The sequence below is a fragment of the Leptonychotes weddellii genome, chromosome 8 (genome assembly GCF_054177405.1).
Source record: "Leptonychotes weddellii isolate Sample4059 chromosome 8, ASM5417740v2, whole genome shotgun sequence".
NCBI classification, from domain to species: Eukaryota; Metazoa; Chordata; class Mammalia; order Carnivora; family Phocidae; genus Leptonychotes; species Leptonychotes weddellii.
The window spans coordinates 79,868,741-79,975,454 of NC_138376.1; the positions used below are offsets into that span (position 1 = coordinate 79,868,741).

The window sequence follows — 106,714 nt, forward strand, 5'->3', positions numbered from 1 at the left end:
GATGGGTATTAAAGAGGGCACGTTCTGCATGGAGCACTGGGTGTTATGCACAAACAATGAATCATGGAACACTACATCTAAAACTAATGATGTAATGTATGGTGATTAACATAACAATAAAAAAATTTTTTAAAAAATCACCATTAAAAAAAAAAAGAAGAAGAAAGCCTAAAAGGTGAACTAAGGAAAGGATGCTGTCCTCAGTAAGGGAAGGTTCCTGGTGATCTTGGAGAAGCCAATTTAGTGGAGTGCTAGAAAGGAGAGGTGAAAAATAAGAATGTGCTAGTTTGAAGCACAAATGAAAAGTAAGGAAATGGAGGGAGCATATACAGATCATTCCTCTAAGTATCATAATAAAGTAAAATCCCAACCAATTCCTGTTACCAGAAAAATCATTTATAGGGAGCCCTAGGGGAAGTAATTTTGATACCAGTGAACGTTACCGGCATCAAAATTACCTACTTTTTAAGAAATGTGATTCTTTAATGTGCATTGGATTTTACTGGCATTTCCTTCACGTTTCCCTGAGTAGCAAATTCAGTTTACCACGGATGACACTGATTTGGCTGAAAAGAACTTCGGGCACATAGAGTGTTTTTGTGGCTGTAAGAGCTTTCCCCAAGCACATGTCTGATGGTTTTACAACATGCAATAAGTGTGCTGTCAGGAACTTTTACAAGTCAGCTGACGCGCGCTGAGCGCCACAATCATTCCCCTTTCCCGGCCTGCATGCTGCTGGCCACAGCCTCAGCCAATCTCTCTGGGCATCTGCCCCCAGCACAGAAAAGATGAATACACTGAAATAAGGAGGAAACCAGCCTGTGGTCAGTTAGGATTCACCACTCCACTTTGTCTCTGCTCAGATTACGAGAACAGTTGTGGAAGGAGAGGAGACAAGGCTTTAGTAAAACCCAAACATGTGCAGACAGAGAACAGTTTTCTTTGTCATGAGGGAAAATTTGAATGTAAGAATGAGCCATTCCTGAGTCTCTCTTTCTCTCTCTGTCCTTTGAACACATCGAAGAAATGAGGAAGCAGAAAGCATCTAAGTTGCACTGTCCCCTACCACTTCTCATCTGTCTGTCTCTGTCTCTCCCTATCTCTCTCTCACACACATACACACCACACACCTTGCCTCTATATTTTGACGCACGCTAGCTCAATATCCAATCCTCCAGTGTTGTTGTTTGGTAGATACGTGGTATTGGGGCTGTGAGGAGTTTGTCTCCACTAGTTTGTCTTGAGGGGGCTCGAATGAGGGTATCACATTAAAGCCATTAGAGGACTGGAAATCTCATCTAATGTCAGCCACCTCCCCTTGTCTTAGATGCTAGATTCACAATTCCACTCGAATCCTTTACATGCCAATGCCACGCCCTAGAATAGGCCGTTAAATAGGCTGCTGTAGCAACTGAGATCCTGTAAAAAGAGCCCAGGATGTGGAATCAAAGAGATGAGTTTGAGACATAGTTTTGCCACATCCTCGCCATGTGACTGTGAGCAAGTTACTAATTCTTTCTCTGTCTCAGGATCTTCATCCACAACTTGGAAACAAACAGCTCCTAATTTATACTTTATCTTATATATTGGGCGTCCAAATAATGTGAAAACTCAAATGAACTCTAGAGGGTCTGACAGTACTGGGCATGGCTATTATCACTCTCTACAAACTGGAGGCCACTGCGTGCGTGCAGCATGCTAGGAGACTTGGCGGGCTCTGACCTCTGAGGTCTCGGTCTTTCGTTCCAGCTTTCCTCCCTGGGAGTGGCCATCAGAGCGAGTGATCTGTGCCAGGAAGTCTGTCCCTCTTTCCTCTCTGCGGTGCCTTCCTTCCATCTTCTGGAAATAGACTAACTCAAATTGAAAGCTGTACTGCATAAAACAGTGAGTTACCATATATTCTGGGCTCTATGGCTCTCTCTTTTCTTTCCTTCACTTTCTTATTGTGAGTAAGGATATCTTTTCAAAGGAACCTCTTCCCCTATGCCATGTACTACTCCTTTCCCCACAGCATTGACTTTAGTCAACTGGTGGGATACCCTTGAATAGGAAATTTAGGGAAGCACTGGTGCAAACTAAATACCCCCAGCCTAGGAGGAGGTGAACTGTGGCTGATATGTTTGAGGGCAGATAGTTATTCTCTCAAAATAGGTTGTCTTTGTCTGACACCATTATTCCATCAATATACCCAGGCTCTGCTCTGATCATATTCCATCTGGATTTACTTGATATCAAATAGGGCTTAAAAAAAAAAAAGCTTATGCAAACGAAAGCCCTTATCATCTCAGAGTCTTAGACAAAGCACTGTGTAGTCAGACTGGTAGAAACAGAAAATTTGTCAAGGTGCGTGATAGATAAGATAAGTTAGCTTATGAGAAGCCAGGACCTAAGATAATGTCAATGTGAATCATGTTTTTTCTTGCAGAATTGGGGCAACAAACTGCCCTTTGCCTGCCAGAATACATCCCACTCATACTAATGTGAATGGTATGCTTGGGCCAAGGACAGATGTGGCCCTTTAGGATTTCAAAACTGGGTGAAGACTTTGAAATAATGGTTGAACAGCTGGTCAATATGTTGCTCATCACATGACTGAGTTGGAGACTATGATCTCTTCTTGCTTCAAAGTTCCCTTGAGGAATGATGTGTTTTTTGTTTGTGTTCTCTGATCTGCACTATGTCAAAAAATCACGTTAAAAAAAAAGGAAAGTAGATAGAATGATTATATACAAAGAAATTGTATTATCTTTGCCTTTTATGAGAAAAATTGGGTAAATTCTCTTTCTTTTAAACCCTGCTTTGATAAGCCTTATGTCTGTGCCCAGACTCTATTAGATAAAAGGCATTGGTAAATATTACTTGTGAAATAATATAGGATATTGGCTTTATTAAGTGACAGGAAGGTCAGCTGTGTGATAACTCACTTGTTAACTTGGCCTTCTCCCCAGCTCTTTATTTATAAAATGATTCTTGTGCCATTCCAAATCCCAGTTGGAGAGAAAACAATGAACAGGCCCCCGAAGGAAGGTCCAGAGATGTGGATTCTAACTTCTCTCAAATCTTTAACAATTATCTTTTCCTGTTTTATCTGCTTGTAAAGTCTCCAAACTGTTCTGGGATTAGATTACTCTGAGGTCAGCCCATAGCCCTGGCAGAATCAACACCAGCACTCTTTGAGATGGGGCCTCTTAGAAATAGGTTGTTCCAGTCACTTTTACAGAAGGCCTCAGACCCCAAAGAGGTGAGTAAGTTGGCCTTTCTTTGGTTACCTAGGTTTGGAAGATTTTTATTTTGGATAGTCAGTTACTATTTAGTTAAAGTAGTGATTTACGGGACGCCTAAGTGGCTCAGTTGGTTAAGCGGCTGCCTTCAGCTCAGGTCATGATCCCAGTGTCCAGGGAGCCTGCTTCTTCCTCTGCCCCTACCTGCCACTCCCCTGCTTGTGCTCTCTTTCTCTCTGACAAATAAATGAATAAAATCTTAAAGAAAAAAAAAAAGTAGTGATTTACTAGATCTACTCATACTCACTTCCCAGGAGAAAGGTCCCAGGGTTTTCAACTCCACAGCTGAACTGTTCTGTGGCAACTTCATTCGCTAGTCGAGCTTTCGCTGAAGGCTATTTGCCAACATGGTGGTCATCGTAGAAGCTGACCTGTGGGTGCCCTCACTGATCTGCATCCCTCCCACCCCGAAGAGCAAACCCTCTTTGAGGCTGCCAGAAAACAACAGGCTATTAACTAGATGAAAAATGAATAAACGTTACTATAGAAACTACTTTCTTAGGAGCAAAATGTCTTCAATAGAGAACTTAGATCAGAAAACACTATGTATCAGCGATGAAGATAAATACTGTAGGCCATGCATTTTCATCTCTGCTTCACTTTATGGGATTAGCTCTATTGGATGAACTCAAGAAACTTTTCAAAGCTCAGCTGAATTTTATTTTATAGTCAGCAGGGAGTACATAACATGGAAAACTAGTTTCTGAGAAGAGATGATTCATGAATAAACATACACACAGAGCTATGAAATGGTTAATACCCATGCTGACTACAGTCCAGAGCACTCATTTATGGTATGATTCATGAATGCCAAATAGAAGGAAAAAGTTCACTTTTAAAACCATTAGCCCAATGATAAGATTTTTGAGAATCTCATCCAAAGCACCATTCCCTGACTATTGAGAGTCTCTTAATGTTTGTTGGAGATAACCTCTTGACTTTCTTTTTCTGCAATAAGCCTTGTCTGGTGAACCTGGAGCTCCGCAGAAAAAGATAACACCTTCCCTCCTGTGGACTTTGACAAATGACAAGTTCTGAGCCTACGGGAACCACTTTATTCTTATCCAGAGAAATCTAAGAGTCAGCATGTTCTTTTTAGTTAAAATCACTCACTTTCTAATTTTTGCTTAACCTTTGACATAACATTTTGTTATGTGGCCACAGTCTGAGCAAAGATTATAGTATTATTAATAAGGTTAAATTTAACAATGATTTTAACCTCATGCATGTTTATGAAATTCAGAGATAATGAATATCAGCTACTTTGTGCTCTGGGGCAGGGGAGGCAGTTTTCACACGTGAAGCTGATATCCTACAGCTACCTTTAGCAGCACATTTAACACAACAGGTAACCAGGGTGGTGTATGTGACCAAACATGGGTCCTGCAGTTGCACTGACCAGCATTCAAATCCCAACGCTACGCCCTTTCTGGCTGTGTTTTCTTTTTGACAAATTACTCAGTTTTGTTAAATTCCATTTTCTCATTTATTAAAATGGAGCCACAATTCCTACTTCATAGAGATGTCAGATCAGTGAGATAATATATTTAAAAAAAACTACACATAACACTTGATATGTAGTAAGTGCTCAATGCATGCTGATTTTCCAGTCTCTCCACCTTGAGTCTACGGTGGCTTGAATTATCAGAAGGTCATAATTATTATATGGTTTCAACTATACACTGACCCTAGAATATAAGCCTCAGGAATAGCAGAAGAATAAAGCTCCCATATCCATAGCTTTAAAATGGGTTAATTATTTATGTTAACATAATTGTGAAAACCTACAATGCCTTAGAAACAAAAGTTTCATACCACCTTAGAAGGGGACTCTGTGGAAGAACATCTTTCCACTGCTTAGAGAGTCAGCCCTTCTTAACCATTTTTTTTTTTGTCTCTCCAAGTAGCTTGGGAAGTTAGCTTCATTACCTCCTCTACTAGAACAGACTTATAATCGACAGGAGAAATTTCCCTGCTACATCAATCCCTGAACCCTTCCTTCCCTCACTGAAGTGGTATTCTTTCAAGGCATGAAGACTTAAGAGGGAAGGAAGACACATAGAGAAAGTAGTGGTATTAGCATTAGTCGTGATAAAGATGGCTAATGTTTATGAAGCTATAGGCCATCTAACTATTTTGCAAACATGTCTTTTAATACCCACAACATTTCTATGAAGAGAGTAATATTATCAACTTCATTTACAGTTTGAGGAAACTAAGGTACAGACAGGTTAACTAACTTATCCAAGGCCATCTCTCTAGGAGTGTGAAGGTGGGAATTCAAACACAGGTCATCTGAATGCAGAGCCATGGTCTATAAGCCACACCACTTTTGGGAGCCTGATAGCAGTGAATCAACAAAAGGGAGAGCTACAGTGGGAGCTCACCAACATGTTAGCCTAGTGGGCTATTCCCCAGCCATGATGTCCCCAGGAGACAGCATGAGGACACCCCAGCAGGTTCCCAGGAGATCCTTACAATTCTTTAAGGAAAGTGAAGATGGGATCACATCTACATCTACTGTTACACAAATAAAGGGTAGAGTTTGGGAAGGTGATATTTGTCAATATCAATTTATCCTGGTAAGACTGAAAGGCACTTGGGGATCTCCAATACCTGGCTCATGACTTAATAAACAATAGTTGAATTTCTAACAGTTGAAGAAATGGTATGTGTAGAATCCCTAGTGCTTTCCTAGTTAGGTGGGGAATCTGCCTTACTCTGCATCTATCATTTCTTTCCATCACATGTAAAAACAACAATCTAATTTAAAAATGGGCAGACAATATACTGTGCTCATGGACTGGAAGAATATTGTTAAAATGTACATGCTACTCAAAGCTATCTATAGATTCAATGCAATCCCTATCAAAATACCAATGGCACTTTCCACAGAACTAGAACAAAGAATCCAAAAGTTTGTGTGGAGCCACAAAGCCCTGAAAAGCCAAAGCAATCTTGAGAAAGAAGAATAAAGGTGGAGGTATCACACTCCCTGATTTCAAATTATACTACAAAACTATTATAATCAAAACAGTATGGTACTGGCACAAAAACAGACACATAGATCAATGGAACAGAACCAAGAGTCTAGAAATAAACCCATGCTGATAAAGCCAATTAATGTTCAACAAAGGAGGCAAGAACATTCAATAAGGAAAAAACAGTCTCTTCAATAAATGGTGTTGGGAAAACTGGGCAGCTACATGCAAAAAATGAAATTGGACCACTTTCTTACACCACATACAAATACAAATTCAAAATGGAGTGAAGATGTAAATGTAATACTGGAAACCATAAAAATCTTAGAAGAAAACATAGGCAGTAGCTCTTGGACATTGGTCTGAGCAATATTTTTTGGATCTGTCTCTTCAGGCAAGGGCAACAAAAGCAAAAATAAACAAATGGCACACATCAAACTAAAAAGCTTTTTCTACAGCAAAGGAAACCATCAATGAAACAAAAACAAAAACAAAAAAACCTACTGAATGGGAAAAGGTATGTGCAAATGATATAACTGATAGGGAGTTAATATCCAAAATATATAAAGAACTCACACAACTTAATATAAAAAAAATCAAATTAAAAAATGGGCAAAAGGGGTGCTTGGGTGGCTCAGTCGTTAAGTGTCTGCCTTCGGCTCAGGTCATGATCCCAGGGTCCTGGGATCAAGCCCTGCATCGGGCTCCCTACTCCGCAGGAAGCCTTCTTCTCCCTCTCCCACTACCCCTGCTTGTGTTCCTGCTCTCGCTATCTCTCTCTCTGTCAATTAAATAAATAAAATCTTTAAAAAAAAATGGGCAAAGGACCTGAATACACTTTTCTCCAAAGAAGACATACACATGAAAAGATGTCCAACATCACTAATCATCAGAGAAATGCAAGTCAAAACTGCAATAAAATATCACCTCACATCTGTTAGAATGGTTATTATCAAAAAGACAAGAAATAACAAGTGTTGGTGAGGATGTGGAGAAAAGGGAATCCTCATCACTGTTGGTGGGAATGCAAAATGGTGCAGTCACTGTGGAAAACAGTATGAAGGTTCCTCAAAAAATTAAAAATAGAATTAGCATCTGATCCAGGTAATGGAGCAGATGCTCAAATACCTCTGAGTATTTATCCAAAGAAAATGAAAACACTAACTTGAAAAGATATTTGTACCCACATGTTCATTGCAGCATTATTTACAATAGCCATGATATGGAAACAACCTAAGTGTCCATCAATAAATGAATGGATAAAGAAAATGTACACACACACACACACACACACTAGAATATTATTCAGTCATAAAAATGAAGGAAATCTTGCCATTTGCAACATGGATGGATCTTGAGGGTATTATGATAAATGAAGTATGTAAGACAGAAAAAGACAAATACTAAATGATCTCATATGTGGAATCCTAAAAAAAAATTGAGCTCATGGATACAGAGAACAGACTGGTGGTTACCAATGGTGGGGGATAGGGGAGGGGCAAAAGAGGTGAAGGGGGTCAAAAGATACCAACTTCCAATTGTAAAATAAGTTAAGTCGTGGGTGGACCTACTAGAGGGTATAATGCTAACTAAAATAAGTCACTCAGAGAAAGACAAATACCACATAGTTTCATTCATATGTGAATTTACTCAAAGAAAAAAAACGAGATGAACAACAACAACAAAACAAAACAAAAACACTAGACTTTTAAATACAGGGAACAAATTGGTGGTTGCCAGAGGTAGGGTAGGTAGGGGGACAGGTGAAATAGACAAAGGAGATTAAGAGTACACTTATCCTGATGAGCACTGAAAAATGTATAGAATTGTTGAATCATTATATTGTACATCTGAAACTAATATAACATTGTATGTTAATTATACTTCAATAAACATACATACATATGTCACAGGGATGTAATGTACATCATGGTAACTATAGTTAATAATACCATATTGTATATTGTATATTTGAAAGTTGCTAAAAGAGTAGATCTTCAAAGTTCTCATCACAAGAAAATTCTGCAACTAAGGTGACAGATGTTAACTAGATTTACTGTGGTGAACATTTTGCCATATTGACAAATATCGAATCATTACACTGTACACCTGAAACTAATACAATGTTCTATGGTAGCTTTACCTCAATTAAAAAAAAGCAATGAAAGCTCAAATAGATGGATAAATATAGTAGCCTGAATTTCTTCGGCAATAACCTGGCATATTTCAAGTTGAAATATGAAATAACCCTCTATTTCAAGCTGAAAATCGGTTAGTACATAGAGGAATGGGATAGATATCTAGATTAGAAACTGCATGGAGACAGAAGGGAGGAAGAGAAATATAAACAGAAGTAGGGAGAGAAGGCAGAAGTCACCATCTGAGTAAGAAGTAAATTTTAGGGGCTACAACCTTGTGACACCTGTGGGTGCCAGGCTGCCCGTCTGGGGCTCTTTTTCCTCTCTGACAGCTCCCTCTCTGGGTCTCTGAGGCTTTCCCCACCTCAGAGCCCTGGCTGGTGCCCAGGGCCCACTCTCCTTACTACTGGAAGTCTTCTTGACCAATTTTAAGCTTATGATTGCCATGGACAACATTCATTAAGTGCCTTTTGGCATGGGAAGCATTTTCAGGTTCACACAAATATTACTGGATGATCATCAGTATTTTGACTACTATGATCTCTGTTGGTCACTGAAAATTTCCAAAGGCTGTGTACGTCCTGGGTAAGAACATGGGCTTTGCAGCCAGATTCGTTGGGAAACCTGGTTCCGCTGTTAGCTGTGTACCCTCAGCAAATGACTCCACCTCCTCTTTCTGCACATTGGGGGGTGAAAATACTACCCACTATGCAGGGTGGCTACAAGGATCAGATGGTACTAGGGGTCCTTACCTTTCTGTGCCAGAGACCCATCTGACAGTCTGGGGAAGCCCTTGGAAACTTTCCTCACAATAATCTATTTTAAAAACATAAAAGATATGTAACACTCTATTATAAAGCAAACTAATCAGAATTCAGTTATCCAAATATTTTAAAAAACAAATTTGTGATTAGTAATAAATGCATTAAAGAATACGACCTAAAGGTAGGTTTAATATCAATAGGGAATTTCAAGTTTGTGATAACTATCAATGCTATTTTGAGATAGCTGGGACACCTGTAATGTACTATGAAAACAGCTGATTGCCGCTGGTGAGAAAAACAAGGGTACTGGTAATGCTATCAAAGTTTACTGCTCATGTCTATATTTGAAAGAAATGCGAAGATTCAGTTAAAGATAGCGAAAATAAATATGTAATTTTTTTCATCTAAGTTCAAAGATCCTCCTGAATTCCAGTTTCATGCTGTTTTGGGGGAAATCCATGGGCCCCAGGGAAATCCTTGGATTGATGTCGGGTAGGGCTTAGCGCAGTGTGGTTCACAGGGCGAGCTCTATAAATTACTCATGATGCAAAGATTTCTTCTTAGGAATTGAAATGATGTCAATCTATTAGAGTGAGCCACATGAAATTGCAAATTTTGTAGGTAAAAAAAAAATCAAATTTTGGCAATTTCATATGGTTCAATCTAATATAATTTAGGAACCATATAAAGAAACTTGTGAAACTAATTCGTTAGTATATGAAGTTGTTTTTTTTTTCCCCCCTAAGGAAGTATATATTAGCTTAATGGTTTTTTGAAAGTATAGACTATTTGGAGTTACATGTTTGTCTGTTTCTTTGGGTTCGTTCCAGTATTTGTTGACAAAGACAGATGGACAACATTTTGGGCTATTCTGAGATTTATGATACTTCTTAACATACATCTTCATCTTCTTAATTATAGAGCATTTGTTATATCTGTGATTTACTCATTCTTAATGATTCATTTAGACCTGAAAAATCTCTCCTTTGTTGCCAAAAAGTTTAGCCTTATTAATCTGGAGGAAGTCTATGACCTAGCTGCATTTAGGTTTGACGTATTATTTGGAAAGATACTTTAAGGTGTTTCAATCACCCACAAATGACTATATAGTATAGTCACAGAAGTAACGTGTTACCCTGGGCAGCCCTACAGCATCTCTGGATTGAAAGAATGGAGGCGAGGGGAGATTTCAGTTACTCAATACAAATTGAAGTTCTTACAATAGTGTTCCATTGCAGGTTTCCTTCCCTATAGGCCCAGTTAGATGGTGCAGTCTGAGGGTAGAGATCCTCTTTCTCTTGTGTATTATAGTATCCCCAGTGCCTAGCTCTGTGCCTGGCACACAGTAGACATTCAATAAATTTTGTTGAATGAAAGAATGAAGAGATGAAGAAAGACGAGCCCCACTAACTGCTCTTCTCACCTCTGGCGGATAAAAGAGAAGAATCAGTGGGCTGTGACTTTGATTTGGTTTGTCATTAATGTTCCAATGTTAACTTTCCGCTCTCAGAAATATTGTCAATTCAATAAAATACAATCAAATGGGAGGGGAAAAAAATTAGCTTTGTGAGCATATAAAAAAACACTTTTAAAGATGAATACATTCTTTTTCATAAAATGCACAATCAAATTGAGCATATCAACAAGACTGCTGAGTCTGACTTAAGAAAAAAACTCCACCTTTCAAGCATTATCAAGCTCTTTAGAGGTATCTATGTCCATTCAAACTCCTGATCATATTATTAAAAAGTTGGTAGTTTATTATGGAAAAATATGATCACAGGAATATTATAGAAAATATTTGGATAAGAAAATACTAAAAACACATGGCACATAGTAGGTAGTCATAAATAATATGTTAATTGGATTGACTAATCTGATAAAAAATACCACTTCAATTTTTGTGTTTTAAAATTTTTGACAGAACCAGCATCATTTTACATGATTATTAATCATTTCTTTGACTCTGAGCTGTTTCCCTTGCCCTTCTTACTAAAACTGGGCTCTTCATATTTTTAATTGATCTACAAGAGCTCAATCTTTCATCCTAAAAATTGACAACATTTTCCCTATTTTAACAATTGTCTTTTGGCACCGTTTGTGTGTGTGCGTGTGTGTGTGCCACATCAAGGATGAATATTATCCTATATTTCAAAAGGTCTTTTCAACACAATATTATAAAAATATTTATAATTTTATTTAATTCTTTCATAATTTAAGTTTTTACATTCACATTTTTGATCTATCTGATTTGGGGATAAGGAATCATGCAGGGATCTAGCTTTAGTATTTTCCAAATGGATATCTAGGCATCCCCAATTTTTTCATTGTAAACTTATTTTTTTCCCCACTGTCTGGAAAACCTAGCATTATTGAAGTCACCCTGCCATAAACTTGTGATTATTTCTGAGTTTTTTCCATTGAGCTTTCTATTGTTGCAAACCACAATTACAGTTGGTTAATCCACACTTGCTATTTTCTTTCCCAGAATTTTCTTTGCTATTCTTGCATGTTTATTTTTCAGACAAACTTTACAGTCATTTTGCAAATTCCCCTGAACTTGTGACTTTGATTAGGGTTTTATGAGCATTTAACCCAGTGCCTGACACATAGTAAGCCCTCTGGAAGTGTGCGCTATCATAGTAATTTTAATAAGATTATGATTACCACATCAAATATAATGATCGTTAGGAAAAGGATTAACATCTTTGAAATACTGAGTCTTTTTATCCAAGAGAAAATCTGGATAATTTCCATTTATTTAAACTTTAAAAAATCTACCTCAGCGGTTGAAATGTTTTTCTAGTCTACTCACTATTTACTCTAGTCCTTTTCTCTTGCAACAATTATTTTACACCTTCCTCATTCTCCTTAAATCTCCTTTCTCGGTGTCTATACTTCTGTAGAGAAAGTCGATATGATCTGGATAGAGTTCTTTTGTCTTCCTCCAAATTAGCAAGCCTATCTCCATTTGCATTCCTTCTCCCCTTTCTTCACCCCAGTTACAAGCGATCTTCATGTTGCTAAATCCAATGGTTATTTCTATGTCTCATTTGACTTGACTTCTCAGCAGAGCATTTAACAGATTTACTATTTTTCTTGAAATACTCTCTTCCTTCTGCTTCCCTAAAATCATTCTTAGATTTCTAATCCCTCTTGACTGCTACTTCTAAGTCTCCCTGACCTTTAAATGTTCATGTTCATCAGAAATTTCCTCTGGGCCACTTTTCTTTCTCTTCCCATTCTCCCTTAATGACTGTAACTACCCCCCTTGACTTTAAATATCATCTGTATGCCAAAGACTTAAAAGCCTTATCTCTGGCCCATATCTCTACTTCTGTGCTCCAGTTGGAGATACCTACTTGCCTACTTGAAATCTCCACTTGGAAGTCTTCCTGGCATCTTATTTTTTTAAAAAGATTTTATTTATTTATTTGAGAGCAAGAGAGCAAGCACGAGGCGGTGGGTAGGGGCAGAGGGAGAGGGAGAAGCAGACTCCCAACTGACGCAGGGCTCAGTCCCAGGACCCTGGGATCATGACCTGAGCCGAAGGCAGATGCTTAACCAACTGAGCCACCCAGGCTCCTGCTGGCATCTTATCTTAAGATTTAAAATTGAACCAAACCATCCCCTACCCCACTTCAGATCTGTACTTCCTCTAATCCTCCCCACCTGAGAATATGGCTTCTCCATGCACTCCATTGTCCATGCCAAAATCTGGGTATAATCTAAACCATCAACAGCTCACATTCAAATCATTACCAAACCTATCCAGTAACTCTTGAATCCATTCACTGATTCCCATCTTCACCACCCCCACCCAATTCCAAGGACCCCATCCCTAACCTGGACTCTAGGACAGCTTCCTTTTTTCTGCATATTTGCAGGTATCCTTTCCAACCAAGCAGTTCTCTACCTGAAAGTCAAAGTAATAGTTCAAAAATATAAGCCTGAAGTTATTACTGCTTTGCTTAAAGCTTTTTAGTGGCTCCTCATTATTCCCTTAAGAAAGTTACTATCATCCCAAGGTCCAATATGACCTGTTCCCAAATTCTTCCTCAGCATTTTCTTCTGTCAACCTTCCTTAGGATTCTCTGCTGAGACTCCACTCCCTGAAAGATGATAATCTATCTTTCTCCTCTTTTTTGTTTGGCCAATTCCTACTCATTCTTAGACTTCACTTTAAATGTTACGTTTTGGGATGCCTGGGTGGCTCATTTGGTTAAACATCTGCCTTCGGCTCAGGTCATGATCTCGGGGTCCTGGGATCAGGCCCTACATCAGGCTCCCTGCTCAGGGGGGAGTTTGCTTCTCCCTCTGCCCGTCCCCTTCACTTGTGTGAACTCTCTTTCTGTCTCAAATAAATAAAATCTTTAAGAAAAATAAATGTTACATCTTTAGGGAGACATTTCTTGACCCTTAAGTACAGGCTCCAATATTGTATGCACTTATGGCACCCATTACTTTTCATCTATATTATAGTAGTTATCATATAATTTTTTTTAATGATCTATGTTAATTATTAGATTGTATTCTACATGATGTCAGGGACTATATAATTTAAAAAAACTTTTGATTTTAAGATAATAGTAGAGTCACATGCAGTTGTAAGACATGGTACAGAGAGTTCTTGATTTCCTCCAATGGCAACAACTTGAACAACCACAGTACAAGATCACAATCAGGAAATTGACATCAAGAACCTGATTCAGAATTCACCAATTTTACATGTGCTTATCTGTGTGTGTGTGTGTGTGTCTGTCTGTTGTTCCTTGCAATTTTATCACATGGAGATTTGTGTAACTACCACAGTGGTCATGATACAGAACAAACAGTTCGATTAAAAGGATACCCCTTTATAGCCATCCCTCCCTAGGAGTTCTTAAATTGCAACATGTCTAGGACTTAAGACAGAACTTTGTATATAGTAGGTAGAGAACATCTGTTAAATGAATGAAATTAATAAATTACATAATTTATTAAAGCTGAAATTCATTAAAAGAACAACTAACCACAACCAAAAAGGATTTATCCTAGGAACTCATGGGAGAAAAATCTATCAAAATAATGTCCCATTGCAATATTTAAAAAAGAAGAGTTAAGAGACAAAAAATATTTAAAATTTGTGTCAATTTCAAAATAAATATTTTTTTTCAAAATATAGAACCATTCTTACTTAATATGATAAAGGAACCCACTTTAAAAGGAAAGCAAGTATTAATACCATGGATAGTCTCTTTGAACAGGAATGTTTGCTGTCACTATTATTATTCTTTGTTATTTTAGAATCTGGCCAATGTAATAAGATATGAAAATGAAATAAGAAAAAAAGTTGATATGAAGAAATTGTCAATGTCCTCCAGATAAAGACCACCAGGAACACACCTGTTGTTAAACAATTTGGGCTCATCAATCCTTTCAGGGAAAGAGAAGCTTTAGCTGGAGATTGAAATGAATGGTGAATTGTGGGGTGTCTCACTAATAAAATATTGGAAAGGACTTGAATAATTTGGCTTGTGTCAAGTGACTTTGGGGTGGGTTTAAGGAAGTAGGACTCACCTCTGGATAGGATGTGGTCATGAAATGGAGATAACTCTATGAGTGACTATCTTAATAAATCTTTTCTAGAGGTATGGGAGACTGGGCCAAGGCTAAAGCTGTAACTGGTGAAAATGAACAATCACACATATTAGTCAAAATAGGGATATATTTGGTATTTTGTGGCTTGGACATTGTTCATGTTTTGTCTGTGCCCAGACATGATTACAAAGTGGTCTTGTTTTTGTCTGGATTCATCATGGTCACAGTGTGGCCTTGTCTGATGCTAATGTTCTGTGAAATTGTATATATTTAATGGAAGAACATCAAGGCCTGACTAATAGTACCAGACCAGCCCTGGATATTAGTTTGATTGCTTTTATTTTTCTCAAGACAATTATCATTATTTGCAAACCATATTAATATATTTACATAACCACTGTAATAGGAAAATAACTTAATATTTATCAAAAGAGCATATTATTCAGTAGTATTTGTATAAAAGATAAAGACAAGCTATCCATAGCATCTATATCAGCAATAGGTCACTTTAAAATAAAAAATAGACTTTTTTTCATAATAGAAAACAAATATATAAACTAAGATTAAACTTAGTAAGGTATGTTAAGGAATTTAGATAGAAAAAAACAAAAATTTGTACTCACACATAGAAGACAACTCATTTAGAAATGTTCTTAATAAATATGGTACACTTCTTTTTGTATATTTTCTAACACTCACCTACTTCAGGCCGCTACCTTCTCATGTATCAGAATGCCTTATTATGAAGGGAAAGCTATAATACCAAGAGTTCTTTCCTAAGTGTATTTGAGGGGCTAGTCTACCAAATGAAAGGAACAGGAAAAAGCAGGTGAGATACTGTAAATCTTTGCAAGTATTTTCTAAGAAATTCAATTCTAAGGGTAACTCAAGAATTTACCTTCTAAACATTTATAGCTTATCAATGGGAACTGGCATGGGTTACAAACAAAACTACTCATTATCTTATCAAATCATAGTATCTGAATGATAGAGGAAAAATTTTTTATTAACCAAGATATTAATGGGGCACCTGGGTGGCTCAGTTGGTTAAGCGTCTGCCTTCGGCTCAGGTCACGATCCCAGGGTCCTGGGATCGAGCCCCACATCGGGCTCCCTGCTCGGCGGGAAGCCTGCTTCTCCCTCTCCCACTCCTCCTTCTTGTGTTCCCTCTCTCACTGTGTCTCTCTCTGTCAAATAAATAAATAAAATCTTTATAAAAAAGATATTAATAAAAGAAAGAAAAGTGAGAAATGACCCCAAAACCCGAAATTATTTTGTCATGTGATGACATAAGATTCTTCCCGTTCTTTTTTTTTTTTTTAATTTATTTATTTGGCAGAGATAGCACAAGTAGGCAAAGTGGCAGGCAGAGGGAAAGGCAGAAGCAGGCTCTCCGCTGAGCAGGGAGCCCGATGCGGGGCTTGATCTCAGGACCCTGGGATCGTGACCTGAGCCGAAGGCAGCCGCTTAACTGACTGAGCCACCCAGGCACCCCGATTCTTCCCTTGTTCTATGAGAGGTAGCAGTTGTGGAGGAAAGAGCAGGATTATGGAAATTAGAGATCTGACTACATATTCCTTCTCTTCAATTTACTAGGCTATGGAAACTTGAGCATGTTATTTAAATTCTCTGAATTTCAGTTTCTTCATCTGGAAATGGGGCATATTCCCGAACATTTGGCACTCTATAATGATCACATGAGACAATATGTTAAAAATAAAAACTACCTTACTGCTTGATACAGAGCAGCTCTCAGAGAAGAAAATGCTGGTATCCTACATATACCTTCCCCTTCTCTGTTTTCTCCTGAGATTGACTTAGAAGAGGAATTTAGATTACAGTTCTGAACAGATATCTGCCATACCTGACATCGTGAACCTAATGCCTAGCTCTGAACTCAGTGTTTTCAGAGTAACTCTGAACTCAGTTACTCAGTTCAGTAACTGTGCCTTACAGTGATAAATTTAAAAGAATTTAAAAAGACATTCAGACAATCACTTCAATGGGGTTCTGATCACCAATCCAATGTGTGTGGGGGGGTGGGGGGCTCCCAATACAACACCAAGCAATTCTCTGGCACCAGATGGGTGTCTTACAAATCAACTCAATTCTGACACTATCTACCTGAAGATAGCATCAGATTCCACAAGGGCTCCCTCCCACAAGCCTGCCCCACCCCCCTCAGATGCTAATCACAAGCCCGGGTGGTCACCCGTATGTCTCACTGATTGGTTATACATCAGAGGTTCCCTCAACCCCCTCGTTGGGTTCAATTAATTTGCAGGAGCAGCTCACAGAACTCAGGAAAACATTTTACTTACTAGATCCAGGGCTTTTTAATAGAAGGATGTAACTGAGGAACAGCCTAATGGAAGAGATGCACGGGGGAAAAATATGAGGAAAGGGCTCAGAGCTCCTATGCCCCCTTCAGGCACGTCACTCTCTTCATATCTTCTTGTGTCCTTTAACCCAGAAACTCTTTGAAACCCCTCCTCTTCTGGGTTTTTATAGAGGCTTCATTACACAGCCAATATTGATCAAATCACTGGCCATTGGTGAATTGATTCAACCTCCAGCCTTTCTCCCCTCTCCGGGAGTCAAGGGAGGTAGGACTGAAAGTTCCAACCCTCTAATCATGGTTGGTTCTCCTGCAACCAGACCTCATCCTTAGGTGCTTTCCAAAAGTCACCTCATTAACATAAACTCAGCTGTGGTAGAACAGCGGTTGTTAGGAACAACAAGACACCCATTTCACCTTTATGGCTCTGAAGCGTTTTCAGGAACTGAGACCCTATGTTATAATAAAAGATGCTCCCATTGCTCTTATTGCTCAGAAATTTGCAAAAGGAAGCTGAGCCAGGATCTGTGGATGAAAATCAAATATATACGAGAAATATATTTTGGTCACCTGAATAACCAAATATATAGTTCTTATAGATCACAATACCGCACACCTTTTCCAAAGTTCTTTAATGTTAGGCCATTCTAAGACTTTCTGCTCCTCCTGGTGAAAAGATAATCTTTTAGGAAGGAAGATAATCTTCCTTCCTACCTCTGGCCCACTAGCAGTACAATGAAAATGCCAGTTGACAATCACAGGTGTTGGAAATGAACCCCCTGATGTTTCTTCACTGAAATGCTAGAACAGAAATGTGACTCTTAAGACCTTCTACCTGGCTTTCATTGGAGACCTGATGAAACACCACCAGAGAATTCTCTCTCTTGATTATCTTGTGAAACTCCTTGGGATCTTCCATCAAAACCTGGATTTTGCCTCAGAGAGGAAAGGGTTTCCTCAGAGTCCAGAGGATTTCAAAGCATTCTTCCTTAAGGGGTGGCTTCTAAAGCACCACTCTCCTCCCACCAACAGGTTAGGATTTGCCTGTGGCTATGAAACAGAGAGTTAAAGGCAGACTTGAAGTTGTTACTTAAGCCTTCTGACTCTAGTGCCCTTTTCTATCTGGTGACTTGGCTGCCTCCACTTGAGATTGCTATTTCCTCCCGGGTAACCTGGTCTGGTGCTGACTTCGTGGAGCCTTTGCTTATCTCTGTACTTCTCTAAAGCTGAAGACCAGAGACATTTACAGACCTGACTGGGAAGGAACTTGGAACCACCAAGCTCAAGTCTCATGTGAGCCAAATCATTATTTAATCAAGCTGGTGGCTGTGGACGAAAAGAGCAGAAAAGAGCAGAACCACTTAAGTATGGATGATAATAGTTCCTGACTTCACCTCTGCTTGTGAGGAATAATCACTCTTTTCAGGGACACATACAGTAAGTCAGAAGATTGCCACTTACCGCTCTTACTTTTAGCCTATTCCTCAACATTACATATGGTGTCCCATCTATCAGCAAAATCTTGGATTTCATTGACATATAGGTTATAAATTCATCTTGGAAAAAAGAAGACTCCTTTTCTGGCATGGAACTAGAATATATGAGTATATACAACTTAGTTCTGTCTTAATTTAATTATAATATGCAGTATCTCATAACTCACTTGTGTTTTCATCTTACCGACACTTTTTCTAATGTCCAAAAAGTCTTGGATGCATAACTTTCTTTCTATTCGATATTTTTTAGTTGAGGTGTTTTTTTTTTAATTAAGGAACTATTTTTATCCATTTCTTCTTAAATATTGCTGAATTTTTCTTGGAAATATTAATTGCTTGCTGAAAGAGAAATATACAGGAGGAAAAGGATTTTTTTATTGTCAATATTTGAATATTGTACAATCATTACTAATTGGCCTACATGATTATTAAGTTCCTCAGTCCTAAAAAAACCGATACTGTTAATATATGATAGCTATCATTGCAGTTTCTTTGCTAAGCACTTTATAGATATTTCAGTTATCCTCACATCACCCTCAGCAAGGTAGATAATATATTTTAGCTATTTTTAAAATATATGATGCACTTCAGACTTTTAAAAAGTGAAGTAAATTTCTCAAAGTTACACAGCTCATTAGTGACAGAGCTAGGATCCAAAATTACATAATAATTCACTTTTAACACAATGAGGTAAACTTTTTTTCCCTTCTAGGATGTAATAGACAGTAATTTTACCAAGTTTACACAATTAACAAATTAATTAGCTCAACAAATGTAGCAGATATAAACTCCCACATACTCAGGTGTGCAAGAACAGCATGTTCCCTATTGATTAAAGCAGCTTAATTTCTGATTGTTAGCCCTGTTATTCTCAATCTTTCTAGCATCCTCACCTACTCCCAAGAACACATCCCACACTGTCCAGGGACCTAACATGATGCTATGAGTGGAGGGGCTTTTTGTAAGCCTGTCTCTGGTCAGCCAGCCTAGATGTACCTTGTATCCATTCTTCTTTGAGGGTTTGCTACGAGGAAACCTTGGAATTGCTGCCTTCCAGGCAGGACCTGAGTTCATTCTTCTCCTGGACACTCAGAAATCTCTCTGTACTCTCCACATTCTCTGCCCCATCTTTTTTTTTTTTTTTTTTTTTTAAGCTGGGGCAGTGAAAGAGGGACCTGGCAATCATCTGCTTTCCCCACTTCTCCAATTGTTTTGTCTAGACCTGGGAATCCCATTCTTCATTTACTACACCAGACTTTCTCTATTCACTAAGGGTTTAGACCTTTGTAAAATAAAACCACAGTGACTGATGCTCTCTACTTTGCTTCATTCCTGGCCTCAACCTTTCCCTGAGGCAATGAAGTTTGAAGCCAGCTGCCATCTTGAATGGGAGAAAATGAAGGGTGGGGGAAATACAGGAGAAAATATAAGTTAATATTTCAAAATATAATCAAACCCTGCAAATATTTAGAAAGTATGAGAATTGTCTTAAGTTTGAAGGAGCATGGGCGTGGGGTGTAGGATGCCAAATAAGTAAAAGAAATTGTCCCAATCCCTAGGAACTCTCAATCTATTAATAATTGGAATAAAAGAAAAAACAAAACAAACTATTATCTATAAGCCATCAGAGAACAACAATGCCAAACTTTGCATTAGGAAATCAGAGAGGAGAGAACTGAGAAGGAGCTGAAATACAGTAATATCCAAGTATTTTAATAATACCCACTGCCAAATTAGATATTACCAATGGAACTCAAAAATATTTACTAAGCATCTACTATGTACCAAGCACTCTTCTAGGCACCAGGAATACAAAAAGGGAACATAAGTTTATCTTCTAAGTCAGGGCTGGGGTGCTGAAGATGGGGAGGAAAAGAGGGAGAGGCACTGGAAAATACTTTTTAAAGGATGTGATTTTGAGCTGGGTATTAAAGAAAGAGTAGAATTTTACAATGGAATTATGATTAGAGAAAACACTGTGTGAAAAGGCAATGATAGAATTGATCCCCCCCTCCCCCGGCTCCAGGGGAAAGCGCGACCGCAGTCCCCCACTGCTTTAAGCTCTTCCTTTCCCCCAAGCTTGGGAGTGAGTTTTGTTAGGAAAAGCAAACAGCATGAGTAAAAGCGGGGGCGGGGGGGGGAGTTTTTCATCAGATACACCTTGGTTATAGAGAATTCCTTATAGGACATGAAGGAGAGGGAAGGAGTTAGTTTAGAGTCTTATATATAGAATTATATAGATCTTATATAGACTGAGGATGAGAGCTGAAGAAAACTATAGCTTAAAAAATGGTCTGCACTATGACTAGTAAAATAAGCAAATGGCCTAAGGTGAAAATTATATAATACCTCTTTGCTCAGGTCCATATAGTTCCAAGATAGGACCATTGACAGAATGATGTAATAGTAACTCTGCAAAGGTCGTACGTTCTAAAAATTACAGCACTTGACTATTCCAGCAACTTGCCTGGTTTACAAATTCTGAACAATCCAGGCCAAGACCATCTTATGACTAACTCCAGCCCCCAAGTAGTATAAACATCATACCCTAAGTGAGGAGGTTTTCTCTCCTGTTGAGGTTTTATACATAATCAATTTTATAGGGATTCAGTCACTAATTATCCTGGGAGTAAAGATGTATTATGTATAATGAGAACATTGAAAAATCATTAGTTTAATTCATAAAGTATATTATAAATGTCACCATTTGACAAGGACATTTAAACCTATAGGAAAAACGTCTCTTTCCTCTCCATATTCTGTTGACAGTTATATCATACTAGTCTTTGTGCATGAGCACGAGTATAACTCTTTCTAACCTGGATCATATTTATAGTAACATTTTGCCAAACTTTTTATTTGATTTGTCGAGTTTTTGTTTCCTTTATCATACATTTGATACGAGAACTACTATAATCATTTTGAAATAATTAAAATTTGGAGAATCACAAGCAAATTTAATTTTTATCATTATCTTTCATTTTATAAAGCAAAGAAGCAAACATTTCTATATAGACATCATTAACTGTTATTCTTTGGAGTTCAAATTTGGTAAAGACAGTCAAGAAGAGCTATTGTCTAAAAACAAAATGTGTTATTAAAGAGTTTTATCTCTCAAAAGACGCAGCATTCAATTTGCCTTCCAAGAGATTCTTTCCAATATTTAAGAAACAGATTTGTGTTATTTAAACTCTTGGGGAATGTAGAAAAAGAGAGAGTGTGCTTCCTATATAAACTTAGGAAGTGAGAATAACTGAGAGCAAACTGAACAGATGAATGAGCACCTTGATGGCAACAGAAATGCGGGGTTCAGAGAACAGGGCAAGAGATTCTCTGAGAGCAAGAGAATGAAGAAGGACCTCCAGAAAATTTTTACTTGAGGATCCCAATTCTAATCAACGGTCTGCTCCACAGGATTTTGTGCTTGCTGAATACAGTAACTGGCAATTGAACCAGTTTTGATGCTCCTGAAAATTAGATGTATACTGTTTCCACTTGAGATCCACCAGCCTTCCCATTTGTGTTCTTTAAAATCAGATGTTAAATTCTGACATCAGTTACAGAAGCTGAGGTTCTAGCTCTTCGTTACAGAACAAAATAAAGGGGGAGAGATTTCCCTCATAGTCATCTTTTCTTCTCATAGCTATTCCCTTGGCTTGCAACCTCTAATGGGCAGTTGATGGCTTCCATGGAAACTCGATGGAAACCAGCTAAATAACAAGAGAGCTTTGTAAAGTTTTTTCTATATGAGAGTTATTTTCATTTAGAAAACAATCAGCTGCTGTCACACCTTTGTGTCTGCCTTTAAAAAGTTCCCAGAGTCTCTGTGTGTGCCATGACTAACCTAAAGGAGGAAACATACACACAAAACTGAGCACCGGGGAGAGAGAGAGAGAGGGGGAGAGAGAGAGAGAGAGAGAGAGAGAGAGAGAGAAGGAGAGTTTAGAGAGCACATGAATAATCATTTCAAAGGATTGCCGGGTACTGGGAAAGTGGATTCTAAGGGATGACTTGGCAGATAAATAAAAGCTTATTTCTGGTTGTTTGGTTTTAAATATATAATCGTCAATATCCAGCTGACTTGGGAAAAATTCACAAGAAATGATGCGTATCAGGTACCAAATTCAATGACACGCCCCAAACTCAGCTGTGGTCTTTCCTTTCTTCTTTCTTCCTGCCCCTAAAACCCCAAGGCAAGGAATCAAGGCTTCTAGACACTGCCGGATGAGTCAAGGTACCGCGGCCCAGACAAGCTAAGCCCCGGCTCTGTCACCACACAGACACGAAGGCATTCGAAAAACCACAGCCCTCTGGTTTTGTGGCTCCTGCCTTCTTAATCAAATCGACGCACAGCATGTATGCAGAGTTCACCCACAACACACACAAACACCATGAAACACCTTGGGGAGGTCGGCCGGCAGCACTGTCCACGAAGCTGTGATTCACTGAGCCTGAGGAAGGCCTCCGAGGGCAGCCAATCAGAGTCCGGTCCAGGGAAAAATCACTTGGCTCTTCCAGGAAGCCATCTAATTATGTTACTGTAATCCTCAGGCTTGAATTTTTCAGCCTCCTCAACACGAACTCACAGACTTCACTGATTATGTAATTACGGAAAACTTCACAACAAACATGAAGATTCCTTCTGGAGGCCACATTGAGGACCGGGATGTGCATTTGAGCGTGGGAGGGAAGCACACGGCTCACAAAGGGAAGAGCAAAGAGATTTATTGAACTTAAAAGGCTGCAGTTTGAAAGAGGCCTCTACCAGACCTCCCTTTTCGTGTGCACATTTTTTGCACCTGCAACTGTTTGTGGGCTGGGAAGCAATAGCCCTCCCCCGTCTCCCAAGAGACCATGCTTTAATGCCTTGGCCCCAAATGTGTCATTTTCCTGCCAGGGGGCAAAAATCAAAAGAAACTAAGTTTTTAGAACTTTGCCGTAAAGAAACTAATAGTTCTGTAAAGGATTGGAGCCACATTTTCAGGTTAGGCACAGTTGTTAGAGATATGTCAGAAGGGAAAACATTCCTCTTCACTTTCTTTCCTAACTTGCTCAAGTTCTTCATCTCACTGGGTTCTGTGTGACATCTGGAGCCCCCATTCCAGCAGGGGCAGCAGCAAGCTTCCCACTCTGCAGCGTGGGACTGCGCTCAGACCACAGTGTTCAGAATTCTAGATTCCAAATGGACCTTCCTGATTCTTCACAGAGAAGATGCTAGCTACGTTATTTCCACCGAAACGAACCTTTGATACCAGAAGTGAATTGTGGCATTCTTAATTATGATGCTCATGAATGAAGTGCTGAAAAATGATCTTGCTTTAGATGGTATTTAGGTGGTGGGTGGAGCTTGGGTTAGAGCTAGGATCAAAACTTCATGTTGGCCATTGATCCACTTCCTCCTTCCCCCGCCACCCACCTCATGTGTGGAGATGAAAGTTAAGAGTCGAAAGCCTCTTTTAAACCATTATGAACTGTTTTATTCAAAGCGGCATCTGTGGATTTTTGTAAGACTGGCCAAGATTTGCCAAATTATTCCTCCCAGGGAATCGAAAGCTTAAAATCAAGGGTCATAATTGAAGGAAAAGTGTTTTCTGTTCATATGAGGTAGAATGCATTGCTAAATGAGGGAAGATACAACAAAGCCCCTCACTCAGCATTTATAATAATAGCACGAGGATGAACTTGAATGAACACAACAGAGTAGCAGACACAGATCAAATAAGCTTAGTTCTCTTTGGTTTAACTTGAAAGACATTAGGGATTTTCTTCTTCTTCTTTTTTTTAAAGATTTTATTTATTTATTTGACAGGGAGAGACACAGCGAGAGAGGGAACACAAGCAGGGGGAGTGGGAGAGGGAGAAGCAGGCTTCCCGTGGAGCAGGGAGCCCGATGTGGGGCTGGATCCCAGGACCCTGGGATCATGACCTGGGCTGAAGGCAGACGCTTAACGACTGAGCCACCCAGGTGCCCCGACATTAGGGATTTTCTACATGGTATAAACCTTGATGAATATTGACGATACGGGGGGTTCTCATATATTTTAGAAAGATGATAGTGTGTCGTGTGGCCAGGTAGCTGGAGATTTTTTAAAAGTAGATATATTTAACTGCCTCAATGACTGGGAAATAATCGTCTCAGGTACAGAGTGATCATTTTCCCTCTCATTCTATTGTCCAATCAAACATTAACATTTTTGAAGTAGGTAGGTTTGGGATTCCTATAAAGCAAAACCCATGATGGTCTCAATTCAGTTGTCTCAAGGGGAAAATATGAGAAAAGGCTTGAGTGGTTCACTGTCACTGAGATACATGTCTATCATATTTATATTTATATTACTGAGTTACATTTATACAGACAAAATGAGGGTAGAGAATGCGGTGGGGGTGGTTAAAGGGGAAACATGGGAATCGCAGGATATTAAGACAAGAGTACAGGTTAAGGGATAAGGGATAACAGAAGAAGGAAGAAAGAATCAAGTAAAGTCAGGAGCAAATAGTAAATAACCTTGGGCTACTTGGTGGAAAAAATGGGAGGTCTGACTTAAAGACATGCTGGCCTGACCTCACTGGCATCAAAAGGGACAGTCAGAAAGCCTGCCAGAAAATGTTAGAGAGGAGCTTTAGAGCCAAAATGAGCAAGGGTCAGGATACTAGAGGCTTCCTATCCACACAAATGGGTTCCCCAAGAAAGTCTTACTTTAGGCTTCTGCTCTCAAGTAAAACAATGCCTCCTTTGATGGGCTCATTTGCATGGGAGGGAAAGGATCAGGTGAAAATTCTATGCCAAGGGCAGAATAGGGTCCATGGAGACAATTAACCTGGGAGGAAATTTTTGGAGGACCTGATACACTTAAGAGCTCGGAATTCTTGTTCAAAGATCTCTGCATTTCATCCCCATTTAGATTCCAAATACGCAGGTTTCGGTGTCTGTGGGGAATTTTATCTGATCGTGGGATGTGAACATATGTCCTAACTTTGCAAAGCTTGTTCTAAGGATGAATTTCTTCCTCCTTGACTTGTACAAATGATACAAATTCGGAAAAAGGGCAGTGGAATGAAACCCCGATGTCTCCAAAACAGTTTTAATTTCGGTTTCATTTGGAAGAGAAAAAGGATTTTTTTTCTATTTTATTTTTCTTCACTCTTTGAGAAAGTGCATCATTGAGTTTCCTCTTCTTCAGCGTTTTGGTATTTTAAGTACCTCTCCCTGCCCATGAGGGGCGGGGAAGCCCTTTCTTCCCCGCAGTGAGAGGGCACTCCCTGGGTTCTCCAGAGGAGCAGTGGGGCCTGGGGCTGCCACTGCATGCAGAGGCCCTGGAAAGCTCTGCCCCTGATGTGGGGGACACTGGGGCCCCGCACCCCAAGCATTAGCAGCAGGTTCTCCAAATAGGGCTCCTTCTCCAAGTCCGTAAAACAGAAAAAGAACTTAAAGCCTGACCGCTTTACTGCCCATTCAACAAATAAAGTATAGCATGGGCTTACATTTGCTCACCTTCACTACAAAGCATGAGAAGGAAGGACAAAAAAAAAAAAAGATGGTGATAAAGATATACTAGAAAGAGTGATCTCTTCCTTCCATTATTGCAGAGACCACTGACCTAATTGTTTTTTAATTTTTAAACTTTGATAGTTGACACACAATGTTACGTTAATTTCAGGTGCACAACATAGTGATTCAGCTTTTCTACAAGTGACACTAGGCTCCCCACAGTGTAGCTACCACCTGTCACCATACAACATGGTTACATTATCCATTGACTGTATTCCTACGCGGTGCCTTTTATTCCCATGACTTATTCATTCCATAACTAGAAGCCTGTACCTCCCACTCCCCTTCACCCATTTTGCCCATTCCCCACCCCCTTCCTTCTGGCACCCATCAGTTTGGTTTGTATTTATAGGACCACTGACCTGTTCTTGAATTGTACCCCTTTGGTTTAGGGTCATTTCTTTCTCTTTCTATTCCAGTACTTGAGGGCTGTGGTGTTTTTTTGTTTTGTTTTTTTAACAATTAAGTTTCTTTTGGAAGCATTACTGGGCTTCCTCTAGTCTTGTTCAGGAAAGTGGAATCCCTCACCATGGTGTGCCCCTTCTGAAGACTGGTCTGACTTACGGACACTCTCTGTCATAACCCAGACGTGATTAGCAACTCTCCACTTGCCCCACCTAGTAGATTATCTGTCTGCAGCTGGGAAATTCCACTAGCCACTTCCTGAAAACAAACTTTTTACTCGATGGTTATAGACAATAGCTATAGATAGAGTGCCCAGACACCTCAATAAGCACAATTGTGGAGAAACACCTAAGCCTCTTTGCCCGGCATAACCCCTGACTCCTTCTCTGTCCTAATCCCGCCTCTGTCTACTTCATGGATTCCCCAATGTTTCCCCTGATTTACAAGTAACAGCTGTTTCCCCTTCATTGGAGAAAGTCAACTCAACATGTCCTCAAGTATTGCCAGTAAGTAATTACAAAATAAAAAGTAAATCATTGTGGCTATATATACAGTTCAGATTTTGTCTGTTCACAGTATTTATTGAGCGACCAATGTATACAGGGAGAACCTGGCAGGAAATACGTTTTGGGGATTATAACACAGCAGCAACGACCACTAACAGATTAGGTGCCTTGCTGCAACACCCAGGAAAAGAAAATTTATGTAGGTTTCAGAAAGTACTCCTTTATAGTCTAATACATACATACATACAGATCTACGGTCTAATACATATAGTCTAATGTTATAGTCTAACACAACATCTATATAACAAAAGAAATCTTCTCTAAAACATGCCATATTTTAACTTACCACAAGTCAGTGGATATCCCAGGGTGTCATAGTTCAATGAAATGTTCTTTTGTTTTACTTTTACATATATCAACATAAAAAGAAAAAGAAACACCTAAGATTTGGTATTCATATATTTGTCACCAAAGCTAAGCTCTTAAAAACTTGGTATATTATGGGGCGCCTGGGTGGCTCAGTTGGTTAAGCGACTGCCTTCAGCTCAGGTCATGATCCTGGAGTCCCGGGATCGAGTCCCACATCGGGCTCCCTGCTCAGCAGGGAGTCTGCTTCTCCCTCTGACCCTCCTCCCTCTCATGCTCTCTGTCTCTCATTCTCTGTCTCACAAATAAAAAAAAAAAAAAACTTGGTATATTAAATACATGAATTTTTAAAATATGAAGCTTCTCTGTCACACTAATAAAAATACACTCAAGGGGACATTTAAATTATATTAGTTTGTCATCTGTGTGTGTCTGAATCAGAAAGAATGTTAATGAACGAAACCTAAAGAGCGGACTAAAACTCTTTGGGGCTGGGGGTGGGCAGCAGACAGATGTAGTAGGATGATTTGCAGAATAATTGCTCAGGCAGGCAACCAAGATAAAGGAGAGAAAGTTCTGGAGGTTGTTGGGTAGAACGGAATATTGAAACCTAAGAACTTCCCTGTGAGGAAAGAGTCTTTTTAAACACATCTGTCTTGGAGAAAATTCAAACTGCCTTCTCTCAATGATTCATTTTCCCATAATTTTATGTTTGCGACTTTGCCATGTGAGGAGAAGAAAGAAACAGTCTGTCAGACTTCTAAGAAAAGGTGCTGCTCAGGTGACTCCTGGGCCCCACCAGCCCACTCTGGTCTCGGAATTAATCCTGGTCTGAGGCAGGAAGGACCCAGGGAGCTGGCAGGGAACTCCGCACTGAGGCATTGGTAAGGTCATCCAGCCAGCTCTTGACTCCTTGTCCCATGTACGGGCTTCTGCCTTGTGAGGCCCCTGCCTGGCCATCCCTGACCTCAGGTGCTGAGCCTGAACCACTCCCAGCACCACACCATTCCCACAGCTTCTCTGGGCTGGGTTGTTGCCTTTCCAGAGAGTGGAGAACCACCTCCATCTGTTTCTCATGCCTGCTACTTTGTGTTGGATTGCGTGTCGCTGCCTTCCCAAACATCTACATACCATCCAGATGCCCCTTTTGGCATCTAACAATCTTGGTTCTCATTTATTTGAACATTCACCTTCTAGCAGGCACCATGCTGAGCAACTCACATGCATTCTCTCACTTAAACCTCATGGCAAAGCCATGAGTCAGATTATTATTCCCATTTCATAGAAGAGGAGCCTGAGGCTTTGAGACATTAACTTGTTAGTAAGTGATGAAGCTGGGATTCAAACCTGGACCTGTCTTATTTCTGTCTTCCTCCTTGGAGGCCCAGTCTACACAGGTCTCGCCTCAGTGGAAGACAGCTCTAGTCTAGATCTTTCTCACTGCGTGTGCATTCTGAAATATGATGGGCTCCTTTCGACTTTTCAATGCATTTTATAAATAAATGTGCTTTTGCTCATCGACTATATTTTCATTTTGTCCTCCTATGCTACTGCCTTCATATCCTAAGTGACATTCCAGAATCTAACAAGCATGTTAAGAAGTGCACAAAGCAAACTCCCACAGCATCCTTGCCTCTTGGACTTATAATAGTCCCTAAAAGACATCATAAAAGGAAAAGGATGGAAGATCTCTGAAAGGAAGTTTTCTGAGAGTGTTTACGTGACAAAGAAGTCAGGAAAATAGGGTATTGTTGTGATTCTCTTCATCATTTCAGGATCTGAAATAGTTCAGAAAGAAAGACACTCCAGAAGGAAGATGGACTTCCAGGGGATGTGACTCATAAGGAGGAATATGAAAGAGAGAAAAGCGACTTGTCAGATGGACAATGGGCTTTTATTTGAAGCATATGGGGCCATATGGAAGAATACAGAGAGGTGGAAGTTAGAAAGGGACCGGAGAAGACAGAAGAAGATGTTCCTGGCTTGGGCAGGGTGAGGGGGTGGGGCCCGGAGGCAGAGAGCAAAGGAAATGCGTGCAGGAGGACACAAATGCAGGAGATCTTTGTGTATACAGTGGAGAAACAAATGCCCTACTTTTAGCATCTTGAGAAACGTTGGCTATTTACTAACAGGAATGAAATAAATTTCTCTAATGCTTTCTTCCAAATTACTCAAAGATCCTCAAAAGCTTTCTATTTATGCCATTTATTAGCCAAGAGAAAATCTTCATCTTCTCTTCTCTGAGAGGGCAGAATGATAAAAGGAAGAGTTCCAGTGTCATAAAAGGATGGTTTCCAGAAAGAGACACGAAAAGTGTGTTTCCTAAAAGAGGTACCAAAAGTTTATTTTTTCGAGCTTGGCTACTACCAGGAAGCCTCAAGAAAACCAAAGAAAACAAATGTAGGCAGAAGCGAATGCGCTGCCTTGTTTGGCTCACGTCTCCACCAGGAATGGTCATGTGTATGTGGCTTCCTCTGGTGCCACTTATCAGTCCTCAAATAAAATTCTGCAGACGACTTTTCTTCTGTCTCCGAGGAAATGCCTGTATCAGAAATATCTGTTTATAATACCAAGTACCTCAGAAAAATGCCATCTGGTGCTCTTGAACTTAACATTCTTGTACAAGTTTATCCTGATGAAATCCCTGGCATTTTCCTGAGGCTTTTTTTGCCTTCCTGCCAAATGGTAATTGGTACCTGTTCCTGTAAGTCTTGAATTCTCCTTTCCCAGCTGTAGAGATCAGCGTTACGGGCACTTTTTTACTTCAAAATCTTTTCCCTGAAACTGGGTCCTGGTTTCCAGCCCTGACTGCAGCCCCCTCCCCAGGCTCTGCACTGTCCTGTCTCCTAGGGAACCCTACATGGTATTCTTTCACTCCTCCTCTGGTGACCTCCACTTTACAGAACTGACGGGCTCTAGTGTTATTTCAAGTTTTACAAAATATACTAGGATGTGCTGTATTAAACATCACTCGTGTTTGTCAGTCACCTTCTGTGCCTAAACCTTCCAGAGTATCTCAAATTGTCATCCAGCTTCTCCCACATAAAGAGCCCGTACATACTCTTCCTTAAGTATTCTTTCCATGATTTCTATCGTTCTCGATGTAACAGCCTCGGCCTACGAGACAGTACGATGGAGGAGAAAAGGCATTGACTGGGATGCCAGAGACATCTAATTTTAAATCCTGGTTTCTTCCTTTTTTTTTTTTTAAATTTCTTTCACTGAACTTGGGCAAGTGGGCTTAATTTCTTATTTCTTTATTTTTAGAGTGGGAATGATGGTGGAGCTGTAAAGATTAAACAAGATAATTCATTTGGGTGGCTGGCACATAGTAGGAGCTTAAAATATTTGTTGGATAAAAGAATGGATGAAATTAATGAAAGAAAAGGGCAAAAGAAGAGAAAAGGAGACTGTCCAGTTTTTGTACATCTACCGAGTGCTGGTTTGGTTTAGTAAAGAAAACAGATACCCATCCACAAAACTACCGTGCAGTGCAGGAAGCGCGATGAGGGAGGGGAGCAGAGGAAAGGTGCCTAACCCAGCCTTAGGAAGGAGGAGAGTCGGGGAAGAATCCAGGTCTTATATCTTCTATCAGATCTGTCTCTTTTGGGCAGAAGCTTTGCCTGCCTCTTGTACACTGACTGCTTCCGAAGTATTAATATTTGATGCAACATAGGATACAATGATTCCATGTTATATATCACACTATAGAAATTCAACCACCTTGAGTGGTGACTTGGTGTGGTGATGGAGTTGGGGCATATTAAGTGTGTCTCAGGAAATAGTCACACTTTCTTTTCCAGATCTACAGAATATGCCTTTTGGAGACCTGATAGGAAATACCCATACAAGCCTGGTACACAGGAAAATGGAATTGGTTCTATTGGAACCAGTGAAATTGGAAATGGTCTTGGTTCTATTTCCTGTACTGGGTATCATCTACTAAGGCAAAGCCCACAAACTTCCACATTCCTAGTTTTGTAGGTACCAAACATCACCAGAATTATCTGTGTGCTCTTGAGACAGTGTTAATGATGAGCGGTACAAAGAATCTTAGACATGTCTCCAAGGTCTGCAATGTTCCACAGGTAGATTGATTCCTAATCCTGATGGAGTTGTTGGTTACATTTGTACAATCAAAAAGCTTGCTTTTCCTTTTATGAATTTTAAAATGACACATTTTTCCCATTTTAAGTAAAGATTTTCTTCTAAATGAAAGTTTCAAAATGCTAGGGTCAAATATTTTTATTTAATAATCTGGTAGTACTTTCTACTGGTAGTACTTTTCCCCCCTGCAGTTAGAGAATAGCCTTGTGCTGTAGATCAGTACTTTTCTCCCACTTTACAGATGAGAACATTTACAGGCACGAGAACAGCATATGTTTTGCCTAAACTTTCTCAGCACCTTGAGGAAGGCCCGGAAATCTAGTCCACAATGCCTACATTTTTAAGTCTGTTCTTAGTCATGAGACGTAAGTCATCTCAAGAACTACCAAGGTCATTAAAAATGTTCTCTTCGTGGAGGTTAGTGGTTCTATTCCCAGGATATAAAATGTGACGAATGGCAGGGAGGAAAACAAACCACCTCAGAACAGAAAACCACATTGGAGAGTGGTAGAATCTCAACCTCAGCTTAGAATATTATTATTCAAGAGTTGGAAAATTATGTGACATGACTGCACTGGATTTGGCCACTCTTCAGTAATGTCTGTGCTATTCAAACACTCTTGTGTAAACGCAATTTCTAAAAGTTATGAAGGGAATTTTTGTGCAACAAAATGTTCTTGTAAAAGTCGTCTGCTATTAAACTCTAGACACAACTCCAAGGAATCTTTTACTAGAAAGCAATGCATTATTCCAACATGAATCACAGGCTAATTGACTATGTTCCCAGGATGTTATAACTGACTGCTGCACTCAACTGGGAACCAGGATACTCTATTACATCTATGATTGAGAGGCCCACTGAAAAAGGGTCTCACCAAACCAGATTTAGTGTGAATTTGTTGTATGTAAAAGGGAACCTAGTGGAATGTAGCTAGGGCAACTTTCAACTCAAATGACTACAAATTAGAAAAAAATGTGCATAGGGACCATTAATCACCACAGGCTTAAATTAAATTTAAAGTGGATCTATCAACCACTTCTGGAACATTCTGCCTTTTTCCATCTGGATGTCAGGTGCAATAAAATTCCAACATGGAAAGAGGAAGTCACTCTAGAATCAAGCCTTGAGAGAATGAATCTCTTTGTGTACAAAGGTGGATCATGACCACGAGCTAAGACACCGTAAGTGCCCAGATGCCCATGGCACCGTAATTGGCAGTGCGTGGATCAGGAATGTACTTTTATTTTTTAAGATTTTATTTTATTTTTTATTTAGTTATTTGAGAGAGAGAGAGCAAGCACAAGAAGGGGTAGGGTCAGAGGGAGAAGCAGACTCCCTGTCGAGCAGGGAGCCTGATGCGGGACTCGATCCAGGGACTCGAGGATCATGACCTGAGCTGAAGGCAGACGCTTAAACAAATGAGCCACCCAGGCGCCCCAGGAATGTACTTTTAATGCCAGTCTCACTCTCACCATAATTTTTAGTAATGGCATTTCTGAGAGGAGGAAATCAGAAGAAGGTACTATATTTTCCATGAAACTAACATTCAAACAGCGCTTTGTTCTTTGAAAGTTTTATACATCCCTTCCTTACAAAAGCCAAGCGCATTAGTTTGAAAGGTGTTATCATCTCCACTTTTAAAATAAGAAAACTGAGACCCAGGTGAACTTAAGACATTTGTCAGAGTTCAAATTGTAAGTTAGCAGCAGAACTTAGACTAAAATCCAGATTTCTTTCTTTTCTCATGCCGATAGTTTTTTTAAGTTTTTAATCCTACTGCACAATGTTCTCTATGAACTTTTAAAAAAAGTTTATTTAGTTATTTATTTAGGTAATCTATACACCCAACGAGGGACTCGAACCCACGACATCAAGATCAAGAGTCTCATGCTCCTCCAACTGAGCTAGCCAGGCACCCCTCTATGAACTTTTAAATAGACTTTAATATTTCCTGATCTCAAACAGCAAATATTTGGCCCATTCTCTACACAAAAAAACTTCTACCTCGGTTCTAGGAATGGAATACTTGTGGCAAACTTTTCCTTATGAAACAAACATTAGAAGAATATTTATTTCATTGATTTACAGGACATATATTTCATTGATTTACGAAGTAAAAGAATGTTTTTTTCTGTAGAAACATGAAGCTCCTTTAATTGATTTATTTGACTTTGCTTTAAAAGTTAAAAAATACATAGAAAGTTTACAGTAACTAATATAACAAATATGAGTGTATCCATTACATGGCATTGACCAATATTGACATGTTCTGATTTTGCTTCATGTATAAATATGAAGCTGATCTATCCCTTCACTTATTCATCTTTGTGTACTTTAATAACATAAAATCCAGATTTTTTTTTGACCCAGGAGCTGGAGAGTGTGAGGTCACAGAGACCATGTGAAGACAGAAAGCCCCTCTCTACTCCTTGGGGGAAAAGCCCTGACAGAAAGCTTAAATTATCAACAAGTCCTTCCCCCAAGGAAAAACAGCCAGCAGCCCCAAATATAAGGCTGCTGGTCTTTGCCAGGGGTGACTGGTGAATTATTATTATTTGTTGCCTATTTCTAGAACCTTTCTTTTAAAGTCTTAGGTAGCACCATGGTCCATACTCAGCTCTACAAGGGCTTTTGAGTAATTATTCCTTGAAAGTTATTGATGGATTGACTGGTTTGTTTAGTAGCTCCCAGTGGAAGGCTTTGGACACGAAGAGTGGCTGTGACTATTCTCTGTGCAAAACAGAAAAATAATTGGTTGTTTTACTGTGTCGATTCAAGTTTCTCAGATCAGCTCTTCTGAAGGGTAATAGATGAGTTGAGCATGTTGAGAAATTTAGGGGAAACCTGAGGTAGCGTGAGACCATAGGGGCTTTTTTGGTTGTTGTCGAAAAGTAAATACCACTTTAGATTCAAGTTCTGTAATATATGTGACATATAGACTGATGAATGACTCATTTGTTGTTGGCAAGTGAATGAACTTGCCTGATGATACAGTTTTCTTTTCTGTGTGTGTGTGTGTGTGTTTTCTTTCTGGGCAATGCCTCCCTTTGACTCATCTCATATTTTGAATTATGGCATTTTTTTTAAACTAGCAAATTCATTTTCAAATCGCTTCCGCTCATTCACTGGTTTCTTGTCATTTTAGATATGAGGCTGAGGCAACAGAACTACAAATGGAACACAGACGTTTATTAGGAACTTTGGAGGATACATGACAAATCAGAATTATGCAAAAAGGGATATTACTAAAAACCTGTACTTCAGGATAGATTGATACTTAAAAGAGTACTAAAAGTTAAGAGATATTGATAAAAGTGCTATGCTTCATTAACATAAAATATTATTAACACAAAATAACACAATTATATCCAATTTATGATGATAATTCTAATAGGACTTTTTTTTACTTCTTACACAACTCTTACTTCTTTTTCTTCTATTTGGGCTCCACTTTTTTTCTTGCTTGTGGAAGCCACTTCAACCCTCTGAGATTAAATCAGAGATAAATTTATAGGTTCTGGAATGCGAAATCCTCAGTTTCAGTGCCTTCTTGACTTCTGGGTAGAAAAGACGAACCCTGTAACTGACATCCTTATCAAAGCACTGGGGTATCTTTTTTGTTGCTGTTGTTTTTAGTCTTACGTACATTTCTTCTCACCAGCCTTTTCCTGGGGCTCCTGGACTTCCATGTCTTTCGAAGCTTTTTGGAATTCCATCCTGTGTTCCACTCTGCCAACGTGTGTCCTTATCCCTGTCTGTGCTTCTCTCCACCCTTTTGAGATGATATCTATCCACTCATCATCAGGGGAAGCGCTGCGAGCTGCTGACAGGTGAAAAGCTTTAAGTACATCTTCGATTATAGTTTTCAAGCCTCGTAGTGCAGAGGAGTGGAAAGACTATTCTATAAATAAATATTTGGAAAGGCTCGGGAGAAGACTGGCTCTGCTAAAGGCAAATAATGGTTAACATGCCCAGATAGGTTTTTTTGCATCTTTGCGTGGAAAAGTGAATCTATGACATTTTCCAAAATACCACCTAGTCTTAAACGGATCATGTTGCTGGTGTTGGTATCAACTATAAAGACGTTTAAAACGTCACTGTTTACAGACTGCAACATATCCCCAAAGTCCGATTTTTTTTTTTTCACATGAATTAAAAGGTCTATCTGATGCGTGTGTTCTAAATACTTCATTAATAACATAAATGATGTCCCTGGTACACTTATACATTGGCTATTGCTTTTTGTCTCTTTAGCGATACTTGATTTTATTCATACACTTGTTATTTGCCCTGTTATAAGCACTCACATGATTTTGTCAGTAATTCGGCACTGGATAACTGACTTCTTGTTTTTCAGGATACCAGTTACCCTTCCCAGCTTCCATCTTGTGTGGGCTTGGCCAACATCAGCTCCCAGCACCTAGAAGGCCCTTCCTTCTCCAGAGTAACTTCACGGAAACAATGTCTCTGTTGCAACTGGCTGAGGTTGGAATTAACTCCTCCTCTGTCTGCATTACAAAACAGGTGAGGACTAACTGGCCCAGGCAGGTTTTCTGTATCCTTGGACTGATCTCTTTGCATTCTCTGCCTCTTTTCGAGAGCTCCTTCTGGAACATAGCCAGACTGCATCTAAATTTAACAATGCGATAGGGTACAAACAGGCTTTCATGCCTGCTGTGTCATCAAGGGGATTTCAGGATTGTCTAATTGGTCTGCCTTGGCGAATCTGACGCAATCTCCCATTGGTCTGTACTCAGGAATCTGGGTGGGAAGTGAAAGTACAGACAGACCTGCCTGGGCCATCTCCACCAGGCCAGAGCTTGCCACCGTGTGTGGGTCTGAGACCCAGACTCAGGCCAATTCAGAATGAAAACCTTCAAATGAGTGCTCTGAAAGTGAAATGAAAACTGAATCTGCTTGCTACCTCTCCATGAGGCCCAGAAGATAGCAAAGGTTTTGGGGTCCAAGATCAAGCTGAAGGGCTAAAGACAAAAGGGTCTTTCTGCCCCTCAGACTAAGGACCCTTTCCCAGTGGGATGGCTGTGGAGAGGTGGCACAGAGGAAGGGCGGGTGACCCGCACGGGATCTCAATTTCCGCTGCTGGGCTGCAGCTCATTCAGGCCTTTCCCTGCGACATCCCCACAGAGGGACTGGCTCCAAACCGAACCTGAAGAGTTATGTGAAATCCTTTCTGATTTAGGACTTACAAGGGGAAAGGAGAATTACAAGGATTTGGAAAAGCTAGTCCTGGGTAAATGTTTATCCTTCAAATATCTACTCTTTGCTCTAATATTCTCGAAATTATTTTTATTACAGAGACAAAAAGGGATTAGCTGAAGTGGTTTGGCATAAAACATACCACAACATTTTTTATGTAAAAAAATCATTTTCTTCTGATGGTCCATTCACGCTCACTGAAAAATAGTCAAATGTTACAGAAATATGCAACACAGAAAATGAGAAGCCTCTCCCTTCACTACATCCCCTGGAGGTAACTTTCCATACCAATTTGTTTTATATCCTCAGTTGTTTACCCCCCGATTATCTATATCTATCTATCTATCTATCTATCTATCTATCTATCTATCTATCTATCTATCATCTATCATCTTATCTCTAGTTTTTACAAGAATGGAATCTTCCTTGATACTTATAAATTGCTTTTTATACCGTTCAACAATATACCTTTCCATGTTTGTTTATAAAGATATACCTTGATACCGTATGTGGTTTCAAAGACTAAATTTCTTTAAAATTATTGTACACAGGGGTGCCTGGGTGGCTCAGTCATTAAGCGTCTGCCTTCGGCTCAGGTCATGGTCCCAGGGTCCTGGGATCGAGCCCCGCATTGGGCTCCCTGCTCAGCGGGAGGCCTGCTTCTCCCTCTCCCTCTGCCCCTGCTTGTGTTCCTGCTCTCGATATCTCTCTCTCTGTCAAATAAATAAATAAAATATTTTTTAAAAAATTACTGTACACAGAATAAAAGCCAAGAATAGAGAGAGAGGCATTGAAAATAAAAACGCTTCTCTTCTCTCCTCCATTCCACAGCATTACTCTGGTCTTTGGAACGTTCTTAAAGCATATACAAGTGTATGCATATATACGTGTTTACTCCTGTGTATTTGTTTTCACATCAATGGAACTGCACTACAGAGTTCTTTGTCTCCATTTTTAAATTTAGTACCAAACACTGTTTAACTTGAAGATACAAGAGCTCACTTCCAGAGGGAAGAGACCAGGTCTGGCTGGCTCACTGCTAGATGGACTTCACCTGGCATGTTGTCGACACATGATCCATACATGGAAGCCCTGAGGCTCTTCTGCTCCGGTCAGAAAAATGTCTGAGAGAAAAACTGTCCTTCAGCCCCAAATGCTCAACAGATCCCACAGGAATTTTCTTCGATGGACTCCAAGGCAGGATCTGCATGTGGGCTTCTCCTTACAGGCTCCAGGCTGTAGTGAGACCCATTTCTGGGTGGAGGAACCACCACCCAAGTGGTGTTCCCAAGTTAGTAGGGGGAGTGTGTGTACCTCGCTGGACAGGGAATAAGGAGGCCAAAGAGGTCAGCAGACCTTGACTGTGCTCTAGTTTTCCCTCATGTCCAACAATCTGTAAAATATACCCAGTCCTTTTGGGAGCAGAAAAGCCAACTTTGATAGCAGGAAGTGGATTCTGCATAAACAGTAAGATTATTAATAAAGAATCTCAAAAAAAAAATTCTTAGTGGATATTGTTTTAGTAAGTTTCACAATTATTCATGTGTGTGTGTGTGTGTGTATGCTGAAATAGCTATGTAACAATATTAAATACTGTGTGTATTTGAACTCTTATGCACATTCCAATTTCTCCAGCATATTCACTCTGTGATATGTCCCTCCCCAAATGTGATTTTGATTTTTAATTCTTCAGTGCTACAAAAATAAAGTGATTCTAGTCACCAAAGTTGAGCATCATCTCAGCTATAAAAAAAAAAGCCAAATAATTCCTCTATTTCAGAAGAATTTCAACCGTAATTTTATGGTTAATAGAAGTTAAAACCGATGGATGATAGCCTTGAATAAGAGAGAAGCTTATCTACTGGAGAGACTTCAAAGGTCAACACATCCCAGAAAGGCTCTAACTTATAACAGGAGACATTTATTATGCACTGACTTTGGGACATTAAAATGTCACTGCCAGAATTTACGGCTTTCGCAAAATGTGTACAATTTCTGTGGGGAATTTTCCTCATCCCAAAGGACAGGGATAATAGAAAGGAAGCCTTTTATTAGGGCTTACTTTTAAAACGTTCTAAAAGTGGTAAGGAGTCAGGATGACTGTTGTCCAGCTGGTTACAGGCAGTTGGTACATAAATCAGAAGGAATTGGCCTTAGTGAGCCTCTGTATGGAAAAGCTCACATAAACTGGCAACTGATCATTCCCCCTCCTTTATTTCTGTATAAACTGTTTACAGAAAACTATGTGGCAGAGTGTTTGAGAATAGTGACATTCTAATCCCTAGTAATTCTTAGGAAATGTAATTGTAGGAGCAGATTTCATAAAGTGCCTTCAATCTTATATAAATCTGTGTAAATCACAGAGCCCTGTAAATGCCATTTAGACTTCAGAGCTCTAGCTGGGACCAGAGCCTTACTTCCCTCTGGAGCTTCCCCAGGGCAACTGCTGGTTCCCTGGGCTGGTCAAATCTTATCAACCACCTTCGGTGGTTTCCAGGGAATATGGGGACAATCTTACCCCATTTACTGTCCTCAGAATCTGCCCCCTGAGTTTCAAAGGCATCTGCCTTTCGTAAGGAAAAACCAACCTTCTGCTTCTGACTCATTTGCACAGAGAGTTTCAGATGCCTAAATTGAATGGACTGCTTGCTGTCCCTGGTTGTGAACAGGCTCTCTCTGTTGAAAACTGGAAATCAATGTGGTGAATGACATGAGTCCTGTTCAATGGTGCTATCTTCCCCTCCACAAAAGCACTCTTAGCATGAATAAAGGATGACCAAGTGAGACTGGAAATGTTTTGCTCACAGTTTCTAAAAGTTGATAATGATCAATGCATGAGCCTCTTGGAACGCAGGGAGTCCATGTCCCTCTTTCAACTTCCCTAATGTGAAATAAGTGGCAAGTACAACTTTAAAGATGCAAATCTGAGAACGTGGAGCAGGTAACATTTTTCTCCTGCTGTTCACACTGGGAGAATCAAATGGACTGATGTAGGCAGGGACTTGGTTGTTACCTAAATAGACCCACATCCTTCTCCAAAATATGATGTCAATCCTGCCCCCCCACTTCCCCACTTGTCCACTTGGACCATCATTGTCCCACCCAGGCCTTGAGAATCTCTCACCTGGATTATGTCTGCAGCCCCCAATTTGTTCCTCTGATTTTAATCTGGCCTCCACTAATTCATTTTTCCTCCAGACCACTGTCAAAATGCGATCCACCTATCACCTAAATCTATTATGTCATTCCCCTATTTCTAATCTTTTGAAATTTTTCTATCACCTACAGAATGAAGCCTATCTAAGACTCCCAGCACCTTCCTGCTGCTGCAGGCTCTGCCCCACATGGCCATGCCCCACACAGGACACTCTACCAACACGTTTCCCCTCCTCACACTCCACGTTCCCTCTGGCCCCTGTGCCTTGTCATGCTGTCCTCTCTACCTGAGGTGTTCTTCCCATTCTCTGGGCTGGCGTGACTACTGTTCATTCATTCAGATTCAACTCACATCCTACCTCCTCCAGAGATCCTTCTCAGCCCTCAGGGCAGAGAAGGGACCCACCGTTCTGTGGGCTGCCTCCTTCGGCAGGCCCAGCCCTCACTATATGGACTTGATTGCAGTCTACTAGTCTCGTTATGTGTCTTCTGGCCTGTGAGATGCTTGAACACATCAGCTGTGACTTAGTTGTTGCTATGTTCTCACTCAAAGTATAGCACCATATCTGTCCTGTATTTGGTACCCTATAAATGCCTGATGAATGAATGAATGAGGCTGGAAAGACAAAATGAGCAAGAAGAAGGGCTTAGATTTTTACACCAGCTTTGTAAGGGTTATAGCAGGTCATATAAAGTTTATAGTAGGTTTTTTATAAGGCTGTTCAAGTTTTGCTGGAAGCATATATATTTATAAATAGGCAGAATAATTTTAAAAAAAACAATTGTTAGAGTTGAAAGAGACTTTAGAGAGCATCTAGTCCAACACTTTTCTTTTACAAACTGGGGAAACAGAAACTCAGAGAAGTTACGACCTGCCCAAGGCTCCATGGTAAGGTAATAATAACCTGTGAACAGGTCTACATATAGTATTTATGGGGTCTACTGTATGACTCGAGGCCTGTATTATATATGCTTTAATATTTATGTTCAAGTAAAGAATCAGTATCATGATTCACAAGTGGTATACTGAGCCCTCTAAAAGTACAAATTTTTTTTTCGATTTTATTTATTTATTAGAGAGAGAGCGAGACAGGGAACACAAGCAGGGGGAGTGGGAGAGGGAGAAGCAGGCTTCCCGCCGAGCAAGGAGCCTGATGCGGGGCTTGGTCCCAGGACCCTGGGATCATGACCTGAGCAGCAGGCAGACGCTTAACGACTGAGCCACCCAGCCACCCTAGATGTACAATTTAAGAGTAATATCAAAGTGTCTCGTTTTGTAAAATGTTCCGCAACCACCATCTGCAACTACAGTGAACACCACACTAACTCCTGAGTATCTCTGGAACCACCAGCTGGAACCCAAAGAGGAGGAGGAAAATGGGAGCTCAGCACTACCAGGAAGTGATACTTGATTCTGCAATCTGAAAGGAGGGACTTGACAAATTAATTAATTTGTCTTTGTCTTTTTTTCTACCTAAGTGCTTCTGCTGCCTATACCTTCCACATTCCATCTCTGACGTCAGCAGAGGCACAGCCCACCAGCCTGGATGGCATTTGGTCCGTTCTTTCGTCCTGAGGGACACAGAGCAAGAGAAGGGCAACAGCGTTTCTGTGGGGCCTGGGACCAGGGCTAATCATCAGGGTAGGCATAGTGGCTGTGTGGTACCAGCATCGAGCATCCATATGGTGCTTAATAAATACGTGTTTGTGGTACCAGGGCAAGAGTCCGTATGTGCTACTGTCTAAGGGTCCAGGGCAAGAGTCCTGCTTTTTTTTTTTTTTTTTTTAAAGATTTTATTTATTTAATCATGAGAGACAGAGACAGAGAGAGAGAGAAGCAGAGGGAGAAACAGGCTCCCAAGGAGCAGGGAGTCCGATGTGGGACTCGATCCCAGGACCCCGGGATCATGACCTGAGCCGAAGGCAGACGCTTAACCATTTGAGCCACCCAGGCGCCCCAAGAGTCCTGCTTTTAAGGACTCCCTTTATAGCAGTACTAAATTTGAAAGAAAATCATATACAGGAACTAACAAGCTTACCTGTCAAGCTCCCCATCAAAATATCCTGTGACAGTAATAAGGCAATAGTCTACTGGGGTCCTTAATACAGCATTTCTTCCATTCTTATGGCATTGCATTTAGGATCTAAGGTATAAAGGTCTAAGGGGGAAAGGCCAAGAAACTGGGAATTTGCAGTCTTGGATTGTTTTCTTAAATCTACTAATTACCTACTGGGTAACTTTGAGAAAACACAACCTGTTAATGGTTAGCCATTTCAGTTTCTCTACCCATAAAATAAGCCATAAATTATCTACACCCTTACAGAAGTACTGGGAGACTAAGTGCTCAGATGAAAGATATTGTATAAGGATAACATGGTCTTACAAATTTGAAAGCTGTTCTGACCTCCACTTAAATAGTTAGCATGATGTCAGGTTCACACAGAAAGAGTCTCCAACATAACTAGTCTTAGATGCAATAGTTTTCTTTGAGCTATTCAAAAGAAAAGTGTTCTCTAAATCCAATCTATTTTCTTGGGCAAAAAGTTTGTGTGTAACATGTAACTATCCTGTGAAAAGACTCCATAATGAAAACAAGACTGTTGCCTGGGAGTCTCCTCCCTTCCGTTTATATCCCATCTGTCATTACCTGCCCCTTTCTGAGCTGCCGGACACTCCTGTTCCTCTTTGGTTTGTTATAAACTGGACAAATAGAGTCTTTTGCCTTCCAGCGCCTCATTTAAGCTATTTTGAATCATTCAGTCTCCTAGAACAATCTGTGATTTGGATTATGGATATATCAAGTAAGAGAGACAAATGTGGTTAAAAGCAGGTATTTTCCTGATTTAGATTAGGGACCAACTTCATCAGCTTGATTAAGGAGGCATTCAGAAACCCAAACCATCTAATCCTGTCTTGAGGCACGATGGGATCCCTGCTGCATGGCTGGAGCCATCTTAGAGAGAGTGCAAGCGGGGGCGAGGGGCAGAGGGAGAGGGAGAGGATCTCGAGCAGACTCCGAACTGAGCATAGAGCCCGACGCGGGGCTCGATTCCACAACCCTGAGACCACAACCTAAGCCAAAACCAAGAGTCAGACACTTAACCGACTCAGCCACCCAGGTGCCCTCCCTCACAAGGAATTTTATGCTTCAGAAGCAGAGAGAATATCCCCTCCCACCTATAAACAGCACTGAGCTGGTCTCTGGGGACTCAAGGACTCTGGAATCACCAGGCAGAGCACGGTTGGGATGTGGGCTTTGATGACCTATAACTTCTTGAGGTCCTAATTGGAAAAACTATTCTAAGAAATAGGCGATTCCTGGGAGGTGGATGGTTCATTTGTGTTTCCCTTTATACACAGTAAGGAGGTTCTTCACCTTAAGAGAACCATCATGCCAGTGGTATGTGTTTTCCATTCTTTTTTTTTTTTTTTTAAAGATTTTATTTATTTGAGAGAGAGAATGAGATAGAGAGAGCATGAGAGGGGGGAGGGTCAGAGGGAGAAGCAGACTCCCTGCTGAGCAGGGAGCCCGATGCGGGACTCGATTCCGGGATTCCAGGATCATGACCTAAGCCGAAGGCAGTCGCTTAACCAACTGAGCCACCCAGGAGCCCTGTGTTTTCCATTCTTGATCAGCCCACTGAACCATACCCTTCCTGTTCATGGTCATCTCTTCAGAACCTGTCTGGGCCTTGGCCATGAGAGTTGCTCAAAAAAATATTTGTTGAACAAATAAACAAACAGAATATAATTTCATCACTTCATCCAATTAAAAAAGTGATACCCTACTTACAAGACCATCAGAAGAATTTTCCCACCCTAAATTTCCCAGAAATCCAAACGGACAAAATATTTCCATTTTAATTTTCAAATATAAGAAGAATGCAGTGACCACAGTTTATATTCTCCCTCCTATTTTCCTCAGGGCCTGCGTTGCTCATTTAAATGCAATCTGCTGCCTGTTTGGGTCAGTGACTTAAGTTGGGAGGCTCTTACAGTAACTCAGCGCTGTGGAAATTCCAGACCTCTGGCTGGGGTCTGGGGGAGAAGCCCGGGTTTGGCGGCTCTGAGGGCCACTGTAGGTAAGCACCAGGCAAGAGGGCTGGTCTACCTGGGCCAGCAGGTCTCCAGCCTCACCAGTTTGGTTTAGCATGGAATCAGTCAGCAATGCCTGAGAAAGCCAGGAGACCAGTCAGGATGATTAGGGAGGTTATAAACCAGAAAACTTCCGCCTTGGTATTTGAAAACCACACGGTATTTTACAACATTCCTGTCGATTAACTGCTGGGAAGGGCACTACCTTATTGCCTTTTGCATAATGGAACCAATCTTTCCCCTCAGAGGCCCTCGTGTTGCTTTGATCAAGTTCAAAAGATGAGGGAAATGATGACTAAGGACCTTGGGAATCAGACCGAAGAATCTCACAGACATACTCAAGGGTTTTGAGGAGATCACTGTTTGTTTGTTTGTTTGTTTATTTTTTACTGATGCATCATTTTGGTAAATAATTTCTATGGTCAGGGCACCTATCAAACTCCTTACCCAAATATTTGTTATTTAGAAAAAAATCAAGGAAACAGACTTGTGTTTATTATTCTGAGATCAGCAGCAGTTTGATGAATTAAAAACAGTCTTACTTTTTCCTCTTTCCTCTCCCTTTACCAGCCTCTTGTAAAAGTGCCAACATTATACACCCAACTCTCTACACAGTGAAAACGAAAAATAAAAGTGACCTTGGTGATCCGTTGGCTGCCTCTGCCCACGTTAGACTTTGGGCCAAGAGCCCACTCCCCTTTAGCATCAGAGGCAGATATTTGGAACCAACTGAGTTGGAAAGGGATACTGTAAATGTCTGTTTCCGGTTCACAGGGCCCTCAGCGTCACTGCATAGTTTGAACGTCTGACTAGTTTCCTGACTTTGAGAGTCTCCCACTTTAAACATGAGGGATCGACCCTGGAAAGGAAAGGAAAGACACGCACGAGTCTGCCACTGACTCCACCAGCCTTTACTCTCAGGCCGGGTTTCTCCCGGCGGGATTTAAATAGAACTATTGTGACACGGACCGCGACTTCAGTTGCTGTCCCGAGGCAGGGTGATGGTGAGGTCGTGGGTCTGCTCACATGGTCTGAGTGGGGAAGGCCAGGTCTGGGCCAGTTCGCCACAAAAGAGCTTCCAGGAAAGCCCCACCTCCCCTCATCGTGACCGAAGAACGGAGCAAAAACAGACACTTCAAACTCAGACAACCATGGTAAGGCTGGCTCTCCTCGACACCGTCCTTCAGTGGTTCTATGGATATTTTACACGTGTGAAAGAAAAGCTTTGTTAGGGGCACAGATCTAAACTCTTTCCAAAAGAGACAACCTTGCTACGTCATCATGAGGAGGGAACCAACGCATCCCAATGAATCCCTCTATTTTAAAATAAAAGGATTTTATTAACCTATACCGAACGAAAACTCTAGGGCTACAGTAACTTCAACTTTGCACAGAGTTGCCACAGAGCTTAACATATATATTGAAACACTCACGCTGTCTTTAAAGCCACTCTATTCTTGAACGTCCTCGATGTTAACAAATGCAATAGCAATTCTCACCTACCTGTAGAGGTCCTGCACCGATTGCTTCTATTCCTTTTATAATAAACTGAGTTGGCTGACAAACTGATTCTGCTCCGTCAAGGTATGACGGGTGGTTGCTAATTCCTGAGGGGAATGGGCTCCCGTTGGTCTGATCTGAAAGAGAGAGGCCAAAGAACCAAGTTTCCCAGAGGAAACACAGGAGTGGGGGCAGGTACCATGGTGGGGGGAGGGGGGAGGGAGAGGGCAAGCGTTGGTTGGGGGAGGGTGGAACACTAGCCATGAATGCCGGCATTTGCAGTTCATAAGTGAACATTTCATATTCATGAATAAAAAGTTTCATTGACCATTATGAAAGTTAGAATTCTGTGTTCAAAAGTAAAAAATTCAGCAAATAATTTCACTATACCTAGTGGAATCCTAGAGGCAGGAGCCCCCTCACCCCCCAAAATAGGAGAAGCCAAGCATTGCGGCCTTCTGCTGTCAGTCACAGGCGTCCCGCCAATGGAAGTCCAGAGGAGAGTGGGAGGAGAAAAGGCTTTTGTTTTCCTTTTCTTCAAGCATTATGAAACAACCAGTCCCTTAGGATTCCATTTAAGTCTCGCCGAACTACTTTCTCTCAGGAACTTTTGCCTTGAACCACTTTTAGGCACTGAACTAGTTCCTTCTTGCTGGAAGAACGTTATTGTATTGTTTGAAATAGTGCATGCTTCCTTCCAGAATGCCGGCGGAAAACCCCAATGTTGCCCTTTCCCACTAAACTATTAGGATATCTCCTTCCAGTAAATGCAAAAAAGAAGAACACGCAACCATTACTAACTGGCAGGCTAGGAATGTTTTTTAAGTTGAAAAGTTACTTTTTTTTAACTTAAAATTTCTACTACTCTAAGCTTTACGAATGCAGAGACCATGCCATACATCTTTGTATCTCCACAATTTCCACTTTAACGCACATAGTTGGAGATGAATTATGATTTTTTATGTGAAGGAAATTGACCTGCAAATTAAAAACCTTTTTCATACAGAACTTTGGCCAAGCAAAGGCCCATAATATCTGTAAATGTGATGGAGAAGCAATGAGGGTAGTTCTTGTCCCAGTGTAGTATGAAAATCTAGATTGAAAGTCTGTTTTACTTTTCACATTCTGTTTTAATGAAAAGAAGGAGGAATGTGAATAACAATTAACAATTCAAACAAAACTCATCTGAATTTGGCTTTGATTTGTGATAAATACCGCACCTCAGTAGTGACCATGATCCCCTTCTATTCATCTTCAACTTCAATCTTTGTCCACTTGATCAGATCCTGGCTGGAAAGAGGACCCAGAAGGTTCCAGATCCAGGGAAGATAATCTTCTGGAAAAAGAGGAGAGGTGGGAGAAGGTGCTAGAAGAGAGGACCCAGGCAGGAGTCATAGTTGAGGTTCATCTCTGCCACTGAATCACTTTGTGTCACTGAGAAATGTTTTATCCCTTTTCATGCCTGAGGTTTCTTCTTGACAACTGAGATGAATGGATTAGATAATGTAAAAATTTCCTGCTGGGACTGGGATTGAACTTCACATGTAAATAAGAATTCATTGAACTTTGCATTGTTGTGGTATTATACTGAATATGGAGAGAGCTTATGAATTTAATAATAAAAACTAAAAATGGATAAATGGAGTCAAACAAAGAATTATCAAAAGCTCAAAGACATTTAGGGACAAAAATGGAAACAAAGTAAAACGTTTACATACTTTTAATTCTAGTGCTTACCACTGTTTCCTTCTGCAGCTTATTTAAATGCACATTTCAAAGTTATAATAATTTTGAGTAAATCCCCTAGTTGGCTTGAATGTATGTAAATTTGATCTTGGTCATTTAAACTTGACACAATTCAGCAATTTTTGAAATCTGTATTATTCAAGAAATTGAGTAGTGTCATTTGCTTATTTGATGCGCTTTTTAAAAAATGAGTCCTTTGAGAAACTGCTTCTGGGTATCAATACTAAAATGAAAACACTGGCTAAAATCATAAAAGCAGGAAAATTAATTTCAGGGCATTTTAAACTCCCCCTGTTTCCTGGGCTCACAGGGCTTCAGAAGTTGAGAATTGCTCTCTGATGTCACTGTTCTCTGAAAGCTGATCCATTCAAATCCAGATGGTGGACATCTTTGAATCACATACTGCTTACATTTTTCAGTGCCTCTGAAAAAGAATTTCCCCCTTTTAATCCTCAAAACAAAACTCAAATGAATTGTTTTACCCACCTGCAGCTTCCTCTGAGGAATATAACTCTTTGATTCAATCCATAATTTCCTCTATTCTCCAACCCCCAAATTATCCAATTTTAGTTTTAAATTCAAATTATTATTACTGTCACTGATTCTGAGCTGGAAAAATGGAGGGTGGTTTTTTGGGGATGCAGCACGGAGATGTTACACAAATATAAGCCAGAAAATTTCTCATTTCTTTAATTCTCTACCACAAACTACAATTGTATTAATCTGACAGACTTTCAGTGTGGTTCTGGGGACTGCAAGTCCAGAAACTTTTGGCTCCTAAAAGCCTCTTTCAAAGGGAAAACTATCTGCTGAACAATAAAGTCCATACAGAGGAATGGAGTGTGGACCTCATTTGTTTGTGTCTCAGATAGAGGCAGGAGCCTAGAAGAAGACTCTGTGTAATACAGACTTGCTGCCGGCTGAAGAAGTACACACACACAGAGCCCAAGAGCAAGTAAGGAACAACTGGTTGATATGTAGGCCTCTCCTGGCCTCTGGCTCTTCCCTTGCACCCGGTTTACACCCCCACATTCTATCATTGCACTGCTTCAACTAAACTGCAAGCTAAGCTTCCGTCCCATGCCAACACTCATTCCTGTTTCTAAATATCTTTCCTACTTGTACACATCCCTATTTCGTGTCTTTGTATTGTAAGGACATATACCATTGTGGAATTTTTAGACTGAAAATAAGACATGGTTCTAACATACATAATGTCACCATGTACTTATGAGTTATTAATTCAGACCCTGTTCCTTCTGTGGGAAGAACGCACCATTGGCACCTCAGGCCAATTGCTATATATCCTATAAGACCTGGTTACTCTTCAGATGCTCTGTGAAGCCTCTCTGACGGTCCCCCTCTTCTGCGCTTCCCAAGCATCCTGAGTGACCTCTATCATAGTTTAGAATAGACTGTTATGGGCTTAATTATGTCCTTCCCCCTCCCCCACAAATTCATATGTTGAACTCCCAATCTCCAGTACCTTGAAAACAAGGTCTTTAAAGAGGTGGTTAAGTTAAAATGCGGACATTGAGGGGAGGCCCTAATCCAACATGACTGGTGTCCACATGAGAAGAGGAGAAAAACCAGAAATACATGTACACAGAGGAGGGGCCATGTGAGGACACAGCAAGAAGGTGCCATCTGCAAACCAAGGAGGGAGGCCTCAGGAAAAGGCAAGCCTGCTGACAACTTGATCTTGGACATCTAGCCCCTGGAACTGTGAAAGATAAATTTTTGTTGTGTAAACCACCCAATCTGGGGTATTACAGCAGCCCGAGCAAGATAATACACTGTCTTACAAATTATTGCCTTATCCATCTCTACTTCTGGATTGTGAATACTCTTAAAAGGGACTGTATTTCATCTGCCTAGTCACAGAACCTAGCAGAGTACCTGACATATATAAAAAAAATATTTGTGGTTTGAAGGAAGGAAGGAAGGATTTTTCTGACTCAATTTGATCATCGGCCTCTAGTCACTTAGTGTCTTATTTTCCTCCCTATTTTTATTCATCTTCTCCCATCCTAATCCTAATGGCTTGAGTATGTGTCTCTATTTTGCACCTAAGTCTTTAACACAAGCAGATTGATTCCCAATTTTCAGAGGTATCATGCAGGACATGAGCGATATCCGGAACCACTCCTCCCTCACTGGATGTACACATAGCAGTCGCGTGCTGTGGTTTCTCATCATGACAATATGCTGGGCCCAAAGATGCCAATTTACATGAGTCAGACAGTGAAACAATGGCATACATGCCCCTTTTCTAGAGTTAGGCTAGCAACTCCATCTCATAGAGGCTGAAACGGCTCCTAAGAAGAGCCGCTTCTGACTGCCAGTTCTGAGGTGATCAAAATAAGAGAGGAGATCGCTGGTACAGTGAGTGACCCAGGAAATGTTAAAAGGGTGGGAAGTTGGCTCAGCAGGGTTGGGAGCTGCCTCACATCCTGAAGTAATTATTCCAATAAAACACTCTTATGTCCAGATATATTTTTTTTCTCAAATTATGGGACAACTACACATAACAACTCAGAAAGATCACATTTGTGTGAATAAACCTGATTGTGCTTTGAAAGCACTTCCTTTCAGCGTCACGCTGCTCCATTCTCCTGGGCTCCAGTAAATTTTGAGGGAAGAATGGCAGGGCCAGAGTATTTACATGTCTATAAAGGCTGTATTTGTTTTTATATGTTCTTGCTGCTTGGCTCTGCAGTCTTGTTTAGAAACATTATGTTGAAAAAAAAAAAAAGAAACAAATGTTAAATGGTATTTTATTTGAGTGAGGGTGCCTGATGAGTCCTCTTGTAAAAGAGTGGCCTGTCATGCAAGGGAACTCGGGCAGCCTTACTGCTCAGGACACTGGGTAGCAACATTTGTAGTGGATGCTGTTTGAACCTGATGCTTGGAGGAATGTTTTCTCCTGTAACAAGGTTTGTAATGGCAAATCATTTTATCCCCAGGTTATGTTTTGTTTTGTGCATGTGTATTATTTTTTTTAAAGATTTATTTCTTATTTATTTGAAAGAGGGAGAGAGAGAGCACAAGAGTGAGGGGCAGAGGGAGAAGGAGAAAGAATCTCAAGCAGATTCCGCGCTGAGCGGATCCTACGGCTGGGCTCCATCTCATGACTCTGAGATCATGAGCTGAGCCGAAACCAAGAGTCAGATGCTTAACCGACTGCCCACCCCCAGGTGCCGCGTGCATGTTTTTTAATTCCCAGTTTAAATGGAAAGTCTAGCAATTCTGTTCTTTTCTGTAAATAGGATGTTTCATTGTAACTGAGTACCTTGAAGTTCTAGCTATACTGAAAAACTTTGGGCCAGTTTATTTTACTTTCCAAGGAAGTGTTGTAAGGTGACCTCTACATTTAAAAGAAGAAATCCTCTAAGATTTAGCCAAACCTGCCTTGAGGTGAGAAATCAAGAGCAAGGAGCTCATTTGTGACTTGAGATAATGATGAAGATCCTTCAGCAAATTCCCAGGACTGCCTTTTCTAGACACTCAACTAAGTAAACTCCATATTAAAAATGTCCATTGTAAAAAATAAATGTCAATTGTGTGCAGGGTACAAGGTAAATGCCTTGAGAGCCATTAAGGATTAAAATCTTTTAAATGTTTCTGGTCCTCAAGACATTCACAGCAAAATTGGGGACAAAAATTTTAATCAGGATCAGGCTAAATAGAAATAAAACATTTCAGTAACAGATCTAAATTAAAAGAGATGGCAACTTCCAGAAGGCTGTCCATGGTTAATTACATGGTAATTATAAGCAAGCAGTGCTCTGAGACCCCAGCGCTCTCTCTAGGGTCTCATCTTCCCCTTAAATGGGAAGGCTTCTTCAGGACAGGCAGATGTAGGTAGGTCCAGGGGAGGCCAACAAACCTACCTCGTTGTCTCCAGATTATGAGGCCAGGCAGACCTGAGCTCAGCTCTACCTAGGACGACCTGGGACAAGTTCTTTTCTGCTCTGAATAGAGATGATAAACTTACCGTTTGAGTTGCTGTGAGGAGTAGATGAGCTCTGCGTAAGTAAATTCTTGGTGTAGACTCTCACACATATTAGCATTTATGAGAGCAGATATCATGTTATTTATCAATTTGTCTTTTAGTTTATTTTCTGTTTGCCCCACTCAAAAGTAAGCTCCTTGAGGGCAGGGACTTAGCATTGTTCTGTCCTTGGATCCACAGTATCTATATTACTATGCAACACATAATAGGTGCCTAGTACATATTTGTTGAATGACTAAATCAATGAATAATTAATAGAACTTCAAAAAAGTGGATTAGCTAATATTATTATTCAACCTTGTCTTTTTCATATTTCTTCTTGTCCCTCTTCATTGTCTTTAAACTTAGGAGCAACAAGAGATGTTGCAAGCAATAGGCTAAGTTCCATTTGAGTAGGATCGTTTGGAGTTTTAAAGTCCCTATGGGTTCAGGCTATTGGAACTTGCATTGTTCACTTCGAGAAGAGTAGACGATGCAGTGGGGAAAATAAAGCTTTTCTTCCTGTATCTCCTTCCTCCATCAGCTCCTCCTCACTGGATCCTTATTATGTCTGTGCCCCTTGTGCCCTTCTCACCCATTAATATCCAAAAATAAAGAACAGAGACAAATTGTGGGGAGGAAACAAATATTTTTTCACATAGACCTTCCAACTCCCATGGAGAGAGAGTTGGAATGTAACTTCCCCTTTCTCCAGCCCACCTCAGTGCCCATTTTTAAGTCCAGGAAGACTTAGTTAGCCGAAGCCTACCAAATGAAGCATGACTGTTAGAAAAATGTTGTGTTTGCCGTGACACTAAGCAGGAATGAGCTTCTAGTGTGAGATCACTTGGCTTTGTGCAAAAGTCCCTGTCACTGCCACCAGAGACAGACTTATTTTGACCTAATTTTCAGTTCTGTTATGATTTTGTAGGCTAAAATTAAATTTGGTTTAAGAACACTGACCAGGGTTTATATCACTAGCGGGAGGGAAGGAATCAACATTTTATCATCTTGTGTCGGTGTGGGACCAACTGGAGCGCCTCATTAAAATCTTATTTGCAGGAAACGGACTCATTTACAGCTCCCCACTCGGTAGTATGTTTCTTAATAGTGCAGAAGGGAGGTAAAATGAGTCACAAAAGGTCAGCTCTGGATCGAGTAAATTTCCTCCCTGACTGCAGATTGCTGATACCTCATTGTGTTTTCCGTGTGTGACACAAAACTTCAATCCATGTACAGTGTAACCTCTTAGATAAAATCCAATCCCCAGACCTGCAAGACCCATTATTGCCTAAGAAAAGCCAAAATTACTGACTGTTTTCCTTTCTTCTGACTTAAAATGCACGTCATCAACCACGTAAAGGAAAAAGAACAACGTGTAAAGTATTCTCTGGGGTTTCTCACCCATTCTAAGATATTCTCACAATGAGTTCTCAGCTTAAAAATGGTCTCATCAGAGGATTTTAATGCTCCTGTGTGAGCATTTCAAGAAATTCAAAGAAATGAAATCTAAACATCTCAGAGGTTGTGGAGAGGTTGATTCAAACACTTAGGTATTTTGGTTTTCATATGAAAAATATCTTAGATCTACATATGGGTCTCTATGGACTTTATAAAAAGAAATTTATAACATGTATATATTAGTCAGGGGCCTGGTAAGAAACAGAATTCACCCCAGAAGTTCCCAGTAAAGACAGCTTAATAAACAACTACTGACGATGGTATGGGCAGGCAAAAGAACAAATAAGAGACTCTGAAGCATCCAGAGACCAGCAACAGTGGGAAGCTGTTACCACTGTTAGGTGTAAAGGGCAATGGGAGGAAATGATGGTACATGTTCCCCATGGAAGCTAGTGGAGACTACAGTCCCTGCCAAAGACCCACCTGAAGAAGACAGGGAGCCAGGAGGAAACACCCTGATCACCATCTCTGTCCCACCTCTGATCTCCTGCTGGTGTTTCCTGTTGGCCAAACCGAACTGGAAGGCAGTGGCAAGGGAGACTGGGTGACAGAGTCCCTAGGGGTCAGTTGCCCAGCGCATACAGTAGGGTGGAGAAAGGCAGAGGATTAATCTGCTAGGGCAACTGGAGCATAAAAAGCATAGTGTTCTTCGTAGGCAATGATTTTGCTCAATATTTATTTATTTATTTATTTACTGCCAGTGTATTTATGATAAATTTGCAGCTATTTATCCAGGCTTGCTCTCTACCCTAGTCCCCTTGGAGATCCTGTAGTCTGGACTTATATTCCAAGAGCTTGTCTCTGTGCAGTGCTAACTCTTCTGAATGGGGATTAATCCTTATCTCCATGTCAACTAAATAGATTTAAGATTATGAAAACTGTGATGACCATCTTCACCTTTATGAATCTTTAAATTCAGAATCTCTTGGTCTGGCACAGCTTCATTCTTTCAAGGATATTAAAACATTTTAGTTTTGTTATCTCATTGATCTTTGCCATATCTCTGATGGGCAGGCATCTTGGTAGTACCTAGTACAGTGCGCACGGAAATAGATGCTCAATAAATGCTTGTTGACAAGATGATCATCATCAAATGCCTCTTGTGCAGATAGGAAAGCTTACACTGAGAAGTTAAGCAACTTAGCCAATATCTCATGGGGTGCCAGTAGGAACAGAAGCCAAGTCAGAGAGTTTACCCTGAATATGCTTCCTCCAAAAGGAGATTTTGCTAAGCCTGGCAAGAATTTGAACAAGAGTTTATTTTCTTCCTGTACTTTGACCCAATCTGAAGAATAGTTGAGAAACTCAGGGCATAGTTTTCCAACTGATTTGTTTCCTAGATTGCCAGTGAAATGTGTGCCCCATTATTTATTCTTAATCATTAGACATGAAACATTATTGCCCCAGGAACAAAAAGCCAAGTTATTCTCTTAGAGGAATTGAACTAAACTATTATGGTTTCTATATATTATTTCTGGGATGGGGAAAAGAAAATCTAAAGGGGAGATGAAATCTGAGAACTGCATGTGAAATCAGTTACAGCCAACCCTTATCAATGAAAAACAAGGATAGGAATGACTTGAGAAACATAAATGTACATGGTTTTAGAAATTCTACAGTTATTATAAACCCATCTTCATCCAAACCTTCTACTATATTCTAAAGTTTTAAATGCTAATTTTTCTTGGATGCCACTGTTTTCCTGAATATCCCATGAAGGATTCATATAGAGAAGGAGAAACAGAGGGGCCTGGATTCACTGCAAGCAAGATAAACTCTTTGTGAAATAATACTAAATCAGGTAGATCAAATTTTGTACATAAGGCAAATCATTTATCAACATGAAAACACATGGGCACAAGGAAGTTCTGTAATCTTGGAAGCCTGTGTCACGCCTTCTTCCAGAGAGGTTATCGCCAGCCTGCTCAATTTGTAGGTGGCTCGTGTACACAGCCTCACTGTGGGCGCATGTGACATGACCTGGGAGACTAACAAAGGGCTTGGGTCTTCTCAAAATCACAGTTATTTATTTTAAAATTTATTTATTTATTTGAGAGAGGGACAGAGTGTGCAAGGAGGGAGGGGCAGAGAGAGAATCTTAAGCAGACTCTGCGTTGAGTGCAAAGCCGGTTGTGGGGCTCGATCCCACGACCCTGAGATCATGACCTGAGCCAAAACCAAGAGTTGGATGCTCAGCTAACTGAGCCACCCAGGCTCCCCTCTTCCTTGCCATCTCATCCAGGTGTACATTGCCTGGTGAGTACTTTATCTCTCAAGACTGAGCTCCAATGACACTTCTCCTGACGTGACTAGTGACACCACCCTTTTCTGTCATGCTAGCACAATACACATATCTAAATTATTGCATGCACCACATTGTATAGCGCTCACTGTTTATATGTCCGTCTCCTCAGTGAACTATGAGGTAACAATCTGCAGCCTATTCAGGATCTTAGTTCCTTATCTAGCATATGCACTGCTCTTAAACCCTGAAAACGGAGGGTTGTGCTTCAAAGACCCTACCTTGGCCCTCCTCCAGCAGTGTCCCTATCCCTGAGGTGAGAAGTCAGCAGGACCAGGGATGTGCCTTCCTGGATTCCATGTCTACCCAGATCCCACGCTCCCTGTTTCTAGACCATGCTTTGCTTACCTAGAGCCCAAGAATTCCCCGTCCAAATGGTCCAATCCTCCCTTTGGGGCCTTGACAAGCCCTTTCCCAAGATCTGTCCTCTAAGTAGGGACCAACAACGTGTATGCTCACTCCTAGATCCGAGGACTGGCCAAGGCAGCTATTCGTGAAGCATATGGACAGAACTTGTATAAACAGGCTAGACTGTCCACATGTGTGCATGCGAGGTGTCCAGGGATGAGGTTAGAGCAGGACTAGGAGGAGCAGGCAGTTAGGCAGAGAGCTGGGGCCTGAAGCCTCAAGGAACCTGAGGGTTCTAAAGTTGAACCTGGCCTCCTAGGTGGGGTTATGAAGGTATATTTATCATGGTGGGAGGATGGATCATATCTTGTCATTTGCAACCTTGAAATATTTAGGCATATGTCACGTGAGCTTCCATGTGTACTCTAGCTTGGATCTCTACACATGTTAGGGCGCTGGTGTCTTGGCTAATATGGTGCATAACACATGGGAGACGCTTCATGCATGACTGAGGACTGGCTCACAGCAAAAAGATGTGGAATAATTGAGACTCAAGGCAAATAATGTAGTGTTTGAGTAAGAGAAAATAATAGAAGATATTACTTATAATTGAATTAACAAACTAGTTAATATACTTCCTAAAAATGTTTATATTCCAAGGGTCAAACAAACATTCTTGCTAGGACGATGTTATTTACCAAATTAATGATCAATTTTTAAAAGCCTCACTTGAATTCTCCAGCATTCTTTGTATTTCCAAAACACAACACCAATCTACAAAGCACTCATAGATGGGTTAAGAATGAAGTCAAATAAAACATGAGTCAGGTAGCAAACTCCGTTGTGGGGGTTAGTTATACTCCAGCCAGAGAGGAAGAATTAACCAAAACTAGCAACAGTATTTCTTGGAGGCAGCATTTCAGGCGTCTGTCACTTCAAATGACCCCTTTATCCTTCACTGGCAGATAAAATCATTCTTGTAAGGAAAAGGAACATTCATCTTCCAGGTGGAACCCTGAGAACTAAGGTCCTGCTTGCCACAGATATGGTAATTTCAATGAATGTAGGCATTTTAACTTTTTCTCATGTATAAGAATCAATGGCTCACCATGTTGAGTAACCAAGACTTCTTATCTCTTTTCTAAAGATAATACTTTTATTGTCACATAAGTGCATGTTACTAACAAATGTAAGGAAATTTCAGGCTAAAATATGTATATACATATGGTTGTATGTGTATGCATGTATATATGTGTGGAAATTGAGAGGGGCAGGGAGAGGGAGAGAAAGGGAGAATCTACTTAACTTGGAAAATCAACTAAGAAACATATATTGAGGGACTTCTCCATACTCAGCATTTGTCACATTATGCTAAGCATAAGGGATAAAAAGTCAAGGCCTTAAAACAATAACGAGATACTACTGTACACCTATTAGAATGGACAAAATTTGGAACACTGACACCAAATATTGGACAGGATGTGGAGCAAGAAGAACTCTCATTCACTGCTGCTGGGAATGCAAAGCTACTTTGGAAGACAGTTTGGTCGTTTGTTAGAAAACTAATATACTCTTATCATATGATCCATTGATTGTGCTCCTTGGTATTCATCCAAAGGAGTTGAAAACATGTCCACACAAAAACCTGCATGTGAATGTTTGTATCAGCTTTATTCATAGTTCAAAACTTGGAAGCAACCAAGATATCTTTCAGTAGGTGAATGGATAAACTGTGGTATATCTAGACAATGGAATATTACCCAGTGCTAAAAAGAAATGAGATATCAAGCCATGAAAAGAAATGGAGGAAACTTAGTGCATATTACTAAATGAAAGAAGCCAATCTGAAAAGGCTACCTATTCTATGATCCCAACTATATGACATTCTGGAAAAGGTAAAACTACAGAGATAGTAAAAATATTAATGGTTTTTATGGTTGGGGGAAGGAGAAGAGGAATGGATAGGCAGAGCACAAAAGATTTTTTAAGGTGGTAAAAATATAATATCATTAGGTCATTATATATTTGTCTGAACCCATGGGATGTACAACCCCAAGAATGAACTGAAATGTAAAATAAGGACTTTGGGTGAATATGATGTGTCAACATAGGTTCATCAATTGCACCACTCTGGTGAGGGACACTGATAATGGAGGAGGCTGTGCATGTATGGGGACAGGGTGTCTGAGAAATCGCTGTAATTTTGCAATTTTGTGGTGAGCCTGAAACTACTCTAAAAAATTGTCTTTTTTTTTTAGAGTTTTTTTTTTTTTATTTTCCCCACAGAAAGATAGAGAGCACAAGTTGGCAGAGCTGCAGGCAGAGGGAGAGGGAGAAGCAGGCTCTCCGCTGAGCAGGGAGCCCGACACAGGCTCGATCCCAGGACCCTGGGATCATGACCTGGCTGAATGTAGCTGCTTAACCAACTGAGCCACCCAGGCACCCCTAAATAATTAAGTCTTGAGAAGAAGAAGAAGAGGGGCATCTGAGAAGGAGGAAAAGGAGGAGGAGAAGAAGAAAGACAAGGTCCTGTCCCCAGGAAAGTTGACGATTTTTTTTTTTAAGATTTTATTTTTTTATTTATTTGAGAGAGAGAGAGAGAGCACAAGAGGGGGTAGGGTCAGAGGGAGGAACAGACTCCCTGCCAGGGAGTCTGATGCGGGACTCGATCCCGGGACTCCGGGGTTATGACCTGAGCTGAAGGCAGTCGCTTAACCAACTGAGCCACCCAGGCGCCCAAGTTGACGATATTTGATTGGAGTTTGGTCTGGAGTGATGAGAGAAGCACTGTGGGCATATGTGGGTAAGGGTGAGGGCACAGATTTGCCTATTACCTCCTATGAACAGACACTGTGATTACGTGTGTTATATTAGGGCATCTCATTTAATTCTCATCAAACCAGTGCATGTAAATACTATCCTCATTTTCCAGATGAGGAAACCAATGTTTAGAAGATGAGCCCAATGAAAGAGCGATACAACTGAGCAGTTGCAGAAAAAACTATTTAAAAGGAACTTATGGGAATGTAAATGGGTACCATCACTATGGAAAACAGTACAAAAATTCCACAAAAAATTAAAGAGAACTACCATATGATCCAGCAATCCCACTTCTGGGTATATATCCGAAGGAAATGAAAACAGGTTATTGAAGAGATATCTGCATTCCAGTGTTTATTACAGGCAAGGTATGGAAACAACCTAAATGTGCATCAGTGGATGAGTGGAAAAAGAAGATGTGGTTCATGCATACAAAGGAAAATTATTCAGCTATGAGAAAGAATAAAATCCTGCCACCTGTGATAACACGGATATTTCTCAATGCTAAGTGAAATAAGCCAGATGGAGAGAAAGACAAATACTAAATGGTGTCTCTTAAATCTTGGAAAATCTTAAAAATCTTAAATAAAAAAAATCTTAATTAAAAAAGGTTAAACTTTTAGAGATCCTCCGGTAGCGGCGGCCAGCAAGGAGACGAGGGCTCCGCCACGCGACACCATGCCTTTCTTTGATGTGCAGAAAAGGCTGGGCCTTAACTTAGATCATTGGATGACCATCCAAAGTGCTGAGCAGCCTCACAAGATCCCAGGTCGATGCCATACTTTTGAAAAAGAATGGATAGAGGGCGCCTGGGTGGCTCAGCTGGTTAAGCGACTGCCTTCGGCTCAGGTCATGATCCTGGAGTCCCGGGATCGAGTCCCGCATCGGGCTCCCTGCTCAGCAGGGAGTCTGCTTCTCCCTCTGACCTTCCTCCTTCTCATGCTCTCTGTCTCTCATTCTCTCTCTCTCAAATAAATAAATAAAATCTTAAAAAAAAAAAAAAAGAAAAAGAATGGATAGAATGTGCGCATGGAATCGGTGGTACCTGTGAAGAGAAAGAGTGCAAGATAGAATTTGATGATTTTGTAGAATGTCTGCTTCGGCAGAAAACGATGAAACATCTGAGTGACATCACGAGGCAGCAAGATAAACTAATAAAGGAAGGGAAGTACACACCTCCATCTCACCACTTGGGCAAGGGGGATCCTAGGCCCTGAGCAGAGCTGCTGCTGATGGCTGGAGGCTGATTTTCATGTTCTCTCTTTTCCACTAGAAAGTTCATTTACTGAAAACCTCTTTGTGAAAGTGTCTAAAAATAAAGGATTGCTCTATCCTAAAAACAAAACAAAAAAAAAGTCAGACTTTTATAAGGAGTAGAAAAGTGGTTGCCAGGGGTTAGGGAGTAGAGAAAATAGGGAGAGGTTAATAAAAGGGTACACACTTCCAGTTATAAGCTGCATAAGGTTTGGGGATCTAATGTACAGCATGGTGACTATAGTTGATAACACTGTATTGTATAATTGAAATTTGTTAAGAGAATAGAATTCAAATGTTCTCACCAAAAATAAAATAAAGCAAATATGTGAGGTAATGGCTACGTTAATTAACTCGACTGTGAGATCCTTTTACAATGTATATGTATATCAAACTATCACAATGTACACTTTAAATATCTTACTATTTTATTTGTCAATTATACCACAGTAAAGCTGAAAAAAAGAAACATGAACAGCTGAGTCAGATTGCTCATACAATTTAATTATGTTGTCAAAGATGCAAGCAGTTCCCTCTCAATTCATGGCAGGGTCTGCAAATGGAAAAAAATTGATGGGTTTCACAAGGGTGATCATGGCTTCAGGAACAATGATTATAAGCATTATGCTCACTTAGTGCTAGTAATGTTCAAAATCAAGAAAAAAATTTAAAAAGAGAATCAAGTTAATGCTTATCTGTATCACAGAATCTCTTCCTTCTTAGTTGTTTCACATTATTTTTTGGGGGTTTTTTTTTTGAAAAATGTTTCAGTGTGCTTGAGAAGGATGTATATTCTCTAATTGTTGGGTGCAGGATCTGTATACATGCCTATTAGATCATGCATATTAGTTATGTTACTCAAATGCTCTACATTTTAGTGATTTTTTGACCTTCAAATAACTAAGATGTATTGAAATCTAGTAGGTCATTGTATTTTTAAATTTCTACCTATAGTGCTATAAATTTTACTTCATATATTTTGAGGCTATTTTAGAATTACTAAATCTTCTAAAAGAGTTGAAAAAACACAATGAAAGGAATTTAAATATTTTGAAATTGATTGGGAATATGGCATCAACTCAGAATGGTTTTATCCCATGGTTTCTTATAAAACTGGTGAAAGGTAAATTGGCCCCACTTCTGCTTAGCACGTGTATTAATCCCTCCTTTGAATTTAATCAAATAGCAAGACAAAATTTACGTATTTTAACAATGTCCTTACTGCCTTACTCCTCATCAGATAGAGTCTGCTGCTTAGCCCTGGTTCTTTGGTTTGTTGAGTTCAAGGAAGTCTTTACTCCCAGTGAAATGATCTTTGACATACTTGAAGATTTCTATTATTCTGTAGAGGGAGGGTGCAAGTTTAGAGGGATAGCAGCTGAGACGAAGTTAAGTTACTCTGCCAAGAAAGGGAGAGAGATTTCAGGAGGCATAAGACTTGTGAACAGGATGTCAGAACTGGGGAGGAGGGACACTGAAAGAGAAAGGGAGAGAGAGGAGAGACTTGGGAGAGGGGTGTATCCAAAGGGGGCATTCTCAAGTAATGTACCGTGTGGAGCTTCTCCTCATGCTGCTCTAGGTCTTTAATGCAGTGTATATGGGCCATTAACACTTTTGACCTAAAGGAGCTGGAGCTATAAGACAAGGGGATGGACATATTGTTTAAAACAAAGATACGATGAATTTTTGTTATTAGAAAATCAGTTTATCTATACCCTCACTAAATAAAGATAAACATTCAGAGATGATCAATTTGAGGAGCAGCTGGTCATCGTCGTGCCTGGGCCACTGACTGCTCTGAAAGGTCTTATCTTTGCTGAAATAATCAAGTCAGGCAGCCGGCGGTTGGCAGGGTGGGGATTTACACCCAGCCCACGATTTCTTTGACCGTACATCGCCTCCTGTGTGGTGGGAACAATTCTGAGCCTGCAGAGGGGAAACTTAGTTGTAAGCCTTAACTCTGCTACTTATTAAGGCTGAAATTAGTATAATTGGGTCTAAATTAGCCTCCCTGGGTCTGCTTTCCCCACCTGTGGAAGGTGAATAATCAAACCTTTTCAGTCTACCTCATAGGTCAGTTTTAAGGATCAAATAAGAAAACAAATGAGAAAATATTGTGTTGACCATACAGAGTTTTAAGTGATTGGGCCAGCTAACCTCACAAAAATACCTGAATAATCATGAGCATACTTGGCCTGAATGAAACGTCCTGGGTTCAGCATAAACTGATATTGCCAAGGAGTATTAGTCACTTGGTAAATGCCAAAATGACTGGAATGCAAAACAACAAAAAACACCCCCCGCAAACAAATGAATCCAAGACGTTAGGCCTCTTGTTTTTAGAGTCAGCATCAAAGTTTAAGGACGTGACTTCTTAAATAGTTTAATATTTTCTTGTGAACTCAGTTTGGTTCCTGGGAATACAGTGGGCAGGAAAACAACAACAACAACAACTAGAACTCAAGAGTGTTTAGCTGGAAGTTCATTGGGCGGTCCCCTTCCTCCCAGTGATGCGGAGAATTCTGGAAGCCAGTTTGAACATTTTCAATGGCAAGCGCCGCAGTGAAAGCCTTCTGAGTTTATTTGTATGTTTAATGTGAGAAGGATCTGGGTTTGGTGTTCTGAGCGGGTGGCAGAGGTCCTCAGTATCCCTTCTATCCTGGTACTTACAGACCCAGTGTAATCGCTCTTGACCTCAGTTGCCTTGGCCTCACCTTTTCCTTTCTGTTTTATAAGATTTTAAAGGTATACAAAATATAAACACTTAAAAGAACAAGATCTAGTTTTTATTCCTCAGAGGAGAGTGGTGAATGCGAGCATGAGTTTATTTTGGGGTTGTTACCATTCATACCACTTTTTGTTTTTTCCTCAGACAAGGGGGTCTATTGAGTCAAACTAATAACTAGGTTAGCATTTCCCTTCCTTGATCTGCCAATAAAACAAAAGAGGTGTGGGAAAAAATTCACACAACATTGTAGGTTTTTTAAGATAGGATCTTAGAGATCCTTATCCTTATAACTCAGGAGATGTTAGTGCCAGGAATATCTTCATTTATATTGCCCTTAGGCATACATTCCTATAATAGACAATTTCAGATTTTGGAAAAATTGTGCTTGTCCCAAAACATATGAAAGATAAATGAATCAGCCTGTGGTCTCACTCCTGGGGCTTGGGTTTGTCATAAGAAAGGATTTATATTGCACCATCTTCAGCTTCAGTTACAGTTTCCATCAGAAACATCAACATCCATGCCTAGCATGTTTTGTGACATTTTCACTAACCTCCCAAATGAGACTAGGCTGAGTTGTCAACTGTCCATTTGGATGGCTTTTAAGGACTAGAAGATAATTTTTATCAACCTGCTTCCAAAGCACTGTAATGAGGACATGAAAGCCAAGCCCACCCAAGCCTTACAGAACAGGACCTCTTGTGTCTCCCACAGGGCTGATATAGAGCTGAAAATTATAAGATGTCAATAAACGCCAAATTGAATTGAATCAAGATTGCCAAAGGAGATTAGGTATAAGAGAGAAGTCAAAGCAACAAATGAGAAGCAGCTTGTCACAGAAATAAAGACAGAAACCAAACTATTCTTTAAATAGGAGATACAGAGTATGCCAATCAAAAGTCTATCCTGAGCCCATTTGGACAAGTTATTTTCTTGCTGATCTCATTACCTCTCTCCCTGCCTATTGGTGCTGGTGACTTTGATGGACTACCCAACTCCAACCCATCCTTTAAGACCTGCCTGAAAATCACCTCTCCTGAGAAGGCTTTCTTGATCTCCCCAGACAACTCACAAAGTGAATTGCTTCCTTCCCTGTGGAGTTCGAACCCACCCAGCGCTTTGTCCTTAACTTTGTTCCACCACTTATCTCCTTATACGTTTATGGTCCGTTTACATTATCTGTCTCTTCCCTCCTCCTTCCCTCCAAAACCAGACTGTAACCTTCTTGAAGATGTTACATTGTTTTTCCTGTTATCTCTATCATCTCTGTATCCAGTCCTGAACCCGTTCCCTCACCACAGGAAATGCTCAGTAAATGTTTAGTGAACAATGACCAGGGTAGCTTCCATTTGTGGTTTTCATTAGAAACATCAAAATGCAAAAGGAGCTTCTTGAAGGCCTGCTTGAACCCCAGGAAATTTACAGCTATTTCTCAACAGGCAAGAAGGAAAGCGCGTTTGACACAGAAACAGTGCCCTACATAAATAGCATTCCTACATGAATGTGTAAGCCACAGCCTCGTACCCTTCATTTATATCCTTCTAGAACAAATGCAATCAACAGACATTTGTGATAGGCAAGTTCTTTCAAAAGATCCACCGTCCCTGCTTCACAACAGGAGTCCACGTGGAATTACTTTCTATGCCGCTTTCTCAAGGGCTCAGTCTAATCTGGTTTCAAAATAACCACTACAGAGAGGGTCCCATTAATTCCCTAAAATGGCTGTCTCCTTGATTAGTAGACTTCTAGGGATCTCTTGTACAAATAAACAGTTTGTGACACTGAACCAAGGCTGGACTGCTTTGGTATTTCTGTGTGCAGCTTAACTGAAACATAGCTGGACTCGGAACATGTTTATACAAACTAACTAATCCTTCTAGATCATCATGACCTGCAATTACCCTGCTATTCCCAGCATGTACTCAGCTTGTGCCAAATGAGGCAGTAGTTTCATAATGAAAGAAAGAGTTTCCATTAAAGAGACAGGTCGGACCCCTGCACTGCTTTCCTGTTCACTCTAGTGTCTCATGTCTCTGCATATCTAGCACTCCTAAGGAAACAACATTAAGGGCACCAACCTCCACAGGGCTGCTGTACAGAACGTGAAAGGAAGCTTCTCTGTGTTACCAGTTGGATCAGAGATCAAAACCCTGAGTTCGAGGCCTGCCTCACCGTCTGGTAGCTGCCATTTTGTTCAAATAGGACCTTATGGCCTAAGTAGTTTCACTCCACTCATGATAACTCCACTTACTAAATAGTTCACTTACATACATACTAATTCCTACGGGCTGGCAGAGTCAGACTTTGAGCTCACAGAATATCTTAAAATATTTTACATTTGGTATATGATGAAACCTCAACTATATTTTTCCTCAAATATCTCCTATAATTAGCCTGAAGATTCTAGGGGGATATTAATCCATGTGTTTCTAATTCATTTACACCCACACCATTAAAATCCTGGATTATAAGAGCTAGCTGATGTTCAAGAAACCAGTTAAACTTTTAAATAATCTTTGTAAAGTCTTTCTTCTTAACAACAGGAAGATGTGTTTGCCAAAAGAAAATGAACTGAAACACTAGAAAATCTGGGTTTGATTCAAAACTAACCCGGGAGGTTTAAAAGGGCTGTAAACTTGGTGAGTGAAACGAGTTTAGTTTCCATATACTACATATCCATATGCCGTGTTGATACTTGGTGTGCACATACTTAGCTCACACGTGCTGATGTGTAGTGTTAACATTTGGAAAGTCAGCGCCAGTTGGCAGGTTAGGTTGGAACAGGGTGCTAATGAGGTCAAGATTCCAGGCCCAGTCTTCCCGAGGATGGGGTGCCACTTCTCTTAAGCCAACCACTTGCCACTAATGAGCTCAGTGGCCTTGGGCTACTCTGATTCAATCTAATTTAACAAGTTTATTGAGGCCTACAAAGCGCTGACCCTGTACTTGGCACTGGGATACTTCCAGGGCTACCATGTAGTCCCTACGCTAAAAGAGCTCATAGGCTACCAGGTGAAACGAGTAAGTCAATGTACTGGGGCAGCAGTGTGATACCGGAAATAAGTAGGACTTAAAATCCTTGGAGGTCAAGGAAGCCTTCATGGAAAAGGCTTTCCCTTACCTTTAAAGCTCAGCACAAGCATTATACTTTTCTGTACAGATTTCCTGAGGCAAACGTTAGGTGCTCTTTTTTCTACAGTCCCAATGTCCTTGGAATAGAGCTCTGTTAGGGACACTCAGGAATACTTGTTGAATAGATGGCGGAGATTACACAGGATTATAGACAGAATTTGAAAAAAAGAAGAGCATATCAGATAAAGGAATGGGGGTGGGGGGGATTGGTAGGAAGAGTTGATGGATGGAAGAATAACAGGGAATGAGGTAGAAAAATAGGATGCTGCTCTTAAAAAGTTTGCATGCCCTACAGAGAAGCTTTGATTTCATTTTGTAGCCTTTGGGGACTTATTAAGGGTTTTAAGAAGAACTGGACTTGTGTTTTAGCAAGACCAATTTGTTAGGCTGCTTGGATGGAAAAGAAATGAGCCCAGAGGCACTGGGACCAATTGGGAAACTATTGCCACTCTCTAGGCAGGAGCCAAGGATGGTCTGAACTTAAGCTGTAGTGGGGAGGATGATGAGGAGATGGTGGATCCCAGAGATGGCTAGAAGGCAAAATCAGTAAGACATGAAGAATGACTGGGTGTGGGGTCAGCAAAGGAAGGAGTCCTGCCTGATCCCTAGCCTTCTCCTTGGGGAAATTTGATGGATAGTGGTGTCACCAGTTAGCATGAGCAATGTGGGAAGATGTCTAGGACTGAGTAGGGGAAATGTAAGAAGTTCAATTTCAGAAGTACTGAATTTCAGTTGTTTATAGATATTGGTAGGGAAAATGTCCATTGTCCAATAAAAGATGAGCTATTTCTTCAGGAGCCTGGAGAATGGAGATATAGATATAAGACGAGATAAAGATGGAGACAGAGATGGAGACAGGTATTCAGGTAGAGCAGGTAGAGTGAGAAAATAGGAATGAAACAGAAAAACACTCAGGGATCCTAATATTTGAGAGAGGGACAGAGAAGTTTAATTCAACAAGAATTCTGAGGAAGAACGTTCCAAGAGATAGAAGGTGAACCAAGAGTGGGTGGTGTCACGGAAGACAAAAGAGAAGAGAGGGAGTGGCTGGTCCTGTCAAATGCCCCAGAAAGATCAAGAAAGGAAGAAGCTGAGAAGAGTCCGTGGACTTTGGCATCAGGAGATAATTAACCACTTTACTGAGAATGGGTGTCACAAGCAAAGACCTGTTTTCAGGCGAATGTGTGAATAGATGTGAGGTGTGAATGGTGCCTATTGATGAAAAGCTTGAGAACAAAAGAAAGGAGAGCACTGAGGTAAAAGCTAGGGGCAATGCTGGGAGGGCTCCCCTTCATGTGGTATGGGCCAGATTTAGAAATGTGAAAGGCTGAAGGTAAGAATAAAGGTAAGGTACAATGTCCCCAAGGAGGAGGGAACATGAACGAGGGGGGGACTGGCCTAACCAGGGGGCCTAACACCTCAGCCACCATGAAAAATTCTTACTCAGCTTTTGGAGTATTTATGATGTTTTCATGGTGAAACCTTTTATTCCATTATTTATCTAAAAATGTTCCCATATCCCCACTTAAAAGCATCCTTAACCTTTGTTTTTAGATATGAGACCAACTCTTTATGAAATGACATTGGATTGGGAGGCATGGTTGTGGCATAGCGAGATGAGTTTGGCGGGGGGGGCAGATATAGGTTGGAGTCTCAGCTCTGCCACTGACATCTTACCTGGCCTCTTTGGACCTTGTTACTTTACCTTTATCCAGCCTACTCAACAGTGGTCCTGCAGGGTCAAATGAGACCAGCTCAGTGAAAGCTCTTGGTAAGCAAGTACAAGACAATGTTAGCAGTTGTATTCAGTTTCCTGACACACTACGTCTGTCTTCCCCTGTGTGATTTCCAGGGCTCTCTTGTTTTAAATGAGGTAATACATGCATGTAAAGCCCTTAGAAGTTCCTTGGCATAGATAAGGACACAACAAAAGTTAACGATTATCAAGCTCCTCCTCCACCTCCCTCTACTCCTCTGCCCCAGTGTGCCTCAACAAGCCATCCAGAGATGGTGAGGCTTCCTGTAGTGTCCACTTTACATCCTTCCAGGAGCTTCTCTCTGTGCCCAAGATGAAGGCTCACAGGTATTGCATTACATTTCCTTAGACCCATCCCTTCTAAGAGGTATTACAATTAAACGTGTTTAGCTAATTCTCACTACAGCGGTGATGACTGATATTACTACTTTAAATGATTACTTCTAATAGTATTTATAGTTTAGTATGGTATAACTCTTTAGCCAAGGAGTGAAACCTCAGTAATGGTGTAATATCAGGTAATATGTTAGGCAGGTCATCACACTGCAAGTTAAATGGAGTTCAGTCTTGGTATATTTTAGATAACAAACATTTTCTAAAGTAAATGAGAAGATGAGGCTGAATGTTACTTGAGAGTGTCCCATGTTAGAATTTGTATTATTCATATTCACATTTATAGTTTGTTTATACCACAGCCCTTTCTGAAAAAGACTTGAGTCACCTTACAGTAAAGTATGTATATCTAAAAAGTTTAATGAAATCAAAATATAAAATCAAAACTATACAGAGGAAAAACAGAATGTTTTAACTACAGTAACTTTGTGTATGTGTATTTATTTATATACGTAAGTGCTACAAATTTGACTTTGGGCTTCTTGATTGCCTGGACATTAAAAGAAACAAAAACCAAAAATAAGATAATTCAATTCTGTAGTGGGAATTATAGCTGCTCACTCATTGGTACTCCTTTCTTAAAATGATATTTCACATTTTTCTTACAGCTAACCCAGCTATAAGAGTAACTTCTAGCCAATGGGCTATAAGTGGAATTGATATGTGTAATTCACAGTTTTAGTGCGATGGACATAAAGATGCGATACAGATGAAATGGCAGGAGTTGGGGCAGCTATTTAGAACTCAGAAAGGCTGTGTGTTCAGGATGGCAGAATCTCTGTCCCTGGACTGCTGACGTTTAGGCTATTACTTTGCTGAAGTTACTGCAGTTTTGGATTTTTTTGTTTCATTAGCTTAGATTATATTTTACCGATACAAAAGTAGATATCTAGAAGTCGAATCCTGTAGTAAAAATAGAAACCCTGAAATAGATGACAGTGCCTTAATGGTCAGGCAACAGGCATTGAGGACAAAGATACTGAAATCTGTAAAGCTGTTGACCATTGTTGTGTCATGGCAAACATTTGCTAAATCTACCATCAGTGATAGATTTGGCAACCTTAGCAAAGTCTTACAACAGACCTTAACTCAGGTGAGTGCTCATCAGCTTGCAAGCAGATCTCTGCTCAAGGCAGTTCTCTCTTACGTGCAGCCTGCAATCTAAATGGAATGAAAGTCTGGTAATTCAAAGGGTTGCAAATACAGCTGCTTTTGTACCACCAAATACATTCAAGCCTTCCTCAGAGCCTAATACAGAATGTTTCCTACTAGACAATGGGGCCACTCTCAAGGTAAAGATTGAGGCTGTTGCCTTGTCATTCAAGCCTGTTGCTTCAGATGGCCTCTGGGGAAGCTCCAGCAATATGGGAGGGAGAGGTATGTTGAACATGGAGACCAGGAAATGAAAGAACAGAATCTTCTGGCTTAAGAGGTATGGATAGATGAGATCTTTGGCAGTGGTTACTGGCATCTGGAACTGACAGGAAACAAGTAGACCGTAAGTCTACCAGGTTTTAAGGGAACTGTATTGCCAAAGAAACTACAAGACTGGCCTTCAAAAGCTATCTGACCCTTAAAGTAATCCTTAGTCTCCTAAACTTTCACCAGCAGACAATGAGCTATGCTCACTTCATATGTGGCCATGAAAGATAAAGACAAGAACATGTCCCAGTGAGCCAGGGAGGGCAATACACAGGGGAGTTGCTTCCAGCACTGGGGCTCCCAGCACAAGGGGCCCTTGCACTGCAGGGGCATGGAGTCTGCAATTCCTGTCCAGGGGTGTTTGACAGCTGCTATGGACTTGTGGCGGCTGTGTGTTTATCATTTTTCACTTTTCTAAATGGGAGTTGTTATTGTGGTTATCCACAATAAAATGGTGATAAAGCTCTGTTTACTGTGGTATTGGGATGGAAGGCGGGCCTGAAGGTAACTCGTCTCTTAATTTGTAGGTCACCAGACCATAGGAGTTAGAGCTAGACTTGATGGGGGGCATGGGAGAGACTGTAGGCTGTGCAGATTCTGGACTGTAATCTGATGGAGAATGTTGCATGTGCGAGAAGAATAACATGGATATCTGGGTGGCTGGAGGGGCAAATTCTGGCAGACTCTGTTTGTCTACCAATATCAATGCCTCCTTTCTCTCTTCTCATTTTCCCTCACAGCCAGGCATGGCCATGAGACTAATTTCTGTCCAGTGGGAGGTGAACACAAGTGGGCCAATTCTAGGTTCTCTTGTCCTTTGTCCCTTGGAGCAATCACTTTAAACCCAAAGATGGAAGCTGTGTGTTGATGATGGCAGAGCCTCATACCAGCTCTGGACCTCCTCTCTGTGGAGTTTTACACAAAATAATAATAAACTTCCTCCTGTATAAGCCACTGTTCTGAGATATTTTGGTTATAACAGCTAGGCTAACACACTCTACTTATTAAAAAGGAGAATGCCCACGAGTTTTGTAAGAAAAGTCTTTTTGTTGATCCTGGCTCTCAACCCAAAAAGAAATTTCTCAAGTGTAGCCTTACATTGAGTGTCTTGTAGACTCTATCCTTGACAACACTTTACAACAAACCAGAAGCAATTTGCACATGGCTATCCTCTGCTTGCTTACCGTTTTGAAGTGTTAAAGCCAAAAGCATAACTTTGGAGGGCAGCTCAGTGAAAGCAGTTCTTTAAGAGCTTCCACTAAAGTGTTTCAAACATGGAGTCCCCCAGGAGAGGGGTGCAGAACACACTTGATTCAATGATAGATCTTACCACCATTTTGGTGGCAGAATAATGAGTATTTCTCAACCTAAGTCATCTAAAACCACTTCAGGAAACTCTAGCAATGGCAACTAGGCTCTAGAGGGCATGTATTTGTTACTTAGATGGTCTGTAGGGTAGGTGGGGGGTTGACATTCGATCAGGAAACTGGAGAAACATGGCCAATGTTCTCTAGTGTATTAAATTTTACTCTGTCCTCACTTGAGATGAAAGAGCTTCTGGCACATCAGAAGTCAGGAGTTTGCTCAGTATGGGCTCAAGCACAGGTACCAAAGCTGTCTTCTGTTGCAGACTTCTCTCCATGCAGAAGCATCACACCACTCTGTGGGCCCACAAGCAACATAAGAAGGAGGCCCTATGCTTCTTCCATACTTTCAGAATAAATCTCAGTACCCAGAGCTGTGACACAAAAAGCAAAACATCTCACTTTTGAAGTACTGGTCTTTGGTGCTTGGCTACCCAAAGAAACCTTCAAAAGCCAATCTTCTCTCACTGTCATGTGAAAGCAATTTTCCATCCTAGAATTCAGAGTACATTTTATAGTAAAATAATGTAAAACTTTTTATCCTTCTTCTTGATTATCTTAGAAAAGTATTGGCTTTTAAGCTGAATTATTTCAACATCAATTAAGAAAAATATACTAGAGGCTCTAGGTAGACATCTGCTCAGGGGCACAGATAAGCCTCTAGTTCTGTATCATAGTGAGATGCAGCTGATTCAGGCCTGGAATATTGTCAGAACAAATGATACCAGGATGCCCACTTTACCCAGAAAGCATCTGCAATATTTGTGTGGATTTTCAATCAAATTGCTAAATAGTGACCTTCTGGGTATTTGAACATGTAGCCATGCTATATGGGGTTATTTGGTTTTACACAAATACAGAGTATCTACCTGTGACACTGATCTTAGATTTGGTATACTATCAAGACACATTTTTAGTTGCACATTTAATGTCTGACCATTGGCTTCTTTGGGCCACCAGAAGCTTTGAGGAGAGAAACCTGATTCAAGGATTCATCTTAAAATCTTCTGGAGTGGCAGACTATACCAATTGGTTCCCAACCTAAATGATCCAAAACTTCTCCAGTAAATGCCAGCAGTGACGAAGAGGGTCTAGAGGGTGTGTACTTTGTGTTACTTTAGACACCTTCAAAGTGGATGAGGGGTTGACATTCAATCGGGATACCAGAGAAATCTCATGATCATAACACCAAGGAGGCTCTTTGCTTCCTATTTGTTGCACAGGATAAGTGTATCTTAATGCTGTTCTCAAGTCACATTAACTGAAAAAAGCTAGATACAAAACTATACACATAGCATTTATGTGCATGTGCATGTTTGTGTTTGTATTTGGAAGGTGAAATTGAGGGTAATTTTAATTTTCTTCCTAGTGAATGTTTGTATTTTTGAAAGAAGCACACTTTCCTGATATGTTCAGAAAAACACTTTAAGACATATCCCCCTCCAATCTGCCAGAATTTTATAACAGAGGGATTGGGCTGACAACTAAACCCACTGGCTTGGCCAGTTTTAGTGCCTTTAAAAGTGTGACAATCAGACAGTAGGTGCTTTGTGATGTGAGGCAATAGGACACAAACAGCATCTTCCCATGACACATTTTTGCCATCAGCCGCCCTCTCAAAAAAAACAAAAAACAAAAATAAATAAACCCAACTAAGTCTGAATCAATCAAGACTCAAGATCTAATTGCCAGTTAATAGGAAGTATAAGGATTAAAGAAACAAGTTGAAAGACATTACCAGGAAGCAATCTACCAAATCCAGAATATGGGATTGTTCTACATGATAAAGAATGTGGTTTCTTCAACAGAAGAAAAAAATGACATTAAAAAGGAGAATAATGTTAGTTTATAAGGGACTTATGAGAGTTAATAATCAAATGCAATGTGGACCTTGTCTAGAACCTCATTCAAATAAACCAACTATAAAGAGACATTTTTGAAGAAGTTGGGGAAATGTGAATATTGAGTGGAAATGGGATCTCTATTAAGAAATTAATATGAAATGTGGATTGAGAAAGAAAAAAAGTACAAGGAAAATAACTGTCAATCTACAATTGTATACCTAATTAAACTATCCTTCCACAGAAAGGGTGAAATAAAGATATTTTTGGTCACACAACCTTCCTATCCTCAACTGCATCATGGCATTAAGGTGAAGATTAAGAGTGTGAGAGAATTAAATATAGTTTCCTTTTACATTAATTGAAATGGTAATATAATTTGGCAGCTTCTGTCCTGATGTAATTCTTGCAGAGGGATTAAAATCTAAATACTACAGCAGTTATCACCAACTGCTGATGTAAACTACAGAATACACTGTCCTTGCAGTGATGACTAATGTCCAAAACACCAAAGGGAAACAGCATAGACAGACATGATAATAAAGTAATAAACAAAAGCTGAAAGCAGATTCATGTTATTTTCTTTAAGATGGAAGGAAATATAATTTTAGTAATATATCAATATAACTGAATTCCAACTGTTCCTCAATTAAGATTTTGGACTAAGAGATTCAAACTTGCCTCTGTTGGGACAATCCTAACTTGGAGCTCAGCCTTGCCCAGCATGTTGCCTGTTGAAAGGCAAAGATCCTTGGGAAGCAACTAGAAGTTTAGCTCCACAATGACAAAGATTATTGTGTTGTTCAATGATGCATCCCTAACATGGAGAGCAGAGACAGGCACATAGTAAGTGGTCAATATTTTGGGTTTGAATTTTTAAATGTGTACCACAGATAGGACATAGAAAAAGGGAGATCATGAAAGCCAGCATGGGGCTTCCAGCCATCAATTAGCAAAGAAGATATTGGAGGAGAAGCCACGGAGGGTCATTGTGTGTGTAAGCTTACTCTGAAGAGCTTTCAAGATTAAAAATACATGGGAATATGGTGGAGGGAAATGATATAAAAATAAGGGCTTTGTGTATTTGACTTGCTAGGTAGAGCCTCTAGGCTGCCATAACAGTATCTTATTCTCCCTTCCAGAGATGAGGTCAAGGACTATAGGAGAATGTACTTAGCTCACTCCATTTTCAGGATTTCTTTGTAAGAGAGTGAAGTTCATGGTCAGTGAGTACAGTGGTAAGATTTGTGTTTTGGTGGAAAAATGGAGATCCGGAGCAGTCGAAGTTGGATAATGAGTATATTGTATTTTAAGTGAATAACCCAAATAGGAACACCTGTCTCTGTGCTGCAGAAACCTATGTCTTAGCCCACAGTGTACCCATGGTGGTAAAGGAAGGGCATATTTACATACGTGTTTTGATTAACATCATATACACATTCAACCTGCATCTGCAGACTCTTAGACCACATCTGTAGTCCATCCAAGTCTACTTACTTATATTGAGATCTGTAGATTTCATAGGGAAATCCACAGATAGGGTAGGTCTGTTCTTAAAGGGTTCCATCATACTCAACAAATTCAACTTGGGAAGCTTGGTATGAAAACTCCTAGGGGATAAGGAGAAAATCTGATTTGGGCACAACTGAGCAGCCCAACAGTCCCATTGTTGGCTTATCCCTGATACTTCAGCAATTTTAAAGTTCTCCCAATTTGTGAATCATTTCAAAGATGTTGGAAAATAACCAGTATGGACTTGTTTAACATAAATACTCTCTTTCCTATTAATGTGAAGGATTTTGTATAAACATCATGGCCACAATAATGGCTGTAAATGCCATTAATTTTCACATGTATTTAATAGCTTAGCTTGTGCTAATTTAAAGGGGTAAAGGCCCTTCATAGCTTGGTACAATCCAACTAATCATTCTACCTTGATTCTCCCTAGCATGTGCCAAAAGGAGTTTTTATTTTAATGGGTGTGGGATGAAAAGATGAGGGAAGTGCCCTTCTGCAGTTCTTGGAATGTTTTTGTCATTAAGTTTCCATGAATGTCTTGATTGTACCATTGTGTTAATAGTCTGCTATGAATTAGGAGGAAATTTTATTTCATAACACTTGTCACCAAAGACAAGCACATCTCACCACCCATCCATAACATGTATAAACATATGAAAAATTAAATCCAGGTGTACAGTTAAACCTGAGATCCTAAAATGGAACAGGTTAGACTGGTAGAGGAAATTTTATAGGGCTTTGATATTCCTACTTTGCAAAGTGTAAATAAGAGTCTGTCACTTGACATTTCAGTAAAGAATGGATTATATATAAATTTACAAGTGTGGTCAAGCAATTTTTAATAACTAAGAATTAAATTGGGTGAGAGGAAAACATATCCTATCGGGTCTCAAGACATTACGAAGCTATGGTAATAAGATACATATAAGTGTTCAGGGACAAAATCGAATGAAGAGTTCAGAAGTATATGAAAAAATACATAGTTTGAGAATAATAGAGAAAATAAATGAGTCAGTTATGTAAGTTATGGCCCCAAGTGAAGTGGATTATCAAAAATCTAAAACTATTCATTAATATAGCTGTCCTCAATAATTCTTTACTGTATACTCAGGTGTTATGCAAGGATGAGCTTCCTGAAAATGTGTGTTTATTAGAAGCAATATTAAGAGCACCAATAACAGTAGCAGTGTATTGGGAGCCAATATAAATTCTTCTGATTAGTGACTTATACTTGGAGACTTAGAATCTTCTGAGTACCTCATGGCAATGAAAACCAATATCATTCAAGTTGTGACATTGTGAAGAACAAAAGGGGCATTATCAATAATTATGCTGAGAGAACACACATAATTCTGGACCATCCTGGGAAAATCAGGTTAGGTAGTCCCCCCGATCCATGGCCATATAATGCCAGGGACTTCGTATTAATTCCAAAGCCCTTGAGAGCACTATAATTTCCAAAGGTGCCCCAGGGATCCACACTTAACTTTGGGTGGAATCCATATATTCTATTTTGGCCCAGAGAGTGTGGATTTATTTGTTCCAAAATCACATCAATCTTTTTCTTTTTTTTTTTTTCCTCCATGCCCCACCATCTTTAAGTTCTTTCAGTTTGGCGTTCTGATCTATAGGAAGCAGAAATGGAATACATTCCTCAGGTAGGAGGATGAACTCTTGATCCACTTGTAGCCTTCCCAAAATGACTGGAGAACCAAAATTTTCTGGTTAGCCTGGACAACAAGGTAGTTTAAATTCTCTACATATGTTACGCCGTTTTATCATTTTTAGGCCCAAATGTTTCAAAGCTGGTAAGATGCCTAGAAGGATAAGAAAGAAGAGAAGGTGGTGGGTGGGAATTAACATTTCCTGAGCACCTAGAACATGCCAGGCCCTGGGTTTGATGCTTTATAAAGATTAGTTCATGTCAATCATCCCAGAAGCTCTATGAGATAGTTATTACATATTCATTTTTAAGATGGAAATATTAAGCCTCAAAGATGGTAGGTAATTTACCTAAGATAACACAGCTAGTAAGAGCCAGCTAAAGGAACATTTGTCACCTTGTGCTTTCCCACTTTCACCTGAGTTTCTTCATTTCATTATTGGCTTCCTCCTACTCAGTGTTCCAAGGGATAACGATGAAACTGTTTTAATACACAACCATTGGAGGCACATTCAATGGAGAGGAAAATGCTACATCTCTTAGCACTGGGAAGGCAGAAACACCATCGTATGGTCATTTAACAGAAAGCAACTATTTAAAGAAAGACTCATAAAATTGAGCTTTATTTCCCAGACTACGACTGGACCTAAATGGGAGTTTCTATACCGGCTACAAACTTCTCTCCACTGTGGCTTCAGCATATGTTCTGAATTCTCAGAAATCATCATTTTTCTGTTCACTCTTTAGGGTTTCTGTCACCCTAGTGGTGAGTTCTGTGCTAGAAAACCAACACTCCCCTAGTGTCAGATGCGCTGTTTACATGTGACCACATTGGTCGCTTTGATTCTCAGTTTCCTGTGCATCTGGCTGAAGACTGGCCAGATGGAAAGTTGGGGGATGCAGTTGTGTACGGTGTCATAGCACACAGTGGTTACAGCATGTTGACTTACATCCCAAACCTTTAAATTGCATTCTAAAGATCATTTCACATTCTGTAACAACTCACCTATGTTGGATTCAGGGTGCCCCTGAGTCAGGCATATACATTCCTGTGCCTTTTTTTCTGATAGTTCATCGCCTCTGCTTCTGATAGTTGATCTCTACTTTCAGTCCACCTCTCTCCTTCTCTGTCTCTGTCTCTCAATGAGGCCAGATCTCATCAGAGGTATACTGAGCTAATACACATGTTTATGGTTAAAATCTCTAGAAAATATGCACATAGTTTATCCAAGTTTTTAGCACAATGCCTCCCCCAACAAACTGGAAAATTAAAAAGCAACTTGAGAAAAGCTTTTGAAAGACGTATAGGTTTGACTTTTTAGTGTGGGCATACTTATATTTAAATAACAGGATTATCCCTTGTGCTCAGAAATTATAATAAACAGAACACTTGACAAACAAGGACGATGGAATTTTAGAATGGTACCATTGTTCATTAGAGAAAACAATGACCCTTATGATGCTGCGAGCGTAGAGAACTGCATTATCATTTATTCCAAACACAAGCACGAATATGGAACAGACGAACTAATGAGTTGAGATGTCATCCGAATTTCCATGGGTTATACTTACAGCTTAGAATTGTAGCTTTATTGAATGGTGCCAAAACATTCTTACTTTATAATAGCATTAGTGACAATTCACTTGGATAATCCTATTTGTTTTCATTCATTTTAATGAGGTATAGTTTGGGATGGTAATCTGCAGAGTAAAACTTGGGAACAGGTGACAGCATGATTTGAAATGCCTCTTGTACTGAAAGGTAGTTAAGAGCTGAACTAAATGCTTAGATGCACAGTGGTTATCCGGTACTATATATTTTACTCCAAAAACAGTGAGGCTAAAGTACCAATTTTAAGAACCTAGGACTTTATTACCTTTTAAAACTTTCCTGCATGGATGATTGGATAATAAGGACTAATTTGCTGCATTTTTGTGGCCTGTTTCCACATGTTTGCATTTCCCAATAATGCTTTCTTTATGGAAAAGAGTATGCTAGGCACAACACATTTTTTTTCCATGCAGTGATCATATGTCTATGATTCATTATATCCTTCAATATATGCACACAGTCAATAGTGATGCAGATGGCCAACGGGTATGGATACCTGCCAGGCCTTTAGCTGTCCCGGCTTATAAAAGGGGTTTCTAACATTGAGAACTTCAATTATGTCACTTAAACCCATCAACCTTTTTCCCTTGCCTAATGCTATAAATCTTTCCAATCTCTTATTTCTATAACATCTGATGCCTGGAGTGAAAAGAACCCTTCTGACCATTTTAGTTTTCCATAGAAACTTAGAATGAGAAAATGGGGCCTCTGTACATCTTCCTTATCAATTAAAAGGAAAAGACTTTCCTCATCCCATCTCATGCAAAGGTTAATTCAGCGAGTAAGTAGACTTCTCACATCTTTTGGGGCCCAGGATAAGAACTCACACTGAACGCTAGTCTTTTAGGCCCAGGGAATAAATAACAATAAGATATTCCTACCCAAAAGGCGCCATTCTCAGGTTGGCTCCAGGCACACCTTGCAAGATTCAGTCCAAGTCCAAGTGAGACAGCTGGGACGTAAAGGAAAGGACTCCTATTTTATCAGTCCAGGACCTGTCAGGAGACAAAGTACACCAATGGAGAGAATTTGCTATAAAGAACACAAAGAATTATTTACTAGGTATTAAATTACAGAACATGCACAAAGGAAACACTGAGTTATTATGGAAATGGAGTACAGTTCCACCGGTAGGGCTGGGGAACAAGAAGAGATGAGAATTATTAAAACCAGAAGCTTGGAGAGAGGACCCCAATGGATCCAACTCTCAAACGTCTGAGGAGGGAGCGCTGCTCTAATGGTACTGGGTGTCAGACCCTAGAAAATGGGCCCCGTGCAGGGTAGATCCAGACCTCCCAGGAGCAGGTGGTCGCTGGCTGCTGCTGGTATATCTAAGGCCAGCAGCAGGGCCTGTGGGGTTGGCTCAGACCTCTAAGGGTGCTGCCAATTGAGAGGAGACAGTGTCTCTGAGGGGGTGGCATGAGACAGGTTCTACAAGTTTTGGAAAAATTGCACACTGGTGTCAACTCCTGCTATTGGAATGAACTGCCATGGCCTGAGTAAAGAAGTGCTGCTGGGTGATACTGGAGGGGAAAAAAACAGCCAGCAAATCTGAGCTCAGAGGTAGCAGGAAGGAAGACAAACTTTCTCCTTCTCTAGGCTTATAGTCTCCCTCTAGCCTCTCCTATAGGCAGAGCCTTATAGGGAACTAGCAGCAATAGAGAAGGACGTGTGTTTTACAGAGACCCAGCAACCCAAAGCAAAGTTTAGAAGGATGGGTTTGATGCCGGGAGGCAATAGCTTAATAATGAGAGACAGTAGCTTTATACATTAAAAAAAGTATATACTGACCAGGAGCAAGAAAACACCAAAACTTCTAAGTGGATTTCTTATGATTAATCTTACACTTGAATTTATATTTCCTCATTCCCCAACCAGGTGAGTTCCTTTGACTAAGAGCATTTATACATTTGGTAAAACTTGAGTCAAGATTTTTCTTTCTAACTTTGTTGTACTAGTGGAGTGGAATCAACTAGAGAAGTTCTTTTATAGAGGTTATCTAGATGACTTTTACTTCAGAGAGTTGTTTACCATTGTGAGGAAGGACATCTTTTAAGTCTATTTTAACTTAAGGAAGAAAAGGAAACCCTGCTTGGGAAATGATTTGCCATGAACAGAGGCAGCAGTAAAATCCCACCCTTCATGCCCTTGACTAAAATACCTGGTCATCCTTCCTGAGTGTGGAACAGAACCTGCAAGGCACATGGGTGCTCCTTTCCAAATCTCTAGGCTTCCCTATTAGTCTTCCTGCCAGGTTTGAGTTGAGTTAGATAACAGAACGGGAATTCCCACTTGTTTGTCTTATTTTTTTAAGTTTTATTTTTTGAACGTTGGAACCCAATCCATTACTCAATAGATTTTTCTTCTTAAGTATGTAGAGATTGTCAGTTACCTTCTAACAGGAAAGCAGAACAACATCTGGCTTTTGATGGTGATAGGGACTTCAGCTGCCGAAACGAATCTCTGATTCACATCAAAAACGACCAATCAGCTACCCCTTGGCTTAAAGAGCATGCCTGGCAAATCATGGGGGCTGACTTACGTAAGAGCCTCTCGCAGTAGAAAACATGAAGGCAATACAAAGTGGTATTATTTTCCAGTGATTCACCTTGAGAAATTATTTTGCTATCTGGCAAGAGGAGAGATGTGCGAGTATTCCTAGAATCTACCTGTGTATTTATTGGCACTTCTACCGTGGAAGAAGGCTTCTTTGTGAAGGGCAGGTTTTGGTTTCTGGCCTGCAAGAGTGCTAGCAGAGGGCTCCTCAAAGGAACTAGAAAAGAATTACTTAGGTCTCATCTACAACATGAATCTGATTTTGAACCAAGTTCCTAAGAGGAAAATGGCAACAGGTGTTATAAATGATGCTCATTCAGTAAACTAATTGAAACAGAACACTGGGCAAGATTTGTTGCCATGGCAAATTTCAACCCGAGAATATCTGCAAATTAGAAAAATAACATCATCGAGTGTAAGAGTGACAATAATAAGGAGGCCAGGCCTGTGCTAACATGACAAGAGGAGCACTATTTTATCTACTTTGGGATGGAGGAGTATTAGACATTGTTCATTTCAGCTCTCATAAAGCTAATTTCCTCCATAATAGAATTGGTACAAATTGCATATTTATTCCGGCATAGGCACTGGGCTCTCCCTTAAGTTTGAAGAGTTCAGATTACCAGTCACCCCCAAGAATAAACCTGGGACAAAGCGGCAGTTTCTAGCATTGAAACAGAGGTCCTCTATATTCCTGTTGTCAAGTAAAACCCCTGGAGAAGTCCCAAAACACTCTAAGTCTTAGGTCACTCTTCAAGAATGGTGCAAGGTCACCCAGGTTTCATATTCAAAGAGCTACTAGTGGATCCCTCACCTAGCCTCAAGCCAGACAGAGAGGGGCTTGGTGAGACACTCTCCAGGAGTACAGAGGTGGTTTGAATACTGTTAACAACCTGGACAGAGCTAGCCAGACCAATACAGTCATCACCATCGAAGGTTCTGAGGGCCTGTCTGAGACCAAATGCATTAATAAACGAAGAAACCTGTAAGTAACCTTCCCACCAACACTAACCACACCAAAAGCGAGCCAAACCCAGGCTTCTCATAATTGGTTCTTGTTCCGACACAAGGGTGAGAAGAGCCATTTGCTGTGGCCAACAGTTACTGTCGCTCTCCTCTGTAGAAAGCCACTGTCTTCGAAGAGCTTACTAAGGGTCTGCACTAAAGAACAAAAAAACATGGGTAAGACTGGTTTCCTCTCAAGTTATGACTCAACTTTGGTCACCGCACTTCCACTTCGGCCTATTAACATTCAGTGGCCAGAATGTCACTCTTCTTAATTGGCTGCTCTAGCAAACAACAGCCTCGCTACCTCTCAGTCATATAGAAAGCCACAAGAATATTTCTTTTTGACTCTCTTCTCTCCACATCAGACCCACAAGTCAAGCTATTGCTGAAATCTATTTTCTCACAATCTACTAGAAAGTGGCCTACCCTGACTTGCTTACCCTGCTAAAAAGAGAGGCAAGAAATAAACAGCTTAATGTGAATTGTATAAATAAAAGGCACTGGTAATTGAGCCTGCCCATGGCATATGGAAATGCAGGAAAGCATTCAGCTTCATCTTGGCTCAGGTAGTAAGCACAGTACCTTCCTCCTCAGCACCAGGGAAAGCAATGTGAACCCAAGCAAAAGCATGTGGTGGAATCCTCATGACCACTCAGGGACTACTGGACTTGGGGAGAGGGTCAGAGAAGAAAAAAGCTATTGTTTTCTTTTTTTCATCTTTCTTGGAGATCAGAAGACAAAAGTGGGTTCTGAAGATCCACTCTTTGCAGATAATCTCTGTGCTCATGCACATGTTAAGACTTTCATAATGTTACTTGGCTTTGAAATTTTATTACTGCTATTATTGTTAATATTATTTATGATTCTATTACATCAAATACAAAATTAATACAGTAAGATTTATTGGGCCAAGTACTATAATAAGCATATTAAATATTTTCTTTGTTAAACTTCACAACTACCAGATGAATTAAATACTAATATTAACCCCAATTAAAATTTAAGAACTTGAGGCATGAAGAGGTAAACTTGTTGGAAACCATGTTGCTAAAGAATGGCAGGGCCAGGGTTCAGCCCTAGGTCCAGTGCCCCTCACTTTAGGTCAGTCTTCCCTCTCTTTAAAACAATCAACTGTTCAAATTCTCAGCAAACCCAAATGCTTAGCTTGAAGAGCCAAACAAGAGTAATTGTTACAAATGTCACTGTTTGGTTTCTCAGATAGTACATCTCAGGGTTATTAAATTTAATCCCTTGTCCCTTTGCTCCAGCAGCTTCTTTGCCCCTTGGGAAGTGTCCCTCCCATTTCTCACCCCATTTCTTCACAAGCCCTCACTCCAACCCCATCCTCACCCAGTCTGGAATCTACTCAGCTTTAGGGATGTAACTCAACTTCCATCTCTTCCAAAAAGGCTTCTCCAACTACTGTAGCTCCCATCTCTGAATTCCTAGAAAAATTAATATTTATACTACTTGATATTTATGTTTTAGTTTTTATTATTAGTTCTATTTCAGAATAATCCATCTTCAGGCGGAATTCATTCATTATTTATAATCATTGAAGGCAAGGGCCGTGTATTAAAACATTTTTATATCTACACACACCAAGCTCAGGCACTCAGTAAATGACCACCGAAAGCTGGATTAGAAAGCCCACTGCAGCCTGGAATTTGAAACAGGCTGGGTTGGTAGAAAAAGAAGCTACCTTGTCTTCCTAGAGCTCTCAGTGAGTACAGCAGAACACATTTAAGAATAAAGTCTAAGGAGCCTTTCAGGGCAGAAAACAATTCCCTAACCCCTCAGTTCCTGGCCTCCCATGTTCCAACTTCTCTCATATGCTCTGTTCAGACTCCTAAATTTTGAACTAAAAGTATGTAGAGTGTCAGACCCTGAAAAACAACACCAACTTTTACTTACCAGTTTCACTTAACTTCACACCTGTGGTTTTGAAGGTGTCAAATTTCCTCTGAAGTTTTTCTGCAAAGCTTTATTTTTCCTTCATTTTTCCACCCTGCCAGTCATCCCTGTCAACAGTGACAATCTCTTTGTCAAACAGAAATCACCTGGACTATCAGTTTTCATTAGCATTGGGGTTGGGATAATCCTTGTTTCCTTCAAAACTGTTTTCCTTCTAGGAATTAGTGGTTCCTTTTTATTTTGGGTTTCTGAAACTTCTCTAACTAAAGCCCCTGGCCCAGATGATTTCTCATGGTTTTCTGAAAATCTTCAGCTAAAAAGATTTGGTAAAACTTCATATTCTATAATTTGAAATATGCAAAAATTTGGTATATTACTTTTTTTCTCTTCCAAACTGTACATGGCAATCCCGGAGACTTTAATATGCCCTAGAGAGTGGTATCTCCCCTGGAATAACTGTTCAAATTGCTTCTCATTTTCGATAAGATCTACTTCCTTACCCCTTCCATTTCCTATCCAGAGCCCATCCTTTGATGAATTGAGCTAAGTAAAAAACCTTTTGCCAACCTCAGAATCCTGTCATCTATTTTCATTCATATTGTTAAATTCACTAACCTAAAGGAAAGCCATAGATAGTAAATGTAACTCTGCAAAAGGGACCCCTTCATCCAGTTTGTGTGAGTGCTAATTTCAGGGACAAGTAAACAAATAACATCCAAACCTGTCTACCTCAGTTCTCCCACAACCATGTCTCCATTTTCAATGCACCAATTCTTTGTCCTCAAACTTAACGTTTTAAAGAGGTTGAGTTTCAGGAAGGCATAAGTAGCTCTTCATCGTCCCATGAAGTTGAAGTGAACCCTGAGCTTACTGCCTCCTAACACCTGCTCACTCTTCCTGGCACTGCTCACCCATTCCCTTTCTATTCCCATTTCCTACTCATTCACTGAGAATGAGCTGTTGGGACAGAATTAACTCCACAAGAAGAGAAAGCACTGGGTAAGAAGGGACAATAATGGTACCACACAGTTAACTTAGGACAACCCAAAGAAACTCTAAAAGCAGATCCCTCTTCCTTGGGGGTTCAGTCTTCACCTGACCAAAATGAACACAAAAGAACCAGGTGATTGGAGTAGACAGATGTGTGCACCAATGTATTCTCATTGACCAAGTACCTGGGATATCCATGTTAAGTCTAAAGACAGCAATTCATCTTAAAGCAAACTGTTAGAAATATTATCTTTCTTATGCAAGCAAAAGTTCTGTCTTCCTTTCTAAAGCACAGTACAATCACTCCCGAGAATCAGACATGTTCAAATCCTGATTCAGTAAAACAGTAGCCATGAAATCTTGGGCAAATTACTTAGCCTCCCCAGATAGCAGTTTTCTCAAACATAAAACACAGATTTTGCCCCACCTATCCCATGGGGATGTTGTACAAATGGACTGAATTAACCTATAGAAATACTTTCTAAACTTTAAAGCTCTACATGTATATAAACTCTACATAATAGTATCATTCTGTTTTTATTTTCCCATTAATAATTCTTGATTTCCTGCCATTTCTCAATTCCTTTCTCTAATATACCAATGATCCTTTTCTGGAATACTGAAAAATTTCTTATTTGTAGTTTGAACTCCATTTCTAATCCCTTGCAAAACAAATCCCCCCAAAACCTAGCTCTTTCTTAAACTACTTCTGGATAAATATTCAGGCATTCTGGTCTTTCAGTTTTTTTTTAAATAACTAAGGAGCTGGTTTTCTTGTGAGAATTTTTAAAAACATTCTGGGTCCATAAGAAAGAGGTTGAAATCTCTTTAAACCAGATTCAGAGAATATAGGGGCTCTCAGTAACAACTCATATTACATTGTTACAACAACATCTGCAGATCTCAAGAAACATTATAAACACTGTCACCTCAACTGTTGCTTCTATATGATTATACCAATTTTTAGAGTTAAAATATTTAGGCTTAAGTAGTTGGCAAAAGCCATACATGAAATCCTACTATCACCTTCAAAGGCAAAAAATAAATGGAAAAATGATGATGCTTCGGCTAGAAGAGGAAGAAAGACGTTAACTTGGAAAAGGAAACTCAGAGGGACAGGACGCTGTTACTGAACTCATCACTCTCATCTGGTGACATCTGAAAAACTTAAAACTTTTACAGTATATTTTTCTCACCTTTTACTGGTATATCAGTTTAATTGAGCAACTCTTCTTGAATCAGCAAGAATATCATGTTGTCATCTCAAAATGATCATTAATTATCTCCTACAAATATTTAATACAATGATTGGACTAATGAGAGACTCACTTAAGCCTGAAATAGACAGTTTGTATGACTCAATGAAAGCATTTAATTTTTTAAAAAGAAAAAAAATCCAGATAACATAACCAAAAGATTAATTGTTTACTAAAACTCTTCAACTGATGATTGTGGCATCATGTAGATACCATTCCATTTAGAACTGACCCCAGGATAAAACCATAATTCAACTCTAGCCTTAATATTTACTAGCAATGATGACTCATTGTTCCCTAGTTGATGTTAAACTTTTTAAAGGGGTGGAAACATTGTTAACCAGACCGTTAAAGAACTCACATAGAGGAGCTTTGGAATAGACAAAGGTTCAGAAAGCGAGATGAATTTGTGGTACAATCACAAAATGCCAACTAAAAGCTTTTCTTGTAAATTGAATTGTCATTTTAAATGTAAAAACATTGGGCTTTAATTAGGTATACAGAGCTGTCCTGAATATATGAGAATTTTAATGCCAGTGTATTGCCTAATAAGCCAACTACTCAAGCGAGATGTACACGAATATCAATTCATTTTGTTATGACAGAGCACATCAAATATTATCCACAGGGAATTGTCTAGTCATGAGCAGAGAAAAGCAGGGAATTCTCATAAAACACAAATCAACAGGTAAAAACCATTTTTCTTTTTGTAAGACAAGGGAGAAACTACTCTGTAAAGTCTGGTAAGAAAAGAGAACTACTATAGGAGGAAACAGTGGTTTGAACGCTGAAATTATATAGGCAAACCCAAGAGATACTGCAGGTTCACTTCCAGACCACCACAATACAGTGAATATTGCAGTACAGTGAGTCAAATGAATTTTTTGTCTTCCTAGAACATGTAAAAGTTATGTTTACAATATACTGTAGTCTATTAAGTGTGCAATAGTGTATGTCTAAAAGATGTATATTGCTCAATTAAAAAATACTTTATTGCTAAAAATGCCAATCATCATCTTTGCTTTCAGCAAGTTGTAATCATTTTGCTGATGAAGGGTCTTGACTTGATGTTGATGGCTGCTGACTATTCAGGGTGGTCATTGCTGAAGGTTGGGGTGGTTGTGGCAATTAAAAAAAAATATGGCAACAATGAAGTTGCCACATTGATTGGCTCTTCCTTTCATGAATGATTTCTCTGTAGCAGGCAGTGTTGTTTGATAGCATTAACCCATAGTGGAACTTCTTTCAAAATTGGAGTCAAACCTCTCAAACCCTGCTGCTGCTTTATCAACTAAGTTTATGTGCTATTCTAAGTGCTTTGCTGTTATTTCAATAGTCTTTACAGCATCTTCACCAGGAGTAGATTCCACCTCAGGAAACCACTTTCTTTACTCATTCATCAGAAGCAGCTCCTCATCTGCTCAAGTTTTCTCATGAGATTGCAGCAATGCAGTCCCATCTGCAGGCACCACCTCTAATTCTAGATCTCTTGCTATTTCTACAACATCTGAAGTTACTTCCTTCACTGGAGTCTTGAACATCTCCAAGTCATCCATGAGGGTTGGAATCAGCTTCTTCCATACTCTGTTAATGTTGATATTCTGACCTCTTCCCATGAATCTCAAATGTAATGGCATTCAGAATGGTAAAAAGTTCCTAGAAGGTTTTTCAATTTACTTTGCCCAGATCCATCAGAGGAATCACTCTCTATGGTAGCAATAGCCTTACAAAATGTATTTCTTAAATAATAAGACCTGAAAGACAAAATTACTTGATCCATGGGCTGCAGAATGGATGCTGTGTTTGTAGGCATGAAAACATTAACCCTGCTATATATCTCTATCAGAACTCTTAGGTGACTAGGTACATTGTCAATGAATGGTAATATTTTGAAAGGAATCTTTTTTTTTTTTTTTCTGAGCAGTAGGTCTCAATAGGGGCCTTAAAATATTCCATAAACCATGATGTAAACAGCTGCAATGTCACCTAAGCTTTGTTGTTCCATTTCTGAAGCATTGGTAGTATAAACAGCATAATTCTTAAGGCGTCTAGGAATTTTAGAATGGTAAGTGAGCATTAGCTTCAACTGAAATTCACCAGCTGCATTAGTCCCTAATAGGAGAGCCAGCCTGTCCTTCGAAGCTTTGGACTAGGCACTGACTTCTCCTCTCTAGTTATAAAAGTCCTAGATGGTATCTTATTCCAATATAAGGCTGTTTCATCTACATTGAAAATCTGTTGTTTAGTATAACCACCTTCATAAATTATCTTAGCTAGATCTTCTGGCTAACTTGCTGCAGCTTCTACATCAGTACCTGCCGCTTAACCTTGCACTTTCATGTTATGGAGATGGCTTCTTTCCCTAAACCTCATGAACCAACCTCTGCTAGCTTCAAACTTTTCTTCTGCAGCTTCCTCATCTCTCTCAGCCTTCATAGAATTGAAGAGAGTTAGGACTCTGCTCTGGATTAGGCTTTGGCATAAGGGAATGTTGTGGCTGGTTTGATCTTCTATCCAGATCACTAAAACTTTTCCATATCAGCAATAAGGCCGTTTTACTTATTTGTGTGTTAACTGGAGTAGCATTTTTAATTTCCTTCGGGGACTTTTCCTTTGCATTCCTAATTTGGCTAAATGTTTGGCATAAGAGGCCTAGAAAATTTTGGCCTACCTCAGTTTTCAATATGCCTTTTTCACTAAGCTTAATCATTTCTAGCTTCTGATTTTAACTGACTTTCTTTTGATCACTTAGAGGCCATTGTAGGGTAATTAATTGGTCTAATTTCAATATTGTTGTGTCTCACGGAATAGGGAGTGAGAGAAATGGGGGGATGGCCAGTGGGTGGGGCAGTCAGAACACACACATTTATGTTTGCCATCTTATATGGCCACAACTTGTGGCTCCCACAAACAATTATAATAGTGACATCAAAAATCACTGACCCCAGATCACCATAACAAATTTAATACAAATGAAAAAGTTTGAAATATTGTGAGAATTACCAGAATGTGACACAGAGACACAAAGTTAGTAAACACTGTTGGAAAAATGGCACCAATAGACTTGCTCGATGGCACCAATAGCTTTGCCACAAACCTTCAATTTGTAAAAAACCACAGTATCTGTGAAGTACACTAAAGCAAAGCATAATAAAATGATGTATGCCTGTATGCTGATTGTACAAACCAGATTTCATCTCTCCTGGATCTCATGCATCTTGACCAAAGAAAAGAGAGGTCAATGATCCACTTTTAAAAGTAAAAATAAATGGGTGGAGTATACCTTTTATTGAAAGCATTCCTAAAGGCATGTGAATCATAGTTTATACATTTTAAGTAGTTTGAATTAGAAAACATATCCTTCATGGCCAATTATTTCTGACTCAGTTGTTTACTTACTTACTATAAGAATGACCTGTGGAGTCTTGGTTGAGCCAAGATAGATATTCTGCAAAGCTCTGCCTTATAAATAAGCATTGGGTTCCTGATGAAGTGTTCTTTCCGAGACAGCATAATGACATCTAGATACATAGTTCAATACAAATGAGGGCATTTTGAGTAATTATATATTACCTAAATGATCATTTAATACCTAGGTAACTTAATTTTTTCTTCCTGTAAGCATTACTCATAAGGTGTTAATTCTCACATCATCTTCAAGAGAAAGGTCAGTATTATTAGTCATTGAGACTAAAGTTAACTTCACCAATTCACGCTTCAAAAATACAATGCTGAAAAAGTGAAGACACCAGAGGTCACAACAGTAGCAAGTAAGTCATTTAAGACTTCTTGGTTCTCCTTTATTTAGAGATGAGAAGGAAGGAAAAAAAATTGAATAGGAGGAATCTGGAAAAGATGAAGGTCTATTTGAGACAAAACAGGATAAGAGAACATTGAAAAATGAAAATTAATAGATTTGCTTCAGTGGGAAGTAAAATCTATCAGTTCTGATGGTGTTCTGAATCTTTGATTCTGATTTGTGATTTGGGTGGGTTAGTCCCTGAAGGAAAACCTTTTAGAAGAATTCAGGATATTACTCCAACTCTGATTTCCCAAAACTAAAGAATTTTTCTTTTCTACTATTAGAAGCTTAAAATACCTCGATATGTGGGATTATTCATTTCAGAGGCTGTTCTTCCTAGAAGTCAAAACAAAGGATGAGCATCTCCATGGTGGGCTGGAACCTGCAGTAACTCGCATCCTTCTTTCCACATAGCCAAACCTGAGAATACAAAACATTCCCATCAGTATCAGAGGTTTCCCATGGCCCAGGTTGTCCACATGGGAGTGTGGGGAGGAAGGTTTAGTCTGGCTGAGATGAGTGGTAGCATTTAGGCCAGACAGATACAATGCCAGTGTTTACACAGGAAAAAATGAGAGAATGTAACACTCACTGCGTTCCCTTCATGACAGTCAACTGATCTAGGCTCTGAAGAGGCCCCATTCTGCCCCATACTAATGAGATCAGCCCATCACTTCAGAAATAGTCCCTCTCCCTTCAGTCACCACTGTGGGCATGCTCCCAAGACACCAGCATCAGAGCACAAGGTAGTTGATACATAAATGGTTCACCACACTCCCAAGCGCAGGGGCTCAGAGGTGAGCCTTAGAGCCCTTCTGAGAGATGAGGTGCAGAGAGGGTAATAACTTGGTTGGGGTGGAGGTTTTGTCTCTGAGATCACTTGAACACACCAAGAGCAGCTTAACCTGATTGATTAATAATAAAAGCACCAAGAAAGAGCATCATGAGGCCAGCTTCCACTTGTGTTTTCTAGGACGTGCTTATTAAGTGTCATTATATACTTTTACCAATATAGAGATTACTGTATTTTTAAAAAATAGATATAATGCACATACCATAAAATGTACCCTTTAGAAGTGTGCAATTAAGCAGGTTTTAAAAGTTATGCAGCAACAACCATTATGTATTTCCACAACATTTTCATCAGCCCACAAAAAAACCTCACGCCCATTAGCAGTCACTCCCCTCAGTCCCTGGCAACCGTTAATCAAATTTCTGTTACTATGGCTATGACTATCCTGGGGCTTTATATAAATAGATCACACAATATGTGGCATTTTGCAGCTTCTTTCACTTAGCATGTTTTCAAGGTTCACCTATATTGTAATATGTATCAGTAATTCATTCCTTTTTAATGCTAAATAATATTCCATAGTATGCAATTACCACATTTTGTCTATACATTCATCAGTTGTTGGACACTTGAGTTGTTTCCACTTTTTGGCTATTATGAATAATGTTATGAACATTGGTGTACAAGTTTTCATGTGAATATATGTTTTCAGTTTTCTTGGGGATATAGCTAAGAGTGGAATTGTTTTTTTTTTTTTAAAGATTTTATTTATTTATTTGAGACAGAGAGAATGAGAGAGACAGAGAGCACATGAGAGGGGGGAGGGTCAGAGAGAGAAGCAGGCTCCCCGCTGAGCAGGGAGCCCGATGCAGGACTCGATCCTGGGACTCCAGGATCATGACCTGAGCCGAAGGCAGTCGCTTAACCAACTGAGCCACCCAGGCGCCCTAAGAGTGGAATTGTTGGGTCCTATGGTAACTCTATGATTTAACTTTTTGAAGAAATGACAAAATCTTTACCTAAATAGCCACACAATTTTAATTTTCAGCAGCAATATGTGAGGATTCTAATTTCTCCACATCTTCCCAACACTTGTTATTTTTCATTTCTTTGGTTATAGCTACTCTACTGAGTGTGAAGTGGTATCACATTGTGGTTTTGAATAGCATTTCCCTAATGACAAATGATGTTGAGTATTACTTTATGTGCTTATTTGGCATTTGTATCTTTTTAGGCATTTGTATTTTTTGGGGGGAAAGATTTATCCAAATACTTTGCCCAATTTTAAATTGGGTTATTTATTTTTAGTTACTGAATTTCAAGAGTTCTTTATATATTCTGAATAATAAACACTTGTCAGATATATGATTTACAAATATTTTCTCCATCTCTATGGTCTGTCTTTACATTTTATTGGTTGCATTCTTTGAAGCATAAAACTTGTTAGTTTTGATGATGTTCAATTTATCTATTCTCAGTTTGGTTGCTTGTGCTTTTGATATTATATTTAAGGAACCACTGCCAAGGGGGGAAATTGGAGGGGGAGACGAACCATGAGAGACGATGGACTCTGAAAAACGAACTGAGGGTTCTAGAGGGGAGGGGGGTGGGAGGATGGGTTAGCCTGGTGATGGGTATTAAAGAGGGCACGTTCTGCATGGAGCACTGTGTGTTATACGCAAACAATGAATCATGGAACAGTAAATCAAAAACTAATGATGTAATGTATAGTGATTAACATAACATAAAAAAAAAAAAAACCACTGCCAAATCCAAGGTCATGAAGATTTACACCTATGTTTTCTTTAAGAATTTTAGCACTTACATTTAGGTATTTGATTTATTTTGAATTAATTATTGTATATGGTATGAGGTAGAGATCCAGTTTCATTCTTTTGCATGTGGGTATCCAATTGTCCAGCAACATCTGTAGAAAAGACTATTCTTCTCCCACTGAATGGTCTTGGCACCCTTGTTGAAGATCAATTGACCATAAATGTTTGGGCTTATTTCTGGAGTCTCAATTCTATTACATTGACCTATATATCTATCTTTATACTAGAAACACACTGTCTTGATTACTGTAGCTTTGTAATAGATTTAAAATGAGAAAGTGTGAATCCTTCAACTTTGTTTTTCTTTTTCAAGGTTGTTTTGGCTATTCTGAGTCCCTTGCATTTTCATATTAATTGTAGTATCAGAAATTTGTCAGTTTCTTCAAATAAGGCATTTTGATAGAGTTTTGATAGAGAATTTTGACAGAGATTGTGTTGAATCTGTAGATTAATTTGGAGAGCACTGACATCTTAACAATATTGTGTCTTCCAATCCATGAACATGGAATGTCTTTCCATTTACATAGGTCTTTTAAAATTTCTTTCAATGATATTTTATAGTTTTCAAATTATAAATTTTGTGCTTCTTTTGTTAAGTTTATCCCTAAGTATTTTATCTTTTTCATTGACTGCAAATGCACTATTTCCTTACTTATATCTTCAGTATATTCATTGCTACTACATAGACATACAATCAATTTTTGAATATTGATCTTGAATCCTACAACCTTTCTAAATTAATTAATTAATTAGTGAATTTTTAAAACTTCCTATATACATGATCATGTTATCTACAAAAAGAAATAGTTTTACTGTTTTCCTAATCAGGATAGCTTTTATATCATTTTCTTGCCTAAATGCCCTGTCTAGAACCTTCAGTACAATGTTGAATACAAGGGGTGAGATTGGACATCCTTCCCTTGGAAAAATACACAATCTTTCACCATCAAGTATAAAGTTATATGTGGGTTCTTCATAGATGTTATCAAGTTGAGGATGTTCTTTTCTATTATTAGTTGTTGAATTTTTTTATCATAAGGGTGTTGAATTTTGACAAGTTTTTTTTCTCATCTATTGAGATGATCATGTGGTTTTTGTCCTTTATTCTATTATATGATGTATTACATTAGTTGATTTTTGGATATTAAACCAATCTTGCATTCTTAGGATAAATCTCAATTGGTCATTGTATCAGTCTGCTTGTGCTGCCATAACAAAATACCATCAACTGGATGACTTAAACAACAGAAGTTTATTTTCTGGAAGTCCGAGCTCAGGATGCAATTATGGTCAGGTTTAGGTGAGGTTTCTCTTCCTGGCTTGCAGATGGCTACCTTCCCACCATGTCCTTACATGGAGAAAGAGAAAGTAACCCATCTCTTTCTTTTTGCATTTTACTGTAAACAGTCAGAAAGAATCAAGCCACTCCTTCAAAATTTTGCTTAGAAATCTCCTCAGCTAAATATCCAACTCCATCACTCTCAAGTTCTATCTTCCACAAAATACTGGAACACAGTTCAGCCAAGTTCTTTTCCACCTTATGGCAAAAAATCATCTTACCTCCAGTTTCCAAAAACCTATTCCTCATTTCTAAGACCTCACCAGAATTGCCTGTAACGTCCATATTTCTAGTATGTACCTCAAAACTTTGTCACTTTCTCCCCATTACCTAATTCCAAAGTCATTTCCACATTTTCAGGTATTTGTTACTGCAGCACCTAACTCCTGGTACCAAAACTTGTCTTTGTTAGTCCAGGCTGCCATAACAAAATACCATAGACTTAATAGCTTAAACAACAGAAATTTATTTTTCATAGTTCTGGAGGCTGGAAGTTCAAGATAAGGGCTAGTGTTGAGAGGTGCCCAGAACAAAAAAAGATTCTGAATAAGGTCTAGGCTTCTATACAAGCTGTTCTTTTTTTTTAAGATTTTTTATTTATTTATTTGACAGAGAGAGAGAGAGAGTACAAACACGGGGAGTGTCAGGCAGAAGGAGAGGGGAAGCAGGCTCCCCACTGAGCAGGGAGCCCGATGTGGGGCTTGATCCCAGGACCCTGAGATCATGACCTGAGCTGAAGGCAGATGCTTAACCAACTGAGCCACCTGCACCCCTGTACAAGCTGTCCTGCCACTTAGGCCATATGATTCAGAAGGTCCAGTGGTACTTGCAAGTTCAGTGACAGATAGGGATGGTGTTTGGAGCCTTTGGCAGGTCATATGTGTAAACTGCAGTGCAAGCCTTTAGTATTTTTTACCAAAGCCTTACCATCCTCTTGGATAACTGCTCTCTTTTTAAGATGCAACTCTTGACCTGCTAGTTGGCCTTAGTAGAAACCTCATGTGGCCCAAGGTGCCTATGATGAACTGGGTGTTATCTGACCCACCAAGTCATAAAGTTGGGCATGTGCAGCAGAATACCATCATCAAATGGAAATGGTATATACATTATCAGGCCTGAGCAGGCCTTGAAGGCACAAATAAGTTACATGAATAAGTGACCCAAATGCCCATAGTCCCCACTTCTGCTACATTGCCTTCTCCTTGCTTATTCCTATGTACTCATGGGGAATTCCCAATAATCAGTTGGCAGAGGAATAAAAGACTTGGGCCTGGTTTACAGATGCTCTTCACAATTCATAGGCATGACTCAAGAGCAGAGATCCATAGCTTTCTGCAAGGTCCCTGAAGGGCAGCAGTAAAAAGAAATCTTTCTAGGATAGAACTTCATCCAGCACACCCAATTACTCACTTTGCCTTGAAGGAAAAATGGCCACACGTGAAATTTTATATTGATTCATGGGTTGTGGTCAATGGTTTGGTTGGATGGTCAGGGACTTGGAAGGGACATGATTAGAAAAGCTGTGACAAGAAAATTTAGGGAGGACGTATGTGGATAGACCTCTCTGGACAGACAAAAACCATAAAGATTTTGTGTCTCATTTTGTCACTCACTGAAGAGTAACCTCAGCAGAGGAGGAGGATTTTCTTAATAAAATAATCAATAATTAAATAATCAAATCGAGAGATGACCCATTCTGTGGATATCAGTCAATCTCTTTCCCCAGCCACCTCTCCCATTGCTCAATGAGTTTATGAGCACCCTATGGTTGCTGGGGTGGAGGTTACACATGAGCTCAGCAACATGGGCTTTCACTTACCATGGCTAACTGGGCTATGTCAACTGCTGAGTGTCCTGAGTCCCTGCTATGGCACCACTGCCTGGGGTGATTGGCCAACCATCCGGTGGGAGGTTGATTACATTGGGCCACTTCAATCAATGGAAGGGGCGATAGATACTCTGGATATGGATTTGCCTTCCCTGCTCACAGCGCTTCTGCCCAAACTACCAATTGGATATACAAAATGCCTTATCCACTGTCATAGTCTCCTACACAGTATTACTTCTGATAAAGGGACTCACTTTGCAGCAAATAAAGTGCAGCAGTGGGTCCATGCTCATGGAATTCACTAGTCTTAACATGTTTTTCACCATCCTGAAGTAGCTGGCTTGATAGAATGGTGGAATCGCCTTTTGACGACTCAGTTGCAGTGCCAGCTAGGTGGCTATACCTTGCACGGCTAAGGCAAAGTTCTGACCAGTATATGGTGTATATGGTGCTGTTTCACCCACACCAGACTTCATGGGTCCAGGAATCAAGGAGTGGAAATGGAGTAAGCGCCATTCACTATTAGCCCTAGTGATCCACTAGTAAGACTTTTCTTCCTGTTCCCATGAACTTATGCTCCGCTGGCCTAGAAATCTTAGTTCCAAAGATAAGAATGCTCCTACTAGGAGATGCAACAATGATTCCATTGAACTGAAAGTTAAGTCTGCTGCCTGGCCACTTTGCACTCCCCGTGCCTCTGGATCAACAGGCAAAGAAGGGAGTTACTGTGCTATCTAAAGTGATTGAGGCGCTCCTGGGTGGCTCCGTCCGTTAAGCATCTGCCTTCAACTCAGGTCATGATCCCAGGGTCCTGGGATCAAGCCCTGCCTTGGGCCGCCTGCTTAAGGGGGAACCTGCTTCTCCCTCTCCCTCTGCCACTCCCCCTGCCTGTGCTCTCTTGCTCTCTCTCTCTCTCTTTCTGCGTGTCAAATAAATAAATAAAATCTTTAAAAAAATAAAGTGATTGATATTGACTACCAAGGAGAAATTGGACTATTCATCCACCAAGGAGGGAAGGAAGGAACACAGGAGATCCCTTAGGATGTCTCCTAGTACTCCTATGCCCTGTGATTAAGGTCAGTGGAAAACTACAGCAACCCAAACCAGGCAGGACTACTAATGGCCCAAGATCTTTCAGGAGTAAAGGTTTGGGTGACCTCACCAGGTAAAGAATAACAACCAGTTGAGGTGCTTGCTGAAAGAAGAATGAGTAGAGAAGAAGGTAGGTATAAATATCAGCTATGACCACATAACCAGTTATAGAAACAAGGATTGTAATTGTCATGAGTATTTCCTCATTTCTTATGAATGTGTGTGTGTGTGTGTGTGTGTGTGCGTGTTCTTTCTTCTCTTCTTTCCTTATCATGTAACATAAGATGTATTGGCTGTATATCATAGTATTTAATTATTGTTAATTTTACACCATAGCATTTAAGTTATAGGATATCAAGGAGAGGTGTAAACATCACTCAAGGACTTTACCTCTTCTTCTGAGGAAGGGGTTATTACGTTTTCATTGTACACAGGACAACTGTATAATGTTAGGCAGAATTATGACCTTGTTATTGTCTTTATTTGGAGATTAAATTTGGTTTAAGGTGATATGTATGGGTACCAAGATGACAGGGAGTAGACTTAGTGATGATTAATTTTGTGTGTCAGCTTGATGGAGCCACTGGGTGTCCAGATACATGGTCATTTTTCTGGGCATACTGTGAAAGTGTTTTTATATGAGATTAATATTTGAATGGTAGCCTGAGTAAAATAGATTTCCCTCCCTAATGTTCATGGCCCTCATCGAATCAGTTGAAGGCCTGAATAGAACAAAAATCCTGACTCCCCCACAAATAAGAGGGAATTCCTCCTGCCTACTTGAGCTTGGACATCAGTCTTCTTTTGCATTCATTTTAAACTGAAATATCATCTCTTCTTGAGTCTTGAGCCTGCTGGCTTTTGGGCTAGAACTACACTATGAGCCCACCTGAGTCACCAGCTTGCTCACTGTATATATGCACAGAAAGGTGGGGAGGGAGGGAGTTTGGTTGTTTCTCTATTAACCCTGACTAGACAAATACAATCATGATGCAGAATCCTTTTTATATATTGCCAAATTCAATTTGCTAATATTTTGTTGAGAATTTTTGTATCTATATTTATAAGAGATATTAATCTGTAGCTTTCTTGTTATGATTTTGTCTGGTGTATAAACCTTATAAAATAAGTTGAGAAGTATTTCCTTATCTTCTATTTTTTTTTGGAAAAAATTTCAAAGAATTAGTATTAAGTTTTAATTAATACTCTTTTGCTTGATAGTCTTTACCAGTGAAGTCATCTCCTCCTGGGCTTTTCTCTGTGGGATTTTTGTTTGTTTATTTGTTTCTGTTGTTACTAATACAATCTCTTCACTTGTCATAGGTCTATCTTGATTTTTTAGTTTTTCTTGAGTCAGTTTTGGTAGTTTTGTCTTTCTTGAAAGTTGCCTATTTTATCTAAGTAATTTGTTGGCATACAGTTGTTCACAGTATTTCCTTATAATTCATTTTATTTCTATAAGGTCAGTGGTGATGTCCCTTTTTTCATTTCCGGTTTTAGTAATTTGAATCCTCTTTTTTCTTGGTTAAATTAGGTAGAGTTTTCAAAATGGATGAAAGACCTAAATGTGAGATAGGAATCCATCAAAATCCTAGAGGAGAACATAGGCAGCAGCCTCTTTGACGTTGGCCACAGCAAATTCTTGTGAGACACATCTTCAAAGGCAAGGGAAACAAAAGCAATAGTGAACTATTGAGACTTCATCAAGATAAAAACCTTTTGCACAGCCAAGGAAACAGTCAACAAAACTAAAAGGCAATCTGCAGAATGGGAGAAGATATTTGCAAATGTCTTATCAGATAAAGGGCTAGTACCCAAAATCTATAAAGAACTTATCAAACTCAACACCCAAAAAACAAAAAATACAGTCAAGAAATGGGCAGAAGACATGAACAGAATTGCTGGAGAGGAGGTGGGTGGGGGGATGGGGTAACTGTGATGGGCATTAAGGAGGGCACTTAATGTAATGAGCACTGGGTGTTATATGCAACTGATGAATCACTAAACTCTACCTCTGAAACTAATAATACGCTCTATGTTAATTAACTAAATTTAAATAAAAATCTAAAAAATTAGGTAGAGTTTTGTCTATTTTGTTGATCATTTAAAAAAAAACCCAACTTTTGATTTTTTCTATTTTTTTAATCCCTCATTTCATTAACTGCTATTTCTTTTTGAACCAGTTTCAGTAATTTGTGTCTTTTTAGAAATTTGTTCATTTCATCTAGGCTATGTAATTTGTTGGCATAAAATTGTTTAAAGGGACACCTGGGTGGCTCAATTGGTTAAGCATCTGCCTTCGACTCAGGTCATGATCCTAGGGTTCAGAGATTGAGCCCTGCATTGGGCTCCCTACTCGGCAGGGAGCCTGCTTCTCCCTCTCCCTCTGCCTGCCGCTCCCCCTGCTTGTGAGCGCACTCTTTCTCTCTTTCTCTGATAAATAAATAAATAAATAAATAAAATCTTTGAAAAATTGTTTATAGTATTGCCTTAGAATATATTTTATTTCATTATGTAGTAAGAGCTTCTCTTTCAGTCCTGATTTTGGTCAATTGAGTCTCATCTCTTTTTTTTTTTTTTTCATCTCTTTTTTTTTCCTCAATCAATCAAGCTAAGGGCCTGCCAATTTTGCTGATCTTTTCAAAGAACCAATTTCAGGTTTCATTCATTTTTTTTCTACTGTTTTATTTTTCCTGCACCATATTTGAATTCAGTTAATGAAGTTCTTAATCTTTTGCTCTGTTTTGCTTTTCTCAGGAGTGGTAGGGAGGCTGTGAACATTACCCTATGGACTGCATCATTTGGGCTCTCTGTTACTCTGGGCTCCTGTTGGGTTCAGCATCAGAAGCTGTCGAGAAGAAGGAAAAGCTGGGGAGGATTCTTGCTCACTCACTTCTGCTTTGGAATCTTGGTTCTGGTAATCGTTGCACACCTCCTGTCAGGAGGTTCTTCTGTGGCTCCAGTTCACATTGGACTCCCAAGACGCTGTTTTCTCTCTTCTTTATCTTCAGGCCTGGTGTTGGTAAATGCTGCCTATTTTTGCAAGTCTCTGGACCCTTCAACGTCCCTTGTTGCATCCTTTAATGTTGCCCTCACTTGTGCTAAGTGTTATTAAATTCCCTTAAAAATCTCATCTAAGGGGGCGCCCGGGTGGCTCAGATGGTTAAGTATCTGCCTTCAGCTCAGGTCATGATCCAAGGGCCTGGGATTGAGCCCTGTATTGGGCTCCCTGCTCAGTGGGGAGCCTGCTTCTCCCTCTCCCTCTGCCATTCTCTCCACTTGTGCTATTTCTCTGTCAAATAAATAAATAAAATCTTTTTTTAAAAAATCTCATCTAAGGGTACTTTCTATTTCTTTATGGGACTCTGACTGATACAGCCAACCCTCATTGGCTGGCAGTACATAGTATAATCTGCTACAGTATTTACCCTCTCAGCTAATAGTTTTGTTTGGAGAATTATGTATCTATATCTGTGTCTAAATATCTATCTATATCTCATTCATCTATCTATCTATCTATCTATCTATCATATAGCAATAGTAATATATTATTTTTCAGGAAACATTTTAGAGAAAATAAGCTTATGCAAATCCACAATGCAATGCAACTTTAAAAGATATATGTAATTGTATGATTCTATTTATGTAGGTTATAAAAGAGGCAAAACTAATTTATGGAACTGGAAGTTATAAAGTGACTATTTCTGGAGGAGGGAGGTGTAGGAATTGGGAGGAAAGATGAGGGGGTCATTTAAGATGCTGGTGATATTCCTTTTCTTGATCTTGGTTGTGCTCCCAGAGGTGAGTTCACTTTGTGATAATTATTGAGCTGGGTGTTTAGTATTTGTATGGGTTTCTGCATGTGTATTATTCTCCCATTTTGAAAGAGCAAAAGTTACAAAAAAGCTAATATTTCCCATTGTATTAGACAAATGAAATTTGTTAGAAATCATTACATTTGTTCATTACACCAAAATCAAATGAGCTGGCTTTTATGGAATAGTTGAAAGGTGTTTTCCAACCTCATTTTTGTACAAAATTTAGACAAGCTTTTCAGTGTGTGCCAGAATAGTACAGATCAAAAAAAAATTTTTTTAAAGATTTTATTTATTTTGTTCATGAGAGACAGAGAGAGAGAGAGAGAGGCAGAGGGAGAAGCAGGCTCCCAAAGAGCAGGGAGCCCAATGTGGGACTTGATCCCAGGACCCTGGGATCATGACCTGAGCCGAAGGCAGATGCTTAACCATCTGAGCCACCCAGGTGCCCCAGATCAAAAATTTAAAAACAAATTTGAGTCAGTTCTTTTTTATTATGCAAAAGACTCTTGTGACTCTTTAATTCATTTATTCTCTCATTCAATAACTATTTTTCTGAGTGTCTAGTATGGTCTATACTTTGTGCATAAGCAGGGAGGGTCAATAATGAAAAGAAAGATCCAGACCACAAAGCATTCATCTTTGAAACAAACCCAAGAAAATAAAATTCAACATGATTCTTCTTGTAAAAAGAAAAGAGACTCCGGGAGCCTGCAGGCCTTTGGAAGTACTCCATTCAACAAAGGGGAAGAATTTAGCAGCCACTCTGGAGGTAGGGGTGGGAAAGTGGAGATATGACAGGAATCATAAAATTCTGGAAAGCCACTCCTTTCTGGGAATTCTGGAAGGCCACCCTTTCTTGAAATCATTTATTTTTATAAAATACAGTTGCTAAACTCCCCCAAATGATTGGTCAAATGGTTTTTGTTATTGTTTTACAGAAATACTCATTTCATTTATTGTATTTTTTTAGTTCTACAATTTCTGTTGGATTTTTAAGTAGATTCTAGTTCTCAGCCAAAATTCTACATCTCGTAATTTAATTTCCTGAGTGTGTTTAACCATAGTTATTTAACATTTCATGCCTGATAACCCCAATATTTCTATCTACTTTGAGTTTATTTCTATGGACTAAGTTTGCTCTTTGTTTTTAGTTATTTGCTCATTTTTTCCTGACATGTCTGGTAATTTTATTAAAAATGGGTTTTGTATATGAAAAATTGAGACTCTGAATGATGTTGTCTTTCTCCAGAGTGAATTTAATATATTTTCCTGGCAGGCAGATCACCTTGCTGGGATTGAGACTAAGACTGCTTTATTTCTGGGTGTTTTTTTTTTTTTTCTTACCTGGGTAGCCCTTTAAGAATCTCAGTGAAAGCCTGAGTATTTACCAGAACTCTTTCCCCCTTGGGGGAGAAAGGGAAGTTCTGAACTCCAACTGTTTTTTTCCCTAGTTCTTTGAGATGGCAAAAATCTCCGAGTGAACTATTAGCCTCTTAGAAGCCCCTTTCTGCCTGGAATCTTGGTCCCTCAGTTCCTCACGACTTTGATAGTCTTGAAAGCCAATTTTTCTCTTTCTAACCCACAGGGACTGCAGCAAGCTCTAGGTTGCTGCTTTCTGTTTATCCTCTATGTCTCAAGCCTCAGATCAGAGAGCTCCAGAATAGAACTACACATATATTGTCAACTGATTTTTGACAAAGGTGCAAATTCAATTCAGTGAAGAAAGAATATTTTCAACAAATAGTGTTAGGAAAATTGAATATCCCCATACAAAAACATGAAATTTGAGTCATACCTCAAAACAAACAACAAATAAAACCCAAAATGAAATCCAAAATGAATCATGGACTTATGTGTAAACCCTAAAACCATAAAACTTCTACAAGAAAACTTTAAAAAAAAATTGCAAGCTTGAATTAAGCAGAATTCTTACGTATGAAGCCATAAAAGAAAAAATAGTAAATTGGAGTCCATTAAAATTAAGAAGTTCTATGCTTTGAAAGGCACTATTAAGAGAATAAAAATATATGCTACAGCCTGGGAAAAAGTGTTTATAAATCAAATTAGCAAATGCCTGAGGGGGAAAGGATCTTGGCTTTAAAAGTGCTGTTGTCTTGTAACAGATTCTTTTTAAATTTTTTCTCATTTTGTTTTTCAAATTTATTGAATAGTATTACTGATGTTCAATAAACTATTTGAAGTGTACAATTTGATAGGTTTTGACATATTTATAGACCTACGAAACCATCATCACAACCAAGATAAAAGACATTTCCATCACCCTCAAGAATTTCTTCATTCTCCCCCTCCCCATTCCTCTTCCACCCTCTGTCCCCAAGCAATCACTGGTCTGCTGTCACTATAGTTTATATTTTTCTAGAATTTTATAGAACTGGAAATATACAATAAACTGTTTTGTGTCTGGCTTTTTTCCCTGAGCATAATTATTTGAAATTCATCTATGCTGTTGTGTATATCACTAGTTCATTACTTCTTATTGATGAGTAGTATTCCATTGCATGGCTATAACACAACTTGTTTATCCACTCGTTGATGGACTTTTGGGTGGTTCCTGATTTTTGCTATTATAAATAAAGCTGTTACAAAGATTTCATTTGTGTGTGGACACATGCTTTCATTTCTGTTGGGTCAATAATACCTAGGAGAGAAATGGTTGAATGTATTACAGGTACATGTTTAACTTTTTAAGAAACTGTAAAATTGTTTTTCAGAGTGATTGTACTATTCTACATTTCTGCCAGCAGTGTATGAGTTTCAGTTGCTCTACATCCTCACCAGAACTTGGATATAAACAGCCTTCTGAATTTTATTCACTCTAGTGGGTATCTACCATTATCCTATTGTAGTTTTTAGTTAGCATTTCCCCATTGATTAATGATGTTGAGTATCTTTTCATGTGCTTATTTCCTATCTGTATATCTTCTTTGATGAATTGCCTGTTCAAATCTTTTGCCCATTTAAAAAATTGGGTTGTCTTATTAAATTTTAAGAATTCATTGTATATTCTAGACACAGGTTTTGTCAGATATGTATTCTGCCAATATTTCCTTGTAATCAGTGTCTTGTCATTCTGTTTTTGTAACTGATTTTTTAAAAAATATTTTATTTATTTATTTGAGAGAGAGAGAGAGCATGAGCAGGGGTGGGGAGAGAGGGAGAAGCAGACTCCCTGCTGAGCAGGGAGCCTGATGTGGGGCTTGATCCCAGGACACTGAGATCATGACCTGAGCTGAACGCAGATGCTTAACCAACTGAGCCACTTGTAACAGATTTTGAAGAGCAAACTTTAAAAAAAATTTAAGTTAAGTCTAATTTATATATTAGGTTTTTCTATTTCTTGTTTTCAATGAAGTATTTAAGAAATCTTTGTCAACTTCAAAGTTACTGAGATTTTCTCCTGTTTTCTTACAGTTTTATAATGTTAGGTTTTACATTTAGAATTCATTTTGAGTTCATTTTTATATATGGTATGACATAAGGGTAGAGTTCACTTTTTGCATATGACTAAGTGTGCCACCATCATTTGTTGAAAAGATTATTATTCTACATTGAACTGCCTTGGTATTTTTGTCAAAAATTAATTAATCATACATATGTGTATTTCTTTCTAAACTCTCTATTCTTTCCCATTGATAAATATGACTCTTTTAAAGCCAATACCATATTATCCTGATTACGGTAGCTTTATAAGATCAAAATCAGCTGATGTAAATCTGTCAATATTGGTCTTCTTTTTCAAAGTTGTTTTGGCAATTCTAAGTACTTTATGTTTCCATATAAATTTTAGAATAAACTCGTAAATTAAAAAAACTTGTCAATTTCTACAAAGAAGTTTGATAGGACTTTGACTGGGGTTGCTTTGAATCCATTCACTAATTTGAAAAGAAATAACATCTTAGCAGTATTGATTTTTCCAATTCAAAAACACAACATATCTCTCTTATATTTAATTCTTCTTTAATTTTTCTCAGAATGTTCTGTAGTTTTCAAGTTGTACATACTTTTATCAAATTTATCCCTAAGTATTTTTAATAGTTTGATGCAATTGTATATGGTATTGCTTTTAAATTTTCAATTGCAGATTTTTCATTACTAGTATACATATTTATGTATATCTGTATATAAATATATTTACATTAATAATGTTTATTTCAATTTTAAATGAAATTTTAATTTAAAAAAGAACATTTTAAAATTTCAATTGCTGACCATTCATTGCTAGTATACAAATATAAAAGTATATATATTTGGATATTTGTATATAATTTGCACATATACATATATTTGCACATGTATATGTTGTATACAATATGTACTTGTATATGTATATATTGCATACACACATATCAATATTTCTAGATTGACCTCATGTGTTACAACCTTGAAAAACTTATTAGCTCTAGTAGCCTTTTTTTGTTAGATAATTTAGGATTTTCTGTATAAATGACCATGTCTTTCAAGCAGGGAATTTTGCTTCTCTCCTTCCAATCTGTATGCTTATTTTATTTCTTTTTTTGTCATAATGCAGCAAAAACACAAATTTTAAAGCCAAATTAAATATTATCAAAGAAAAGTATTGAAAAAATTAGTAAGGAAAAAGTAGCTACAAAGAAAAATTAATTATTGATAAAGGATATAAAAATATATTAATTGCAAAAAGTTCTTAAGGGATTAGATATATAGTTGAGTGCTGTCGAAGTATGAGTTTGGGATCTGGAAAATCAAGATGAAGGACACACTGGACATCAGAGAAGAATAAAGAGATACAAGAACAAAGGAAAAATGGAGAAAAGTATCAACATTCATAAAATTGAAATATCAAAAGAAAAAAGTGAATAAAATATTTGAGGAAATAATGGTTCAAAATTCACTAAACTTAAAGAAAAATATAATACTTGAGATAACAAATTCTCATTGAATATCAACAAGTATGGAGAATTAAAAACCACACCTAAAAACACTAATAGTAACATCTAAGAACATCAAACAAAAAAATTCTAAAAGCTCCCAGAGAATAAAGGACATCACCTATCCAAGAAAGAAGAATCAGATTAACATTAAAGTTCTCAAAAACATTCCTTGTTACAAGAATACAGCAGAGAAATATTTTCAGTGTTGAAGGAAAACAACTATAAAACTAGAATATAATAGTCAGATAAATTATTATTTACTTAGAGGACCCAAATAAAGACTTTATTATAGTTATGAGACCCAAAATCATTTATCTCACAAAAACAGTCTGAAAACACATGTGGAAGAAATATTTCAAGGAAAAAAAAGAATTAAAGGCAAAAGGAAATCATGTGATATGGGAAATAAGTGTGAGTAAACAACTTGTATCTCTATATGCAAGCACTAGCACAGAGAGAGAGAAGGAGGGGAGAGGAGAAAGAAAACAAACAAGAAGAACAAGAACAAGAAGGAGAAGAAAAATAAATACATAATAATTAGAAGACAAATCAACTATTTCCAAAATGATGGTTGGAAGACTGATTAGTACACAGTAAAAAGAGGAAGATAAGAGAAAGAGGAAAAACAAAATACAACAAAACTAAGAATTTAGGTAATAAAAACATGAAAAAAGGTAGCATAAGTCCTAATAAAACTATGATTGCAATAAATGTTAAGTGGCTTAAACTTTGCTAATCAAAAGACAAAGTATCTCAAATTGAATAAATAAATTAGAGTCAATAAAATTTCAACAATTATGTAGTGAAAAGAAAATGATACATGAAAGTGGAAAGTAAAGGGACAGGAAAAGATATATCTATTTTATACCCATCAAATTGGGACAAATGGAAAAGTCTGACAAAACCAAATGAAGGCAAAAATGTAAAGCAATAAGAATTATGCACAAGGGTAAGAGTGTAGGTTAATATAAGTATTTTGGAGAGTAAATTTACAATATCTTGTAAAGTTCCCAGGATCTAGCAATTCCACTGCTTAGTGATATTGGTCAAGGTAAATATTGCTAACTGCTTGTTATGGACTTGTGTGTCCCTCAAAATTCGTATGTTGAAGCCCTAAGTGTCAGTACTTCAGAATATGATTGTATTTGGAGAAAGGACCTTTAAGGAAGTAATTTAGGTTAACTGAGGCTGTACAGATGGCCTTAATTCAATCTGACTGATGTCCTTATAAGAAGAGGAAATTTGGACACACATACTGAGAGATCCCAGGGATACACATACTCAGAGGAAAGGCTATATAAGGACACATCAAGAAGATAACTATCTACAAGCCAAGAGAAAGAACTGAGGAGAAACCAAACTTGTGCCAACACCTTGATCTTGGACTTCTAGCCTCCCAAACTGTTGGAAAAAATTGCTGTTATTTAAGCCACCCAGTCTGTGGTATTTTGTTATGGCAGTCCTAGCAAACTAATATACTAGTATAAAAACAACCTCAAAATATTAGTAGCTAAACAGAAATTTTTTTCTGTGCTCACATAAGTCCCACTCTAATATTAAGTGATGGCCTTCCATCTAGCAATTCCAGGTCTGAAGGTATTTCTATCTGGTAGCATATCCATCACCCAGGCTTAAGTTCTTCACTGCATCTGACCAGAGAGCAAGGGAAGGGAAAGGAGCACTGGAGGATCCCCTATGGCAAGCTTTCATGAGCCAGGACTGGAAAAATCATATATCACTTCTACACATTCTACTGGCCAGAAACCAGTCACACAGCACCCAGCTAACAACTGTAACAGACACTATGGAATGTATTCCAGCCACAGTGAATATAGAGGAAAAGGAAGCTGGAATTGTTTGGCACATGGCAGTCTCACCCACATAGATACATAACTTAGAGAAAATCTCACACATATGAACAAAGAGATGTAAAGGATGTTCAATACAGCATTGTCTGAAATAGCAAATGGCCAGAAAAACCTACACATCCAATAATACAAAACTGGATTAAAAACAGACTTCTTCAAAAACTTCAAAAGCATAAACAACAATGCAACAAGTTAATAAATTTAACTGCATTAAAACACCAATGACAAAATCAAAAAAAGAGTCATAGACTGGGAGAAGGTATGTGCAAAATCCAAAATTAAAGATATATGTGATAACAAAAGAGTGTCCCATTAATTATTAAGCTAGGACAATGGGCATAAATCTGGCATATAGTCACCTCATCAAAAACCAACAAGGTATTAATCATTAGAACACCCATATAACCCCTGCAAATCAGTAAGAAAATATAGGAAACCCAACAGGAAAGGTGTTGAGGGGGGAAGAACTGACAGTTCACAGAAAGAAAAACTGAGCATCTAGTGAATATACAAAGAATTTTTCAGCTGAAATAGTAATAAGATAAGTGCAAAAGAAACAAATCCTTGCACCTATTGGATTGGCAAAAATCACAAAGTCAGGGGGTGCCTGGGTGGCCCAGTCCATTAAGAGTCTGCCTTTGGGAGAATTCAAGAGATAAGTGATACCACAAAGTGAAACAACATTAGAATAATTGGGATCACAGAAGAAGAAGAAGAGAGAGAGGGGAAGAACGTATATTGGAGCAAATTATAGCAGAGAACTTCCCTAATTTGGGGAAGGAAACAGGCATCAAAATCCAGGAGGCACAGAGAACCCCCCTCAAAATCAGTAAAAATAGGTCAACACCC

At 39.4% G+C, this 106,714-nt stretch overlaps 1 protein-coding gene and 1 long non-coding RNA gene across 3 annotated transcripts; one reads left to right on the plus strand and one right to left on the minus strand.

Annotated features, from left to right (window-relative positions):
• Positions 1–33,827: 33,827 nt before the first annotated feature.
• On the minus strand, positions 33,828–89,204 carry LOC145723065 (uncharacterized). 2 transcript variants are annotated; one of them, XR_014147862.1, is made up of 5 exons: positions 88,659–89,204; positions 77,717–77,830; positions 46,702–46,817; positions 45,485–45,618; positions 33,828–35,335 (listed from the first exon to the last, which is right to left on the minus strand). It is a non-coding gene; the product is annotated as an uncharacterized LOC145723065 (long non-coding RNA). The 2 variants fall into 2 exon arrangements; XR_014147861.1 differs by lacking the exon at positions 33,828–35,335 and adding an exon at positions 44,455–44,840.
• Positions 58,831–59,491, plus strand: LOC102747789 (NADH dehydrogenase [ubiquinone] iron-sulfur protein 5-like). Its single transcript, XM_006742276.2, has 2 exons — positions 58,831–58,957; positions 59,173–59,491. The coding sequence occupies exons 1-2, from the start codon at positions 58,831–58,833 to the stop codon at positions 59,367–59,369; spliced, it is 324 nt and encodes a 107-aa protein (XP_006742339.2). The 3' UTR covers positions 59,370–59,491.
• Positions 89,205–106,714: the final 17,510 nt, after the last annotated feature.

Excerpts from the sequence above, each read along its gene's own strand:
- LOC102747789 (XM_006742276.2), top strand. The coding sequence starts at position 58,831 with ATGCCTTTCTTTGATGTGCAGAAAAGGCTGGGCCTTAACTTAGATCAT. Across the intron at positions 58,958-59,172 it reads TGAAAAAGAATGGATAGAGG|AATGTGCGCATGGAATCGGT; the intron begins GCGCCTGGGTGG and ends AAGAATGGATAG.